At 37.0% G+C, this 144,179-nt stretch overlaps 3 protein-coding genes across 4 annotated transcripts; 2 read left to right on the top strand and 1 right to left on the bottom strand.

Moving 5' to 3' along the window:
- Positions 1–970: 970 nt before the first annotated feature.
- On the top strand, positions 971–4,111 carry LOC127809151 (probable protein phosphatase 2C 13). Its single transcript, XM_052347863.1, has 2 exons — positions 971–1,432; positions 2,920–4,111. Exons 1-2 carry the CDS (start codon positions 1,211–1,213, stop codon positions 3,916–3,918), a joined length of 1,221 nt encoding a protein of 406 aa, XP_052203823.1. The 5' UTR covers positions 971–1,210; the 3' UTR covers positions 3,919–4,111.
- Positions 4,112–12,686: 8,575 nt separating this feature from the next.
- LOC127810542 (30S ribosomal protein S1, chloroplastic) lies at positions 12,687–17,916 on the top strand. Its single transcript, XM_052350080.1, has 8 exons — positions 12,687–12,770; positions 12,820–13,056; positions 13,890–14,165; positions 14,478–14,558; positions 15,694–15,975; positions 16,068–16,178; positions 16,461–16,547; positions 17,681–17,916. Exons 1-8 carry the CDS (start codon positions 12,702–12,704, stop codon positions 17,786–17,788), a joined length of 1,251 nt encoding a protein of 416 aa, XP_052206040.1. The 5' UTR covers positions 12,687–12,701; the 3' UTR covers positions 17,789–17,916.
- Positions 17,917–18,627: 711 nt separating this feature from the next.
- On the bottom strand, positions 18,628–80,826 carry LOC127809650 (uncharacterized). 2 transcript variants are annotated; one of them, XM_052348614.1, is made up of 14 exons: positions 80,617–80,826; positions 80,261–80,373; positions 79,713–79,809; positions 79,472–79,596; positions 78,342–78,879; positions 77,984–78,169; positions 75,210–75,503; positions 50,792–50,944; positions 33,295–33,449; positions 33,027–33,132; positions 31,998–32,942; positions 20,494–20,575; positions 19,519–19,905; positions 18,628–19,029 (listed from the first exon to the last, which is right to left on the bottom strand). In XM_052348614.1, the coding sequence occupies exons 1-14, from the start codon at positions 80,719–80,721 to the stop codon at positions 18,842–18,844; spliced, it is 3,474 nt and encodes a 1,157-aa protein (XP_052204574.1). In that variant the 5' UTR covers positions 80,722–80,826; the 3' UTR covers positions 18,628–18,841. The 2 variants fall into 2 exon arrangements, with proteins under 2 accessions (XP_052204574.1, XP_052204575.1); XM_052348615.1 differs by lacking the exons at positions 79,713–79,809; positions 80,261–80,373; positions 80,617–80,826 and having other exon boundaries at positions 78,342–78,931; positions 79,472–79,587.
- Between the last annotated feature and the right edge of the window lie 63,353 nt (positions 80,827–144,179).

Genomic DNA, 144,179 nt, shown 5'->3' on the forward strand with positions numbered 1-144,179 from the left:
CAAAGAAATCCCTTTTTCACAAGCAACCCTTAATTGCATACTTTCACTTGCATTTCATTGCATCTTTACAACACCATGATATCTTTTGAATTAAGCATCGGAAAGCCCGCACGAGAGAAATCCACACGTCTTTCTAATTAGCTTCTACCTTGTAGACCATCTCTCTTGGGAATACATCAACCCTTTTGGACAACAAAAACTCTCTTGGATAATTATAGTCTTCTTCAAGCCACTTGTTAGCTCTCTTAGACAGCGGATTAAGCTTCCCTGAACAACTTCTATTATATTGCTTTCTCTTGGATAGTCTTGTTCTCCACTGGGCCCTACTAACTTCTTGAGCATTTCCATATCGATAAACAAATTTTAATTGTTGTGTCTCAAGCAACAACAATTCTATGTTTGGTACTAAGTATATATTTGATCACCTAGACTTGATTTCGGGTATAGTTACAAATTTAATAAGCGGTTTAGATATGAATTTATTAGTTTTGATCCAATTAGGTATTAGATAAGGAAGGAGAGGAGAAGAGACATAACCATGTTGCCTTCATGGATGGGAGTCACCTTGCTTGGTGCCATTGTGAATGAAAATATATCTCTATTGTCACTACCATAAAGTTCTTTCTCTCGACAAGATAGGGTTTATATTATGGGGTAAACTTAGAATTCTATCAAAGAGTATGAAGTTCTATAACAATCCCTCTCGCAATGGTTCAACCACTGTCGAATCTAACAATATGAGAAATGGGAAAATTTGGGAGATGAGAGAGGGATGGATAAAAAGAGAAAGAGGATAGCGTTTATAAATGAGAGTACAATAATTAATTTATATAACAAGCTATCTATAAAAAAGTTTTTGATTTTTTTTTTTCCAAACGTGGAAGATGCCGTATCTTTTTGTCTATCCTTAACTTTTGGGATTTATCTTTTAATAAACAAAAGGAAAAACCTAGCATATTCTATTAGTGATAGTATGGATTCCAAAAGTCCGGCGCTAATAAGCAACCCACCGATCTATATAATAGCTCATTGCTTGTTCTTCAGGTCAGCATTTTTTGATACCGCGGAAAACCCTAATCCTCAACTTTCCCCCAAATTTCATCGAATTCCTAGCGCTTTCTTTCTGCATCTGCAAAAATCGACTCTCAAGGAGAAACAGCTTCTGCCGATCGATCAATTGAATTTGTTTGTTCTCTGTTAGCGGTGGTTGATGATGATAGAACCGAGCGAGACACAGAAGATGGTGGGCAAAGCCGACCTAATGAGTCAACAGAGACTCTCCGTTCTCGATGTTCAGTACCTCTTGGATGTCTCTTCGAAGCCCGTCGAGAACCAGTTCTTGAATGATGTCGCTTCCACCGCGCCGTCTCCCATCTTCGGCGAACTTTGCTCCTCCGATTCGGTCTCCTGCGAAGCCTCCCGCTCGGAATCGGTGCGTTTCAATTTTTCCAAATTCACTCTTATTTCGATTCTTGATTTGCCCCTTTTTCTTCCCCCCCTCCCCCCTTTTTTTCCCGTGGAATTTTGCTGCTCAACATAGATGATATACAACATATTAGGTCGTACTTTGTTTGAACTTAGATCATGTGAATGATTATTGCTATTTTGGTGTTGCTTTTTCTGTTGATCATATGCTGATGTAAAATTCTAGAACATCTGATTGTGTATGTGTGTTTGTAATTACATAATTGCTTGGAATGAAATACACCTGTCTGACTGTAATTGGGGTTTACAATCTCTTTTTCTTTTTTCTTCTGGGTAGTTGGGGGATTTGAATTTTTCTTTTTAAATATTTTTTCTTTTTCTTTTTAGGTTCTAAAAATCCATTACTTTCTTCGAAGGGTTCACGTGGCTAATTTGTGGATTAAGCTACTGGGATAAACAGTCTTGGTGTTTTTCTTCATGACTTGATAGGTGGTCATAATAATTTCAGAAAGCTTAAGCTGAAAATCTAAGGGGCTGTTCAGTTGTGGAAAACTGGCTCACTTTTTCAGAAAATTACTTCACAAAAAAATGGAAAAGTAGAAAACTTGTTCAAATACAAAAAAATTTCAGATGTAAAATGAAAATCTGGGAACGCAGTTTTCCAAAATTGAACTAAACTCAGAGGGCTACTAAAATGAGTTTTTTTTTTAGTTTTCCTTGTTAATTTGGAGATTTAAAAATGCGGTTTTCTTTTCACAAATCATTTTCATCTCATTCTCTTACACAAGTTGCATTAAAAAAAAATTAAAACATTTCTATTTGTTTTTGAACATATGCTTAATTTTCTAGATTAGAAATTAGTTTTTTGTATTTTAACATTTGAACGCATTCTCCAAATTTTCTATGGAAAATGAAAACTAGAGATTTTATAGAAAATTGGAGATAGAAACTGGAGATCATTTTTCACAACTGAACTGCCCCTAAAATTTTTCTGTTTCTAAATATTGATTTTGGAAGTGACTAATACCTCAAAGCTGCCACAAAAAACTCAATGAAACAGTACGAAATATGTGGTTCTCACTGTAATAGTTTATTTATTTATTTATTTTTGTAAATGCATGATTTACATATTTATATGGAATATTTACTAGTATACTTTTAAAAAATATTATACAGATACTTTTAATACAAATAAAATACATAATGTATGTAGGTATATCTCTCATGTAACCATAGCACTGAGAACACTTTTAATAATACTAAATATAAATAACTTGCTAAGAGCTAAACATGAGAAGAATAACAAGATGGAATTTAACCCAATACCTGTTTGTGATAATGAGTTGTATCTTTTTGAGAAATTACCAATCTTGGCACATTTTTTATTGGATTAGTTTGAAGGACTTTATGTTGCTTCTTCTTCCTTTGATTTACTGGAATTGATACTACGTATATATATGGTGTACTCCAACCTTATTTCTTGTACTATCACAGGTTGTGAACTACTCAAGTAGTATTCAAACTACTGTTGTTCAGTCTTCTGTGAGAAGCTTTATTCCTGCCAATCGCTCAGGTAGCCACACAGACAAAGGATGTCGAGAATCCAATGAAGATGAATATATATGCATCGATGATTTATCTGCACATTTGGGCTATGTATTTGGATGCACCATGCCAAGTGCTTTTTATGCTGTTTTTGATGGACATGGTGGTTCAAATGCAGCTGCTGCTTTTCTAAAAGAGAAAGCTTTGCAACTATTTTTTGGGGATGCCATCCTGCCTCAAACATCTGGTATTATTAGTGATGCTTTCTTAGAAGAGTTGGAAAATTCTCATCGCAAAGCATTTCTACTGGCTGATGAAGCATTGGCTCGTGAATGTAGTGTTCCTACTACTTGTGGAACAACGGCACTCACTGCCCTAGTACTTGGCAGACATTTAATGATAGCTAATGCTGGTGACTGTCGAGCCGTTCTCTGCAGGAAAGGAGTTGCAGTGCAAATGTCCCATGATCACAGGACTTGTGATTCACTGGAATGCAAGAGGGTAGAAGAGTCAGGTGGTTTCATTCTGTGTGGGTACCTTGGCGATCTATCAGTTACTCGTTCACTTGGAGATTGGTATATGAAATGTCCTGTTGGGTCTGTGTCACCTCTGACTGCCGAGCCAGAAGTTGGGCAAATCATGTTAACTGAGGATGATGAATTCTTGATTGTTGCATGTGATGGTATCTGGGATGTTATGTCAAATGAGATTGCAGTCAGCTTGGTTCGCCGGGCACTAAGGCGTCATGATGATCCCCAGCAGTGTGCAAGAGAACTTGTGAATGAAGCACTAAGGCTGAATGCAACTGATAATCTCACTGCAATTGTTGTGTGTTTCACTTCTGTTTGTCCTGTCTCAAATCCTCGGGGGCCTGGGTTAGGGTGCTTCGGCCTGTCTGAGGAGGGCAGAAATAGGTTAAGGGGCTTGTTAGAAGGCAACCCAATTTGAGTTCAAATCATGTTGTAGCACAAAGCTACATGATGAAGTTTTTGTTTCGGTAAATTTTGTCTCTGTGGCTGCTTCAGATTAGTTAGAAAAAGCAGCCAGCAATAGAAGCACCTAGATAGGCATGTCATGTCCATTTCGCTGATAGTGCGTTAGGCTAAATAGTTTGTGTAACGAAGTTGAGGATTTTTGTTAATACCGAAACTAATTGGGTTCATTGATAAGTTGATTCCTCTATCTGCATCTTTTTCTCACGTGGGTTGCGCTATTGATTTTTGTTCATCTGCCACTGATGATGTCCTTACTCTAATAACCAGGCATCTGTAGTTTGCTGGAACTGCTCTTCCAAAAGCTGAATTCCTAGTCAATACTTGCGAGGTTAGTATCAACCTGATGGCAGCCGCCGAGATGAAGGTGGTTATGGGGTTCCATTTATACCACCAAGCAAAAGAAAACTAGCTCTGGGGATTGAAAGGTTTATGGAGGCTGTTGGACAGGCCATGCCTCATGACACGCCCTAGTCTCAAAAGTGTCCCATGGTACACTTTAAAGTACTTTTCTTCTTTTTTTTTTTTTTTCTTTTTTTTGTAAATAAAGAAATTCATTGAACAAACAAACGCAAAGCATCTACAAGAAACAGCTGGGACATACCCCGCACAGAACAAACCAATAGAATACAGAACATAAGCTAAACAAGAAACTACAGATAACAACAAAGCTACAACAAAGCAGGGCTCAACCGAACGAGATAGAAACTAACTGAGAGCAACAGAGAACGACAACAACCACCCCAAAAGGGAAAGGGGCCAAAGAGAACAGTTGAGCAGCCTTGAAGGGAGCAAGCAAAATCGGAAACCACCCATCGTCGTAGACAACCCCCTATTCCACAATGAAATTTAAAACAAGAATAAATTATCAAATTCCATAGTAAGTACTAGGCCAGAAGCTGCAATGGAAGATGGAAATTGGCTAGCTAGAAGCTGACAAAGAACCACAGAACTACCCTGAGGGGCCGGGCAGCGGAACCATCAATTCCAAAGATCTCCAACCACTGAACAACCCCATTCCACAATGAAACTTAAAAAAAGAGTAAGATGTCAAATTCCCAATACACAAGTACTTCAAGCTTATGGATTTTTTGTAGCTGAGTGAGGGAGCGGGGTTTTTGGTATCTGGGTTTTTTGTCATTCTAGTATGATAATTTTGTGGCATGGAAAGGGTAAACTTAATAGGTTTGTTATTTCGAGTTGTATGTTTTATTATTATATTCAAATCGAATCAAATCTATGTTGATATTTTATTATTATAGAAGTTAGACATGTGTTTTTTTATTTTGATTTTTTTTTATTTATGAAGGAAGAATCTATATAAAGTATTTTTAATATTTTTTAAAATTATTCTGAATTAAAAAAAATTCTTAGTTTTTTATTATTTTAATTAAACTCATGCACTATTAAAAACGTGTAATTTGAATCGCAATTCTAATATGATAATCAAGGTCCCTTCTTTTTTAACTAAAGAACTATTCTTTGCAGGTTTTAGCGGAGATTTCTCAATCTCAACTAGAACAGGCAGTTACATGGACATGAGATTTTTTGTTTTCTTCTTCTTTCGAGAATAAAATGTAGTGTATTAGTTTTTGTATTGTTGTGAGGTGTTTTAGGAAAATCAAGTCTAAAAAATCCGAAATTCATATAAGTAATCTAAGTAGAGATCTCTAGGGGGGAGAGACCCCTAGAGCCTTCGGAGAGTCTCCAAAAAGGTTGAGCCTCAACATTGCCGAAGCTTGAAGACTCACTTAGTCCCTCGGGCTCAAGCCACTCAATAGCTTCGAAGAGCTTTCGAATCCATTCGAAGGATACTCATTGGGGCACTTTCACCACAAACATGTCTCCAGACCTTTCCGGCCTCACCCGGTACATCTTTCTCGGAGAGTCAAGAGACTCTCATCTTCCCCAGAGGGTTTTTGGGTACATCTTCCCCAAAAATCCTTTTGACTTTTCAAGGGGAAAGCCCCCCAAAGACTTTCTAGGACCTTTTTGAGTTTAGTCCCCAGAAGACTCTCTGGGGGTTAGATCCCTGAAGACTTACTTGGAGACCCTCGAGCCTTAGCTCTCTCGTACAGCAGACCGATTCCTCCACCTATTGATCCTTTTATGGCATCTTGGACCTTCTCGTTCTCTTAGAAGCTTTGCATTGGCTATTCTCTAAGACAAATAAATTTAATTATTGTATTTAAAAAATAATATGTATAAAACTGTATAGATACATTCATTTATATTATATTAGGTTGTAGTGGTCATGGCCACGATTGGTGAATTGCGTGGCCAGTTGAGATCACTAGGGTGCCTCCCACGACCGTCTTTGTGTATCACATGCCTTGCGGTCGCTTTGGTTTGGCCATGAGCTTTTGCATATTTTCGTCATTGGGTTAACCCGATTAATTTAGGTTGACCCATTTATTATTAATTTTTTATTATGCCTTTTTTGTGTCATGGCATATCAATTGCTCCACATCAGAAACCTCACATTACAATTTTTTTGTCTGATGGACTAGTTAGATCTCACCCATAGTTTGGCAAATGCAATGAGTTAAACATCACTATCCCTCACATTTTAGTTACTTTGTTAGGTAAGACCCATTGAACCCCTCCCCATCTCATGGTTAATAGGAGAAGTCAAAAATATTTCATAAAATGCACCTTCACATTTTAGTTACTTGGATACATTCAATCAGATTGATGAACCCTTACGACAGTGGAAAGTCACGTAAAATTAAATTTACTGTTTAGAAATAATATTAGTTGCACGTGGGAAGATTTTTAGGGCTTCTTATTTTAAGGTCTCATCATCCATTATTTTTTTTATCATACAACCATTGCATGATAAAATGAACAATAAATAAACCAGAATAACCATGGGCTTGCACATAGAATAAACTCGACCCTTTGGAGTTTAAACCATGCCACATATCAACTCCTTGATAGACTACATGCTTCACTGTTTCTGTTGCGCTCAACTCCTTGATGTCGTCTTCATTTACAGTATTTGTAAAATAAAGACTAAAAGAAGTTACTCGAGACTTATGTTTCAGTACATACTCGAATGAATAAATTATTAGTAATTGAAATAAATCAATCAAAACCCTATAAGATTTATTCATTTATACCAAGCCCATGCTCATCCTAAACATACATCCTGTTTCCACTGATTCAAAATAATTTTGAAAATGTTTACCTTGCATATGCCAAATAATACAATCTAACATCCAAACACGCATATCTAAATCCTCATGTTTACGTCCAATATGAATTACCACACATGTTGTTTGACTACTAAAACTGGCAAAAGTTGACTCTTATAGCACTAGGAGTCGACTTTTTGCAAGCTCAAGAGTCGACTTTAGAAGAACCAAGAGTCGACTTTTGTGCAACCTAAGAGTCGACTCTTCGGAACCCATAAATGAAGAACCACCACTGTTTAGTTGTTAAATGCCAATTACATGGAATATTTGACACATACAACCATGTTTATGCATTAAATACCAAACTAAGGCTATGATACCACTTAAGGGAATCACGTATATGATGATATAGGCAAAAATAAATTTTTTAACATATATTAGATACACGCTATAGACTAACTTAGGTATTTAAGTAACACGCATATTCAACAATTGAATTTAAATAAATGCATACCTGCTGTCTAATGAAGGGATGGAGTATGAAACTATTTCTGCACCGAGACTAAATCCACCTCAAGCTATGGTGGTCTTAGTCAGTTCACACCTAATATGTAGTCTGGTACCGTTCCGACCACTTATTCCCATGCTAGACACAGAAGTTTCATGTATCATCAGTACCCATGTCTCAAAATTATACACATGACCTTCAGATGTATAATCTATAGCAATGAAAATTACAGAAGAAGCATAAGAAGAAGAAGAAAAAGGATGCATGCACAAGAAGCAAAAGACCATCTACTTCTTTTTATTAAATTTCTCCCTCTCCCCAATTCCAATTCAATTTCACGTCCGCCAACCACTCCTAACTGCCCTCCCTCAATTTTGCGCCACGTGGCACTCAATTATTATGGTTGTTGAGGGAGCTAAGAGTCGACTCTTCAGGCTAGAAGAATGGACTCTTACTGCCTCTAAGAGTCGATTCTTGAATATGAAGAGTTGACTCTTAGGGCCTCTAGTTAACATTTGACCAGCCAATTCCTAAAACGCTTTGGACACACGATGACAATACTAAACACAATACTATATGGTGTGTGACTTTTTAGGTTCACTACCTACTAGCAATCAGATAATATTGAAACCATTTTTAGTATCGATCAACTCCTTGACTCGTCATTGAAATGTCTCCAAATCCCGAAAACAATCTGAGAGTTCTTGAATAGCTCTTAGCAGGGATTCAGGACAATATAACTAGCAATGAAGTCTCACTTCAAGTGAACCTATTATAGCTAATGATTACCGTGTGTTATAATCCTTCAATCACCTAATGTCCCGATTGAGAGAGAGTCATGGAGTGATAAACTTACAAACTCAATAACTATGTGTCAAACCTCATTAATGTGATTAAATGACACCTTAGGAAACACCTTTCCTGACTTTCAATCTGCCATGTCTAGGAACTGTCCTGTCACACCAACAGTATATCACATAGGACGTTCACCCTATCAAATACCGACGAAGACGATGGATCCTATTCCCAACACCTATCTCCATATACTAGCAATATGAAACCACATAGATGAACGTTCTCACCTCTTAATTGGATGGTTTAGCTCATTAGCAAATTTCGCACATCAATACATAAAACAACCATGTCGATCAAGTTTAAGGATAAACACACCATCGCAACCTGATGACGCGACCATTATCTACCATGCCATGTGGTCTGTCATCGACGTCACATTCGGTTGATCGTTCCCCAACGACCACCCACAGGTCTACTAACGACATCTCATGTCACATGGCGCGTGACACACCACCCTCTTATCAGTATTCCCATACCAAACGAGGTAGTAACTCCTACGATAGTTCATACTCAATTAATCAGAGTTCTCATCCAAATAATTTAAGGATTAGGAATAATTTAAGAAATTCTATTACCAGATAATCCCGTTACACAGTTTCAACACCTTGAGAATAAGATTCTTACACAGAAGATCTAGGGACTTATTCATATAATTTATTGGGAAAAATATGAATGAAGAACCTTTCATTTTATTCATTTATACAAAAATACAATGAATGCATAGAACAAGCTCACTAGATGTCATCCAAATAGCATTAAAGCCCACAATACTGACATTTATAAGCAACATATAGTTTTTAAACTATAATCTTGGAAATCCATTGGTTCTTTTAGATTTATCTTCTCTATTACATGTCCCTTTGCCAAAATCTCTTTCCTTTATTTTTTTCTCATTCCCACCAACTACCCATATTACCTTAGCTTACTACATATACTTATTAGCTTGGATAAATAAATCGGCTAAGATGTAAGTTGTTCCTAAGTAAGGAATTCTTGCAATGGTACTGATTTTGTTCCTTAAAGCATTGCGACAACTTCCACGACCTTCTACAAGTCTTAGATTTCCAAAGTAGCATTCTTGAAACAATCTACATATGGTCTAAGTGTTTTTTTATTTCCTTGGTGAATAATACGCAAAATGTAGAATCTTTCTTTTGTTGACAATCAATGATAAATGCCTTAATAAATTCTCTCCTTAATTAATCAAAGGAGGAGATAAATCTTTTAGCCAAGTTATTAAACCAAGTTCGGGGATGGTTTGTCAGATTTGAAGAGAAAGCCCGACACATTATGTCATCTTCCCAACCATGCAACATCATGACTAACTCGTAATTTTGGATATGGTCATAAGGGTCTCCCTTTCACGAGTAAGAACTAATCTGTGGTATTTTCAATCTAGGAAGAAGAGATTTCTCCATGATCTTAATGGTAAAGTAGATCTTCCTTCTATATTGATTTTATTCGATAGTCACCAATTTCTTTTACTCTAGCACTTGTTCAATCATTTTTTTCATGTCCTTAGTCTCCCAAGCAATAAAAGTAGACTGATTATCCCTTTGTTGATCATTTCTTAACTGAGTCCTGGGTATGATTCTAGCTTCCCCTATTGTAGTGCTTTCAAAATTTTTGAATAGTTTTCCTTTTGGGTTTGAGTAACCCATACATTTTTTTGGATTAGGGCTATGCTTAGTCACCCTTGTTGGCTCGAAAGGGTCTTTGTAGTTCTCTTTCTTGGTGGGTCTCCAGGAGAGGTAAATACTCTTATGGGAGAGTTTTGAGTGCATTCAGAGGTGGAGGCTTACTTCGTATATAAATTTGCAACATGAGGGGAAGTGGTGTTTATAGGAGGACATTCTATAGGAAGGCTACCATCTCTTGGAGAGCCTTAGCACTCTCTTCATGTTGTTTTTTTAATGCTTCATACTCGTCAAGGGGAACGATTTAAGAAACTATCTTGCAGACTTTTGGTGCCTCTCCTGGGGTCGTTGATTAGAAGAGTTATCAACGTCATTACCCTTCTCACTATGCCCGCTTTTGATAGCTTGAGATCTTGTGTAAATCATGGTGAATTTTTTGACTTTTTGATTGGTTTCCCATAGACGGTGCTAATTGTTGTCACCCAAACACAACATTGGAATTTGTAGTTGAGAAATTCATCTTTATGCTATCAGAAAACTATAAGACAAAAATCAATTAGAAGGCGCAGGACATTTGAGATTGCAGAGTACTATTGTAGAGTTGTTGAATTAGTATTAGACACACACCTCTAGTTGAACCCTTGATTTTTATGTTTATTCCAAAACATATGCTTAAGAATAATAAAAATATAAACTGCTAATTTCAAAATTGAAAACTTAGAGTTAATCAAGTAAAACAATTAGTTAGTCGATTACAGTGATTTTGCTCGAGTAATATTTCATATTAATCAAGTAATTATCTCCGAGAAGTTCAGATTAAATTAACATTCAAAAGTTACTTGAGTAATAAGAATTAATTAGACGAGTAAAATATGATGGGAATTCAAAATTTAAAATTTTCATCAATTAATCTCTTGAGTTAATTGAGTAGTAGTTTTTAAATCGAGTAATGAAAATATTTAATAGAGTAATAAATGTTTTAATCTACCAGTTTTCACTATGTAATCAAGTTAAATCAAAGTTAAGTGTGTAAGCTTCAAAGCTTAGTCAACTAAATGCTTATAATTAGTCAAGTATTGATAAAGACACCTAAATGACTTAAATCGGGTAACCAAAGAATTAATCGACTAATGCTTTACTTTAGCAGTATCATTCGTATCAATCGAGTATTATTTCTTGAATATATATATATTTTTTTACTCAAAGCCATATTTGCTTTGTTTCCGAGAGAGAATTTCATAGTCTTATCCTTATTCTTTGAACTCATTTGAGAAGCCTATTTGATATAGAATGTAAAATCCTTAATAGCTTATTTGAGAGTATTTTCTATGAGAATCATTCTCTTTGTTAAAGGTTAAGCGTATAATCCATAAAAAGCACAAGTTATAAAAGTTTCAAGTTAAAGATTGTCAAAAAGCTAATATAAAAATTATAGTTTAGTTTGTGAGAAGTTACCAATAGTAAGTTGGTTAAAATCCTTAACAAGGTATTAAGGTAGTGGAGTAGGCAATTGGAATTGAACCATTCTAAGTACTGTGTTATATATTATTACGTTATTTACATTTTCAGTATTCTTTTTTTATTAATCAAGTATCTCATTGTTAACGATGACCTTAATTCATCCTCCTTTTTAAACTAATCAATATTTTCACCTCTTTTTGAAATGAGAGAACAAGAGGGTTCGTCAATTTGTGATAAACATCCTTGTTATTTTGACATCGCGTAAGAATTTGGACCCTTATGGATAACTCTTATCTCTTACAAGATTCTAGAGATTTTTAGAGTTATTTGTTCTCACTTCTTTATTGGGAATACTTCATAGAAGAGGTCCCTAGGAGATCTCCATATCTCCTAGTTCTTCATTCCTTTTCTCTCTACGAGATTGTTTCGAGAGAGTCTTCAAGAGACCCTTCATTTGGGGAAGGTCTTATGGGCCCTATTGCTACGATTTTCTTTGGCCTTTTAGGCCTTTATCTTTTTTATTTGAAATTAACATTGATGAAAGGGAGAGGGAAAAAAAAATGAAGAAAGAGCTTAAACTCAATGGGGTGCGTTCAACTCAAACTCAGTATTAGCAATGCTTATCTACAACAACCATGCAAGGAAAGAGAGAAAAGCTCATCATTACAGTTATGCGATGAAAAAGATTAAGAATAAGGATAATTTAAATATTTTAAAAAATTTAACTTCTTTTAAGTCACAAAATATATATTTCTTAATAATATATTAATATTAAATAATTTTAATTTATTAAATAAAATATTATTAAAAATTATTCTTAAAATTTCAAACGAATGCGTTTTTTAGTTTTTTGTTTTGAGAAATAATTTTTTAAAATAACAAACAAAATGTGTTTCTTCATTTTTTGAAAATAAATTATTAAAATAAAAAATAAATTGAAAACTTAAAACTAAAAATTAAAACTAAGACAACGCAATTAACTTAAAAGAGAGACAAATAATACAGCATTCGACCCGACTGATGATAGTTGGATCAAGTAGTTCGCCCGTCTCTCTTCTCTTCCTATTCTGCTCCTCCACCTTATCCCATCCAACAGAGTCTCTGTCTGTGTGTGTGTCTCTCTCTCCGACCCCAAAGGGCAATGGCGTCTCTGGCGCAGCAATTCGGTGCCCTGCGCTGCCCTCCACTCTCCACCACTCGTCTCTGCAAAGCTCTACAACAACAATCCCAATTCAACTACTACTACCCAAACCTTCAAGAACAAGAAGAACAAGAAGCCCAATTCTGCCAGAGTTCTAGTAGTGGCGGCTGCAGCGCCGGCAAACCCGGTGGCCATATCCAACGCGCAGACCAGAGAGAGACTAAAGCTGAAGGAGATGTTCGAGGAAGCCTACGAGCGCTGCCGCACCGCCCCCATGGAAGGCGTTGCCTTCACTCTCGACGACTTCCACTCCGCCATCGGCAAGTTCGACTTCAACTCTGAAGTCGGCACCAAGGTCCGCCCGCCCGCCCGCCCTAGGACCAACCTTTTCCTTGATTTTGTGCCTTAAATAGTTATCAGATTTTGAGTTTCGGAGATTTGTGTTGATGGCGTGGTTTTCCGTCTTTAAGTTGCAAAATTTGTGTGAAAGTGACATGTCTTGATGGTTACCTTTAGGGTTTAATCCATTCGGAGTTGACGAATTTACGTGAAAATGGCTTGAATCTGCTTAGTTACGAGCTTCAATGAGGAATTGTTTCTTGAATTATGCCAAATTTGTTACTTGGTGTGTATTAACTGTTTCCTTTCGTTCACTACGGTTAATTTCAGCTTCAAAGAGATGACTTGTTCAGGTTTCAGTTTGTTGAGTTCTAGAGTTCTTGATAATTGTTTATAGTCTGACCTGCCCCATTTACTTTTCAATGCTTAATAGAGTCGTACAAGGGGTGTTCCTATTGTAGTGTATGATGTTCCCTGCCTTGCGAGGGTCTTATTTGTGAGCCACTTCTTGATTTTTTCAGAGAGGTTGACTTGAACTCGTGACCTTCAGTCAAAATAGAGCAATCTTACCTTTTTTCCGAGGCTTGCCTTTAAATTGGAGTTGATTGAAAAAGGAAAAAAAAAAAAAAAATCTGTTTAGATGTTTTATGGAGTTTCTTATAATGGTAGCCCTTTTTGCATTGCATGCTTTGATTCCTCCTTAGTTTGCTAAAATGCTTTTGGAATTTGAATGTATTAGGCAGATATGTCTGATTTAGTGGATGTCCAATTTGTTTATTACTTTTCAATCATATGTCATTTTGATTTCTTGAGAAGTAGAAGTTTTATCATTCACGTGCTTCATTTTAGGTTAAAGGAACTGTATTCAATACGGATGCAAGTGGAGCACTAGTTGATATTACTGCCAAATCTTCAGCATTCTTACCTGTTAGAGAAGCATGCATTCACACAATAAAGCATGTGGAAGAGGCAGGCATAGTTCCTGGGTTGCAAGAAGAGTTTGTAATAATTGGTGAAAATGAAGCCGATGATAGCTTGATCTTGAGCTTAAGGGCAATCCAGTATGACCTTGCATGGGAGCGATGTAGACAGCTTCAAGCTGAAGATGTTGTTCTCAAGGGTAAGGTGAGTATTTGCATAGCACAACTTCATATAAAAGTTTTACTTACCTCTCTGTTTTTGTGGTTTATAGTGTTTTAAGTCAATGACAAATGTGCTATCCAGTACGCAAGTTATAATACAGATTATAAAAAATACCATCTTGATGCTCCTATAAAGTTATCAATTTTTTTCTCTTTGTATGTATTAGCTTCTTGTGGGAACTGTTGTTATCATAATCTACTGGTGCTAATTTCTCATAGACTCAAGTTTGATCATTGTAAGTTGAAATGTTTTGCCCATCATTAACTACGATATTTTCTTGGAATATGCCTGTAGATTGTTGGTGCAAATAAAGGAGGCGTTGTGGCAGTTGTGGAGGGCCTTCGTGGTTTTGTTCCCTTTTCCCAGATATCAAGTGTTAGTTCTTCAACCTAGCCTACATGATTCCAGTTTAATGCCTTCTATTTGAAGTCAATAAGTCATCAATACCTATAGATATTTATGGTACTTAAAAGTGAATCCTACTAGTACTTCAATCCATTATGGTTTCTGATATCATATGAATTAATGCACACTTCATAAATTGTTTTGTTATCAGTTGCATGGTCCCATTTTACTGGGCTCATCCATTTCATAAGGTTTGAATTCAGCAGATTTAAACCAAATTTTATTCTCAAATAGTTACTTGGTGGTGAAAACAATTAATTCTTGTTTTTAATCAAAAAGTAGGTTGTGCCTTTGGTCTCATTGTAGTTTCTTCACTCTATTTTTATATGCCATCAGATAAAGAAGCAGGTAACTTTTTTATTGTTTTGTGAAGTTAACATATAATAAAAGAATAAATTATCAGTGTGTTGTTGTGCTGGCCATGCATTAGAGATACACAGAGTTGCATCCTTCTTCTACCTCTCTGATAATACATGATTAAACATAATATGTCATATATATAAGTAGATAGGTGTCAGTGATTAAGGTTGGATGTGTACTATCTTATGCATGGAGTGTGTATCTTCATTAACATATATATTGTGGTCAAAGCCTTGCCCAGGAAAAAATAAATAAATAATTTTGTTCCAGCTTTTGATGGTATTATTTTACAATGCCTAATGCACATATTAGGTTGTTCTTTCTTATTTTTAAAATATAACCCTGCTATCAGGGGCGGAGCCAGCATAGGCCCAGTGCAGGCCATGGCCCTCACTGGGCCTTGGCCCTCCATTAATGATGAGAAAATTTTGCTCGGCTTTTTGGTTTATACTAATTTTTAATATGTTTATATTATTTATTATTCTTTTCTTTAAATAAATTTTGCCCTCACTGAAAACATTTTTTGGCTCCGCCCCTGCCTACTATGGTAGACAAAGGTTATACAAGAGGCAAGAAAAGTTCAAAAATGAAAATCACATGTCCTAACAAGTGATCATCCTCGTTACTATGATTTGTCTCTCATTCTAGCATGATTTATTTTCCCCATCCAACTACATTGTTGATTACTTGTGTTTCAATTACTATGATTCCTGAATGTATTTTGGATTTCTTCTCTTTGCTTTAGAAATCAACTGCAGAAGAACTTCTTGAAAAGGAGCTTCCGCTTAAGTTTGTGGAGGTAGATGAGGAACAGTCTAGGCTTGTCCTCAGTAACCGGAAAGCCATGGCTGACAGCCAGGCACAACTTGGAATTGGATCTGTTGTTGTTGGGACTGTTCAGAGCCTGAAACCTTATGGTGCCTTCATTGACATTGGTGGAATCAATGGCCTCCTTCATGTTAGTCAGATCAGTCATGACCGTGTTGCAGATATTGCAACGGTACTTCAACCTGGTGACACTCTCAAGGTATAACAAAGTAGTAAATCTTTCTTGGTTCTTGGCTGAAACTATTTAGCCTCCTTGAAATAAGAGTATGAATACAATTTTTTGCATTGCAGGTCATGATACTGAGCCATGACCGAGAGAGAGGTCGTGTGAGTCTTTCTACTAAAAAGTTAGAGCCTACTCCAGGAGATATGATTCGTAATCCAAAGCTTGTTTTTGAGAAGGTAATCCTTTTAGAAAGCCTTTTGGCGGTTGAATTTGCCTGACACTTTGTTGCCCTGGTATATACTTTTGCAGAATTTGAGCATACTCTGCTTTTGTATTTTTCCCATATGATGGAAAAAGATTTATTGCATTTATTAATGGGGGTTTTAATATCATCACTGGCCTGTACTAGTATGCTCCTGCTAGTTCCACACAATCCACTTTTAATTTTCCAACATGTCTAACTTACCTTTTCCAATTGAAAGTAATTACTATATATGTGCTTAACTCTGTCACAACAGGCGGAGGAGATGGCCCAGACATTCAGGCAGAGAATAGCTCAAGCAGAAGCCATGGCTCGTGCTGACATGCTAAGATTCCAGCCTGAGGTATCCAATCAATTCCAGCCTGATTGATTTTTTTTTTTTTTTCTGCTCGGTGAAATAACAAAGGATGCATATGAGAGAAAAAGGAGAGTACCAACAAAGGCAAACTGGAAAACAAACATAAGCTAAACAAAACGAAACAACACGCACTGAAAGAAAAGACACAGTAAGACAATGAGACTACGATGAAAGGTGGTCCATATCAAACAGCAGATCTGGAGGGGGGATCCTGCACTCTTTGTTGATAATGTGGACCACTGTAAGGGGACATCTGGATTCCAGGGCTCAGAGAGTGCCATAGTAACTGGTTTGTCGACCCCAGTTTGCCAGTTCATGAGCAAAGCAATTCCCGTTTCTGTGTTCATGAGTTAATAACCAGTGAGGATGAGCCTGCAGGAAGGGTTGGATTTCTCTGATGTGGTTCAATCAAAACTGGCCAATGGGTCTCACGTAGAGACTTCTCAATAGCTGTGACCAGATTGAGGGCATCTGCTTCAAACACAGCTTGCAGCAATAGTTCTCTTGGGCCAAAAGAATCGCTTGGCGCAGGACCTCCACTTCAGTCATGGGACCGGACGATTCATGGCCTGAACATGTACACAAAAGCGAAAGTTCACCGTGGTGGTTCCTGGCAACATTGCCACCCGCAAGGGAGCCTTTCTGAAAAGAAGAATGACAAAAGGAATAAAGAAATAAGAAAATGAGGGGAAAAAAACAGAAGAAAGGATATTCTAAGATGACAGTATTTTGATTTCACGGCCTGCAATGAAACTTACAATTAGTGAATGTTAAACTAGAGTTGATGCAAATTGTCTGTTTTTGTCCTTCAATTCTACCTGGCCACGCAAATATCCGCTTATTGATATCAGTGGCTCGAGTCTTACAGTCGTATTGCAATACTGGGGTAAGAATTTATAATTTATTGGTTCTCCATGTTGCCTATTTTAGTTTAACACAATGCAGAAATGATGATAGATTATGGATTTAATTGACACACAGAATAGATATTGCTTTAAATGTTTGTAGTGGCAAAAACATACATTGGTTGCACCTGTTTCAAGCGTCTTCTTGTTGTTTGTCTTCCAGGTATATATGTAGATTGCGTACCAAACTAATGAATCCCTCATCTTTTGCAGAGTGGATTGACCTTGAACTCAGACGGGATCTTAGGTCCTCTCACTACGGATTTGCCTGCCGAAGGCCTAGATTTGAGCGATATTCCTGCGGCTGAAGATTCACCATGATCGCAAGTTGCCAAAATAATTTCCCCCTAATGTAGTGTGATATATTTTCCCTTCAAAGGTTGATTGAAAGAGCTATATATACTTCATCCTCCGCTCAATAGATAACATCTTCAATTGTTGATTATGTATGTCCGTCAATGTTCCTTTTCTCTTTTTTAGTCATTTCTGTATATGATTCTATAGGGTTGCTACAGCATAACACTGGAGTTCTTTAAGACCCTCTTTTTCTTCATTTCATAGGATTAGGGCGCCGCCCTCTTTAGCTGCATTCAGTTTCTCCATCTGGAATGCAGATGCTGCAGCTGCTTGCTTGCTTGCTGATGACACGCTTCTTTGTTGCCTTGTTTGCATAAATGTAACCGTATTGTCATGATTTCAGTGGACTTGATAAATTCCATGGAAACTCCACCGCTTGATCTATGAAGCACTATAGTTAATAGGCCAGTGTTAGGTGGTGGTAACCCATATGATAAGTTTGAAATTTCAACTTCGAGTCTAAGTCTCAGTTATGACGAGTTCAAAGTTTCTAAGTTCGAGTTTTTTAAATTTCACTTGTTTTTCTATTAGATCTCATGTGATATAATATTATTTATTTAAAACCAAACCTGGTCAATGCAGATAGAACATCGATACTAATGCACTGACACCACCTGCACTATAGAAAACATGAGTTTTTAATTCAGTTAAAATTAATGTTTTAATTATTATTAATTATTCTAAATGGATTGAATAACTGTGTTGAACAATCCTTTGAATCCCATTGATTAAGTTTCAAAACAGAAAATAGTTTTCGCATTTAACAATTAAACTTATTTATGGGAAAATGGAAGTGTGACAAATTGAGAAGGCAAAATAAAACAGTACTTTCCATTTAACAAACAGCCACTAACATTTGGAATAATAATACTTCAGAAAGTGCGGGTGCAGGTCTTTCTTTCAATGCTTCTGATCGCTATTTTGACTAAATCTGTTGTTTCCTGTAACAAATTTATTATTCATTCACAAGGTAAGGTACAACCACCTTAATAAAGCTAGAAAAACGTTTTAAGTTGTTCATTCTTTGTTGGTCTTCTTCCCCTTCTTCTGCTTTTGCTTCAACTGAGTAAGCCCTGCAGCTGTGACTTTCACATTTCCAATAATTGCAGCCACCAACTCAGGATCTGTGCATGCTTTCATCAACTCCTTTTCTCGGCTTGTCGCTTCTGCCACGTGGCTGAACAAGTTCATGGCCATTTTTGCAGCTGCAGCATGCATCAGAGCATTAATCAGTTAGTTAAATTCCACCACATATTTGCAACAACCAAGAGTTGGTAAGTATGTTAATCAGCTAAGAAATAAATCGACTGTTCAAATATATGGTTTTGCAAGGTTTCCATTTTGCGATGGTCGGGAAGGATGGGCTCGTTTTTATGCCTAGTCTTACCCTTACTTTACAAAGAGGCTTCTTCCACTAACTCAAGCCCAGCCCTGTGACCCACCTACCTTTGGGAAACCTCAATGTTGATCCAGAGCTCACCCACAATGAATTTTTAAGGGGTGCCCCCGCTTAATTGGGATAGGGAGATCATATTTGTACATGACCTTCCCCTGGCTATTTCGCAAAGAGGTTATTTCGTAAGTCAAACATCTGAACTTCAGTCACAAATGAACCATACCATCGCGCTACCTTATGAAGGTCCATCCTCGCTGAATTTCTAAATGAGAAAATAAATTTGACATAAGATGCATACCTTTTCCTTTCTTAGCAGTTCCAGGAATAATTTTGACATGGTATTTGTAAGACTGCAGGGCATTGTAAGGGCCACAGACAGGCACAGCATACAAGAGAATATCGTTAGGCAGTGGAATACCAGTCAAGTAATCCACATCATTTAATTTTCCTTTCTCCTCTTCACCTATCTCATGAACGTCGTCTTCTTCCATGGCTATCTTGTCGTCTTCTTCCATTGCTATCTTGTCAATCTCACTAGCATTGTTACTCAAACTCAGGCGGGAATCATCTTCCTGTGTCTCATTTACATGACCATGCAATGCTTCGTCAGAATGTTCTTGACAATCCCGAGATAGGTGACCTGCCTTTTTACATTTATAACATATTTTCAGAGCATCTCCCGTACCTGTCATTGAACAAAAAACATGTCGAGATAATCTCAAAATGTGCAAGTTCATAGATAGGCACTTGACCTCATCCAAATAGAAAAACATTCACAACAAACAGAAGACGGACACTGACAACTGCATATTTAATGTAAATGCAAACCCCTACAAAAGTTACTCAACTTCACATAGCATTATAATCCGCATCAACACCAATAGGAATGGGAAAATTATCCAAATTAATGGTTTGTGAAGAAATGTTGTGAAGTATATTGTAGAAGGGTGATTTAAGCAGGCAGGTTGCCATTGTTGCCATAAGCCCTAATACCCATAGGTAGAGTCAACTGTACAAATTCTAATTCTATAATCTCAATCCACTGGTATGTTCTGTTATATCCCATGTTATAAAAGAAAAGTTGGATTTGTAAAGAATAAGACAGGAGTACAAGAAAACGTACAGAAATCTAAGAAGATATGCCATATGCTTATCCAATATAGAAACACTAATCACCATGTTAACAATTACCAATGGCAGCGGTGCAGATATGATCTATCAGCTGGTCTAGTTTGGTGCATGATTTTGTCTCAGTTCAACCATTAAAACATACCTATAGTTGGTTTCATGCTTTTTCCTATGTTTTCTTTTTCGTCCTGCGAGTTCTTATCATTCTTTTGTATTGTTCCTGCAGACTGTAAAAGATAACATTGTCAGTAATGCAGTGATAGTCAATAGAAAATCAAATAATAAGGACAAATTGTAATTCTGAACAGCATATAAAAGTAGTTCTCCAGAGCCAAGAACTCACGCTCAGTACTAAAAGTGCAAAAATAAACAATAACTCCCATATGAGAGAATGCCAGGCATTGAAACTTATCAGTGCATAAAATCAACCGGCAGGTGTAACAAATTGGCATGATAAAAACTGCCAGTTTGGGCGTCCATTCTGCTTAGATATGCAAGGGACATGACAACTAACCATCAAGCTATTACAAAAGATTCTGATGTGAAGTAAAATTTCATATCAATCTGTTAATTCCTAGAACAGTTTGAATGTTCTGTTCTGGACTCCTTTGTGCTATCTATTAATACCAAACCTAGTAAGTCTCTTTATATTCTATATCAATTACACGTTTACTCATCAACCACTTATTAATAGGATAAATTTCACACACTAACCTTGAGATTTGACAAAATTGCACCAATTACCCGTCTTTAAAAATGACAAAAACCTCCCTACTGTTAACTTACTGCATCAATTGACCATTTTACCCCTCATTTTAAGATCCCGTCTCTCTCTCTCTCTCTCTTTCTCTGCAACCCTAGCTGTCACCACCAGTCTTGGCTTTGGCATCCTTGGCGACCACTAGCTCACCATCCTCGAGCTCTTTCTCATTGCTGGCAAGCCCATCAGCGTCGCCTCCTTCAAACTGCTGATGGCATCTAGGATGTTGCTTGGTCGGAGCCCATGACTACCACTTCATCACCACCATTACTGCAAATCACAATCAAACCCCTCACTACACCTCTGCAAATCAAACCAACCATGGTTCAATCTACAACCTGATTGATGTTCCTCTCTCTCTCTCTCTCTCTCTCTCTCTCTCTCTCTCTTTATATATATATATATATTGTCAACGATTGGGAGGCTGATCTCGTCCCTATTCTCGGTAAGGAGGATTTACCCTCTCTAAATGAAGTGATTTCCATAGTTTGTGCAGAAGAGAGAAGGGGAGTAATGCTGGACAATTCTCCAATAGAGAGTTCTACCCTAGTGTCTCTAAAAGCTCCTAATAAAGGACCTAGAGAGGAGAAGGCGGTTGGGGACAGAAACTCCCTGTGCTGTATCTACTGTAAAAAACCTAGGCACACCATAGAGAAGTGCTGGAAACTACAGGGAAAGCCATCCAAAGAAGGACAGTTGAGGGGCCAAGGGCAACGTCAAGTCTATGTGGCTAGCAGCCACCAGTTGAACAAAAGGGTCTAGAGTAGGGAGATGGCTTGGAGCTTAACAAGGCTAAGTTGAGAGATTGTGGAGCTTTCTGGAATCCCTTGACAAGAAAGTTGAGAAAGGTACCTATTCTCTCGCACTTACAGGCATTTCCTCTCATTCTCTTACCCTATATGCTTCAGGAATAGTCCAACCCAACTCTTGGATCCTAGATTTTGGGGCAACAGATCGCAAGACCCCTCTCTCACATCTTTTTATCACCTATAGTCCTTGTTCAAACTCCAAAAAAATTGCTATGGAAGATGGTTCTTTAACCACTGTTGTTGGCCAAGTGGATGTTCTTCTTAATGAACATCTCACCCTAAAAAATGTCCTTCATGTTCTTAAATTATTCACTAAACTCATCTCTATCCAAAAGCTTATCCTAGATACTAATTGCAGTGTAAACTTCCATTCTACTCTTTCTGAGATTCAGGAACAGAACATGAAGAGGATGATTGGAGTTGCTAGAGCTAGGGCTTGTCTATACTATTTCGAGGAACCGAGTGAGAAGGAGAAAAGGAGGAGGTTCCCCTTGTGTCATGACTGGTTCAATCCAACAAAGATCAGCTATGGTTACATCACTATCGTCTCAGTCATCCTTCTTTTTTTACTCTTAGGGTCATGTTAAACACTTCCATTGTGATGTATGTGAATTTGCAAAGCACAAAAGAGTGACCAATCCTTTATCTAATAAAAGAACTACTCTTCCCCACTCTCTAATTCATAGTGATGTTTGGGGCCCATCAACTGTCCACAATATTTCTAGGGCATGTTGATTTATTGTGTTTGTAGATGACTGCACAAAGATTGTGTGGTTATACTTGTTGAAAAGTAAATCTGAGGTGAGTACAATTTTTCCTACAATCTATAACATGATCAAGAATTAATTTGGGGTGAAATTAAGAAACTTAGGTCTGATAATGCCGAAGATTTCTTCAATCAGTCCCTATCAATTTTCTTTCAACAAAAAGGGATCATCCATGAATCCTCTTGCCCTTATATTGCTCAACAGAATGAGGTGGCCAAGAGGAAGAATGGCCACCTACTTGCTATTATCAAAGCACTTATGTTCTACCATAATGTTCCTAAACATTATTGGAAAGAAACAGCTCTAAACAACTACTTTTCTTATCAACAGTTTTCCTTCTCAAACTCTCAAATCTCATAGCCCAATCCAACTCCTAACCAAACACTTTCTTGATGTTCATGTCACTAGTTGTTGGAAACCTAAAGTCTTTGAGTGTGTATCATTTGTTCATGTCCATACTCCTAATAGAGGCAAATTAGATCCTCGTGCTCTAAAATGCATCTTCATTGGATATTCCTCTACCCAAAAAGATTACCGGTGCTACCATCCCCCTTCTAAAAAATTCTGTGTTAGCTGATGTGATTTTTGTAGAAAACATTCCTTATTTTGGCCATTCTCATCATAGTCAAAATTCAATCTTAATAGATAGGGATCAGGTTCCTTCTCTACCTGATCCTAGCCTGTTATCTATCACGACCCAAGGGGAATTAGAGGGGTAATACTGTAATTAGTTACAATTGTTTGTTAGGAGATGCTATTAATTCTATTGAAGTGCACATGGGTGTTGTGTGCTGTTTTTAGAATATGCTTTCAGTGAGTAGTTAGTGATGCCTATAAAAGGCTACTTGAAGGAGGATGGGGGTTATGTTGTTGAAGGAATGAATTGAATTTCTACGTGCTCTCTCTCTCTTAATTCTCCTAACTCTCCCATGGTTCTTCTTCTCTTCTCTCTCAATTATCTTTGCTCCTATTTTGTCTCTCCCTCCATTCCTTCTCTTCCTTTCCCGCATTCTTACTAAATTCCTTTCTAAATCCCAGTCAAACCCTAGGATTGTAACATTTGGTATCAAAGCCAAACCATCCTCAGCTATGTTTCTGTTGCGGATCGGATTTGAAGGAGAATCAAACTGATGCTCGGTAGTGTGCTGCTCACTCTGATTGGAAGCTGATTCTAACCCAAATCGAGGAGGCGACAAGACCGAAGCAGTCAGAGGGGAAGACGATTCCGACTCGCGCTCCGTGGGGTGCTGCTTGCCTTGACCGGAAGACAATTCCAACCTAGACCGGTGAAGTCTCTGACCAGTACGCGGCTGTGTGCTGCAGTTTTGATTGGAAGGCGATTCTGACGGTGATTGCGGACTTAGGTGGTCATGTGCAATTGAGTGAGGTGAAATTAGGACTGCTGAATTTTGATTTTGAGGAAGGTGAATTGGATCTAGCAGGCGAAGCAAATTCTTAAAAGGTGGATTTGTAGAATCCGATTGTCGGCTACTGCATCATGACTTAGGTTGCAACTCGGAATTGTGGATTGTCAAACCACAACAGGTGACGACGTTGATCAGACAGTGATTCTTGTAATTCCGATGAATTCAATAGAGTCGGATGACTCGCGATAGTGATTCTGGTAATTTTAACAGCTAATTCAGGATTGCTGAAGTTAGATCTAAGCAATTCCTAGAAGCAAATTAGGTTTATTGAAAATTAGATCCAAGTTTGATTAGAATTTGAAGACAAATTAGACCAATTGATTCAAGAGGCCGGTTGATTCTCAGTTGTAATTGAGAGCAATAATTGATTTTCTATTTCCTAGAGGTTGTTAATCGATCCTTTGTTTTAAAGGTTGTTGCATTATGTGATTCGGATATAGGCGAGGCGATCACGGGAGATTGCTGATCACAATCGGTCCCTTTTGAGGCAAGGTTGGATGTTTTGGAACTAAGTTTGAAGTAGACTTGAGAGGAGGTGAGTCTGGCAGAGAGCGTGACATTGGCGAGAAGTGAATCTGAGCGATCGAAGCCCATCGCAGTCGCTATTAGATTTCAAAAATACCAGAGCGAGGCGGTTTCCGGCCTTGCGATCGAGAGCTTGACAAATTCTCAGGTGAACTGCAAAAGCATTCCATTTCTAGAAAGCTAATCGAAGTTGTTCAGATTAGCGATTTTCGGAAGTAATTGCATAGTAGAATTTTTGGTTTTAGTGTTACTCTGCGAAAGTAATTGCGAAGCGGAAGTGTTGGGTTCAGAAGTTGCATGGTAGGTTTCCGAAATTGCTCAGAACAAGTTATCTTCTAAAACTGTTCAAAGCTAGTAGGTTGTTTGGGGGTGACTCATAAATTGATTTGAAGGCTGTTCAATAGCAGCTAAACATTGACTCAGATCTAGCCTTCTGGGAATTGAAGGTTGCTAAATTTTAGTATCAAAATAAATTTCCAAAGAGATCCTTAGAAGCTGAGCAAGAGGTTGTTACAGTAATGAATTTTCAAGGAATTGAACGGAGGAGATGGCTGAAGGACTATGTGCCGCAAGAAGAAAAGGAATCAAGGACCTCAGTAGATAGCTAGACGACTTTTTGATCCTACTTTCATATAAATTTCAGGTTAGTATTAAGTTGAATGTCTCTCTAAGGAATATTATGCTTCCTTAATTCAGATTGGATATGAGAGTTGCAATGAAAAGCATGGGTTACAGCCTAAAGGTTATACTAAGAGCAGCCAGCAGATTTGAGGCATTCCTAAGATTGTTGCGTCCCTAAGACTAGGAATGGATGATGCAGAGGAGGAAAACTTGGGACGAGGAGTTGGGGGAACTCACTCCACACCCCCAGGCCCACGGATGGACATTCTCGCATTTGAAAGAGAGAGGCCTAGATAGTGGATCAGGAGGTGCAAGTGGGTGTTCTATCAATATTGGATGGCAAAAAGAGAGAAGGTTAATATGTCTACAGCCTATTTAGATGATGTAGATGATGCTTGGTTCCAGAATTAGTGCAAAGGGAGGGTAGAATGGAGTTGGCTAAGGTTTGTAAGCGACTCGTGTACCCAGTTTGGAGAAAGGACCAAAACCGTTACTATCAAAGGAGCTTCTAAGGCTGCTAATTAAGTAGTGCAAGAAGCTGATGAAGTAGCAGTGGAAGAGGAAGATGGTGTTCATGCAGCCAATGAGAAGTATGAGGCTGGTGAGGTCCTAAGAATGGGAATGGTAGTTGCAAAGAATGAGGAATTATTTGATGAATTGACAGAGGAAGCAAAGGCCATTGCTGTAGCCTGGGTGCCTAGTCCAATATTTTAAGAACATTCTAATATTCAGAAGGGAACCTTGAGAGGCTTGGCCTTGAGAATGAAGGGTCTAGACATACTACTCCCTTGGTCTTGGCTCTGGAGAGGGTTGAGGAGTCCATAACTTGGGTTAAATCAGGCATCAAGATCACGACGACAATCCCAACAGGAAAATACTTCAACTACTATTGTGAATATGTTTGATTCCAAGCCATGTGACAGTCTTGTTGTCTTTTCAGTTGGAGCAGACCAGCTTCTTGTGTTGGTCCTAACAAAGGAAGAGCAAGAGATTAGGAAAGTAAAAGAAAAGAGAAAAAGCCTAGAAGGAGAAAGAAAGAAAGAAGCATAAAACTAATAGAGAAAGCTGGGATTGGGTGAATAATAACTAAATGGTAATAAGTTTCTTCGGGACAAGAAACCTTTCAAGGAGGGAGAATTTTCATGACCTAAGGGGAATTCAAGGGGCAATACTATAATTAATTACAATTATTTGTTAGGAGATGTTATTAATTCTGTTGAAGTGCACATGAGTGTTGTTTCCAGAATATGCTTTCAGTTAGTTGCTAGTGATGCCTATAAAAGGCCACTTGTAAGAGGATGGGGGTTATGATGTTGAAGAAATTAATTGGAATTTCTGTTCTCTCTCTCTCTCTTAATTCTACTAACTCTCCCACGGTTCTTCTTCTCTTCTCCCTCAATTATCTTTGTTCTTGTTCTGTCACTCCCTCATTTTCTGCTCTATCTTTCCCGCATTCTTACCAAATTCATTTCTAAACCCTAGCCAAACCCTAGGGTTATAACATTATCATCCTTCCTCCCATCAGCTATTCTGAAGGATTCACCAAGTATGATACTGGAGAAGCCCTCACCAAGTACTCCTTGCCCGTTATAGGTATACTCAAGGAGGAAAGGGCTGGTTTCTTCCCCTATGTAGGTCCTAGCATCCAATTCTAGTCCTGAACCTGCTACTGCCAACACTAACAATTTCAACAGCTCTCCTGACAACTCACCAGGTAATTCTTGTGCTGAACCTTAAATACCTATTGATGAGCCTATTAAACCTACTGAACCCTTACCTAAAACAAAAACTTCTAGGTGTGATCTTGATTGGCCTATTGCACTTAGAAAGGGCACTAGAACCTACACCAAGCACCCTTTATATCTGTTTCTATACTATTCCAAGTTGTCATCTCCACATAAAACCTTTCTGATCAACCTTCATACCATTCCTATTCCCAAAACTTTTTCTGAAGCAATAGGGAATGAGAATTGGAAGAATGTCATGGAGGTCGAGATGGCAGCCCAAGAAAAGAATCAAACATAGGAGCTTGTTCAATTGTTCGGTGGGTTGCATATGGGTTTATACAGTAAAATATAAGTTTGATGGCTCATTGGATAGATACAAGGCAAGGTTGGTGGCTAAGGGATATACTCAAGTGTATGGGATAGATTACCTAGATACCTTTGCACCAATTGCAAAGTTAAATACAGTTAGGGAACTTTGGCTGCTAATTTAGGCTAGCCATTGCAGTAATATGATGTAAGAGATGCATTTTTGCATGGGGATCTAGAAGAAAAAGTTTTAATGGACTTACCACCAAGATATGGCCCAACCACTCGGGAGAAGGTAATGTGCAGACTAAATGTTAAGAGTGGAAACACAACAATTCCCCTTGATTTCCTCAGCCCAATGACTCACAAAAATCACTCACTACTTCCAAGAACACAAACGATAAAAGAAGGAAACAAAAACAAACAAAAAACAGTAGGAACAACAAGAGATTTATCCTGGTTCGGTCTCAAAGTAAAACCTACGTCCAGACTGAAGCGCCTCCTTCCAATCCACTATCTTGAAACAACCATTAGGATGATTACAAAGAGTACCCGAATCCACTCTAGCCCATATACCCTGAAAACTAAATGGATTCACGAGATTACAAGACTTATGCCCAGCCTTACTCTCTCAACCTCTCAATCAATCCCAACCCACAAGATAGAAATAGAGAAAACTCTCACAATGAAGCACACTACTGCCTATCCCCACGATCCCTATTTATAGACCATAGGGATGTGAGTTTACAACTGCCTAACCGACTGACCGGAATTAACAAGCAATAAAACTCGGTTAGTCGCCCTTCTAGAAACATACCTTCTAGAAGAATACTTATTCTAACCCTAAAACAGAAAAGAGAACATACAAATGCCAGCATACATGAACTATTTGTTTACAAATATAATTCTAATGTAGTACAAATGTCATAACACTAAAAAAGGCTCTATATGACCTAAAACAGTCCCCAAGGGCCTGGTTTGGCCGGTTTACAAAAGTGATGCTTACCCTAGGGTATAGACAAAGCCAAAGAGATCATACCCTAGTGAAAGTGTTAATAATGTATGTGGATGACATTGTAGTCACTGGAAATGATGAGGAAGGCAGAAATAAACTCAGAGTGTTTGATCAGTGAGTTTGAAATTAAGAATTGGGGAGATTGAAATATTTCTTGGGCATAGAAGTAGCACACTCAAAGGAGGGAATCTTTATTTCTCAGCAAAAATATATTGGGGACCTCCTAACTGAAACCAAAATGCTAGGTTGTAAGGCAACAGATACTCTGATTGAATCTAATCACAAGTTGGGAGAGGTTCCTGAAGACAGTGTGGTTGACAAGGAATCCAATCAAAGGCTAGTGGGGAGGCTAATTTATCTAGCCCATACTTGACCAAACATTGCATGTGCAATAGGAGTAGTCAGCTAATTCATGCACAATCCTAAAGAAACTCCCTAAGGGCAATATGTAGGATACTGCATTACTTAAAGGGGAACCCGGGAAAGAAATCATGTTTAAGAAAGTAGACTGCATGCCACTTGAGGCTTACACGGATGCAGATTATACAGGGTTCATAGTGGATAGGAGATCCACATCAGGCTATTGCACTTTCCTAAGAGGTAATCTAATGACGTGGAGAAGTAAAAAACAAAGTGTAGTGGCTCAGTCAAAAGTCGAATTCAAGTCTGGCTCTAGGCGTGTGTGAGTTACTATAGTTGAAAATATTACTTGATGATCTGAAAATCGAGTGGACAGCTCCTATGAGATTCTATTGTGACAATAAATCAGCAATAAGCATTACTCACAATCCAATCCAACATGACAAAACTAAGCATGTTGAAGTGGATAGGCATTTTATCAAGGGGAAGTTGGATGGTGGTCTGATTTGTACTCCATACATCTCATCTAATGATCAATTAGTAGATGTGCTAACTAAAGGGTTACCTGCAGCCGTGTGTCGAAGGATGATCAGCAATCTTGGAATGGATGACATCCATTCTTAATCTTGAGGGGGAGTGTCAACGATTGGGAGACTAATCTCATCCTTATTCTCGGACAAGATCAGATCATTTTGATTGTGATTGATTTCTTGATTATATTTTTCTTTCTAAGTTAGAGAATGTATCTTCTAGATGCTGTAAATTTCCATATCTTCTTGTATCCTAATTTGTACAGGTTTCCAAAACTGAATTTGGAAACTATCCTATTTTGTTTTTAGGAACTTCCTAAGTTGATAGGAAGGCATGTATACATTGAGATCATTCCCTAACAGATGAATAAGATTGAAACATTATTCCCACGACTTCTTTGGCATATATATATATATATATATATACTTCTCTCTCTTCATCCGGGTTTGAGATCAAAGTTTCAAACCTAGAAATCTGGGTTTGAAGCTTTGATTTGAACCCAGAAATCTAGGTTGGAGAGTTTCTTGAAATCATAAATCTTGGGTTGCAAAGTTCTCGAGCCCAGATTTCAAGGTTGAAGCTTTGATTCGAACCTGGGTTTGAAACCAGAAATGGTTGTCAACAATGGCACTTGAAATTTTTCTTAAGTTTTTTAGTTTTTTGTTATAATAGTGGAGATGAGCAATTTGGAAATTTAAAAAACATTTAACAGGGGTTTGTTAATAGCAGGGAGTAAGTAATCCACACTCATAAAACTCAAGAGAGGTCTATGCTATTTCTAAAGCACATGGGTGGTTAGTGCAATTTGGTCAAACTTTAGAGGTGGTGTGTGAAATTTACCCTTACAAATATGAGCAAAACTTAAGGTTTATTTTAAACTATTGCATGTTACCAAAGAATTATCTAGTTATACTTTTTGCTCCAAGATGTCGCATTCTAACAACAGTAGCAGCAAAACATAATTATATTACGTTCAGAGATGAGTAGAAAAGTGGCTAGAGCTATATTATTATAAGAGGAGAATTGTGCAAAATAACTTCAACAGAAGCCTCTTAAATATTGCTAAAGGAAAGAGTGAAAAAAATGTTCCAGTTCAAAGGACTAAAGCAGTCAACAGACAAGCTTTTCTTTAGTGGGGTTAGGTAGAGGCAAGTAAGTAATCCACAATCATAAAACTTGAGAGAGGTCTATGCTATTTCTAAAACACATGGATGGTTAGTGCAATTTAGTCAAACCAGAGGTGGTGTGTGAAATTTACCCTTACAAATATGAGCAAAACTTTAAGGTTTATTTTAAGGAAAATACTATTGGTACACCTTTGTGTACACCTTGGGCTACATAAAGGTGTACCGATGACAAAAAGGTCCCTCATGAGGCGCATAGAGGCGCGTGAGGCGCATGTGAGGCCCAGGTATTTTAGTCATAATATCCCCTTATGTAGTCCAAGATGTACAAAATAGTTGTACATCTAGCATGATTCTTATTTTCAAATTTGCAGGTTACCAAAGAATTTTCTAGTTATACTTCTTGCTCCAAGATATCCCATTCTATGAAGTTCAAAGCGGAGTAGAAAAGTGGATAGAGCTATCTTATCATAAGAGGAGAATTGTGCAAAATAACTTCAACAGAAGCCTCTTAAATATTGCTAAAGGAAAGAGTGACAAAAATGTTCCAGTTCAAAGGACTAAAGCAGTCAGCAGGCAAGCTTTTCTTTAGTGGGGTTAGGTGGAGGCGAGTAAGTAATCCACATTCATAAACTCGAGAGAGGTCTATGCTATTTCTAAAACACATGGATGGTTAGTGCAATTTAGCCAAACCTCAGAGGTGGTGTGTGAAATTTACCCTTACAAATATGAGCAAAACTTAAGGTTTATTTTAAACTATTGCAGGTTACCAAAGAATTATCTAGTTATACTTCTTACTCCAAGATATCCCATTCTAGCAACAGTAGCAGAACATAATTATATGAAGTTCAGAGCTGAGTAGAAAAGTGGATAGAGCTATCTTATCATAAGAGGAGAATTGTGCAAAATAATTGTTGTTTAGTTTGCATCAAGTTTGTTTTTTAAGAAATCAGTGAAGGCAAGTCATTATTTCAAGCAACTAGGTAGCAAGTTAGGGTTTTTTTCTAACGGTAACTAATTAGTTGGGGGTATAACCGGTAATGTCATGCCCGGTTATTTCCATTTTATTGTTGGCCCCTATTGTTCATAAATAGAGGGCAGGGGGTAGTCACTTAGAAAATGAACAAGTGCATGTGATGAGAGGAAAGACTAGTGTGGTAGTTATTTGTAATCTTGGTAATTCTGTATACTTGTGAGAAGACTGCGATTGTACTGATTATTCAAGAATGGTATAAAGATTGCTCTCGAGGGATTGAAGGCTGGATGTAGGATCATCTCAATAGATGATCTGAACCAAGATAAATTTGGTGTTCTCCTGTGGTTTGCATTCTATTTCTTGTTCATTTCAATTCTGTGATTGTTTATTCTGTTTTATATATATTGTTATCTGCGTGTGTGTATCCTATGGTGATTTGAGTGCATTCCAGTGCTCCCAAGACAACAATAACTTCAACAGAAGCCTCTTAAATATTGCTAAAGGAAAGAGTGACAAAAATGTTCCAGTTCAAAGGACTAAAGCAGTCAGCAGACAAGCTTTTCTTTACTGAGGCTATATAACTAATCAAGGAAGCAAACAAGTATTAAGAGTAATTGAGAGAGAGAGAGTAAAACAGTAGACACAGAAGTTTGGTTAGGCAATGGCAATTAAGGTGAAAGGATGCAAGTATTGACACTCACACCCAGTAAAGCCATGCGAATTCTCCTTTCTTCCTCATCTTGATTGGCATACTTCTCCTTCATCTTCTTGAGTTTACTCTTCTGTCCACGGCTGATTTTTCCATCACCACCTGCCTTCAAATGCTGTACATTTTTGTCAAGCTGGCTCGTCATACTACTGCTGTCATCTACCTCATCTTTTTCATGCTCAACAGTTGCTTCTGTGGTACTATTTTTCTGACCTTTCTTGATCTTTCTTCTTTCTGCTTTTGAGATGTAAGGTTTCTCCCTTGCTGTTGTCATTTTCTCTAGATGGTTATGCTCCTCTGCCAATTCTGCTTGAGAAGAATGAAGACTATAATCTTTACCAGGTGGACCAGTAGCCCCAAGCTCCAGAGCTCTATCAAGGAGATCCTCAAATTGTGGGGACATAGAAGCAACACTTTCTCCAGCAATTTTAGTTTCCTTCTTGCTACCCAAGCCATTCAAGCTGGCCTTCTCTTCAACAGGAACTTCATCTGGGATTATAGCTTTAATGTCAGAACTCAAGCCATTACCAAAACCATCCTCAGATGATAAGCCTCCTGATATCAATTTACTACAGTCAGCTGATGAATTACTGACGCTTTCCAACTGCAATGTATGTTTATCGAAGACTTCCTGCTCTGAACCAGAATCAGATATTTCTTTAAAAGGTCCACTTTCTTCGATTTCATTTTTCCCTTCCTCCTCACCTCTTACCCTCCTTTCATTCAAATGAGATCCCAAGGAACTCTCATCCAAACGAAACAGTATACCAAAGCCCATAATAAGAGGGTGTGGAGGAAGAAAGTTCTTTTTCCCCCGGATCATGAAACTTCCTACTGTAAGATACTCTCCAGTAGGGGCAGTTTTGCTCACCTGGTGAGGATATACCCACCAAGCGCTAGTGACAATCTTTGAATCCCATGCCTGGCTGTGGCAAACCTACATCCAAAATAGATCATAAAGTTGAACTATCCCTATTTTAAAGATGCAAAATTGAATTGGAATAGGAGATTATCAACTTACAGTGAAGCATCCTGCTTGATTCAAGGTGAGAGGAGGCACAGGTAATTCAGGCTTGTGATTCTTGATAACAGTGCTAGATGCTCCATGGAGATCCGCATGGACATACCTATTTTATTGAAGTACACCCCAGCCCCCCAGACCCATCACAAACACACACACACACACACACAAAAAAAAGGGGAAAAATGAGAGAAGAAAAAAGAAAAGAAATATCATCATGTACCATTTTTGTTTTTTTGAATAGAATGCATATATTTTAGGAACTTACAAATCTCCTTTTGACATATAACGTTTAACTATCATCTCATTCTGTTGAGCATCACGCCCACTGATAACCAAATAATTTTCACTGCTGATGAACCAATTAAATTTCTCAAACCAATGAACTTTGCGCATATGTGAAATTGCAGCAACAGTTTTCTCCTGTAAATTATAGACGCAAAGAACTCAGGCACTTAACCATGATGATACCAAAATCTCCTTGTTATCCATGATGAAAATAATAGTTCAAAACCCAATCAAACATGAAAAGCAATAATCTTTTAGAGTATCCAATTAAGATGGTGCAAACAAGTATGTGTAAAAGCAGTCTGAAGATGTAAGAAGACTGTGCAAAGCCAACCACAAAACACAATTCACCAAATGAGATCCATCATTAACATATCAACTCTGACCTGTGAAATGGAGACGTTTGAAATTAAAACAGGATTAGACTGAAAATGTGCCATAACCAACCTTTTTCCCTCTTTAAGCACAAGTCATAACATTACCTGTAAAAACACAAAATTCTAGCGCAAAGATAATAAAAGAAAAATAAATATATACATGTGTGAGTGTTTGTGTGTGTGTGGGGGGGGGGGGGGGGGGGGGGGAATATCTACAAGATAATTAGAAATATAGAAATTAAGATAATTGATAATGAAATAATAATAATAATAAGAAAAACAATTAAAATAATGCAAAACCCATTTGAAGATGGACTTTGTAATGTCAATTCTTGACAGAATAGATATGCATGATGAGTAAAGATAAGAGTTTAGAAATTAAGATTTACCATATCCGAGTAGGATATGGATTAGCAATGGTGTAATATATATATACATGGACAAATTTAAAAGAAAAAAAATAGAAAAAATACGAGATAATGAAATAGATATACACATATATTACGATAAAGTTGGGTATAGGCAAAATTTGGAAACAAATAAATATAGAAGATAAAGGATAAAGTCACATCCATTAAATTTAGAATACAAACTAATTCCTTGATGGAGGACTTATAAGGCCAAATGCATTTTGGAATATAGATAAAGTCAAATCCTTGTTGTAATAGATATGCACACTTTTCTAAATAAATATGGAACATATATCTGTGTGTTATACCCAAGTAGGAACAGGTATACATTCTTTACTAAATATATATAGAAATAAGGATGTATCTTATTCAAAATTCATATAGGAATAGGCTTTCCAAATCCAAGTAGGAATACGCATTACTAGATGTACATATACACAGAGGGGTAGATAGAGGGAGCACAAGATGAAAGAAGAAAGAGAGAAGAGAGAAGAGAGATGGATTAAAGGAAAGTGTCATTAGCAAGTCTTTGTCTAGCCTAGTTCTTCAAAAGCTTGCGTTCAAGTACTGTCCTTAAGGTTAAACATGGTCGAAGTGAGTAGACAACATATATTGTGACAGCTAGTTTTTATTTTCTTATCAAATATCATGCATAAACAATTTCTTTTTACTTCAATGGAAGTTTGCAATGCTTGTGGGAAAAGAACAACTATTTTAAGATCCTTTTACTCTATGTATAAGCTAAGAGAAGAATGATTTCTATTTCACCATAATTGGAAAAAAACATGACTGCCAGAATATCCCAAGAATCCCAAGAATACCACAAGGATCCTTCTATGTTAGAAAGTGTATTTTCAATTTCTAAGTTTACTTGATTAGATTGATTGCAGATTCTTATGAAGTTTCTATAGTTAGTGATATGATTGGATCTCCTCTTTGTATATATATATATATATATATATGCTGCATGTACAGTTAGCAAATTAATACAGAAAAATCTTTTTTTTTTTCACATGGTATCAGAGCCCGGTTCTTAGGGCGATAGTTCGCTTCCTTCACTGGCTTGTTCTTCATCTCTGGCCTTCATTGCCGGTTGTTCTACTCTCGGAGTAAGGAACCTCTTAGGGCTTGCGTACTCCCTTTAGCCGAGTTCGTCTAGACCGAAGCAGCAACGACAGAGTCATCACAGCTACCAGCAGTCCATTCCGGCACTGTCATGTTCTCAGACTGCCAGCCCCAACAGCCACTGCTACCAGCAGTCCGTTCTGGCATCAGCCCTGTGCCGCTGTAGCTGAAGTCATGCAAACCCAGTCCTAACTGAGGAGCCCACCAGTCACACACCATCAGGAGAGCTGAAAAATCTCCATTCCTCTTACAGATTAAATGGGAGAAACTACCTGAAGTGGTCTTAACTGGTTTGCACATTCCTCAAAGGGAAATGAAAGCTCAACCATCTCCTTGGTATGGGACCAAAATCCAATGATCCGAAGTTCGCAGCATAGGACGAACAAGACTCTATGGTTATGGCATGGCTGTGGAATGTGATGGAAACATAAATCAGAGATACGTGTATGTTTTTATCCACGGCAAAGGAGATTTGGGAGACCATCCAGCAAACATACTCCGAGAAGAACGATTCACCCAGATCTACGAAATCAAGGTCAAACTGATGGCTGCCAAGCAAGGTAGTCTTTCTGTCACCGAATATACGAATATGTTGAAAAATCTATGGCAGGAGATGGATCACTATCGATCCCTCCAAATGAAAGATCAAGATGATGCAGCTACTCTGCAGAAGTTTATAGAAAAGTATTGCACCTATGATTTCTTAGCCAGACTTCGGCCAGAATACGATCAGGTCCGGGTTCAGATTTTTGGTAAGGAAGAACTGCCATCGCTGAATGAGACCATTGCCATTATCCGGGCAGACGAGAGTCGGAGGGATGTGATGCTCAAGGACTAAGTTCTTGAAGGATCAGCATTGGCCGCTCGGGTGTACAAGGATAATGTTGCAGCCAAGCAAACTGCTTCGCAGCCAGTGAGTAAAAAACCTGATTCCAAGCAGAATAGCAGGTATAATCTGGTGTGCAACTACTGCAAGAAGAAGGGACATGTTAAGGATAAGTGCTATAAGCCTTCATGGCCAACCCCAAGAAGCTGATCGCGGATATGGCAGACAACAGAGGGGGCAAGTGAATTTGTCTCAATCAAAAGAGGAGTTGGAATCCCAGGAAACCTCCAGCACAATGGGACTTGATAAACAGGATATTGAAAAGCTGAAAGCCTTTCTTGAAACTCTAGGTACATCATCCACCAATCCCGGTGTCTGCTCATTTGCACAATCAGGTATGTCTCTCGCCTCTCATGGTCATAGTGCTTCAAATTATAGGCAACCTGCTTCTTGGATAATTGACTCAGAAGCGACTGATCATACAACCTTTTCCTCAAGATCTTTCTCCAATTATACCCCCTGTTCCAGCTCCTGGAAAATTATCACAGCTGATGAATCCTCCATCACCGTGGCAGGGATAGGTGACATTTATCTTAGTTCCTCAGTCACCTTAAAAAATGTCTTGCATGTTCCAAAACTCACCATCAATCTCATCTCTGTTCACTGCCGGCTTTATGACTCAAATTGCAGCCTTACCTTTCTTCCCCACTGCTGTGTTTTTCAGGATCGAAATTTGAGGAGGACAATTGGGCATGCTAAGGAAAGCAATGGGCTCTATTACCTAGAAGCGGCGGCTAGAATCGGTGGGTCTCATCAGGTTCCCTGCTCCACTTTGTTGCTGTCCAACAGTTCCACTCTAGATTAACTCTGGCTGCAACATTGTCGTCTAGGTCATCCTTCATTCAAAGTCCTTTAGGTCATGTTTCCGTCTTTGTTTAAAAATGTTGATGTCAGTTGTCATGACCCAAGATTCCATAGAAGGTCATTATAGTAATAGACTTAAGCAAGTTGTTAGGAGATATTTTGTAATGCTGTTACAGCACATGGATGCTGTTATTTTGTTAGATGAAGCCTATATAGAGGCCCCATTGTAAGAGGAGAAGATATGATTAAAATGATAAATGAAAACTGATTCTCTCTCCACAATTCTCCCAAATTTCCCTTTCATTTCTCTCTACTTCTCTCCCTCAATTCTCGCTACATTCTCTCCCCATTTCTGTCTATTTCTTCCTCTCAAATATTCTGCTCTTCATCAGCTCCTTCCAATTGTCATTTCAATCCTAGGCTAAACCCTAGGATCATGACAAATGGTATCAGAGCGGTCGTTCTTCAGCTGTGGTTCGTGCAATTTTGATAGTCGATACTCGACGAAATTGATTGAGCATAGCCTTACCATCCTCGGCCAGTCGTTAGGATTGCAGTAAGGAGTTCGTCGAAGGTGTTGACATGGACAGCCAGAGGTTGCGACTGCCCAAGGCGAGCAGAGTCCGTCACAGGTGAAGCAGACGGCCCAGAGAGTGCGACCAAACCGGAAGTCCAGTCCAACTAGATCGATAATCTTCCTATAGGCGCGGCTGGGTGTTGTGATTTTGATCGAGAATTCCAATCGGAGTTTTGTGGGGTACTGCCGCTTTGATTGGTCAGTGATTTCGACCCAGACGGTAAGAAGCAGATCTGGGCGACTTCTTGAACCCATTGTAGTTGCTACCAGATTTCGGAAATACTAGGTGAGAGCAGTTCCTTGGCCGTCGACTCCTTCTGCTTGAGTTAATCGAGTGGCCTTCCTCGGTTGCTTCACCCTTCTTCCTCCATTATCGAAACGAGAGCAAAGCAGCCAAACCGACTCTCAAATGAGCTCCCGACAGTTTATTCATCTGACCATGTACTAGAGCTACTTTAGCAAGGAGTGTTGTTGTGACGCTCTAGACTTGAAGGCGAAGCCAACCTAAATCTCTGCGGATTCCGTTTGAGGCGAATTAAGTCTGGGCGACTTCTGGAAGCAGTGGGTGAGGTGGCGTTCATTAACCGTAAACCACAAAAGCGGAAGAGTGGATCGATTTTCTTGGAAGTGAGCAGGAGGTCCATCTGCGGCTGCGATTTCAGTAAGCCGAAGTTGAAGTGGTAACCCGGTGCTGGCTGATCGATTTGGATTGAGGAGAGGAAGGTGTAAATCTCCAAGCAAGTGAGCCCCCTCAGTTCGAACATGGAAGGCGCAGCAGGTGAGTGACCCTCGGCCAATAATTTCGGTAATTATTATACGGAAATTAGGAGCAGCGGGTTGAATTCGGCTGAGATTTTTAGTGATTCAGAGCAACAGAGTTGATTAATTTAGTTAGGCGAAGGCATAGCAGCTATTTTGGAGTCAATTGATTTTCTAGAGGCTGTTTATCCGTCGTGTTAGTCAGCCTTAATTGGAAACTTAGCTGCAGATCAGAGTGGCACAGCGGATTCGGCGGAATTCATGTGGGAAATGGACTCTTCCATCTTATCCAGCTCATTGGTTGTTGGTGCTTGAGGTTGTGAGCAAAGGGAAACAAAGCCAAGGGGAGCAGTGCATACATGGAGCCTCAATTGCAGCAGATGAATGCTTTATTTTCAGTTGAAATGGAGCTTCAATGGCAGCCAAAGAAGGCTGCATTTTCAGTTGGCAGCAACAAGGAACATAAGAAGGGGATCAGCCAATTGAACAATGGAACCAGTAGTGGGTTTGATGAAGAGTGCAAGGAATTCGGCCGAATGTTCCACGAGAAGTTGCAAGAGTTTGCAATGATACTATCTAAGAAGCATGATTACAACTTTTTGGTAGAATACTTTGATGATTATCACGGAAGTTTTATCAAGGAGGAATTCCTTGGAGTGGAGTGGGAGAATGATACTGTTTTCGGTCGAATCGACAAGGATGGTGGCTGTCAGGATAGTGCTGGCAGCAACAACAGAAAGTCCGAGGGCTTGGCTCAAGGTGTTTGGATAAAAGAAGAATTAAAGGAGTACTTTGATTCCTTTGGAAATAAGGTTGTTAATGAGGATGATCCAGATGATAATAGTGGAAGTCCAAAACAAGAGATGCTTGAGGCATTCAATCAGTTGTCTGGAATGATAGGAGACACCAAGGAATCGCTAGAATCGGAGAGTGATTCAGCTGCAGTGATTGAGGGGTTAGAAGAAGAAATAATACCTCAGGAAGTACCTACTGAAAGGCTGGAAGAGGAAAGTGGAGAAGATAAGTATGGTGTGTACGGCAATGATCAGGAAACAGCTCTAGGAAAGGAGTCTCCTGCTATTGCAATTGTTCAAATTCCGATTGGTGAGCTGCAATATCAGGGCTGGTTTTGGTTGGCAAGGAAGATTGAGTCCCTTACTATCACTGGAAATGCATGATTAAGCATGTATCTCCGGTGGAAACATCTTCTAACGTTGTGAAGATGTGTGGATTGAGTAAGGAATTTCAGGGACAGCTGATAATTGGTGGGAAGCTGAGAGAGATAACTGAAGAAGTCAAAAATTTGGCAATAAGGGATGGAACTACAGCTGCTCTAGTGGTTCTTGCTCCAGCGGTGAAATTCATGTTTCTGTCTACTGTATTGACAGAGGAATCGATTGCTGGAATTGAGGTTGTGGCAACACTTAGTTCTGAAGCTCACAAGCAAGCCTCGTCTAAGCATCTAAGGCAAGTCAGCAATTTCCCATTGCTACAGTTCCAGGATATTGCTGTTGATATTTCTGCAACAGAATAAGGCCGTGGAATGAATGGGAATAGAGTAGAGGTTGCTATGGAGGTAGATATGTCATCCTTCCTCGTGTTGGATGGGGGAATTGAGTGTAATTGGACAGCCATTGCAGAACTTGGATGCATCGGACTTGAACTTGATAAAGTTTCTTCTGCTGGAGTCTTGCGCCAACTTAGTCTTGGAATTAATCTTGAGAACCTACAAACGAAGAAGAAGCAGCCTAAAAGAAGAAAGAAGGCAAGAGGCATGACGGGAATTGTGAAAGCTGGGATTGGTTAATAGCAGTGACCAATTGTTGAAGTTCTTGGGGACAAGAACTCTCTCAAGGGGAGGGAAATTGTCATGACCCAAAATTCCATAGAAGGTCATTATAGTAATAGACTTAGCAAGTTGTTAGGAGATATTTTGTAATGTTGTTACAGCACATGGATGCTGTTATTTTGTTAGATGAAGCCTATATAAAGGCCCCATTGTAAGAGGAGAAGATATGATTAAAATGATAAATGAAAACTGATTCTCTCTCCACAACTCTCCCAAATTTCCCTTTCATTTCTCTCTACTCTCCCTCAATTCTCGCTACATTCTCTCCCCATTTCTGTCCATTTCTTCCTCTCAAATATTCTGCTCTTCATCAGCTCCTTCCAATTGTCATTCCATCTTTCTCCAATTATACCCCCTATTCCAGCTCCTGGAAAATTATCACAGCTGATGAATCCTCCATCACTGTGGCAGGGATAGGTGACATTTATCTTAGTTCCTCACTCACCTTAAAAAATGTCTTGCATGTTCCAAAGCTCACCATCAATCTCATCTCTGTTCACTGCCGGCTTTATGACTCAAATTGCAGCCTTACCTTTCTTCCCCACTGCTGTGTTTTTCAGGATCGAAATTTGGGGAGGACAATTGGGCATGCTAAGGAAAGCAATGGGCTCTATTACCTAGAAGCGGCGGCTAGAATCGGTGGGTCTCATCAGGCTCCCTGCTCCACTTTGTTGCTGTCCAACAGTTCCACTCTAAATTAACTCTGGCTGCAACATTGTCGTTTAGGTCATCCTTCATTCAAAGTCCTTTAGGTCATGTTTCCGTCTTTGTTTAAAAATGTTGATGTCAGCACACTGCATTGTGACACTTGTAAGCTTGCCAAGCACAAACGTGTGCATTTTCCTCTTAGTAATAAAAGATGTTCAAAGCCTTTCTTTCTAATTCATTCAGATATTTGGAGACCCTCACACATACACAGTATTTCTGGGGCTACTTGGTTTGTCACCTTTATCGACAACTGCACCCGTGTGACTTGGGTTTATCTCCTTAAGAAAAAATCTGATGTGAGTACTATTTTTCTGATCTTTCACAACATGATTCAAAATCAATTTGGGGTCAAAATAAAAAAGATAACGACAAATAATGAGCGAGATTATTTTAATCAAACCTTATCTTCCTACTTTCATACTGAAGGCATCATCCATGAGTCTTTATGTGTTGATACTCCCCAACAAAATGGTGTGACAAAACAAAAAAATGGCTATTTGTTGTCCACTACACGTGCCCTGATGTTTCAAAACAAAGTCCCAAACTATCGGGGGGGGGGGGGAGTTGTTCTTATTGCTACTCATTTGGTCAATCGCACACCCTCTCATACTCTGGGCTTTCAGAGTCCTTGGCACGTGTTCTCACAATTCTATCCCCATTTCACCACTTTTGCATTCCTACCCACTTGGGTCTTTGGTTGCATCGTGTTTGTCCATCTTCACTCCCACAATTGAAGCAAACTTGACCCCCAGGCTCTCAAATGTGTTTTTATCGGGTATTCCTCTACTCAAAAGGGTAATAAATGCTACCACCCCCCTTCTCGAAAAACCTTTGTCTTGGTTGATGTTACCTTTGTTGAACACGAGCGGTTCTTAGACAATTGTGGTCTTTAGGGAGAGCCACCACCACCTTCGAAAGACCATGATTGGATTAATTTCTTATCACTACCTAGTTCGCTTCTCTAACAACTTGAGTCATCGATTTCTCCCATTGAACCACAAATTGAGTCCAAGTCTCCTTCTCCTCCACCCACACTCTTGGAACCTAAACAGAGGCCACCTATTAAGTCCGTCTATTCAAGAAGAAAGAATATTATGGCCTCACCAAAGCACACTCAATTGTCCGAACTGGATTCTGACCTTGGGGTACACATAGAGGTTAGTACTTCTCCCTTACCTATTATTGACTCTAACTATGATTTGACCCTCTCAAAGCCACTTGGCAGTGAAAATGATCTTGATCTCCCCATTGCTCTCACAAAAGGCAACAGAAAATGCATAAGCCACCCTTTATCCCATTTTGTGACTTTTGATAGAATGTCACCTTCACGCAAAAGCTTCCTTACCCATCTCAACTCAATCAAGATATCACAGATTGTGTGTTATGTATCGGCAATACTTAGAAGGGTGATTGCGTAAATGTAGAATGCAAGTGGAGAAGTGTTAGGAAGGGAATAAAATAGAAATTAGTTAGGCATGTGCTCTGTTGAGCGGGAACTGCTATAAGCGGGAGTGAGGGTATAAATTTACGCCCCACCCACATTTGAAAGGATCTAGAATATTGAATTGAAATTTCTTCCTACAACTCCCTCTCGATTCTCTCTCTCTCTCGGAATCACTTCCGCGTTCCCTATTCTTCCCTTTCTTTCTCTGTGTTTCTCTCATTCTCTAGAATTCTTCCCAGAATTCTAGGGATAAACCAATCAGATCTCTTAAGATCTGACACTGTGTTTGACACACTAGACAGTGAGGAGTGGAGACATGCCATGAAAGTGGAAATTGATGCAGTGAAAAAAGTGGGAGGTGATTGATCTACCAAGAGGAAAAAAAACCAATTGGCTGCAAATGGGTGTTTTCTATGAAATACAAGGCAGATAGGCCATTGGAGAGATACAAGGCTCGGCTTGTTGCAAAAGGGTACACTCAAACATATGGTGTTGACTATCAAGATACATTTGCGCTGGTAGCTAAGATGAATACCATGAGGATCTTACTATTATTGGCATCTAATTTTGGCTGAAATTTGTACTAGTTTGATGTGAAAAATGCTTTCTTACATGGGGATCTCAAGGACAAAATTTACATGGTTTGCCCCCCAAGGTTTGACACTGGCACAAAAGGGAAGTTTCGTAGACTCAGAAAGGCACTTTATAGATTGAAACAGTCTCCCAATACTTGATTCAGTAGATTTACAAAAGCAATGCTGGCAATGGGGTATCGACAAAGTCAAGGGGACCACACCTTGTTTGTGAAACACACAACATCAAGGGAAGTGACTATTCTTCTAGTCTATGTGGATGATATTGTTGTTATCGGTAATGATGAGAAGGAAGAAAAAGGCCCAAGAGAATGCCTATTTAAGGAAATTGAGATTAAGGATTTGGGGCAATTAAGGTACTTTTTGGTAATAGAGGTAGCATGGTCAACAAAAGGAATCTTTATGTCACAGCAAAAATATATCCTTGATCTACTCAATGAGACTCGATAGATAGGATGCAAGCCCATAGATACACCTATTGAGGTTGACCACAAGCTTAGTGAAGCTATAGATGATGAACTAGTAGATTGAGGAATGTACTAAAGGCTTGTTGGGAAACTAATTTATCTATCACACACTTGACTAGATATTGCCTATACGGTCAGTGTTGTGAGTCAGTTCATGACAATCCCAAGAAGACACACCTTCATGCAATAAATCACATTCTTTGATACTTGAAAACACTATGGGTAAGGGAATCCTTTTCAAGAAGGGTACAAGCCTCAGTCTTGAAGCGTACACGAACGTCGACTATGCAAGCTCTGTCATTGTTAGGAGATCTACTTTTGGTTACTGCACCTTTGTTGGGGGAAATTTCGTCACTTGGAGGAGCAAGAAACAACTAGTTGTGGCCAGGTCGAGCACGGAGGTTGAATTCAAGTCTATGGCTCTGGGCATCTGTGAGCTTCGTTGGCTCAAGATAATACTAGAATATCTCATAATTATGTAGGAAGGTCCTATGAGATTATATTGTTATAACAAGTCAGCCATTAACATTGCTCACAACCCTGTTATATATTTCACACCATATGTCCCATCTAAAGACCAGCTCGCTGATGTTCTAGCTAAAGGGCTACCTAGTTATATATTTTAGAAGATTGTTGCCAAGTTGGGAATGGTAAACTTATATTCCCTAGATTGAGGGGGAGTGTCAGAATATCCCAAGAATCTCACAAGGATCCTTCTATGTTAGGAAGTGTATTTTTAGTTTCTAAGTTTACTTGATTAGATTGGTTATAGATTCCTAGGAAGTAGATTGATTGCAGATTCTTAGGTAGTTTCTATAGTTAGTGATATGATTGGATCTCTTCTTTGTGTGTGTGTGTGTATGCTGCATGTATAGTTAGCAAATTAATATAGAAAAGGATCATGCTACATGTACACCATTTTTGTACATCTTGGGCTACACAAGGGGTATTATGACCAAAATACCCTGCGCCTCTTCATGAGCTTCACGCGCCTCTATGCGCCTCATGAGGGGTTTTTTGTCATAATACCCCATTTTGTAGCCCAAGGTGTACAAAATGGGTGTACCAATAGCATTTTCCTATAGAAAAATCTCATTTTTTTCACAATGACTCATCTCTTCTTATAGAGGGAGGATAGAACAAATTAGGAAATGATCAAACTAAGAAATAATTTACAAGATATACAGGATATTCCTATTCTAAAATAGAATCAAGCAATCAAAGAGATTTGGGCCATCAATCAAGAGATTGGAGCCAATCCCTACTAATCAAGGGATTGGTCTCCTTTCCATTTCAGCACTCCCCCTCAAGCTGGTTTGAACATATCTTCCATGGCAAGCTTGCTCACTAAATTTTCAAAGTGTTTCTTATGTAACCCCTTTGTGAGGACATCAGCAACTTGATCAATTGTTGGATTGTAAGGCATAAAGATTATCCCATTGTCAAGTTTCTCCTTGATAAAATGTTTATCCACCTCTACATGTTTCATTCTATCATGGAGGACCAAATTGTGAGCAATGGAGATTGCGGCTTTATTGTTACAGTAAACCTTTGCTAGTAAGGAAATATGAACCTTCAAGTCCTCTAGTAATCTTTTTATCCACATAACCTCACAAATCTCGTGAGCTACTGAATGGAATTCGGCTTTAGCACTACTTCTAGCTACTACGTTAAGTTTCTTGCTCCTCCTAGTGACAAGATTACCTCCCACGAAGGTGCAATAGCTTGAAGTAGATATTCTATTTGTAACGCTACCTACCCAATCTGCATCGATATAGGCCTCTATGTGTAGGTGTCCTCGTTTTTTGAAGAGCAATCATTTTCCAGGTGTTCCTTTAGGTACCTTAGGATTCTGTAGGCAACTTCAAAATGCTTCGAACCTAGCGAATGTATAAATTGACTTACCATACTCATTGCAAAATCTATATTAAGTCGAGTGCGAGATAAATAGATGAGTCTACACACAAGTCTGTGGTATTTCTCTTTAGTTACCACATCTTTGGCTTTGGCAAGTTGTAGCTTCAAGTTGGGTTCTATGGGAGCTTCAGCTATCTTACATCCAAGCATTCCTATTTCATTGAGCAAATCCAAGACATACTTACGTTGATTGACGAAAATTCCCTCTTTTGATCTTATGAATTCCATCCCAAGGAAGTACTTTAGAGCCCCCAAATCCTTGATCTCAAACTCATGTGCTAGCTTTCTTTTAACCTCTCCAATTTCTGCACTATCACCACCAGTCATTATTATATCATCTACGTGTACAATCAAAATAGCCTTTTTTCCATCACTAGAGTGCTTGAAGAACAATGTGTGGTCAGCTTGACTTTGAATGTAACCATAGCTCTTCACTGCCTTTCCAAACCTTTCAAACCACACTCTTAATGATCATTTTAGACCATATAAGGATTTTTTTAATCTACACACCTTGTTGGCACTGGAATTCTTCTCAAATCCAAATGGAAGATCCATGAACACTTCTTCCTCCAAATCTCTATTTAGAAAGGCATTCTTTACATCAAGTAGGCATGGAGGCCAATTGGAATTCACTACTAGAGAAAGAAGTACTCGAATTGAGTTTATCTTTGCAATTGGAGCGAAGGTCTCTTGATAGTCAATATCGTAAGTTTGGGTGAAGCCCATGGCAACAAGTCTTGCATTGTACCTCTCTATGCTCCCATCTACCTTACATTTTATAGTGAAGACCCATTTACAACCTACAGTTGTCTTGCCTTTCAGTAGCTCCACAATCTCCCAAGTCCCATTCTTTTCAAGAGCATTCATCTCCTCCTTTACTGCTCACTTTCAATCTGGATTACTTAGGGCATCCTAAATAGTTCTTGGTACATGCAAGTTAGGAATATTTGAAAGAAATGCTTTGTGGTTATTGAACAATTTCTGGTATGACAGGTATTTGGCAATAGGATGTTTAGTACAAGATCTTACTCCTTTTCTAGTGGCAATGGAGACATCAAGATTAGCCTTTTCAAATGAGGGAGAATTTGAAGGAGTAAGTTTAGAGTTGGCCCGAGTGGAAGGAGGACAATCATTTGAAGATGCCAATTGTTTAGTTACTGGAGGGACATTCGAATCAATAGAATTTTTTTGAAATTTTCTTCTAATATAAAACTAAAGCTCAAGTTTCAGATTGCTTTAATCCATTTGCAGTAATTCTCCCCCTGGTTCTGACTCCACCATGCTTGGTACCTATGAACTAGACACATCCCGTTCTTTATTATTTTGAACACTAGTTTCCTTGGATTATTTATCAAAGTGGAGTGGAGTGTCAATCATGTTTGGAAGAAGTTCAAGAATTTTCAAAAAATTATCTTCTTTTACATTATTCTCCCCCTGAAGATGATTTTTGGTAAAATAGGTTGATTCTCCATGAAAGACACATCCATACTTATGTGAGTTTTCTTTGTCAAAGGATTAAAGCACTTGTACCCTTTTTATTTAGAGCGTAACCAACAAAAACACATTTTTCGGCTGTTGGATCCAATTTGAATCGAAAAATTTGAGGAATGTAACAAAGCAAGTGCGCTCAAAAATTTTTAAAGGTAGCTTAGAGTACAACTGACACATAGGGGAAAATTTTTTTGGAGAATTCAAAGGTGTCTCAAAGTTTAAGACTTGAGTTGGCATTCTATTGATTAGATAGCAAGTAGTTAAAACAGCATCTCTCCAGAGGTATTTTGGGACATTCATAGAACACATAATAGCCCTAGTTGCCTCAAGTAAATTTCTATTTTATCGTTTAGCTATGCCATTATGCTGGGGAGTTTGATGACATATTGATTGATGTAAAATACTTTTTTCTTTCAAAAATTCCCCTAAACATTCATTGAAATACTCTGTTCCATTATCAAATCGAAGAATACAAATTTTTATTTTAAATTGGGCTTCGATCATGTAAAATAAATCTTTGAAAATTCTTGCCACTTTGGATTTCTTGTTAAGCAAGTAAACCCAACATAGTCTCGTATAATCATCAATAAAAGTCACAAACCATCTTTTGCCAAATAAAGTGATAACCTTTGAGGGTCCCCAAACATCACTATGAATCAAATAAAATGGTTTTGATAAGCTATAAGGTTTTGAAACAAATTTAACACGATGATCTTTAGACAAATGGTAGTTTTCACATTGAAACAAAGAACAATCCACTCATTTAAACAATTTAGGAAACAAGTGTCTTAAATAAGGAAAACTAGGATGGCCTAGCCTAAGATGCCATTACATTATTGGATCAAAAACAGAAATTAAACTATTACCACTCAATCCGTGAACTTTTTTATTACCGAAGAAATCCTCATTGAAGTAGTAAAGTCTATTTATCACTCAAACACTACCAATTGTCTTCCCCGAGTTCTGGTCTTGAAATAGGCAATAAGAATCAAAGAAAGTAATATGGCAGTTAGAATCTTTTGAGAGTTTACTAACAAACAAAATATTACAAGCAAGTTTAGAAACATGAAGTACTGATTGAAAATCAATACTTCTAGAAATTTTAATGAGACCTTTAACTATAATAAGAGAAAAATTGTTGTATGCTATTCTTATTTTTCACTACCAGAGCAAGGAATATATGAATCGAATAGATTGGTTAAACTGGTCAAATGATCAGATGCAGCTGAATCAATGATCCATGGAGCAGATTTTAAAGACCTTGATAGGGCTAAAGGATTTCTACCTAAATGGGCCAAAGAACAATTAGGTGTACCAGGTGATGAATTAGACTGTAGCAATGTCAGGAGTTAATCGAAATGCTCTTTGCTAAAGGAACCAAATTCGGTTTGTGATTGAGTTACTGTGGAGGAAACCTTTGACATGGTGGCGATCAAGATTGATGATTTGTTGAATGTGTGATTGTGCATTGCAAATATGGCGATCCTTCGTCTTCTAAGTTGAGCTAGCTAGGTTCGCTGGAACAATCGTCAAAAATAGCAGTCGCGGTGGACGCCGCTTGCAAATTCAGCGAGAGTAACCCTATGCGTCTTCTCCACCATAGGTAGTGCTTTATTCAGAAACAACGGTCGCAATGGTCGCGACTTGTAGATCTGAGAATCTCGCGATCGACAATGAGACGACGATGAGTTGCTGGGTGTTGTCGAATTTGAGAGAGGAGGTGACGATGAGTCACGTTGGACCACTACACCACCGGATCTTGACAAAAAATCACGTTAGAAAACTTGACCAGAGGCAAATCAGGGTTCGCCGAAGCCGAAAAAGGGGTGCAACTAGAGAGGGAAAGACAATGGTTGATGAATGACGACAACAACAAAAGCTGACGACACTATGGAAGGTCCAAGGTTGGAAGGTTGGCGGCTGGCAAGCCTAGGGTTTGACAATGTATGGTGCTACAGCAAGTCCAAGGTTGGAAGGTTGGCGATCGGTGTGCCTAGGGTTTGAAAGTGTATGGCGTTGCGGCAAGTCCGAGGTTGGAAGGTTGGCGACTAGCGTGCCTAAGGTTTGACAACATAAGGGTTGCCTAGGGTTTGATGGTGTAAGGGTGACTTCCCTACTCTGATACCATATAAGCTAAGAGAAGAATGATTTCTATTTCACCATAATTGGAAAAAACATGACTCCTCTCTTCTTATAGAGGGAGGATACAACAAATTAGGAAATGATCAAAACTAGGAAATAATTTATAGGATATTCCTATTTTAAAATAGAATCAATCAATCAAAGGGATTTGGACCATCAATCAAGAGATTGGAGCCAACCCCCACTAATCAAGGGATTGGTCTCTTTTCCATTTCAACACTATGCCAAATTGTTTATGTTAAAATTATAGAACCTAGATTGTTGGGGCAAGTCCTTTATTACTTTTTGTGTATGCTCAATGGTAACTAATAATTGTAATAGATTTGATTGCAAAGTGCATTGTATTGCTTAGTACGAATCAGTTTGTTAAATATTGATGATTGATTTGTTATGAATGGAATTTTTAGTAAAGTTGATTGATACATGAAATTATGCATATGTTAAATGTTTTGGGGGACCTTTAATAGAATATGGCAAGTTAACAACAGTAAATGATAGCCCTGGTGCACCTTAATAACCCAAGTTAGCAGGGGTAATGCTAACCTCATATGTCAACCAACAAACGTGGATTTACTTTGGCATGGATGTAGCTAATGACTATTATATGTATCTGTTTTTCTTAGTGTAATCCCATGAAATTGAAAGTATTGGTTTTTAGATCAGTTTGAAAAAGGAAATTTATATGAAAAAGAAAGAATTTTCTTGAAAAATAATTTATTTGTTTTATTATGAAAAATAAATTTTCTTGCATTTATTTTATGAGAGAATATTTCTTGTATAAAAACTTGTGCATATTGCTTGTCCTGGCTCCCAACAATATATATTGTTTTGTTCACTGAGTTTTGACTCATTATAGATTCTTTTAAATTTTTAGGTGGCGATTCAACTGTGGAACCGATGTTTCAGACAGTGTTAAGGAATGAGATAGTTTGGTTTATCTCAATTAGATTAGTTGTTTTGTTTTTGTATGTCCCAATTTGTCCTTGCGGGCATTAGTTCGATCTTGGTAGTTTTTATTTTTATTAATAGTTTGCTCCAAGATTGTTATAGTCAAGGATTGTAGAGACATTTTTAAGTTTATATTTGGAATGGATATTTATGATTCAGTGATTGACTGTTGTTCATTTTGTCATGATATGATATGTATAGAGGCTTACTAAATCCTAATGGGCCTTTGGCTCATTAAAGGTTACGTGCCTGTCATGGGCCCCCAATGAGTTGTGACATTACCTCAGTTTAATAGTCCATTCTAGGAATGTTACCAAAAATTCAAGATCACAAAACCTATGAAACTACCACAACATTCATAATGCCCCTTGACTAGGAAGACTAAGACATAAGGCAATAAATATAGAGAATAAGCAACCATGTTTACTATTCTACTTGGTAAATGCTACTTGTTACTTCATTTACCCCCTATTTTGTTACATGGCCTGTATGTTAAAGGAGGTGTAGATAGTTTGAGATTGATATAATTTCTTTTGTAAAAGAAAATTCAATAGATAAATTATGATGACCTGCATTCCTAGAAGAAATTTAGGTTTAATTGATTTGATGAAATTACTCTCCACAAACACAGAGACCAAGGAGCAGCACAATATCTGGAAGATTATTTGGATCAATTGATGAACAAAATATTGGATTATTGAGAAAATGTTACAAAATTAAGTCTTTAAACCCAAAATATCCAAGAATTTACCCACTAGACTTATCAAAAAGTTTCAGGATTGAATGATCACTGCCACAAGACATCCAGGCAAGCAAAGTCTATAAATGACTTTCATATTTGTACAAGTAAACAACATATTTGGTTAATATTCTGATGTCATAAGAAGCAAGGAATAATTTGCAATAGAGATATAAGTGATGCAAAAATCAGAACATTCAGCAGAAGAAAAAATCGGTAAAACACAACAGGGTGCAACTACCTGTGAAATCTGGAGACGGGTCTTTTTTTCTGCAGCTTTAAAGGCTTTTTCATGAGCAGTAACAGTTTTCTCTTGTTTGCTTTCCTGTCTTTTCTTCTGTTCATACCATCTCCGGGCGTTAGCATGGGCTGAGAGTGCCAGATCAACTTCTACCTGACGTGGAAAGTTGTAGAAATTACAAGTATGTCACAAGATTAATGATTCAGATTATAGTTTTTATTGAATTAGGTTAATACAGAGTAGGTGTTAGTAGATAACAGAAAAATTAAGGAAATACAAGCAACCATTGGAGTGTGAAAGATTTATTGATAAATTTTACCATCATCAGCGAACTCTATTAGTTAGATATTTACCCAATCATCAGCATTGCTTAAAAGTAAATGGGTGATTCTTTTCAATTTGCGGAAAGACTTAAAAAGCAACTTTCTAAAATAACACATAATACCTGAAAACATGTCAGCTTATTGCATTGACCAATAATTATATATATTTAATATAGTTGTGCAAATGATAATGATTAGGATTCATAGTAACATTACTGTAAGAGAGTACATCATGTAGGACAAATACAAGATTGATTGCATAAATAAAGGCATACCTAACTCATGTCATAATCCACTGGTACTTGATTACTCATTAGGAAGATGGATTCTATGTTTAATAAAACCAGAAGATCTGATAGTTCATCTTGTAATTAGTGCATTTAAATAGGATTAAAAATTAAGTAAAACTCAATTCTAAAACTTGGTTTCTTTTGAAGATTGTGAACACCCAAAATATAGAAAACACCTAATCCTTCATATTTTATATATTTGCTATATGGAGCCAAAAATAGAATCCTACTAACATACAAATAAGCTAAACACTATTCCTAGACAACTTTTACAATTTTAAATTTTGCTTTTTGAAGGGATAGTTACTTTTTATTTATTTGGAATTTCAGTATTTTGATGCTTCCATCAAATACAAATAGGGGGTCATTTATTTACATGTAATAACTTGCGTGGACGTAAAGGTACATGCAGGGAAAAAATTTACTTCAATGAAAATGTAAACAAATCTGTTTGGTCCAAGTGAAATGTCAATGATCTGCTGGGCTTGACTGCCTTTCTACCCGACCTAAGGGATTTAGGCTCCGTTTGTTTCAATATAAAATATTTTACATTGGAAAATAATTTTCACACAAAATTTTACACCAAAAAAATATATTTTCATCTTATTTTTCAGTGTTAGGCTTGCATTTAAAAAATTCCAGGAAAAAAATGAAATATGGCCTCAAATCTCCACTTCACGAAGTGGCATTGTGCATAAGTATGATATCCCTTAGAATAATGAGTTTGGTCTCAAAACCAAAAATTGATTTACCAAAAGTTTTAGTTAAGTCATTTTTTACATTTTGGTAAAATGTTTTTGCTTTAAAAATATTTTACTTACCATTTTTTGTCCAAGCACAGAAAATAAATAAAATATTTTACCAAAAAACATTTTACGGCAAAACAAATGGAGCATTAGTAGAAAATATCCAGAGTTGGGTACAAGGCCAACCGAATTGTCTTTATAGGAGGCAGAAAAAGCTTTGGTTTTAAGCTCTGTCCTACTTACAAATTTTCTAGAGGCAGAAAAGGAAAAAAAAAAAGTTAAATTGACATACTGTGAACAATTAAAATGTAATGCGCAATGTATAATATTCTGAAGTAAACAATGTTTTTATTTAGATATATACTTAAAATTCAGAGAACTTTGGGGGAAATGAGTATATCTTTTATCCATGACTACTAAGTTACTTTGTTAGGGTCACCTCTGGAAGTCAATGCATGCAAAAAGCTACACAAACCCCTAAAGCATAACTATAAATTGTCTGTGCTTACTAAGGTCTACAGTAGGGGCCACCTCTTGAAGTCAAAGCACTCAACCTGCCACAAAATAACCCCTTAAAGCATTTTTTCTTTAAAGGAGTTCATTTTGCTTATGAAACTGAAAGTAGAGCTAAATAAAAACCAAAGTAAAATGCATATGATTGTAGCCATTGACTGGATAGAATTTGTGCTCATCACCAAGGATTTGCACGAATTGATATCTTTGGGCCTTCTGATAGTCAGTTTCTTACTAAGGCTTCCCTAGTGACATCTGTTTGTGACCCTTGGATATAAGATGTCTTCAATATCAAGCAGAAGGTTCATCAAAGGTTCTTAAAAGATTAACCAACAAAACTTTCAGCCACTATGACCTAGATGAGATTTCTCATTTGTTTGTAATGAGGCACCTGAATATATGGCATTGATTAAGTTTCAATAAATGCATGCCCAATTTGCTTAAGAAATGTAATACTATTGAAATTACATCACCTTTTTAATTTTTAAACCATATAACTTGTGGTACAATGTCTTATTTTCTTATCTTGAAATTCTTACCAATCCATGTTGTCCACATCCCTCTACTTTCCACATCAGATATAGGAATGCGAGCACTATTTGGCACATTATATTGGGTTTGGGTCCTTGTAAAAACCCAATTTTAGGAAAAAGATAATAAAGAAAATATAAAGATATAAATATATATATGGATAGATATCTACAAGATAATTAAAAACATAGAAATTAGGATAATGGATAATAATAAAAATAATAACTAAACTTATTAAAATAATCCAAAACATATTTGAAATTGGAAGGGCTTCTTGCCAATTGTTTCATCCTATTTTGTGCCACTGTCAATTCTTTTCTTATCACCTAAAGGGCTTCTTGCTTCTGCCTTGAATGTTGATCTACTACTAGCTCCACATTGGAATAGTGCATCACTACGGGTATTAATGGGGGTTTGTAGCCAAAGAGTGCCTCAAATGGGGACCTTTTTAGGGAGCTATGGTAGTTAGAATTGTAGCACCACTGAGCAAGTGGTAGCCACTGATTCCAACTCTTGGGTTTGGAGAAGATACACACCTTAGATAGGCCTCTAGACATTGGCTCACTTGTTCGGTTTGCCCATCTATTTTAGGGTGATAGGCGATGGACATCTACAAGCCAACCCCCAGCTGCTTGAATAATTCCCTCCAAAAATTGCTAGTGAACACCTTATCCCTATCTAAAGTGATGGACACCGATAGACCATGCACTTTCACCACTGAGTCCAATAGCAACCCAGCCACATCAGGGGCTGTAAATGGGTGGGCTAGGCTTAGGAAATAGCTAAACTTAGTCGACCTATCCACCACTACCATGATAGTGTTCTTTCCTTCAGACCGTGGGAGCCCTTCCACAAAGTCCATAGAGATCCGTTACCATGCATGTTCGGGTATCTCGAGGGGTTCAAGTAAGCCTAGGTAAGGGACCTGCTCATGTTTGCATTTTTGGCAAATAGGGCACTCTAACACAAAGGCAGTCACTTCTTTTTTCATCCTTGGCCAATAAAATAGTTCCCTCACCTTGTTGTAAGTGACATTCAAATCCAAGTATCCCTTAATTGGTGAGGCATGCAAGGCTTGTAGTATTCTTGATCTGTCATCCCCAATTACCAACCTTCCTTTGTATCTCAATAACCCTACCTTCAATGTGTACCCTTTATGTTCCTGTGCTCCAGCTACCAACCCACAATGTTTGTTCATAGCTATTAGACACCTCCCTGATCCAATCCGAAACCACCACTGAAATTGCTTGGCACTCTCCCATTTCCTCCCTTCTCGACAGTGCATCAACCACTTTCCTTACCCTTTTGATATTAGATGGTGTAATCCAATCCAAGCAGCTTGGTTACTCCCTTCCTCTATAGCTCCGTGTGCAGCCTCTATTCCCCTAAGGACTTAAGGCTCTAGTGATCTGTCTTGATGACAAATGGATTTCTTTCCAAATAATACATCCATTTCTCAACTGTCATGAGTATTGTTATAAGCTCCTTGTCATAGATACTTAGCCCCAAGTGTTTGGGGGCTAAGGCTTGACTAAGGAAGGCTATAGGCCTGCCCTCTTGAACCAACAGAGCCCCCACTCCTATGTCACAAGTATCTGTTTCTAGGATGAAAGGTTTGGTGAAATCCGACAAGGCTAATATAGGAGCTTGGGTCATAGCTCTCTTTAGGGAATTGAAAGCTACTTCTGCCTTGTCACCCCATTCAAACCCATTCTTCTTGAGCAACTCTGTCAAGGGCGTGTTGATCATCCCATAGCCCCTAATGAATTTTCCGTAATAGCCAATTAGACCAAGAAATCCCCTTAACTCCTTAATGATCTTGGGAGTTGGCCACTCTACCATGGCAATGATTTTCTTAGGGTCAGTAGTCACTCCTTCTCCGATGATAATGTGCCCTAGGTACTCCACATTTCCCTCTCCAAAGGTACATTTAGACTTCTTTACAAACAATCGGTTAAATCTAAGGACTAGGAAAGTGGTTTTGAAATGGGTTAAGTGTTGCTCCATGGTAGGGCTATATACTAAGATATCATCGAAGAAAACAAGGATGAATTTTCTGAGGTAGGGACAAAAAATGTGGTTCATAAGTGCCTGGAAGGAGGCAGACACATTAGTTAGGCCAAAGGGCATAACTAGGAATTCATACAATCTTTGGTGGGTGCAAAAGGCTGTATTGGGTATATTCGGACAGCTCATCCGAATCTGATGGCAACCAGATCTGAGATCAAGCTTTGCGAAGGTAGTTGCCCCTGCTAATTCATCCAACAAGTCATCTATAATGGGGATGGAGAATTTGTTTTTAATGGTGTGCGAGTTTAGTTGCCTATAATCAACACAGAACCTCTAGCTTCCATCTTTCTTCTTAACAAGAGGAACGAGGGATGCAAAGGGGCTTTGGCTGGGTTGGATTATATTTTTGGAAAGCATCTCCTTAACTAGGTGTTCAATCTTTGCCTTTTGAAAAGGAGAGTATCGGTATGAGTAGACATTTATGGGTTTTGTGTTAGGTTTAAGGTGGATTGTGTGCTCTAGGAAGCGATTGGGAGGCAAGGAAGATGGTTCCAAGAATAAGTCCTCAAATTCAACCAATAAAGAATGTAAAGAGTCATTAAGGGTTACCTTGCTTGGGGAGTAGGTGAGGGCCTCCAACTTGAGCCATTGGCGCTCCTCTTCCCCAACCTTGTGATCCTCTGTGTACTCCTCTACTTCAATGGCATACACCAAATGTAGTTGAGCAATGGCTCCCTCTTCTTGCTCAAATAGCTTCTTAAGGTGGTTTCCTGATATAGCCTTGCATTCCCCTCCTTCCCCACACCCTGTCAGTGTCAACCTTCTTCCTCCCTACTCAAAAGTTACCTCTAAGGTGTTGAAATTGAATATCAGAGGACTCACTATCCTCATCCAATCAACTTCGAGCACAATTTGACATCCCCCTAGCTGTAAGATCCTTAGGTCTGCTGAGAACTCGTATCCTTGCATTCTCCATGTAAACCCTTGACATTTATACCAGATGATCATCTTGTGGCCGTTGGCAATAGTTACTGAAAGGGGAATAGTGGTTTGCAGCACACATAAGAGTTCCTTGGTTGAATTCTCATCCAAGAAACTATGTGTGCTTCCACTTTCAATTAACACAATCAACTTTTTCTTCCCTACAACCCCATTAATTTTGATCACCTTCTTCAAAGGGTGGCCCTCCAAGGCATGGAGGGAAATTTGTCCACCCTCCTCTCCTTCTTCAGCATTACCTCCCACTTCGATCTCCTTTGCTTCTACCTCTGTTTCTTCTTCATCCTCGTCTTCTTATCCTTCCATCTACATCAGTTGTTTCCGACATTGATGTCCGAGAGCATACTTCTCTCCACACTTGAAGCACAATCCCATCTACATTTTATGGTCTAGTGTAAGAGATCTCAATGGGGCAACCTGGATCAGTGCTCAAGGTGAGTAGCTTCCCCTGTTCATCTGGGAGTTGCTACCCTTGTATCCCCCTCCCATTGAGCTCTACCACCCCCCTCCCGATCCTTTTGAGGAGATCTTATGCTTCCTCACAAAGGCTTCAAGGGAAAGCTTGTGTAAGTGGGCCTTCTCTGTTGCCTGCCTCACTGTGGTTGGTTGTAACACTTTCACCATCAATCTGAGTTCGTCATTCAATCCGCTGAGGAAGCTAGAAACAAAGTAGTGCTCATCTAGTGTTGGATGGGCATGACTGAGTATGGACTTCAACTCCTCAAATCGAGCTAGATATTCCTCCACCATTCCTTCCTGCTTTAGCTTGTTGAATTGCTCCACTACATCCATTAAACTACTCTCACCAAAACGAGCACAAAACTCCCCTATGAATTCTGGCCACCTCCATTCATTCCTCCGTCCACTCCAACTCTGGAACCAAGAGTTCGCTAAATCATTCAAGTATGCAGCTACCATATTGACCTTATTCTCCTATGCCACCCGGTAGTGATAGAAGAAGCGTTCGCATCTTCTGATTCACCACTTGGGCTTCTTCCCTTCAAACACCAGTATCTCCAGCTTAGGCATAGGTGTATTAGTTCCTCTTAGTGTGGCTTCTTCTGCTGCCATCTTCGTTCATTCTTCCCTTTTCGGTCTTCCCCTAGCTCCGGGGATGATTGGAGCTACAACTGCTAGTGGTGGAAAATCCACCAGCAAGCTCGCATTGGGCTACCTAGAAAATATGTCCAGCGCAACACTCAACTGCTGGCTCAGGCCTGAGAATTCCTCGCATAGATGTGAGAAATCCTCCCTCAGGTTTCTTTCCACCTCCAACATGTCTGCACAGATACGACTTACATCTTCGTAAGTGTTTATGACCCCTACTTCGACCGTTTCCAACTTTTCGTCAACTTGTTCATGGCTCTGTCTCAACCCGGCTTCTATGATGTCCAATCGAGATTCCAGTTGCTTCATGCGGGTGCCTTCCGCCGACTCTGATACCAATTGTCAATACTGGAGGAACTAACAAAGGTAGTGGCAGAATTCTGGGAGGAATTCAACGTCTACCGAGGAGAAAGAGAATAGAGAAGGAGATAGAAGAGAGAGAGAGAGAGAGATAACAGAAATGCGAGAGAAGAGACTATCAGAATATTCTCATTGATTGTCTTGGAGTGTGGCTCCATTACATATATATACGCGATTATGGGGTCCTTCTAGAAGGTACCCTTGTCGCAACACAGCCTATAACAGCTAAGGTACACCCATTTTAAGCATACAAAATTATGGATGGACCTATCTACCCTTGGGAACATGACACTAATGTGACTGTGGACTTCATCGAGGGGTTACCAAAATTAGAGAGTAGAGACTGCATTTTGGTGGTTGACTGATTTACCAAGTTCAATCACTTCTTGGGGTTATTCTATCTGTTTACAGCTCAAGATGTCGCTAGAGTTTTCTTGGACAATATGGTGAAATTGCATGGGGTCCCTCAATCCATTGTATTAGACTAAGATAAGGTCTTTACTAGTTTGTTTTGGAAGGAGTTATTGAGGTCCTTAGGCACTAAGTTACACATGTCAACTGTCTATCATCCCCAAACGGATGAGCAGTCTAAGAGGGTCAATCATTGTCTTGAATCTTATCTAAGGTGCCTAAGTTTTCTGCAGCCAAAAAGGTGGCACAAGTGGTTTTCCGTAGCCCAATGGTGGTACAACTCCTGCCACCACAGTTCTATTAACATGACCCCATTTGAGGCCTTATATGGATACAAACCAACGCTATTACAGGCTGTGGGGGGACCAACTACAGTGGCAGCAGTCGGAGCTTATGTACAACAGAGACAAGAGATCTTAAGAATACTGAAGATAGAACTGGCTAAGGCATAAAACAGGATGAAACATATGGCAAATAGGAGGAGTGAAAGGGAATTTTCAGAAAGGGAGGAAGTGTATTTGAAGCTAAGCCATCAACACCTCAGAGTCCTCTCTCGACAACCCGTGTCTAACCTAATCCCCAAGTTTTATGGACCTTTCCCAGTGCTTGCAAAGGTAGGGCCAGTGGCCTACCACCTACAGCTATCAGAAGGGTCCTAAATACACCCAATATTCCATGTCTCCCTACTCAAGAAGGGAGTTAGATCACAAGTAGCCAGCCCATTCCTCCCTCTTACTATCAGTGAAGAAACAGAGCCAACGGTTCTTATGGCTATCTTGGACAAACAAATCATCTACAGACAAGGGGCACCCATCACCTAGGTGTTGGTTAAATGGTCCTCGTTACATTCGGACAACATCACCTCCGAATATCTACCCGACTTACTGAGGCAATTCCCAAACTCTATTAGCCTGTTGCACATTTCTTGAGGACAAGAAATGATTGATGGAGGGGGAAATTGTCACGTACGTAGACTATTGGGTCCTATTTTGTAGCCATGTTTTTAATTTTTAGAGGGAATTAGCTTACTAGATGAATGTTCCAGCAATGCAAGTTGTTATGCAAGTAGTTAGGCAAGTTGCTAATTCTAGAAGGGACTTGGCAACCGTTTTAGCGCCAATCACCAGCTAAAGCAATATAAAACACTGACCCAACTCATTTGAAGACACGACAATTGATAATTGAATCAGCCTCTTTTCCCTCTCAAATTCTCTCTCTCTCTCTCTCTCTCTCTCTAATTTCTCTTCCTCAATTCTCTAATTCTACTTTCCCCCTCTCGAAATTCCCGTGTGATTATCTCTTAATTGGAGAGAATTCTCCTTGTCAAATCTCAAATCTAGCACAATGTTTTGAAAGTTGTAACCTTGAAAAAGTGGCAGCCCTTTTGGTGCTAAAAGCTAACTACGATCAGTATATAATTACTAATTGCATTCAGTGTAAAGGGAAATCAAATAAATTAATCAAAAACTTCTGATTTCCCTCTCAATCTCTCTTCTCTCTTTCTCTCGAATATCCCTCCTATCTCTCTGTCTTCCCTCCCTCTCTAGAATTCTTCTCATTTTCCTCTAATTTCTTAACTAGATTCTCACCAATTCAATGAAAACTTCTTGTCAAATTTAAGGACCCAACACCATAAGGAGTCCTTGTTAACCATTTTTGGTGAACCAAATGCCTTCCTTTCCTCTCTAGGTTGCTTATCCAAGCCAGGACTCTTCACAATTATAAGTGTTGAACTGTTTGTTGTAACGACCGAGAAATTAAACACAATGCTCTGATACCAACTATGTAACAATCATAATTTTCACCTCCAAAAATTTCAACAATAGAAGCAAACTAACAAAAATTACACATTTCAGGGGCTCCTACATACATATCATAGCATCATCTAAACAAATCTAACGAAACACCTCATCTGAGCCCCTGTCCGCACTCACCCTCAAGGATCTTTTAGGTCGGGAGAGCCCCGTACACATGGCTATCGGCAAGGATTTGATACCACTAAACTTGACCTCGAACTTTCCCTTCCTTAACTTGGAATGATGTTAAAAACAATATGAGCCACGAGGCTTAGCAAACATATCTGAAAAAAATGAGGCATCATAGGAACACACATATTCATAATTATGCACATGGCTATTCGAGCCGAGTTCATATTGTATACCGTGCACCGATATACACGTTCACGTTCACACTACTTCTTTACATCATGCACATGCTCAATAAAATACAAATAGCCCTTAGGCTCGATATGCTCAACAATATCATTTGTAATATCATAATCCATAATACTCATTTATCATACGTCATCCTCTTTGACATTGCAGCACACGCTTAACCTGCCCGGACGTCACCGACACAGCAATAGCAGTGCCCTCTCTCAGAGGCTGAGGAAACAAGTACCCATCGTAAACTTCACTTGATAAACATATATAAAATATCATGCATGATCATATGCAACTCACTCCACCATGTATATGCAAAGGTCTTTACACAGTAGTTATGGAAATATTTATTCTAGTAGGTCCAGGCAAAAGCTCATATTTTCCATGTTATGCAAATTACGTCTTTGAAACCATATTGGTACGTTTCCAACCTATTTACGGCATAAGGTATTAGCCCAAGTATTTGTAGGCAGACATATTGATATCTCATACGATTCCAGTGTCAAGGTATGAACCCCTATACGACGTAAGTATTTGTGCCACTTTACTTACGGGATTACGGATAACGCACTTCGTTACTCACAATATTGGTTGTTCTCGCATTTTTGATAATATTAAATATTAGAGGGAGGCTAGTCAGTTGACCGCCACAATCACATCGAGTCTCCCCAATTTTCTAAGAACCTAGTTCACATCAGTTTGACATCATTCCCAAAGAAGTAGGGGCGATACAAAACCCCGTGATGGTTAGAAATAAATATCTCTAGGAGTCACGTATATAGTTTCAACAACTCGCATATTATAAAATGGTTACCACGTGTATTTGCATAATTAATGCATGGAACCAAATCATGGTAAGGGAGGTAATAAATTATGGAAAACAACAAAGACTTGCGCAGGAATTAAAGAACATAAAGAGAGGGTTAGAAGCTTGCCTTCAAATAACCGTTTCTTGTCCTCTTTGCCTTCTGTCATGAACCTAGGGCTTAACCTAGGATCAGTTTGGGAATCGGAAGAATCCGATTTAGCTACGGCCACGAATAGAAGGCAATCGGGGGGGAATTTGAAAGAATGAGGGAGAGATTAGAAGAAGTGTTAGAGGGATTAGAGAAGAACAGAAAACAAGGAGAAGAAGATCAAGGAAGGGGAGAGAATTTGGAGGAGAAAAATATATTCAATTCATTAATTCCTTGGATAAGGAAACAAACTATTACAGCAACCTTTTATAGGCATATTTGCCTTCTAACAACCTAGCATATGCTCCCATGTGCTTCTAACCACTTGCTAAAATATTTAAAATATCTTCTAACAACTATTATCAACCTATTACTATATTGACCTCTACAGATTCTTGGGTCATGACAATTCCCCCCTTCTTGAGAGAGTTCTTATCCCCAAGAACTTACAACAATTTAGCCATTGCTCCTCAACCAATACCAACTCTCTCCAGCTTGGTTGTTCTTTCTTTTATCATTCCCTTTCTAGGCCGCTTCTTCTTTGTTCTTGGATACTCCTCAGCTGAAACAATAATGATAATCAGTGCAATCAAAGCTGCATCTTCCTTCAAGGAGCGGCATACCATTTCTCGTGGGTTGGTGATAGCTACCAAATTAAGATAGCTTGTACCCATAGATTGAGGATCCATTATGATGCCAAATCCAGTCAATATATCCTCATCTAGTGCCTTCATTGAATTTAGCTACTTCTGGTCACAAGCAACAGCTGAAACTTGCAGTCCTTCAGCCTTCAATTGATGTTGCTCCTCAACCTCAAAATTTACAGCCACATTGTGGCACATTTTAGGATCAGTTCTACACATTTTCACAACATTGGAAGATATTTCAGCTACATGTACTTCTCCTTCAAAAGGATTCGTGGGCTCCTTTTGATCTGTTGTCCTATCAAGCTGATCAATATAATTTTCCTTGAGATTATGCTTTTCACCACCAAAATTACTCTCAATATTGCAGCCATCTTTCTAGTCACTGCTGCCTCTGTCAAAATGTTTATTTTTCTGCCCAAAGTCTAGAGTAGGCAGTGAATCGATCGTTCGTAATCTTGTCTCCTCCTTCAGCTTCTCCACTCCAAGGAATTTTTCCTTGTTAAAACTTCCGTCATAATAATCAAAGTATTCTACCGGAAAGTTGTAATGATACTTCTTAATAAGTATCATCGCAAATTCTTGCAGCTTCTCGCGTATCATAGGGCCAAATTCCTTGCTCTCTTCATCAAACCCTCTGCTGGTTCCTTTGTCCCTTCGGCTAGTCTCATTCTCAAACTTTTTTTCCCAAATTTGATGCTTCTGGTCAACTGAAAATGCAGCATTCTTTGGCTGCCATTGAAGCTCCATTCCAGCTGAAAATGAAGCATTATATTGCTGCAATTTAGGGCCCATCTGCTCCATGTATGCACTGCTACCAATGGCCTTATGATCAGGTCGTCCCCCTGAAAATGCAGCACCCTTCTGCTGCGACTGAGACTCCAATGTCCTCGTGCTTGCACTACTGCCCCTAGCAAATTTCTCACAAGCAGGACAACTCAAAGGCCAATAAACAAGAGCTTTGTACATCCTCAATCCCTCACTTCTCTTCAGTATGTACCTCTCAACAGTCACCCTGTAGCTGATCCAAGAAGTGGCAAATTGCAGTCTATGTTCTACTTCAGAGTCAGTCTTCTTTTAGGGCCGAAATAAATTGCACGTTACAGCAACTTGATCAGCCTTCAAGAGTTGCATAGGGCTACCGAATATTCTGTCTCGCTTGCTGCAATAATACCCAATATTTGCTGGAATCACCGTTGGAAACACCGGCCTGTTGCGCCTTCGCAATCGCCTAGCCTCGAATCCGGTTCTGCTCTGAATTGGCTCTGCAGAATGGTCAGAATCTCCTTCGGATCAAGGTGGAAGGCTTGTTGTAACACCCAGACCTATTCTGCCACTTTCGTCTCCTCAATCCAAATCAAACAGTTGAGAACCCCCACAGAAATTAATGGCGGCTCTTCTCAACCCAATCACTGTTCAAGGCTCCCAGCCCAAGAGAATTGCATGCGCCACAATCAACAATTGCAATGGATAGCGGCAGCGAACCCCCCTCAGTCGCTTCACCAACATGAGTCGGAAGGCAACCAAAACCGTAGCACACAGCTGCACCTGTAGGAAACTTATCGGTCTGGTCGGACTGGTCTTCCGATCTGGTCGCAACTCGCTGGGCCGTCCGCTCCACCTCCAACAGACTCACACTCGCCTTGGACAATCGCAACCCTCTGGGCCAATCGCCTCACCTCTAGTCACCCACTCCAATCACGACCTTCTGGGCCGAGGTTGAATTCGTGTATCGCTGAAGTCGTCTGGCCTTGTTTCATCGCCGCAATCGCTGGAATTCGCAACTTCTTGTGATCTAATCGGCTCAGTTCGGCCTCTTACAAGGAACTGCACTCTGTGACGCCTTCCAATTCGGATCGCCTGGCCTGCTCGTTTGCAATTCTAAGCCGAAGCTTGCTTTGCTCCGCTTCGCCTTTCAAATTCAGTCAATGCTTCTTCCCAAATCTACTACCAATGGCTATCAGAATCACCGGAACGGAATTTAGTTCGCTTCCCTTGAAACTCATACCTCTATAATGGCTCGACTCAATTGTTCGATCAATTCTACTGTCGCTTTACGGAAACGCCTACTGCATTCGTTCGGTTCCACAATCTTTCGCCAGAGTTGAGGTGTTGGACCAAACTGCCTACACTCACCTGCTGCTACTGGATTCCATAGTTGCCTTCTAATTTCAAGAATCAACAAGGAAAGTCGCCGAGAAACGGTGGCTCTAATACCAATTTGTCATGAACCTAGGGCTTAACCTAGGATCAGTTTGGGAATCAGAAGAATCCGATTCAACTACGGCCACGAATAGAAGGCAATTAGGGGGGGAATTTGAAAGAATGAGGGAGAGATTAGAAGAAGTGTTAGGGGGATTAGAGAAGAACAGAAAACAAGGAGAAGAAGATCAAGGAAGGGGAGAGAATTTGGAGGAGGAGAAAAATATATTCAATTTATTAATTTCTTGGATAAGGAAACAAACCATTACAGCAACCTTTTATAGGCATATTTGCCTTCTAACAACCTAGCATATGCTCCCATGTGCTTCTAACCACTTGCTAAAATATCTAAAATATTTTCTAACAACTATTATCAACCTATTACTATATTGCCCTCTATAGATTCTTGGGTCATGACACCTTCCCACTGCAAAGTAAAACGTTTAATAGAAATTAATGACATTAGCTTCAAAATAACTAAATCTAACCATGTAAAGGCTGTACTTTAAACCTACAATACTTCTAAGAATTTTATCTACTAATTTAGCTAACTAATTAATTAATTAATCACTAAATAAATTATTAATACTAATTTTTCAATAAAATTTACCTTAGTGCCAAAAAATTTACAAATGAATGGCACCAAGCTTTATATATTATTATTTAATTCTTCTTCCAACTTACCCATATATATATAATATATTATATTTATATACTATATTAATATGAAAATTATTCACTACAAATTTCATTTAGGTATTTCTTTAATTGCTACTGTACCTTAACATCAAATTAATAATTATTGAGATACTTAAAACCAGAAATTAATAACTCTGCATTTACTCGATATGGTCGATTTCATCCCCAAGCCCTTACAGGACATTTATTTCATCCCGAAACCACCTCAGGGTTGTTCATCATGAAAAATCGGAGCCCCCTCAAGATTCCGTGGACTTCCCGGAAGTCCCCTACAATCATTCAGTTTTTCAACCTAAATCATAGTTGTATCGAAAACTGTCTCGATTCTAATTTCTTTCAATACCATAAATCCTAACTCAGGACGCTCGTCAATACCATATCATTTTCCTTAGACATCTAGGCTCCAGGGCATCCCTACAGTCGATTCGGTACTGAAAACTACAAAGAAATTATATAACCCCCAAGTTAATAATTTCATAAATATTTCAACGCAAAATAACTTATTATTTTTTTCTAAATTTCCAAACATCCAATAATTGCCTCAAACACCAAAATTAATAATTACTATTTGTCTCCAAAATTCTGGGATGTTACAATTCTCCCTCCCTTAACTGAATTTCGTTCTCGAAATCCGTACTCGATCTATTTCCTCAAGATACATTCGCAGCTCCTATGATATTACCCAACATCTCCTTTAGGACACTCCATATCATCATTTTCCAGTATCTCACCCGGCGTCTCACGCCATAGGGTCACTTTTTAGGTTTTGCCTATACTGGTTCATATTACACTTACCGAGCTAACCACCAACTCAACCTTCTTACACTGTTCATAGCTTACAACCGAAACTTGTCACCTGACATTACCTTTTGATTATAGGGTCCTTAGCCTGACTAGCATCCAATCGCTAGACATACCTCAATCACTACCAGACACGCCTACGTGTACAGGAACTTATCCCAACCTCGCTCTGATACTAACGGTAACGACCGAGAAATTAAACACAATGCTCTGATACCAACTATGTAATGACCATAATTTTCACCTCCAAAAATTTCAACAACGGAAGCAGACTGACAAAAATTACACATTTCAGGGGCTCCAACATACATATCATAGCATCATCTAAACAAATCTAACGAAACACCTCATCTGAGCCCCTGTCCGCACTCACCCTCAAGGATCTTTTAGGTCGGGAGAGCCCCGTACACATGACTATCGGAAAGGATCTGATACCACTAAACTTGACCTCGAACTTTCCCTTCCTTAACCTGGAATGATGCAAGCAAACATGAGCCACAAGGCCCAGCAAGTATAATTGGAAGAAAGCGAGCATAAGAGTTATGGATATCAAGAAGCAAAACAGACATGAATGCCATTTAAGGTACTTTCACATGATAAAATGATGATACATGCATCCATACTCATATGCAATACTTTTTAGAACTATAAACATGGGACCGAAGTCCGAAACCTTGGGACCGAAATCCATGACTTAAACTTGGGACCGAAGTCCATAACATAAACTTAGGACCGAAGTCCAACTTTGAGCTCAACCCTTTCTCTGCGGATATATTCTGCGGACTCGTCCGCTGAGCGCATCATGAGGCCTTTACATATTTTTAAAAAAACATTTTCATGTACATGCTTCATGCGTTACCATAACATGCATATTCGTAATAACTTCTCATATATATAACCGACGTACAATTAATGAAGCAATGTGCATGGTAGAGCAACATTCATGCAAGACAACATCAAACCCTGGCATGTCCACAAAAAATCATCATTCTCAGAGAAAGATAGGGTGATACAAAACCCTATTTGAGACTCAAGAGGTATAAATGAGGACGATGTGATAATTTACTAATAAAAGGGGAAATAACTTGTAAAATAGGAAAATAACTTGCAATTTAGAAAATTAAGAGGTAGGATCTTGCATTAGCAAGAAATAGAGAATAAAACTTGTAATTTAAACATAACTTGAGCAAAGAGGAGCTAAACTTGTAAAATAAGATAAGAACTTGCAAACATAAACTTGAGAAAAGGGAGTAACTGAACTTGCATATTAATAAGAAAACTGAGATCTTGCGTTTTAATTGAAACAAAGAGTAAGAAGAATTTGCCTTTAAATAACCAATTCTCGTCCTTATCAAACTCTTGCTGAAAAATAATGAGATCATGACTTTAAAATAACCAGACTTAACCGCATAAAATTTATAATAAAACATATCATACTTCTAATAATTTATCTACTAAACTAACCTACTAGTTTAAGTAGATTTTCTACCTCAAGCTGCCGATAACTCAATAGCGTAACGCCAACACTCTCAAAATTCCTTATGAAATCATATATAACCCAAATTAATTAAATAGATCTATGGCAGCAATTCTACTAAAATCTTCTAATGAATTTCCACTAGATTATTTTACTAAGTTAGGTCGTTAGTTTAGCTAATACACTACCTTCACTAATTCCCAACATTATTTATCAAATCAATTCACTAATTGATTAACTTCACAACTTAATTAATGATAAACTAATATTAACCATACCTTATTGCAAAAACTCATCCTCAAGTTCACAACCACTGCTTCACTTCCTCCTACAATTGCACACCCCTACTCCCTATTTATACTCCAATTGTTACCCTCAATTCAATGCAACTCCACTGAATTATTCTTTGCACAATTCATCATTTAATTCTCTGCAAAGCCCCTCAATTTATTCTCTGCAAGGCCCCCTTATTAGAAAACATTATCATTTATTTTATTCCTTCAAGTTCCAAAAAATTTTTGCATTAAAATTAGAGAACTAATGGGTGTGGCGGACAAGGGCAGGGGGCAACCCATGGCTGCCACCTGGCGCGGCCAGGAGGGCCGCGCAGCCACACGGCCGCACGCATGGCGAATGTAAAGAGAATAGGGGATAGGATTATTATGGTAAATGTTAGTCTAGGAAGAATGACTATGAATATCTTTAGTATATACGCACCACAAGCGGGGTTAGGTGAGGAGATAAAAGTAAAATTCTGGGAGGACCTAGAGGGACTCATACAAATGATACCAAGAGGAAAGAAAGTGATTATAGGAGGTGACTTAAATGGTCATGTGGGTAGATACGAAAACGGCAATAGAGAGGTACATGGAGGGTATGGATTCGAGAAAATTAATAATAAGGGCAAGTCTATTCTAGATTTTGCTATGGCATATGGGCTCATCATAACTAATACTAGGTTCAAAAAACGGGACGAACACTTAATTACATATAAAAATGTCATATCAAGCACCCAAATAGATTACTTTCTCATGAGACAAGAGGATCAGTTATGTTGTAGGGATTGCAAGGTGATACCAGGAGAGTGTTTGACTACTCAACATAGACTTTTAGTACTTGACGTCCAAGTAAAAAATTGGAAGAGAAAAAATCACATAAAACAAAATCCAAGAATTAGGTGGTGGGATTTAAAAGGGAAGAAACAACTAATCTTCAAAGAAAAATTAAGAGGTAGAAGGGAATAGAATAGAGAAAGACAAACAAACCAAATGTTGAGAGAAATGGCTAATACCCTGAGAAGCACGGCAAAGGTAGTCCTTGGAGAGACAAATGGTAGAGCCCCTAACCTTAAGGAGTCTTGGTGGTGGAATGAAGAGGTACAATTGAAAATTAAAAATAAGAAAACTTGCTATAAGGTTGTATATAAGTGCAACAATGAAGAAAATCTAAAAAATTATAAAGAAGCAAAAAATACAGCAAAAAGAGCTGTTAGTGAAGCAAGGTCAAAAGCATATGAGAATCTATATAAACGACTTGATACAAAAGATGGAGAAATGGATTTATATAAATTAGCTAAAGCAAGAGAAAGAAAAACAAGAGATCTAAATCAAGTGAAATGCATAAAAGATGAAAATCAAAATGTATTAGTGAATGAAGGAGCGATTAAGGAGAGATGAAAGGAATATTTCACAAAATTATTCAATGATAGTGGCGACACAAGAGTTAGGTTGGGACATCTTAGTAACTCCAAAGGAAACGTGAGCTATACATTTTATTGACGCATAAGTTCAAATGAAATAAGGCAAGCATTAAAAAAGATGAAAAATCATAAGACAGTGGGACCGGATAATATACCAATAGAAACATGGAAATGCATGGGAGAATAGGGCATCTCCTGGCTAACGAAATTATTTAACGCGATCCTTAAATCAAAAAAGATGCTAGATGACTGGAGGAAGAGTACTTTGGTTCCTATATACAAGAACAAAGGAGATGTTCAAAATTGTGAAAATTACAGAGGAATTAAGTTAATGAGTCATATCATGAAACTCTATGAGAGAGTAATAGAGCAGAGACTCAGAAAAGAAACAGAGGTCTCAAAAAATCAGTTTGATTTCATGCCTAGTAGGTCAACAATAGATGTTATATACCTACTGAGGCGCCTAATGAAAATGTATCGTGATCATCAGAAGGATCTACACATGGTGTTTATAGATCTAGAAAAGGCCTATGATAGGGTCCCTAGAGAAGTATTATGGAGGGTTTTAGAGAAGAAATGAGTCTAAATAGCCTATATACAAGTCCTTAAAGACATGTATCACGATGTAGAGACAAGGGTCAAAACATGCGGAGGGGATACTGAACCATTTAAAATTACAATGGAACTGCATCAAGGTTCTGCACTAAGTCCATACTTATTTACTTTAGTAATTGATGAACTCACTAAAGACATTCAAACAGAGGTGCCATGGTGTATGCTATTTGCAGATGACATAGTGTTGGTGGATGAAACAAAAGGAGTGAACACTAAGCTTGAGTTGTGGAGAAACAATTTAGGATCTAAAGGATTTAAATTAAGTAGAAAGAAAACAGAATATATGGAATGTAAATTTAGTAAGAATGCAAGAGCGGAGGATGTTATAATAAAATTGAAAGACCAAATCTTACAAAGAAAAGACCATTTTCGATATTTGGGATCAGTGATTCAAAAAGATGGAGAAATTCACGAGAATGTCACACATAAAATTAAGGCAGGTTGATTAAAATAGAGAAATGCATCGGGGGTGTTATATGATGGTAAAATCCCATTAAAACTGAAAGGAAAATTCTATAGAACAGCTATAAGACCAGTCTTGTTGTATGACTCAGAATGTTGGGCAGTCAAATACCAGCATGAGCAAAAGACGAGTGTAGCGAAGATGAGAATATTAAGATAGATATGCGGCCATACAAGAAAAGACAAAATTAGAAATGAGGTTATTCGTAATAAGGTAGGAGTAGTGCCAATCGAGGAGAAAATGAGAGAGACTAGACTAAGATGGTTTGGTCATGTGAGAAGGAGACCAAGAGACGCTCCTGTGAAGAGAGTTGATGAAATGGAACAATTAGTCAAAAAAAGAGATAGAGGCAGACCCAAGAAGACTTTGGGAGAGACATTAAAGTTTGATATGAAGTGTATGGATCTAAATAAAGATATGACAAAAGACAGAAATATATGGAAGTCTAGAATTCATGTAGCCGACCCCACATAGTGGGATAAAGGCTGAACATGTTGTTGTTGTTGTAAGCCTCTGATAAATGTGGGTTGTGGCATATCATAAACGATCTTAACTCCTCAAACTTTTGTAAATAAGCCTCAACGCTCCTTGTTTATTTGAGCTTATTGAATTCTTCTATCATATCCGCCATACTCCTTTCTCCGAATCACCAACACAGTTTTTCAGAAAATTCTTCCCATATGTAATCTTCCCTCACCCTAAGGCACCCCTGAAACCAAGCATCCACTGCTTCATTAAAGTAAGCGGTGGCCAACAACACCCTCTGCCCTCTAGGTATGTTATGCCAATTGAATAACCTTTCACACTTCCTCAACCACCATCGAGGATTAGCTCCTTCGAACATCGGTATCTCCATCCAGGGCATGGGAAATCCTGGAGGATGGCCGTGAGGCTGCTCAATCCTTTCTCTAGCCACAACTCCCTCTAACCATTCTTCAAGCTCTACCTCAATCTCGAACATACCTTCCCTTCTATGCACTCTATTTCTCAGTAAAATGGGGTCGTCCCTCTCGCATGGGGGAAAGTCAGAAGCCATCCTTACCGTATTCTAGTGCATAAACATGAGCATAAACTGTTGCATCTACGCCCCCATGTCCTCTCGTAGCCTCGTCATAGACCCTTCCAATCTTTGCTCCATCCCTTCCAATGAACCTTCCAGCCTGCAATCCATCGCTAAGATCGCCTCATGGTTCCTTTCCCCTTGAATCTCCAGATGGTTGATCCTTCCCTGGAATTTCGACACAGTTGAGCTAACTTGCTGCAACTGTCTCAAAATTCTTCATGCGAGTTCCTTCTACCATTACACCAAGTTGACAGCCTCAGCCAAGAACCGATCCTCTGATACCAAGATTATCACGGTCTGGCCTGACAATATTCTATCTCCCAATTCCAATATGAATTAAGATAACCCAATACCTGAACAGGAAGCAGTAACAAAGAGAAAAGAAGAGTGGGAGCAATCCAAGGGAAGAACGGAAGAAAGAATAGAGAGAGAGTTAAAGAGAACTGAGAATTGGAGGGGAGAACAATAGGAATTCCGATTTTCATTCATGTCGTTTCTCTCATTTGTGTAGGCAGATATACCCCTAGCATCTGGGAGGAGAGATTCTCCTACCAGGCAGGCCCTACTCCCATAACAAACTTGAGATTCTCAAACCATCTCTGCACATGGAAGTAACCACCTCCTTCTAGAACTTACAGCATTAAAAATAAAAGGCTATTACTACCTAAGGAACTACAGCAACAGAACAGTAAATAGCAACAGCAAATAACAGCAGCAGAAAATTTAAAAAATAGGCTCGGAGGGCTCTTCTCATGATAGCTTTTCCTTTGAGATAGTCATTGTTGAAGATCCAGGAGTCGTATTAGTTGCTTAACGATGACCACATCCACTATTGCAACGACTACCATGACCTCTAGAATTGTGAGAAATCTCAAGTCTCTAACCATTCTCACCATCTAGTTTACAAACGACATTGTGTGCTTCTTTAGGGTTAGCAAAGTCAATAAAAGCATAAACTGATAGTTTCTTGCAACCTAAACACACGAAATTCATCTTCAAGCTCTCTTAGTGATGCATGGGTCTAAGTTTCCAATGTAAACACAAGACATCTTCTAGTGTTGTTGAAACCCTAGACCAATGACCTAAAACTCAGCCTAGGCAGCGTCGAGGCGCTAGGCGGACACTGGCCACCGCAATTATGGCCTAATCGGCCCCCTTAAGTGCCGGCCCGACTAATCGATACCCGGCGGCGCCTAGGCAGCCAAGGCAGCCGCCTAGCCGCGTGAACCGCCTGGCCGACTATGACCTAATCAGCCGCCTGGGCTGCATGAATCGCCTGGGCCCCCTAATCCATTTTATATAAATTGATTATTAGGGTTTTGTTTCCCCTTACCCGTTACCCTTATCTCTCTCGTCGATTTCCCCCTCTCTCTCGCGTGCACCGCCGCCGACTGTCAAGCTCCATCTCAGCCCAAGGTCATCGCTGCCTCAACTCTACCGGTACCTCCTCGCTGCCTCCAACTCCATCGCAACCTCCTCACCGCCTCTACACCGTCAAGCTCCATCCTCACTGCCACGTCCTCACTGCGTCAACGACGCCACCACGGCCGTATATATTTTTCTATTTCTATTTATATGTTAGATATATTTTTTTTTCTTTTCTATTTATATGTTAGATATATATCTAATATTTATATGTTAGATATATATATATATTTTCATGCCACTTTCAACTTTAATTTTATTGAAAATAACATCAAGTTACATCACGAAGTTAAAAAAAAAAAAAAACCAACAGTTTTCCTAAGCCGCCTAGGCGCTAGGCCCCAACCTGATGTCCGACTAGCGCCTAGCACATTTTAGAACACTGCTCTAGACCAAAAAAATATAATACCACATAAGTAGAACAGTCGCAATGCAATGCAACCAAAAGAGAACAATGTTAGATCTAGTGTAGTTCTTGTCAGATATGGTAAATCTAGGGTTGTTGGTATTAGTGACCGGAGGCAACAACAAATGATCTTGGGTCACGTCTCCTCGAACTTGAATTAGCAATGCAAAGGAAATGTATTACACAGGGACTTGGGTTGCCTAGTTCTGGGTCACCAATTCAATGAATCAAGTGAAAGAGATGTACAACGAACAATTAACGAGAGATACAAGGCCAACGACTAGCAACACAAGTTGAAGAGTCCCACAATGAATTGTTAGGGATAAAAACCAGGTCGATGACTAATATCACGATAAGGAGACAGGGCTTACGACTAATGAAATGACTTGAAGAGTCACACAATGGATGGCCAATGATAGAAACAAGGTCGGCAACAATGGCTGCAATGGATGGTGACGGAGACAAGGCTGACGACTGATGGTGGCAGCTGTTGCTTCTAAAACTAGGGAGAGTTTCTCCCCACTCCTTTTTATTGTTATTATTTATTTTATTTTACAATAGCTCTACTATTGTGTAAAATAAAATAATGTATATATGTGTATTTCACCAATGAGGTATACAAGAACTTGTATACATGCATCCTATTCTAATACAAGGAAATAATATATTCTAAAGATATACACAAAATATATACAAATCATCTAAGTATATATAGTTACTTAATATAAAAATTATAATCAAATCATAACCCTCTTAACAACCAACAATTCTAGAACAAATCACAAGTTATTCTAATATATCCAAGTCGTATTTGACGTAGCCAATTCTTTGTACAATGTCATTATTGAGTAGATAATATTTATTGTGACAAGGATTTTATTGCTTCATCAATTACTTGCATAAATGATTTCTTTTTTTGCATCAATAGAAATTTCCAATATGCTTGCAGAAAAAGGAAATTATTTTTTTATTAAAATCTTTTTAATTCCTATTACACATAGTTGTTTATGCTAAAAATTGTAAAGCCTACAATGTCTAGACAAGTCCTCCATTATTCCTTCTATCTACTTCATGGTTAATCATATTGTTATGGATTTGATTGCAAAGTGCATTGACTGTAAATGCTGATGATTTACATGTTATGATTGTAAATGTTAGTACAATTGACTGATACAAGAATTTTTGTATATCTTAAATGTTTTAGGAGAACCTTTGATAAAATACTGAGTTAACGACACTAAACATTAACCCAAGTGGACCTTGATGATCCAAGTTAACAGGGGTAATGCTAACCGTGTGTGTTGACCAACACATGTGGATCTACTTTGGCACGAATGTGGCTCTTGACTATCATATAGATTCATTTTGCTTTGGATACTTTCATGAAATTGGAAGTATTGAATTTTTTATCAGTTGAAAAAGAAAAATAATAATTTTATTGGAAAATAAAGAATTTTCTTGTTTATTATTCTGTTCACTGGGTTTCAGCTCATTATAAATTCTTTTAAATCTTTAGGTGGCAGATCAGTTATGGAACCAGTGTATTAGATAGTGTAAAGGAAGAAGACAATTCAATTTATTTAAGCAAGATTAGCTATTTCATTTTGGTATGTCCCACTTCGTTCTTGGGGGCATTAGTTTTGTATTAGTAATTTTTATTATTCTCACTAGCATGCTTCAAGATTGTTGTAGGCAGGATTGTTCAGACAATTGTTCAGTGTATTTTATGAATGGTTTTTGTTTCAATTCAGTTAACTGTCATTGTCATTGTCAGATATGATACAAACAAAGGCTTACCTAATCCTAATGGGCCCATGATTCATTAGGGGTTAGGTGTTGGTCATGGACCCCCAACAAGTCATGATAATCCTACAGCAAAAAGAATTTGCTTTTGTATGGGAGAGGGATGGGGTATGAGATGAAAAGGTACATTATAGAAAGGAACAAAAGAGTAATGGAAGTAACGTAAGGTTGTTACTCTCCCCTTATTTTGGAAGGAAGGAACATAAAGCAAAGTAATGTAGCTTCACTTTATTTGGATAGAAAATGGAAGATGGAACAGTAAAGTAATATCACTTTCAAGAATAATAAAATCATTAACAGTGTTTATTATTGATTTTCCTTCCCACTCCCTACACAACAAATTCGAGTACAAGGAAAAAAAGGGTTATGTAAGGGGAGGGGAGGGCCCCTTCCATCAACCTTTAATTCCACTAAGTGAGATCAGCTACATGTATCTTAGCTTGCCAATCATCTCTATCTATAATCATATTTTTTATAAGGTCATTATATCTCTTGTCATAAGTAAAAATTTCCCAAAGGCAAGTTTTCTTTGGTCTTTCTCTACCTCCCTTGCTACAAACTTCTTCCATTCTATCTACTCATAATGGCTTGTGTTGGTTTAGGGGGGGGAAGTGGGAAACAAAGGATGGGAATACTTTCTTCTGGCTTCTTGACTTTAATGCAGATCTTGATGTTAAGAAAAGTCAATATCCAAAAACTACTTCACATAATACCTTTTCCACAGGTTGTGTCTTCTCATCATCATCCATTTCATCAAGATTATTGCTCAAAAGCAGTGTCATGCAATTTCGTTCTAGATAGAGCTTGTCAATGAGGGCAGCCACAGGATTTCCAGATTTCTTTTCCTCTTTTACCATGCGAGCTAGATCTTCCCAACTCATACCATTAGCAAGCGCTACACGGACAGCCAAGATAGCAGCATCAACATCTTCTAAGTTATATTCTATCAGCTCTGCCATTTTAATACAATGATCAGCTTCTCTCTTTAGTGTATGAACACGGTTTTCCTACAGCAGATGATAAAAAGTCAGAATATTAACAACATTATTTAGTAATAGAATATTTTAGTAGAAAACTGATATCAACTCCAAGAATAAACACAGATGCCACAAAACCTTAACCAAGAAAAAGAATTTATGATGATTCTAATGCCTTGGGGCAAATCAATGTCAAGATTCTTTATTTAACAAAGTGCCAACAAATATAATTTGATTCCATTTGGGCTCAATTCTTATCAATTCCTGTGGCTATATTGTTATCAAATCCTATACAATAGTTCTTGCATACAAAATGACCAATAACATAATAAGCATAATATATAGGTAGCTAGATGGATGGATAGATAGACACATACAAAAATGTGTATATAGAGGGAAGGAGGGAGAGAGCCAATTAAAGCTTTTTTTCTTTTTTTTTTCTTTGTTTTGCTTAGTAAAAGAAATTGAAGCTGTTTTGATGTGTATATTGAATTTTCTTTCTGAATCATGCTAGATGTATATCATTTTTGTACATCTTGGGCTACACAAAAAGATATTATGACCAAAATACCCCTCGCCTCACGCGCCTCTATGCGTCTCATGAGAGACATTTTTGTCATTAGTACACCTTTGTGTAGCCCAAAGTGTACACAAAGGTGTACCAATAGCATTACTCTTTCTTGTTTCCCAAGACCTAAATCAAGCTATCACTAATTAAAAATTCACAATTCAGAAATCATATAATCAAAAGATTGAACTAAGATCAGCCCATCCCAATTGAAAAAATACCATTCTGGCAAACCATGTTTAAACAGGAACCACAAACAAAAACAAAGTAGGTGCACACAATCCAATGATTCTCCCGTGACCATATGTCACAACCCTGAGGATATGATTGTAATTGGGGGGAATCCACGATGTATAAGTTGTAGAGCTAACTATAGACGGAAATAACTAACTCTTGTATAAACAGTTAGCAATGCTGTTAGAGTAGTTAGTTGGTTGTATTTTCTATTATTTCCTTCAATTGTAAGCCTATAAAGAGGCTAGCATAGTCAAAGGAAGGGATGACTTGAATGACAATTGAATTCTATTTCCCTCTCTCAATTCTCCTAGCTCTCCCTCGGCTCTCTCTCTCTCTCTCTCTCTCTCTATCCCTACCTTTCTGCTCTTTCTTTCCCGCATTTTTACCAATTTACTTCCTAAACCCTAGCCAAACCCTAGGGTCGTATCACCATACTTCTAGTCAAGTCTCCGATAATGTTTCCTTTTTGTTCCAGTTCCCTTTATTCCTTTTGGCCTATTTTGTGCACTTCGGAAATATTTAGTTTCTTCATGCATCACAAGCCCATGAAACCCCAGCAGGCAATAAAATACTGCCTATTGCAACTGCTTCCAGTTTGAGGATTCCATTAATGTATTCCAATCACCAATGAACATCAATGCAAGGCACAAAATTGAAACAGCACATGAGACATTAGTGAGAAACTGACATAAAATAGTGAAAACTAAGAGGGGTCCTGAAACAATAGGTTGTTTCAGATGAACATCTAGCATTAAGTTTTTATTACCTGTTCTGGACAAGGATATTTCAGAATCAAGAAAATTTCAATATTTTGATAACTCAAAGAAAATGGAAAGGAGAGAAACAAAATACTATCATTGGGCTTTTCTAACTTTATCAATGCTAGAACCTAGTAGTTTGATGGGCCATTCTCCAACTATGTAAACCTTTTGATGGAGTTTTTAGTATTCATCATCCTTCTTTGAACCATAATCTTTTAATAGCTGTTACTGAGAACGGAAAAGATAAACCATGTATACAGAAGGACCACCAACATACTGGCAACCATTTTACCTTAGTTTGCAACTAATATTGTCATTATATGTTATCTTTTTGCAATTGCAGATTTAAGTTGGTAGGAAACCTTGTACATAATTAAAATTAAAGAGATTTATAGACCTTAAAGCATGTTTAATTATTTAATTATTGTGTTATGAACTGTTTCAAAACATTTCTATGTTTCCAGTTCGTTTGGTCAGTGTCCCTCATGTTTCTAGGTCGTTCTAGAAATACTTTGTTCCAGCAGTAAACTAAACAACAGAGTACAACAATTTAACCCTGTAGTCAGAGAAAAACTAAAAAGGCAATAAGTTTCAGGTCATGACAATCCATAACCGGTTTTAACTCTGTAGATCATGACATAAAAGCAAACAACCAAAAAGTCCAGAAAGCAAAGAAAAACCTTTAGAAAGAAGGATCAGGAATCCTTCAGAACCTAAAAATTTGAAGAAAACAACTACCACATGCCTTAATCCCACTAGGTGGGGTCGGCTATATGAATTCTAGGCCCTCGGCCTTTTCTATCCATGGTCATATCCTCTGTATGGTAACCATATCCTATGTCTGTAAATAGAAGGAATACTTCCAACACTAGAAGTGTTGAGGGAATTACTCAATCCACAAGCAAAGTTAATTTGAAGAAAGTATAATAAAAATTTATATAGACCTGATCCAGACGAATTTTGTTAAGTTTCTGCATTGCAGAGCCCTCTTTTGTTTTCTGCTGTTGTTCAGACCGCTGACTCTCAATTTTACTGTAGAACTCATCCAAAGCCGCATCAAATGTCTCAAATTTAATAGAATCCCTTGACTTGAATTGGTTCAATAATAAAGGGCAGAACTCGTCATAGATCTGCAACAAGCATTAGAAGATCAAAACTAGATACATTGAACATAAATAGTGTTACTGCCTGTAAATCAATGACTGGTGGAAGGTCATCAAGAACAAAGAAAGAGACTGATTTACATTCTGTTCAAAGCTAAATAATTAAAATTAATATAAACAGAGAGAACAATACAGTAACCTTATTATAATTTCCTGATTCAGATGCAGTGTGGTCCTTTCCCAAATTCCTTTGTTGCATAAAGATGTAGCCTTCTGGAATTCTATCACCAGATATGATGTCTTCTAACCAGTTCTCAAACTTTTCCACAGCTTGGGCCAAAACATCAATTTTACTATCATCCAATTTGAAATCCTTGCCAACTTTCATATTTGGAACCAGACCAGCATCTAGAATAATATGTTCAGAAAGTTGAGGTCCATAACCCAATGCCTCTCCAAGAAACACTTTCAATGTGGCTTGCTTGGAACGCTGACCATCAGTTGATGTTTTATTAGACTCTGCTAGCTTCCCACTTTTTTGACTACCCTGATTTCCTTTAGGTGAGCTTGGAACATTTTTCTCACCATTATTTCTTCCTGTATTGTCACTGTTATCTACTTCTTTCGCAGATGTAAATGCTGCCTGCAACTTTGAAATGGTAGTTCGGTCAAAAACTCGACAAATTTCAACGGGATAATGGTGTCGCGACATGATTGCAAATCCTTTATCATCATCCCTGCAATTACACTTGTTAACTAGCTAAAGTTTGACAACTTTAGGCATTTAAGCTGCAAAACAATAAGACAGTATAATCAACATATAGGCAATTGAATCTCACCAGATAAATTCATGACCAAGTACTCCATCATGGAGATGTTCTGAGTTGCCTTTTTACCTTCATAAATGCTTCAACTACTCAACACTTAGGCTAGACATATAGCCAATAACTTTTGCAATCTTGTATTGATGCTCTTATACTTTTAACAAATCCCTAGATGAGAGAGAGAGAGAGAATTTATTTTGTATCTGTTGCTAGGAATTATTAGCATCTTATATGTAGGTTTTTGGCAACCAACATCATATGTCAACTTCATTACACTTTTCCACATTCTGATTGGAGCCAGAGAACATGTACAACATCGATTACTATAATTTTTAGACTTTCATTATACATAATGTACAAAAATACAATGAATAGAGAAGTTACTGATAAATAAATAACTTTTTATCCATGGATGCATGGATAAGCAAACAAACCCATACATTAACAAGAAGTTGGCATGTACATTGCTGCCCAGGAGAATAACCATGGATCATGAAGAACCAACCTGTGTGATCGGAGCAGAGTCATGACCATGAACTCAGAATCTGTGAGGAGAATATTTCCTTGGGCATATAACTCCAGTATAACATAATGTGCATTAGCACCCAGTCCAAATTGAAAGAGTATTATCTGAAAATTGGTGGAATACACATAACACATGAACATATTGTGAATCAAAAACCAGCATGCAAGGAAGGAGACAAACTAACTACTGTGCACACAGTAAAGATCCCTCAAGGTCATACCCGATCATATCCAAGCTGCCGCACATCCTCAAGCCTCCTTGTACGGATGTGCTTCCTCAACTTGAGAGTAAATCCAGAAGGAGTATTGCTTTTGTCCCTATAAATCAGAGATGGACAAAATCATGTTTTCCTTTTTTTCCTTCATTTAATTATCCTACAATTATTATCAGAGGCATAAAATATTTAATTTTTATTCTTTCTGTTCATGTTTGCACTTTGCACTTGTGAGATGAGCAAATGGAATGAAAAAAGTTTGTAACAAACGAGGTAAACCAACAAAAAGGGGAAAAGAATTGATGGAGAACTCTCAGATATGAAAAGAGATCCGGGCATGTCATGTAGCCTACCCCACCTTGTGGGATTAAGGCTTGTAATGCTGTTGCTATTCTTTCAATTTATATCCACGTCTGCCATTAATATGAAAAACTAAATAGACCATACCCAAATGAATAATTTTCTTATTGACAATAAAACTCTCAAATTACTATTTTTTTCTTTTTCCGAGGAACCAAACAAAGTGAACCTAAGGCTTCAAAATAGAGTCTTACCGAACATAAGCAGTTGTATGCAATCTGACGCCACTTTCCATCAACAATAAGACCTTCTCGCTCTCCCCAGATTCAGTAATCCCACTACTATTCATAAGCTTGAAAACATAAGTCTGCAACCAATGCAACCAATTGCAAAATCAATCGCCCAAATCATCAAAACCAGTCAATTCAGCAAATTTCCTTTATATAACAATGATCACTCGGTAAGACAATTCAACAGACGGATGGGCTCCACTACGCAATCCATGTGCATGCGGATATACATCAACTAAACAACCATAATCACATGTACGTACGTATTCACATACACATACATATATATATATATCAATGTATAGATAGGTTTAGGGTACCTTGGGAGAGAGATCGTAAACGTTGGAACAACGCATCCCGATCAGACGCCGCAAGCATTTGACCTCGGCGGCCACATCGGCCGTGTTCATCCGAACTTTCACCATTTTTCTCCCAGTCTGCTCCCTCTCTCTCTCTACTTTCCAGCTGAGGTTTTCTGTACAGAGCTCTCCGAGAGTCTCAAACCTTGGGGAGACGCCAATTCCTTCGAGTCAAAACATCCATGGCGTCTTAATCGCTTATGGGCAAATAAATGCGCGGCCCCCTAAACTTCCACATAATATCACTTAAGACCCTCTTGTATTTGGAACCTTCAACTTTGCGCCCTGCATTTGTCCTCTGTACTTTCATCTAAATTCAGTTTCACAACCTAATTTAATCAAACTCACAAATTACGTTTTTATCGAAACCCTAATAGGAATTACACTTATTTTTTCAAGAAAAATAAATTAATTTGACTAAATTAACCCATAAAAGGGAATTATTTAAGTGAAAACGAATAGGTTCAAAGTGTATTTTATAATCATTTTTTTCAATGTTGACTAAAAAATTAGGTTCTATTTTCTTTATTATTTTCAAACTGTTTTTAATTTTCAGTTTTTCAAAATAGTAAAAACGTGTTTATTTTCATATTTTCAAAAATATATTTTCAAAAATAAGAAAAAAATTTATAAAAAAACTCAAAATAATAAAAAAATCATTTTAACTGCTTTCATCACAAACATACTCAAAATTTTCAAAACATAAAAAACGCTACAAACAAAAAGAATGTGTTTTCATCAATTTCAAAATAAACACTCAAAACGTAAAACTGAAAATGAATTTGAAATTCAAAACTGAAAACTAAAATACGAAAAGAACAACTCTTTATATATTACTTTAAAACTCCAAAGAAAAAAAATAAGAGAATAAAGTCAAAAGAAAAATTATTTGTAGGTAGAATAATGACCTCTTGAAGAATAAAAATGAATCATGATAGTAACCTTATTTATTATTGTTATCTCGTTAATATTTGACTAAGATCAATGGTCATTGTATAATTACAATATATTTAAGATTTCTCTAAATGGTTACTTACAACACTTTCCCTTAAGTAACTAGTTCATGATAAATAAATAAAGGTGGTCATCCAATCCAAACAAGCCCTAGATTGAATTGAATTAGGACTAAGATTTTTTTATTGAGATTCTAAATAATCTCAAACTAATAAGGTCTCGACCAGACTATACCAGTTCAATTTGATTCAATCCAGACTAGTTTTTTTTCTTATTTTTAGTTTTTACATATAAATTTTTTAAAAAATGCATATAAATTTATCTATATTATCCAAACAAAAAATTTCTTAAAAGAAAAATGTCTAAATAAGAATCAACGATGAATATAATGCAACGTTTTAAATAACATCTAACTCCATAAAATAAATTAAACAGTCATCAAATTCAACATTTAGTTTAATATTAAACTTCACAAAACTTAATAATATTCAACAAATATTATAATATTCAATTTAACTTATAGTCTTTTACAAAACAAATTTATAACCAAATTTAACATTCAAGGGTAACTTTAGCGAAACAAATTTATAAGCCATAATAAAATTATTGAGTTCAAAACTTCAAGTTCAATGTTAACTTCAATTCAACATTCATTCATCCATCCACTCATCAAACAAAACTATTAAGTTCTTATAAATTGAAATATAAAAAAAAAATCAAGTTTTTTTCGTATCAGTTCTCTTTCTCTCCTCCGTCTTTCCCTTGTAAGTTATGATCTATAAAATATCTCATTCAAGTTTATTAGTTAGAAAGAAATTTACTAAATGTTAAGTTGATAACAAAATACAAAAAATAATACTTAAAAAACTTACGAACTTACACGTTAAACACTTCCTCCTCAGACATCAATGACGCCATCATCCAATAATATTTTTATTAATTCTTATAGTAAATCCAGGTTGTTTACCCAAGTCAATCTGTTGATATAGAGTTTTGGACCTAGCTCCAAGTCCAAATCCAAATCCAAATATGTAATTGGATCTACACACTATTTGCAATTGCAAAAGAAACAACTGTTGATTGCAGTTGAACGTCATTTCCTCTCATGGTGGAAGTGGGTAGTTTAGAATAGACTTTCGTGCATGCCAATATATATATTGGTTGTATAAACTGTAGAAAATAATGCAAAAGTTGAAAAAGAGAACAGGTTTTCAAAAACTCTCAAAACTACTCAAAGAATTCTCTATGTGCATATGAGACTCTTAGGCTGTGAAAATAAACAATTTCCATTGTGATTTCGTTTCATACTAGTAACTCAACCAATTAATCCTACCTCCGCTATGTAAACTAGGTAAGTCTAGTTTATTATATGAATCACTCATTTTCATTATTTCTAACATTGGTATCAGAGCTTGTATGGTTGTTTTCTGGTTAATAAATCAATGTATGTGTTTGTGTTGAATGAAGCATATACATAATACATACATATTCATAGTGATTTTGTGTGTATATACACCAAATAAATGTATTAATATATACACAAAATTATGTATTTTTGTACAAAATCTGAGATAAGATATACTAGAGATTTGACGAAGAGAGAGTCCATCGGCTATCTTCTTCATGAGGATAATTGCCATCGCATCTATCTTCTCCATGCCTGGCCATTTCTTTGATGACTACAACAAGCACCAACAGTTTGTCTCTTTTCATCTTCTCTGTGCGACTTCGTGGTTGCAAATGGCAAAGATGGTGACGGAGATGATCAGGTGTGTTGCTGGTGGCTGGTGGTGGCGATAGTGTAGTGAGCAAGAAGTTAAACTTTCACAGAAAATAGGCTTGACACAAGTGAGAACCCTAAGAATCATCTAAACTGTTGTTCAAAGAGCCCAAGTTATAGAAATAAAAATGCAGCTAGATGATTATCGAATAATATAAGGGCAAAAAATATATGAGCACATCATCACTGTGTGTGACATGATACAAGAAATTATATTTGCCAGCTATATGGGGTTATAGATGATGAAGCACAGTATTAATCTTTGATTGCCACGTTGTTGTCACATGATAAGGAATTAATGGCTAGCATTTGGGAATTTGGTTATCCAAATTTCTGTTGGGTATTGTGTTTCTTCTTAAATGCATATAGACGAAGATAAATTGTAATGGCTCTATACTTAAGTAACCTACTAATAGATATTATTAGTTATGTTGCTCATAGGACTCCTAGATTTATTCCCCGTGATGCCATTCGTGCAATTCCTCATATGACTAGAGTTATGGAGTAATATGTTGCTCAATCCATGTATCTAGTCTATTTTGCTTTTATAGCAAATTTCTAAACTATATGTTTATTATTTCATTTTATGAAATGAATTATGGTTAATTATTTAATCTTTGTGATTAAATTTGCATGTTTTATTGTTAGTTATTTAATCTTTGTGATTAAATATGTTACAATAATTCCTTATTAAGTGGGATTAAATGTTCTCAAAATTTATTTTTAAGGTAAAATAAATAAATAAATTTAATAGTATTTGGATAATTGGAATATGGAAAATGATTGCGAATATAATGAACTTTTGACCCCGTACCAAGTAAAATATTTATTGTTAATTTTATTCAGTAAATGTGTGTAAGGCATGTCATTAATGAAATGAATCTTGTGTAGATTATCCTTGAGAATGGCTTATTCTAAGATAATTGCTGATTTGATAAGAGGCGGGAAATTGAATAGGGATAATTATGAAATCTGGAGTATGAAAATCCAATATATACTCAAGGAACAAGAGTCAATGGAAGCTCTAAATTAGGCTATGGTGGAACCTGCTGAAGGAACCACTACACAACGTAGTAGGGATAGAGAGGCTTATAATGCCTAGAAGAAAAAAAAACTCCATTGCTCGTATTGCGTTACACAACAACATGGAGAATGACATTATGCTGAATTCAAAAAGTATGAGCTAGAGTATGAAATGTGAAATGCTCTTAAGAGCAATTTGGGGCAACTTCAGTTGCAAAGGTAAGGTAGTTAACTATCAAGTTTGATACATATAAAAAGTGTCCAAGCCACAACATGAGGCAACATCTTTGAGAGATGACCAATATGGTCAATGAACTCGAGGATGCTGGTGTGAACCTCACTAATGAACAGTAAGTGCAAGTTGTTATTAGATCACTACCTCACAAGTAGGAGCACATGAAGATTTATCTTATACACAATGTGAACATAAAGATAATGGTCAACGTTTCATGTCATTTGGAGTTGGAGGAGGACCGTATTGAGGCCTTTAGACTTAATACTGACATTTATATGTTGGCATCTAGCTCTAAAGGCACTCTCAAGTTTCAGCAAAAATTTCCTCGCAAAGGAAAGAAAGGTAAATGTGCTTGTTTTGAGAAAATTAAGAGTCACCATGGAAAGTGTAAGGGACCAAATCGTAATCCCTTAAAAAAGAAGAACATGGAAAATGTGAAGTTTTACAACTATGGCAATAGGGGGCACTTTGGACGTGACTACAATAAACCAAGAAAGGTACAAGCCCTAAATTCATTTTCAAATGCTATTTATGTTTTGAGTTCTGTATGATAGAATAGAATAGCTGTGGCAAAAATACCCAAGAGGGGGTGAATTGGGTGATTTAAAAATTTTGGTGTAAAATTAAAAAATTTTCTTACTAAATAAGAATGAGAATTTTGATGCACGTTAAAGGTAAGAAAAACAATTGCAAAACACAATATAGAATATGAAAAAAGTAAGCGTTATAGAGAGACACAAGCGATATATAGTGGTTCGGCTTAAATAAGCCTAATCCATTGCCTTAGCTCCTCATTAAGGATTTTCAAACAAAATTACTATAACTCTCCTATCACACCGGATAAGCCATCTAGCACCAAACTAGGAATATACAGTCATCTTGCTTAAACAAGCAAGCCCTCTAGCAATACTAGGTAATACAAACCTTCTATTATGATAAGTAAGTCCTCTACCTATGCAAGCTAGGAACACAAGTAACGATATAAGAGATGTATTTCTAAGAGTATGCCATCTTAGTTACAATGCAATCAAGAACAAATACAAGGCTAGAAATATGCTTTTACACAAATAAAATACAAGCCTTAAAAGCAAGGAGATTTAGGGCACCAATGAAGCATAACAATTGATGAGCACTTGGGAGCTTGTAGATGGATCACTTCAGTGGTTTGAATTCTCTTCTTGACTTGTATTTATAGAGATTTGAGAGCCCATACACGAATCATCCTGTTGCAAATGGAGAAAGAACTTAATGAGTGGTGGACACATTAGTCTTTGTAAGTTGTCTGTGATGAATCGGTCGGCAACTTCATCTAATCGATCGACATGTTAGTTCAAATATTTGAATACCAGTCGAATGTGGGTCAACGCGGTTGACAGATTCATAATACCAGTCGACAAGTCGTGATGTAGAGGCGATTAACAACAAACAACAGAGACCATGATGTTCAACTGGTCGACAGCTTTCATTAGGCGATCAATAGTAATAGGCATAACTGGTCGATAGGTTCATAAAACCAATTGACAGGTTGTCTCCTATTTTGGAAAAATATGCTATGATTTTTCAACGACTTTTAGAATCAATTTTGATAGATGATTTGGCCAATGTGTTTATGACACACTATGTAGATTTTACAATCTCTTTTATTAAGAAAATATGTCATAGAAATGAGATAGTTTATTTTTGATAGATTTTTATTTTATTTGCATAAGATAGCTTGTCTTCATAAGATGGTTTGAAATTGATTTTCATAATATGTAAAGTTTGTAAAGTTTTGTGAATCATCAAAACCAAAACCATCAATACCATCAATCTCCCCCTTTTTGATGGAGACAAACTTTGATGGAAGAAATCAATTTCAAATGCCTAAATACTTTCTCTCCCTTTTTTTTGTCAAATATCAAAAAGAAAAAGAAAATGCTTACAATTGAAAGGCTCCCCCTTAGTATAGGCTCCCCTTTAAAACGAGATCAAAATACTCATTGTTAAAGAATTTTAACCATAAGAGTAATTAAGTAACAAGTGCAAGTACAAGAGTAACCATACAAACTGTTAATAGTTAAGTATAACATTTCCAAGTTTGAAACATCATAAAGACATAAATTCATATCCAAAACAATGCCAAGTGCATAAATTCAGAACCAAAAATATCAATGAAGCATAAAGGTACATTTCAACTCAAAATAAAATGTCAAAAAAAAAAAAAAAGAGCTGGAGGCAGTCGAGATAAGATCATCCTATTAACTAAGGATCTTCAGTAAGAGGTGGAGATAAGGATGATGCGGTTGGAGACAGTCGAGATAAAATGAGCTCCATAAATGTAACACCCAGTCTTACTAGTGTTATGAGAATGAAAAAGGAAGTGAGAAACTTTCAAAAATGCCCTTGAGAAGGTGTTGGATCCTTGAGAATGAGGGTGCCCTATGAGAGGGGCATTTTGGTAATTTGGATAGTGAAGTCCAATAAAGGGTAATTTGGTAAATTAAAAATAATTCCTAGGTGGAATTATGCATGGAAATGAATTAATTTTTCCATTTTGAATTTATGTGGGGATAAATGGGATTAATAATTCGCAAGGGGCATTTTAGTAATTTGGAGTGGAATTCCATAAGGGAATTAAATTATGGAAAATAGGAAAAATAGAGAATATTCAATTATGAGAGAAAATAATTGATTTTTCCTAAATTGGTGAATTAATATGGTAATGCCACATGGATAGTCGAAATGGAAGCTTGGAAGCTAAGTATGGTGTCTTAGAGTGACACATGTCATTATGTGGTCCAAGATAAATGGAGAGATTTAAATAAATGCAAAAGAAATGATATTAGTCTTTCCAGTATTTAATGAGAGGCATGATTATGTGGATTAAAGAAAATTCAAAAGAAAATGGTAATCACTCACCATTAATGCCTTGGAAAATATGGGAATTTAATTAAATGAGAAAGAAATGGAAATTCAAGATGATCCAAGGGTGGAGGATTATTCTTGAAAATGGAAAGTGATCTAGGGGAAGAGATAAAATCCTTCAAGTTGGCTTGGATTGCCAATTCATTTAATAAATCTTTTTAAAATTGATTTTTGGATGGTGGAGATCATGAGTTAAAAAGATGGAAGGCTAGGATTAAATCCTAGCAAAACACTTGGATTGTGCTTTTAATTAAAGGTTGAGATATTCTCTTGGAAAGTAAAGGAAATCTAATGGATGAGATTAAAGGAGGCTTAAGTGCATGGATTGTGCTTTCTTTGGATGGTTGAGATCTAACCTTGTAAAATGAAATATAATCCAATGCTGGATATTTCACAAGAGTAAATGGCATGGATTATGCTATTTGTTTGGTTGAGATTTATTCTCACCAAATAAATCCAATGGCTAAGATTTATTCTTGAAAGATGGGGTGCTAGTATAAATTGGCAAGTAAGAAAGACTTATCTTTGTTTGGCCATTAATGGAGAGAAATGAATGGAAGAGAAGAAGGAAAGGAAAGAAGAAAAGGAAGAAGGTAAGTATTCTTCCTTAGGCTAGTATGTAAGTTCCTTTCATTTCATTTAATGGTAGCTTAGTTTTTTTAAATCTTGTTCAAGGATCTCTTAAGGAGAAGAGATGGTATTAAAGCTAGGAGGTTCTTGAAGCTTTAAAGAATGGAAAAAGGTAAGGGATAGCTCCATGGGATAGTGGCTTTGCAAGGTTGTTAGTATGGTTCATGAGAAAATATGTGTGCATTGGCATGTTGTTTGTGTTCAAGGACCTATGGCCATGAGGTTGTGTGGGGTAGGGTAGGTTTAAGCCTCAAACCAAGGTGGTTGTGAGGATGTAAAAGCCCTAACTTTATTGCATTGCATGCATTGGCATCACAATTTATATTCATGTTCATACTTATTGTCATTGCACCCTTATTGAGCTTAATAGCTCATAAGTTTTTTACCCTTAACTTATAGGTTGTTCATGTGCCAAGAGAAAAAGGGAATGTTGCAAGCTTGAAGTTGGGAAGCTCATGGTGGGTTTGTTAATTTATGGCTTATAGAAGCCTAAGCATGTGTTTTATTTATTTTGTGGGTTCATGGCTTAGGGAAGCTTATTTGTTGTATGTGCTTTATGTGATGTGATTAATGGTTGGTAATGGCTTGTGAAAGCCTAAGATTGTGGATGTATTTTATTTTGGAATAAATCTTGGGTGTTGGAGAAAATGATTTTTGTTGGAAATGTGTAGATTTATGATACATTTTATGGGTATTTAATTTCTGAAATATTTGGGCTAAAAATGCCAAGAAAATTTTTTGGAGTCATGTAGGCGAGTAGTAGGTGGCAGGCGTGCAGCAGGCAAGACACGGGCACGCTGGCGTGCGGTTGTACGGGCATGTGTAGCAGGCGCGCGGTGGGCGTGCGCAGCCCGCGCAACCAACGCACCACGGGTGCAGGGCCCCGAGGGTGCAGCAGACCTCGCTAGCCAATTTTTTTGAAAATTTGAAAAATTGAGGGATTTTTTGGGCATTTCTTGGTTAATTTTGGGCCCCGGAGGAATTTTAAAAAATAAAGGGATTTGGGTATTTTTGGAGAAAATGCCAAAATTTTTGAAAATTTAAATTATATGAGTTTTTCCTCCAAAATTGGTAAAAATCAATGAGTTGATTAAAATGGTGAATTTCATGGAGTCCGGTGGAATTCTTGGAAAGAAGAAGAATTAAAATTAATAAAAATGGTGATTGAGAAAACTTAATGGAAATTAATTAACCAAGGGTGGTATGGTTAAAGCCCAAATTTGCTAGTGGATCTTGGGGTTAAGGGAGTGAAGGACGAATCCTAGTTCCCATCTAGGATGTTTTGTGTTGAAACATAGTCCACCATTTACGAATGGTCGAGCATGTGACCAGTTCGGTTGATTATTCACGAGTGGCACCCGTAAGTGGGAACGGGGCATCACAATAAACTGAGTCATTTCAGCCGCATGCTCATCTTGTTGGCTGCAAATCTCTTAGACCTCTCCTCGAAAGGAATCAACTTCAAATCGAAGGCTAGCAATCCCATGAATCACAAGATCATCTGGACGATAGGAGGGCTTTTCAAAAAGACGGGATGGAGAGACTGCCAAAGGAGACGGAGGAGTTGCAGAAAAGGTGGCATGAGGCTCATCTGTAGGAGGAAAAACATCTTCACGTTCAGGTGAGGAAGGTGCACCTCGTTTCTTGGTCTTAACCCAATTTTCGTGTTTACCCTCTTTGTATCCCATACGTCCTAAGGTCTTGCTATTTAGGACTTTATAGGGTTGAATCAATATTTGGTGAGTGTTAACAAGAGACGTACTATCCATCTTGAGTCGATAATTGTGCTAATAAGCATGCTATATGGGAGACTCCTTTGTTTGTTAGTGAATGCACCAATCATTTCACTCACAATTAGAGAACACAAGTTGATCTTTTGGCGAGTCATGATATGAAACATGAGCCGAACATCTTCTTTAATAACTTGAGCAAAATTACCATGTCTAGGAACAATGACTTGGGCACAAATGAGGTGCAAAAGATGACCCATTACATACAACTTAGATGATGAGTCAATGTAACATGGAAGAGACTCATATTCAAAAATGTTTTGGATACAAGGTCATGATCAAATTCAGTAGGTTTGTAAATGATGCCTTCATTAGGAATTTGAATAAAAGTGTTTATGTGCTTAGAGTCTATGTTGATGGAATTGCCATAGACTTTGGTTTTGAATCTAGATTGGGAAGCATAACCATGAATGGTGTTTGATGCATTGCAATAGAAGGCTCTAACTGCATAAACATCTCTATGTTTGAATGGTGTTTGATACATTACAAAAGTGAATCTACCAACTTATGAAAGTTGTCTGGTAGGAAAAATGGCAAGAAAACCATTTGGAAAAACGATTAGAGTTGAAACTCCATTGCAATTAATTCTCTTTAACATATGTGATACAATGAATGTTAGGGCCAGTCATGGAGGTGTTTATTTCATCACTTTTATTGATGACTATACTCATTTTGGCTTTATTTATTTGATTTCTCATAAGTCAAAAGTTTTAAAGTGCTTCAAAAGATTTTTGAACTTAGTTGAGAATCAATTATATAGAAAAGTTAAAACATTAAAAATCGATAAAGGTCACGAGTATTTGTCTAAACAATTTAAATTGTTATGTGATGAAAAAGAAATTGAAAGACAATTGACCATTCCACATACTCCACAACAAAATGGTGTTGTGAAAAGAAAAAATAGAACTCTTCTAGAAATGGTCAGGTCAATGATGGTAGGGGTAAAGTTGCGAATCACATATTAGGGTGATGCATTGTTGATAGTTGCCTATCTACTCAATTTAATACCCTCCAAATTTGTACCTTCTACCTCATATGAGTTATGGACTGGAAGAAAATTTGATCTAAGTCATTTGAGAACTTGAGGATGTGCAACCTATGTTCATGATCACAAACATGGAAAGTTGGGTCCTAGAGGCAAAAATAGTATATTTGTAAGATACTTAGCACACTCAAAGGAATATGTCTTTATTGGTGATCAAGCAAGTAGGAGTGTTACCGAGTTTGAATCTTGGAATGCATTTTTTCTTAAAAAATGAGTTTACTAGCAGGGGAGAGATAAATCATAATTTGTCTCTTTATGAAATTGAGGATCAAGATGATTTATTATTTTAAATTGTCTAGTACATTTACCTGAAAATGTATCTAAGGAATTTGATCTAATCTAAATGGGAGTGAGATAAGAGTTCTTGAATCTATTTCACGTGTACCTCAAATTAGAAAAAATAGTCATGGACACATACCTTGACGTCGTTGTAACACCCGGTGTTACAGGTGTTAAAAGAATGAGAAAGAAAGTGAGAAAATTCCAAAAACGCCCTTGAGAATGTGTTGGATCCTTGAGATTGAGGGTGCCCTATGAGAGGGGTATTTTGGTAATTTGGATAGTGAAGTCCAATAAAGGGTAATTTAGTAAATTGGAAATAATTCCTAGGTGGAATTGAGTATGGAAGTGAATTAGTTCCCATTTTGGATTATGTGGAGATAAATGGGATCGAAAATTTACAAAGGGTATTTTTGATAATTTTGGAGTAAATTCTATAATGGAATTAAATTATGGAAGTAGGGAAAAATACTCATAAATTATTTATGTGAGTAAAATAATGGATTTTCCCTAAAATAGTGGGTTAATGTGGAAATGCCACATGGATGGTTTAGATTAAGTCTTGAAAGCCAAGGTTATGACATGGAGTGACACTTGGCATTTTCTTGTCCAAGTAAAATGGAAGAGATGAGAGTGATTATTTTAAATCAAAAAGAAAAGATTAATAGTCACTCAAGCCATTAATGATGGTGATGATGATGTTGGAAAAAGAAATTCAAATTTGAATTTTGAAAATTTTCATGGTTGATGGGTGAAAATTATCTCATTAAAATAAATGGCAATTAATTGGAAAGTTGCCTTACAATTGATATATATTATTGATGGGTGAAATTGTCCCAATTATGTAAATAGAAATTTAAATTAATTTCAAAAGAAATTGGAATATGGTCATTCTTGCAATTAATGGGAGGCATAATTAAGTTGCATTTAAAGAAAATGCAAAAGAAATGGAAAATGGTCAAGCATTGATTATGGAAAATGGTCACATAAATTAAATGGGAAAGAAAATATATATGTCTCTCAAGTGGTCACTCATGTGATGGGGTGAAATTAGTCAAATTAAATAAATGAGGAAAATGACTAATTTTGGAATGGAAGACCAAGATGATCCAAGGGTGGAGACTTGGCCTTGGATTGGGAAATTGATCCAAGGGTCATAAATTAGTCTTGAAAGTTGGCATGGATTGCCAACATAAATGGAAGTAAATTTTAAATGATTAGAATGGATGGTTGAGATTAAAAATCTCCAAAGCACATAGATTGTGCTTGTAATGGAAGGCTAGGATTTATTCTCTTAAACCCACAAAGATCCAAAGGTTAGGATCCATTTTTGAAAGAGGGAGAAAATTTATATATTGGCAAGGTAGGAAGACAAGTCTTCCCTTTGGCCATTTGAAGAAGAAGAAGAAGAAGAAAGAGCCTAGAGGTAAACTCTTTGGTTTTTGTAAAGAAATCTAAGTCTTCTTACTTCTTAGTCTTCTTATCTTCAAGGATTAGATTTTTAAAGATCAAGGTTATTTCTTTTACTTCTTTAGGGGATGGAAGCAAGTGAAGTCTTGCCAAGTCAAGTTGTTGAAGCTCTCTTGAAGTTAAAGATTGTGGAAAATCTAAAAGAATAGAGGTAAGGGATAGCCCCATGGGATGGTGGCTTGCAAGTTGTAAGTATGATGCATGAATTCTATGTGTGCATTGGCATGTTGTGTGTTCTAGGACCTATGGCCATGAGGTTGAGTGGGGTAGGGTAGATTAAAGCCTCAAACCAAGGTGGTTGTGAGGATGTGGAAGCCCTAACCATGTTGCATACATGCATTGGCATCACATTTATTTTCATGTTCATACTATTGTCATTGCACCCTTATTGAGCTTAATAGCTCATGAGGTTTTTATCCTCACCATATAGGCATCTCATGTGCAAGAAGGAAGGGAGTTTTGCAAGGTTAAATGTTGGAAGCAAGGAAGAAAGCAAGAGTAGTAGTGTTTATGTATTTTGTGCTTAAGTGTTGTATTTATTTTGTTAATATATAATGAAGGCTAAATGTGGGTGAAAGGGGGGCAAACTTGAATGTTTTGGAAGCCCCTTGGTACAAGAAAGTATTCTGGAAATGTGGGGTTTCAATTAAAAAAAAAAAAAAAAGAAGGGGTTGTGGCAGTGTGCTGGCCAGGGGCGCAGCTGGGCGCGGCCGCGCGCAGTTGGTGTGCGCGGGCAGCCAGGCCGCGCGGCCTGCGCCCGCGCCTGGCGCGCGCGGCCAGCACGCGCGCGCGCGGCCCCGCGCTGGGGGGGGGCGCAGCCAGTTGCCGCACCCCCCCCTTTGCTACTGTTGGTTTTTTTTCCTTTTATTTATTTTTAATTTAATTTCTGTTTATTTAAATATATGATATTATTTTGGAAATTCTGAAATAATTTATATTTAAATAAATAAATAAATGAGTATTTAGCCTCTAAATTAATTATTAAATTAATATAAATTTGAGGCAATTGTGGGAAAATTTTCTATATTTTGGGAAATTAAATAATGGAGTATTTTCCTTAAATTTTGAAATTGGATAAGGATGCCTTGAGGTTTGTATTTCAAAAATTAATTTCCTAATGGTTGAAAAATTATGGAATTTTTGAAATAATTAAAGGGGAAAATCAATGGAGATTTATGAGAAAAATTTATTTAAATTTTTCCAAAGAAATATCAATCCAAATATTTTCCAAAGGAATTGAAAGTGAGATAAATGGGTTAATGGTTGGGGCAAAGAAAAGAAAAATTATTTTCTTATGATTAAGACGTTATGCCATAATTTATTTGAAGCTAGAGAGATATAGCTTATTTTCTTTCGATCCTGGGAGGTCACCCTAAGCTCTTCATTAAAGAGCTTGAGAAGGGGTGACGATTGTGAGGTTTCGGGTTTTAATAAGTCGTTTTGATAATTCCCGGACCCTCGAGCGGAGCGAAGAGAGGGCAAAGCCTAGTTCCCACCTAGGTCGTTTCCCGTTGAAATGTAGCCGTCTCTTCATCTTTGCCCTAGCATGTGAATAGTAAGTTGGCTATTAGTGAGTAACACCCATAGGTGGGAGCGGGGCGTTACAGTCGTTTTGATGTTGAAGGTGAAGCTTTTCTAATTGCTCCACAAGATGAGGAAATTTATATGGAACAACTTAAAGGTTTCACAGAAGAAGGTCAAGAGCATAAAGTGTGCAGACTCATGAGATCCATTTATAGATTGAAACAATCTTCTAGATAGTGGTACTTAGGGTTTCATCAGTTGATTATCTCATGTGATTTTCAAATGATTGATGAAGACCACTGTATATATGTTAAAAGATCTAACGATAAGTTTGTGATCATATCTTTTTATGTTGATGATATGCTTTTGGTTGGGAATGATAAGGAGTATCTCTTGGGTATCAAATAGTGGTTGTCCTCCAATTTTGAGATGAAGGACTTAGGTGAAGCAACATATATTCTTGGTGTTAAGATTAAGAGAGATCGCTCAAAGAAATTATTAGCTCTTTCTAAAGAGCTATATATTTGAAAAATTCTTGAACGATTTCATATGCAAGAGTGTAAGCCTGTAGATACTCTAATTGCTAAAGATGAAGGTTTAACTAGAAGGATGTGTCCTAAAACTCTACAGGAAAAGAAATAGATGGCTAGAGTTCCTTATTCTAACGCCGTGGCTAGATCGGATATCTGCTACGTAGTTGGCATGTTTAGTAGATATTAGACAAACCTAGGCCAACCCTATTAGAAAACTGTAAAAAGGATAATGAGGTACTTGAAAGGTACTATGGATTATTCCCTCTGTTATCAAGGAAAGGATCTGTGTCTTGAGGTATATACTGATGCTGATTAGGGAGGAGATTTAGATGAAGAAAAATCTACCTTTGGATATTCTTTTCTACTTGGCAATGGTGCTATCTCTCAGAGTAGTAAGAAACAAACTTGTGTAGCTTTGTCTACCATGGAAGCCCAGTTTGTAGCATTATCAATAGCAATACAAGAAGTTGTTTGGTTAAAGAGTTTTTTGAACCACTTGGGAGTTGTGAATGACTTGTCGAATTCTGTTATTGTGAATTGTGACAGTCAAGATGCAATAGCATTTACTAAGGATCTCAAATATCATTTGAAGACCAAACATATTGACATAAGATATAATTTTGTGAGAGATATCGTTGCACAGAAGGAGGTGCGCTTGGAGTATATCTCTACACACAAAATGATAGCAGATTCGTTCACAAAACCCATTCCAAGAGATTTATTTCAAAGTCATGTTAAATCCTTGGGAATGTGTAAATGTTAAATGTATTTTTGTGAACATTGATGTGTAATTTATTATTTTTCCAATTTACGTTAATAAATGATTCATGTTATTTTTTATTAATGTCAATTGTGTTTAGTACACAAATTTGATAATATCTATACACATATATGCAATGCTTCGTGCATATTGCTAAGTGTAATTAAAGGTATGTCGGACATATGGTTGGCTTTCTCACACAAGCAACTACATCTATGACTGAGTGATGCATAGATTAAAGATAACTTTTAAGCAAATCACTAAGGCAGGCTGATGAGAGCTCAAGCTTAAAACAAAATCGCCTTGATGAGTTATCAAAATGAGGCTATAAAGGGTAGTCGAAAGGTAAAGATCCATCTTCTCACCTTATCTGTCCAAGATTGCCAAGTGCCATGTTTAATAGATATTAGAAAAGTAGAGTTGTGGACTCAAGTTAGATACTTAGTGTATCTAAACTATCACCTATGCGGTATTTATATAATGAAAGATACACAGTCCATGGGAAAAGGAGAATAACATCATAGCAAATGTTTCATACCATGTGTGCAAAGTTTGACCAAAACAGAGTAACAAAAGATATGGATCTCTTCTTTTAGTTGTGTGAGATCCTCGAGGTCACAAGGATCTTTAAAAATACCCTTTGATCTTTAACTGTTTCTTAAAATTATGATTTGGTGCAACTATCTTGGAATGCTACCAAAGACCATGTATGATCTGGTTGGATGGAACATATCTAGAAAAGCGATTGAATTATGATGGAAAGATTTTAGGAAGAAGGATAGATCTATTTGAGTGTCACATTTGGATGTATTCACAAATCAACCAATTATAATCATTTGTTGATTTATAATTGTGAAAACAAATTTTATTGAACAAGTGATGAATAAGATTGAGATCTAAATGTGAATAAATGTGACTTGATAGTTTTGGGGTATAGCATACGAACTCTATTTGAATAATGGAATTGCTATATATACCTAATAATTGTATAGCAACGAGCTCTAAAAAAAAGAGTATGCTAGTCGCATGACCTATCTATCTGTATGGAACTTACAGAGAAATGAGGGTATATGGGTATGTGAACCCATTATGTGCAAGTGGGAGATGTAGTAAATCCAGGTTGTGTACTTGGGTCGATCTATCCATATCGGGTTCCGAATCCAGCTCCAAGTCCAAATCTAGACCTATAATCAAATTTGCAATGCTGTGTGTAGCTGCAAAAGGAACAAGTGTTGATTGCAGTTGAACGCCATTTCTTCTCATGATGGAAGTGGGTCGTTTAGAATGGACTCTTGTGCATGCCAACATATATATATATATATATTGGTTATATAAATTGTAGAAGATGATGCAAAAGTTGAAAAAAAGAACAGGTCTGTGGAAACTCTCAAAACTATTCAAATAACTCTCTATATGCGTGTGAGGCTTTTAGGCTGTGACAACAAACGATTTCCATTGTGATTTCGTTTCATACTAGTAACTCAACCAATTGATCCTACTTCCACTGTTGAAACCAGGTAAGTCTGGTTTATTATATGAATCAATCATTTTCAATATTTTTAACAATTCTAAATATTTTTAAGTAAGCATAATTAGTAAACGTTTAATTTTTTTTAGCAATAAATAATTAACTGGTTGAAAATAGTACATTGGTCAAGTTTCTCAAGAACCTCGAGTTATACTTGAGAAAGCATATAGGTCATGTTATACTATACATCTAGGGAGTAATAACATGTATAGGGATTTAAAAGAACAATATTGATGGTTTAGAATGAAGAAGCAAGTAGATGAGTTTGTGGCAAACTGTACAGTATGCCAACAAATAAAGATTGAGAATCAAAAACTCTTTAAACCATTGCAACCCTTGCCAATTCCTAAGTGGAAGTGGGATCGTATCACGATGGACTTCATCACGGGATTACCAAAAATGTCCAAAGGTAATGTCACGATGTGGGTTATAATGGACAAGCTCACCAAGTCTATGTGATTCCTATCAATTAAGATTGGGGAGACATTAAGAAAACTAGTTGAGTTTTACATTGCCTAGATTGTGAGATTGCATATGGTGTTGGAGAGCATTGTGTTAGATAGACATCTAAGGTTCACCTTAAGATTTGAGGGTAGTTACGAGCATGATTGAGAACACAATTGAGTTTTAGCACCATATATCACCTCCAAATAGATGGAAAGTCAAAAAAGTGTTGGTTTGATTTTGATGATAGATATCTTAAAACAAAACTTTATTAAGTGTTGCCTAAATGATTTTTGAAATAAGTCATTATCAAAGTTTTAAACTTCAACTATTTTGAACAATTCTTGAAAATGGTTTTGAACTTGTCTATTAAATCAAAGAAATCTTGTGGATTCTAATAAAATTTTAAAAGGTAAAGAGAATAGCCCCAAAATAGAAAAAATATTTAAACATTGAATCTAATGGAAAAATTGTTGACTTCTTTTCTAAGACTATTGACTAGTTAAAATAAACTGTTGACTTCTTTTTTAAGACTAATGATTAGTTAAGATAAATTGTTGAATATTTTCGAAATCAAGCAGATCAGTTTTAATGCATACCTTCTGGATAAATCTTTCAAGATTTAATGGTCGATTGTTGTTCAAACCTAAAAAAACTATCAACTACTTTTTCAAATTTCAAAATAAATTCTTGACTGCCTATTGAAACTGTTGATAGTTTCTATTCGAAAATTACTAACTGCTATATTTCTACAAACTAATTTGTTGCCATTTTGTTCTACAATCGCTAGATATCTATAGTGACATTCAAGGCTACAAACTTCAAGCCATTTTAAAGATCAAATTAGTTATAGAAAGAGTGGGCTTGCACTCTTTAAAGATCAAATCTTCAAATTACTTTTGAGCTTCATTGTTTCAATCTTTTCTTCTTTAAGTCTTGTTCTTTTTCTATAAAATCATTTTATCCTTATTGTAACAAGATCTCATGTTGAGATTCTTGTGTCTAAAGTTATATTTCTTATTCTTTTTTGTAAGAGTTTCCTAGCGGAAAGTGTTAGTAAGCTAGTGAGATAGCTAGTGGTTGTATTTGACTATGGTTTGCAATGTGTTTTTATTTAGTGGATTTAGAAATCTCTAGTTGGGAGCTAGAGTAGTAGATGTAGATTGGGAATAGTCAAACCACTATAAATTCTTTGTCTTTTATGCATTTACTCTTTCAAGCATTGCATTACACTCATTACAAAACTCTTTTGCATAAAATCATATATTAGTTATCATTTTGAAATTATTTTTTAAGATTATTCAAATTTTTATTCACTCAATCCCCCCCTCCTTGGGATGTTGTTTTTGCTGAAATACAAAAATTAAAACTTTTATCCAAGGGATCAGGACTTTGTGGAGGTATAGCACAAATGCAGCACAAGAAAATCAATGGTGTGCAAGAGGAAAGAATGATGGCCTCTGGAATGATGATGGTAGAAGGGGAGAAGCATTGGTAGTGTTTGTTGACTATAAGCCTACATATAAGGCGATTCAAGTTATAATAGGGGGAGAAACTGTAACGCCTCGCTTTTCCGAGCATTAAATAACTTAGGAATTTTGGGAATATATATTCTTTTTTTCATAAACTCAATATAAATATTTCCCGACAATCCCGTTCTACCTTCTCAGCATACCAAAATCAGAATCAATAAGTTGAGACGGGTAATCATCATAAATGCGGAAGCAATAATCGAAACCTGATATGGTACATTCATAACATAAGAATCTGTACCATTACATCATATCTTCAAAAGCCTTAATACATAAATACATGGAGACACATTTCCCTAGATAACAACTAAACACCGTAGGTGCAATCAAATGATACCTCAATATACATAGCCATTTCCCGACTCATCTGAAAACATATCCGAATAGACAAATTACAGGGACCACCTACTGAATCCATCGGACACGTCACCCCATGCCGTCACATCTCAATTACATCCTTGCGTTAGCTGCAAGTCTCAACTGGAACATTGAATATTCCAGGGGCATAACCCATTAGAAGATGAAACTTCTAGTAAGGGTCCAAAAACATATATATGAATGCATGATATAATAACATGAACAACATTTGCCCTAGTGTAACTTCCCTGGCCCAACGGCCCGGCTAAAAATCCTAGGTAGAATCCCAAACCTCTGCAGAATAAGCCTAACGTTATTCCATTAATAGCCCTTAGGGATTTATGGCTACACTCTGGGGGCGACATCTCATTCCCATGCACAAATATTAATATGATAATAATATCGTGTCATGCAAATATCATGACTTTCCATGCAATGTGACAAAATGATCACAACTTCAATAAATATCATGCATAATGAAGAAAACATGTCATATATGGGTTCTTGGGACAAAACCACTAACCTTTTTAGGAGATTCGGAATACCTCAAAAAATGCGCATCGCCTCGATATGCGTGCCTGACCTTGATTTCCGTGCTAACTCTTGAAAGTTGCACCAATCACTTTTCCTCGAGCACATAAATCATAAAAAACATATTTAATCACTAATTATCTCAATATTCATTTTTCTTTCTAAAAATCCGAATAAATACCTCTTTAACTATTTACTCAATTCTTTTTCCACAAAAATTCATAATATCCTATGAACTTCAAAGGAAAATTACTAAACCTACCTCAATGACTCATTTGCATGCAAAACAAGGCCGTTCGGTGCAAAAATTGAGACACCGGGAATGCCAAATCCAAATCTTTTTACACAAGCTTTTAGAGCTTGATTTCAGAGGAATTTAGCAATTTGTTTTAGAATTTTTGGAGCCCAGACGCACCTTCACATGCCCCTAGAAGTTAGCTCATGTGCGCCTACTCACGGGGTTGAGTTGGCGCGTGCACTGCACGCGCCGGTCGTCTTCTTTGACAAGATTCTGACCAACTCTGGTTTTTTGGCCATATCTCATTCGTTTGAGCTCCATTTTGCCTCCCGTTTGAACCTACGCTTTCCTCTTTTCGCCCTCTACTGGATAATAGCTTAAAATCGGTCTATTAGAGTCATTTTTTGACTACTCAACTCAATTTTCTGGTAAAGCTCGTTTTTCGGTCAAAGCTCCATATCTCCATCATCTCTCAACGAAAATTGCTCAAATTTCACAAAAATGATCCTCTGGACATGGGGAACGAAAGCCCCATATCCATTGCTCTCAATTTTTTCCCAAACTCTCGGATCTGAGTGTTTAATTTTTCTCTTCATTCCGCCATTCGAAAAATCTCTAGTTATAGGCAACCCCGAGCCTCCAAATGCCCATGGTTGGTCAATCCAACCTCCCTGAGGACACTACCTGCCCTATATCGATCCAAAATCCTCAAAGACAACCCTCAAAATTCAATTTTTGTGGCCTAATTTTTTGGCCACTTCCGGCTAAAAATTTGGCCATTTCCGCTAACAACAAGGCTGATTGTTGGCCTAGGCTCGACCCAAGAGCATCCTAGGCTACTTTCCTCAAGTATTTTGCCATCGAATTTAGTGATGGGAGGTGATGGAGGAAGCTTGGTCGGCCATGGCAGAATTGCTCTTTGTGCAATTTTAAAAAATTACACTTTGACCTCAACTTCTTCTCATTTTGAACATTTGCTCTTTTCCTTGAAGCCCCTAAGCTTCCCAATAGCGCTTTTGTGACATAGAAGTTCTATAATTTCCATTGCATCCCCAAAGATTCTGAAAAAAATGTCATTTCAACCTTCATCTGGTAAAATTAAGAAATTGCACTTAGGCCGAAATCCTCATTTTAGCCGTAAATCCTTTTGTTTCTTCCTGAAATCACTGAAGGGTTATTCTACATACTAAATATGAACCCCCTCAAGATTCTATTGACTTTTTGGAAATCCCCTACAATAATTCGATTTTGTAACTTAAATCGTAGCTGTATTTTAGCTGTACCGAAAATCATTCCTGATTTAGTTTCTTTCAATGCCATAAATCATGCCTCGAAATACTCATCACTACCATATCATTTTCCTTTGGCATCTCAGCTCGAGGCCACTCCCTGTAGTCGATTCAGTCAATTTTTTGGGCTATTTAGATACCAATCTTCCTAAAATTTTATTTTTCTAATAAAACGCTTATTCTCCAATAATCCTAATTTCTTGGGTATTACAGAAACATTAGTCAGAGACTCCTCATTTGCACGTAAGGTCTATGCCTATAAGGCATTCAATGTTGATTATGTGGCTAAAGTCTAACAAGATAAAGAACTTTTTACTTTTACTCTCGGAGATCAGGTGACATAATAATGCCACATGATGATCCCATGATAATTTATGTAGTTATTGCTAAGCACCCCATAGGAAGAATCCTTATTGATAGTGATAGCTCAATCATTTTGATTTATTTGAATTGCTTCGAGTAAATACGTATAACCTGTGATCGCTTGAAGCTTATTTCTTCTCATTTGTACAATTTTACTGGAGAAGTAGTGCCAATGGTCAAGTTTGTATAGTTCCCAATAACTCTGGGAACCAATCCTTAAAGTATGACCTGCTAGGTAAATTTTCTGCTAATTAAAACATTGTCTCTAACCTACAATGTCATTTTGGGGAGATCTCTTATTAACAATATGAGGGCTATTATTTCACCAGACTACTTGCTTATGAAATTCCCAACTCTTCATGGGATTGGATAAGTTTGCAAGGATCAAAAGAAGGCTTATGCTTCCTATGTTTCTTTTACAAAGAGCTCCAAAGACAAAGAGACAGCTGAAACATTAATCATCTTTGAGTAAACCATAGTTAAGCCATAGCCAGTAGAAACTCTAGAAGCAGTAAAGTTATGAAGACTATGAAGACAAACTAGTATATGTTAGCAATCAGCTATCGCCAAAGGCAAGAAATGTTGTATCATATTTTTTGGTATATGAGAAAATGTTCTTCATGTAAAACCTTTCTTAGAATGAAAAATCTTATTTGTAAAACTCATATTTCAAAACAAGCATGATTAGTGTTTTAGCGCAAAAGCTCAAATGTTTGAAAAATCCACAATCCATTTATCATGTTTTGAAACCATGTTTCCATGTTTCAAAACATAGTTCTGTTATATTTGAAATAAATTCCATATTTATGTATCATGTTTCGAAACTAACTTTCCATGTTTCGAAACATCATTTTTCCATGTTTCTATACATGTTTCGAAATGCCTTTTGTTAAGGTTTCAATGTTTGCTAAGTTTATATACTGTATTTCGAAACTTGTTTGAAAAATAAGCATATGTTTCGAAACCTATATAGTATATTTCGAAACTTCTGTCATCTCTGATAGCAGAGTATTTAAAAACTATGTTAAACATGTTTTGAAATTTGTTTCTGAAGTATGTTTCAAAACCTGCATATCATGTTTCGAAACATCTGACTGTGTCGGCAGAATATTTGAGAATCTGTCATGTTTTTTCCTTTATTTCAAAAGCTATTTAAAAGCTTACTTTTGGAATAATCTCCATACCCTGATGTTTTAATTTCAAATATTTTGTAAGTGGAGAATAAATCAAAATCATTTTGTTTTAAAGCAATGTCTCCCACTCATTCTGTCTCTTAGTGCATATCCAGCTGTAAAGGCTGAATGTTTCGAAACATGGTATGCATGTTTCGAAACCTCTATGTAAAAATGTGATGTTTCGAAACCTACTTTATCATCTTGTCTCTAGCAGTTATAATTAGCCAAAACTTTATCTCTTTGATATATATATATATATATCAGTTCTTTAATGACAAACACAAGTTTACACATCTACAAGAGATTTTTGCCACAAGCACAAGCAAACGAATCTTTTTTAACAAGCTCTCAAAGAAGATCCTTTCAATCATTTCTTGGTGTGCATTGTGGTGTGAAGAGGGGAAGCAAACTGAAACCATCATCCTTTCAAGCTCTCCTCACTCCATACCAATAAGTTTGTAATAACTATTTGGTAAGGTATTTAAATACATTCAAATTGTTAGGTTGTAAAAGATAAGTGTTATTTATCTTGTTGTAAGATTTGAGTTAAGCTCGTAAAAACTCATTGTATAAGGTTTTAGGGTGAACCGTGGTAAAACCCTTGGTGTCATTGATCGTTAGTGAAAGTGATTGTGTTTACCAATCCTTCAAGTGGGTAAACTTGAAGGTAGTGGAGTAGGCGGGTACCGAACCACTATAAATCTCGTGTGCACTTGATTTCTCATTCTTATTTGTTATTATCTTTGTTCATGCTTTCAAAAGAATTGTTTTTCAAAAGCTAAAGGAGTTTCAAAATTAGCAAAACAGAGAGGAAGGTTTCAAAACATATCATAGTAAGTTTCGAAACATACTCGACAGAAAGTTTGGTTTTGAAACATACTTACCTATATTTCGAAACATACTTAACAGAAAGGTATATTTCGAAACATACTTCCTTATGTTTTGAAATATAGTGTCCTACATGCTATAAGTAATTTAATCTATTAAAAATTTACCCAAATCTCAATTCACCCCCCTCTTGGGATAAACTTGCCATTATATAGAACTAACAAAAGAGAGTATTGTCCAATGTTTACGAGCTAATGTTGATATCTTTGGTTGAACACCTACTTACATGCTAGAGATAAGCCTAGAGGTCATCTCCCACCATTTGAATGTTCGCTTTGACACCTAACTTATCAAGCAGAAAAAGTAAAATATTGTTCCTAATAGACAAAAGGCTTTGGAAGATGAGATTAATAAATTACTACAAGGCAGATTCATTCGTGAAGTTTTTTATCCTAATTAGTTGGCTAATATTGTAATAGTGAGAAAGGCTAATGAAAAATGGAGAGTCTAGGTGAACTTTATAGATTTAAATAAAGCATACCCAAAAGATTCATATCCGTTACTGCAAATTGACTATCTAATTGATGAAACATGTGGCTATGAGTTGTTGAGTTTTCTTCATGCATTCTTTGGGTATCATCAAATTATGATGTATCCGCCAGACTAAGAGAAGACATCCTTCATTACTAAAAGGGGACCTATTGCTATAACGTCATGCTTTTTGATTTGAAGAATGTAAGGGCTACATATCAGCAGATGGTTAATAAAGTCTTCAAGGACCTGTTGAGCAGTATAATAGAAGCCTATCTTGATGACATGACTATTACGAGCTACCACACCAAGCTACACACTGATAAGCTACCTTGGGTGTTTGCTAAGCTAGGGAAATATAACATGAGGCTCAACCCCAACAAATGCTTATTTGGAGTTCAAAGGCTCACTAGCCGTTTGGTAGCATTGAGTTGATTCTTTTCTAAGTTAGCATAGTCTTTCTTTCTTTCAAATTTTAAAGGGTGGAAAAAATTTTTAGTGGATTGATGACCATCATAATGCTTTTAAAGATCTCAAAGAATATCTTAGAAATGTCCCACTGTTGACTAGACCTAATACTAGGAAGTCGTTGTACATTTATTTGGGGTTAGCAACACCATCATTAGTGTTGTATTATTAAAGAGAGCTAATTAGGTAGATCGACCTATCCATTATGTCAGCAAAGTTGAGACCATACTTTCAAGTGGCCTTGACGCTTATTATGACGGTGCGCAAGTTGAGACCGTATTTTCAAACTCACATTATTATTGTCTTGACTAATCAGCCTTTGCTCCAGATCCTTCAAAGGCCACAATATTCGAGAAGACTCACAAAATAGGCTATTAAGCTAGACAAGTATCACATCCACTTTGATCCTCGAAGTGCCATCAAAGGGTAAGCCTTCACAGATTTCATTGTTGAGTGTACTCATGATGATGATTCCATGGAAAATACAACTCTTGAGTGGACACTCTTTGTTGATGGTACTTCAAGTTCATAAAGAAGTGGAGTCAGGATAATACTTATATCTCTTAAAGGGTAAGTCCTCAAGTAGTCACTATGATTCACCTTTTCAAGTTCCAATAATACAATTGAGTATGAAGCACTAATCGCTACACTAAGTCTTGCTAAAAAGCTTGAAGTTCAGAAATTAACAACTCATAGTGACTCCTAATTGGTTGTTCGGTAGTTTCAAGGGTTATGAGATTAGGGAGCCCAACATGATAAAGTATCTATAGAAAATGTGTGAGCTGGCCCATTCATTTGTAGATTTCCAATATTAGTGCAAACTAAATTATCCTTAAACTAATACGCTAACACTTTATCCAAGTTAGCCTCAACTAAAGATGTTACGAGGGTGATTGATTCACTTGGAAGTTTTGCATAAACACACTATTGAAGAAATCGAGGTACATTACATTACAATGGCAGGTGATTGGAGAATGCTTATTAAGGACTACCTTTTAATTGGGACTTTCCCAAGTAATCCAATAGAAGCCAGACAAATGAAAGTTAGGGGAGCTTGATTCACACTCATTGGTGATATTTTATTCAAACGAGCTTTCTCCATACCCTTACTCAAATGCCTAGGCCCATAAGAGGTTGAACAAGTATTGGCAGAAATACATAAAGGAGTTTGTGGGAAACGCTTGGGGGTAAAAGCCTTGACAACCAAAGTACTGGAGGTTGGATTTTTTTAGCTAACAATACAAAAAGATACCTTGGATAAAGTGCATAAATATGATAAATGCCAACAACTTGCTCTAGTATTTTCGGGTCTTACTTCTACTATTCAACCCATCTTTAAACAAATTCCCTTTACACAATGGGGGTTGGACATTCTTGGCCCATTCCCAACGGCATTTGGACAGTGAAAATTTTTACTTGTGACTATTGACTATTTCACAAAATGGATTGAAGTAGAGCTCTTGGTAGCCATTACTGAAAGAAAAGTGGAATTTAGGGCGTAGAAAGGCATTATTTGCCGTTTCAACATTCCCTGTGTCCTTAATACTAATTACAAAATGTAGTTTGCTTTTGATGCCTTCCTTTCTTTCTATGACAAGTGGGGGATTCAGCTAAGAATGGCCATAGTGGCATATCCAAAGGTAAATGGCCTAGTCGAAGTAAACAACATGACCACTACACATGGATTAAAGACCTTGCTTGAAAAAACTAAAGGTGCTTGGGTGGATGAATTTCAAACTATATTATGGGCTTATTGCACAACGAGCTTGTTACCCAAAGGAAAAACACCTTTCAACTTGGTATATGGCACTAAGGCTCTCATTATGGTAGAGATTGATATTCCATCTCTCGTGTAACGGCATTCCACGAGCCATCTAACTCAAAGGCATTGAGAAAGAATCTTGATTTGGTTGATGATCTACAAGACAAGGTTATTATCCGTTTGGTAACCTATCAAATGAGAGTTTCAAGTTACTACAAATCTTGAGTAAAACGCAGACTTCTTTAGAATGGAGATTTGGTCCTAAAAAACCAGTCATCACAAATTCCCTCTAAGAAAAAAAGAAGTTCTGAGCTAATGACAAAGGTCTTTATAGGATCAAACAAATGATTTAAGCCAAACACTTGCATATGGCAGAATCTCCAAGGTGAAGATTTGGGAAAAACATGGAATATTACTCATCTAAAGAAATATTTTCCTTATGATGTGAGATTCTTGAGTGGGAAAAGATTGTTGCTACTCATACATGCTCATATCAAAGAAAAATGCCCCTCACGACTGACCTATTAAGGCGATAATTCCCTCAAAACTTTGAACTCTCGTAGGGTCAGGTGCTAGCAAGGCAAGAGGGAAATATTGTAATTAGAATATACTATAGGGGAAGAGTAGAAATTTCTCCGGTTGGGGTGCTTCCTGATATTTTACTCTTGGAAATACAATAGTTTTGATAATGACTATATGAAAATCAATCTTTAAATCTTTATAAATGAGTTTGAAGCAAAGTTATGAAAATCTATATAGGAGTAAGGTTGAGTGTGTTTAAATTCAAAATGAATATCTTTTTGATAAACTCAACTTGCTTTCAAAAGAAACAAAGTTAGGAAATGTTAAGTGTTCAGATTTTTCAAATGGATAGTCAACTATATTTATATGCTCTATCGACTATGCCTATGAATAGTCGACTATGTGCCTATGTTCTGTCAACTATGCCTATGGATAGTCGATTATGGGTTATGATCTGTCGACTATACCCAAGCTTTTGTCGACTATATTGTGGTCTGTTGACTATTGGGCAGGCTCTGTTGACTATGAAATTTCCTCTGTCGACTATGTATGTGTATGATGTTATAATTTTTCTTTGTATTTTTGGATATGTCGACTATGTGAAAGCATTTGTCAACTATTAGTAGTTTTGGTTGAACATCTGTCGACTATACTTCCTTGTCTGTCGACTATGCCTTAGTTTTATTTGAAAATTTAGTCGACTAACCTATTTTGTCTATTGACAGTTTGTTTCTCAGAAAGTTGTAACGACTAGTTTTTTAACTCCAACGGTCACAAAAATGGTTAGTTTTGGGCAAGGCTCTTTGGGAAGCCTATAAATACATATCAAAGAGATCAAGTAGAGACTAATGGACGAGAATTAATTGAATTGAACTTACATTTATACTCGTTTGTATTTACAGTGACTGTGCTTCATTTTTCTCTCTTCAAGGCTTCGATTTTAATTTGTATTAATTCATTCAAACCTTGTCTTGTATTTTGAGAGAACTTGTAACTAAGAGTGTCAACTCTTAGCATCTCGTTTACATTTGTATCACTCTTATTTTCCTAGCTAGTTGCTAGAGGACTTGCTCGTTGAAGTAAGGGGTTGTAATACCTAGTCTTGGACTAGAGGACCTACTTGGTTTAAGTATGGGTTTATAGTGCATTGTTTTGAAATTCCTTAGTGAGGAGCTAAGGTAGTGGATTAGGCTTAGGTTAAGCCGAACCACTATATATCTTAGTATTCTTGTGTGCTTGTGTTCTTTGATCTATTTATCTTTCCAAGCATTTCATTATTCCACACTTGATTCATATATTTAGCCTCTCATTGAAAAAGATTTCAAGGTTTTCAAGTTATTTTTAAAATCACCAATTCACCCACCCTCTTGGTGTGTGCCATATCACCTCCCGATCTAGCAATTGGTATCAGAGCCTAACTCCTTGTTTCAAGGTCTAACAACCTGAGGAGAGATCTATGACTCTTAAGGAAGGTTATCCTACAAATGTGGCACTATACTTTGATGGTTCTTATTATGATTTTTGGAGAAAAAGAATTTGTATTTACTCGCAATCTATTGATTTTTATTTGTGGTATATTGTTGAAAAAGGATTTGTTTCAAAACCAAAATCCGTTTGGAGTGAAGATAATAAAAACAGTTTTGTTTTAAATATAAAAGCTATGAAAATTTTGCATCAAGCTTTACATGAAAATGTTTATGCAAAAATTTCTAAGTGCACTAATGCTAAAGATATTTTGAATACTCTTGATTCAATTTATCTTACTAAGAAATGTATTGAGCATGTTAATAAAAATTTACAAGTTGAAAATCAATTGAATGATCAATAAAGAGAGGAAGAAGAAAGCTCAAATCTCATCTCGTGCTTCATAGCTCAAGAAGAAAATGAGGTAACCTCTACTTCTACTTATGATTTTGATAACAGTGTGTATATTGAAAATGTAATGCACATAATTGTAAACTAAATGCATGCATGCAACTTTGGCTCATAGGCCCACATAACTGTAATACATATCTGACTGATCTGAATTCTGTAAACATAAAAGTTGTAAGCACATACTGTGCGCAGTATGCCCCTAGCCCCTTGGTAGCCACCAAGCGGGTAACTTATAAACTGAGCTGAAACTGAAACTTGTGGGATCCCCGTGGACTAGCCACCTGGCGCGCATAATGTAATGCTCATATACATGTTGGCACACGATATGTAATGCTCCATATAATGTCATGCTCGATGCTCATACCAAAATATATACACATAATCTCACGAAATAATGCTGAACATGTCATAACATCACACAATAGTATAAAATGCACAAATTGTTATTACTTTTATTGGAACCCAAGTGTTACTTGTTTTTTCCTTTAAAATGCTAAATTTATTGATATTTATTTATTTAATTATTTATTTTGAGAGTGAAACATGAAAACTTCTCAGGGGGGTCACCAATCATAGAACTACTCCCACATGAGCACACTTAAGTTTGGAGTTTTGAAAATATTGGAACCAAATATGTCAAGGATGGAAATTTGGTGTGAGTGTTATACACCATATGACTATTTGGATACGGAATTGGCCTATCCGAATACAAGACACATGAATTTTTGGATGGGTTATGAGAGCCATCTGAATGAGCAAGGTCTCTTCCGAATACAAGACACCTGAATTTTTAATGGGTTGTGAGAGCCATCCGAATGAGAAAAATATCATCTAGATACCACAGACAAACATAATTGGACACATCCGAATACAATACAAAGTATTCAAATTTCACTCACAATTCACAACAGACACATCCGGATACGAAGACAAAGCTTCAGATACCACTAAGACCATCCGAATACAAATAAAGGCCATCCGAATATCACTCATAGAGACTTAATAAGCCATCTGGATATGCTCAAACCTATCCAGATGCTACTCACAACTTTTAACAATTCTATCTGGATACGAGGGCTCTCATCCGAATGTCTGCTATTATATATCAGAGAAAAAAAATGATTACAAAGACTCTATTTTGATTCAAATCGTAACCAAACTACACCATTTTGAAGTAAATCTTGGGAAAACAATCCCAATGATAGGAAACATTGACAAGGATGATTCAACGATGATATTGGGAGGAATCGCTATAAAGAAATCATGCATGAATTGATATAAACTCACTATAAACGCATAAATATATATACACGTATCTGTATAATCTGAAACTCAAACGAGGAGTTCTTGAATAAACTAAGATTGGACTAACATGAATCTGTAATGAAAGAAATTACAGAGAAGATACTTACCTGATAAAACTCTCTGATCGAACCCTTGAACGATCTTGAAGACTCTTGTAAGACTCTGCTATCTCTTGGCCTCTCTGTTCTTCACACGGCATGAAGAAAATATGGCTAATGAGGCGATATATATATATATGCCGATAGGAAACCCTAATGCCCATCTCCTTCTCCTCCTGTAACTAGGAGACTTTAAACCAAAACCATCTCTCAATCTTCTATTCGAAATTGGAGACTTTAAACCTTCTCGTATTGGGACTAGGATACTTCAAATCCAAAGCTCTCTCACGTTTGGATATCTCAATCTCTTAATATCAATATAATCTTAATTCAATTATTTAAATTCTAAACATGTCCTTGCAATTAATTTCCATATTAATTAAATGGAATTAAATGTTATTCTCTTAATTAAAAATCTAAATTACCACATTAAATAATTAATTGACAAATTCTCAAAACTTTAATAATTCTAAATAAATTATGGGACCTTTAACGAGTTGTTACAATCAGTGTGCCGGAGCCAGAAAAGATGACCGACGCGTGAGCTACATGTGCCAGTCATCCACTCGCAACACGCGCGCCAGGGCATAAGAAAGCATGAGACTAGGGGTAAGTTTGGATTTTTTTTATATTTTTTTTGAAATTATTTTGGAATTTATGGTGTTGAAAAGTTTGAGAAAATATTTGAGGAGATATTTATTTTAGAATTATTAGGGGAAAAATAGGAAGAAAATAGGAGGAAATTATTAAAAAATTGAAAACAAATGGATTTTGATATTCCTTTGAATAAATATGATGGATAAGGATCATTGAAGCTCGAGATTGAGGAATAGTACGCTTAGCATGAGAATCGAGGTTGGGCACGAATTTCAAGAAATCTCGAATTAAGTTCAAGGTGAGGCTCCTAGATTCCAAATCCTATATTTTTCTCTTACGAGAACTTCTATTGCATGAAACGTGTTTTGTGAAATTCCTATACAACAACTTTTGTTGTTTTCTTGCATGAAATCATGTTGTATATACGAACTGTGTTTTCCTAAAAATATATGTTGTTGGCTTTCAACTGTTGCATTTATAAAATCCGTGTGGCCATATTGTTTTACCTATCTGTTGTTGTCTGAAGGCAAAAGTCATGATATCCCCTGAGAGGTGCTATGCGTGTGCCATTGAGAAAGCTTTCGTGGGAAAAACTGTAAGTCTAAGGGGCAACGGATGTGGTGTTTCCATGAGTTCTATGAGGTTTGGCCAAGGTGACATGGTTAGGGATCTCCCGAGAGGCGCTATGCGTGCGTTATTAAGAAAGCTCTCGTCGGAGGAGGCTAATGTAACACCCTGCCTCGCTAGGCGTGTGACTATAAGAGAATTCCTGGGAATCTTTTTTTTTTCCAAGTTTATCACACGCGGTACATCAAGAAAAATCTTCACATGCACACACAGGTCGGCACCTGCGGTGGTTCCAAGAACAATCTTCACATGCACACAAGATCCAAAAAACCACAGTCTTACCCATTTAACTAACAAGATCAATAGTCTTAAACTAAACGAGTCATAATATTACGCAACGGATATAATAACATCAAAATACCGGGGCCTACCATGAGGTTCGTACATAGTGTTTTCATACCAAAATAAGTATTACATTGTTACAAAATGATAACAACACTATCATGCTAAACACCATTGGCCCTCAATTTGCCACGTCCTTGCCTTCGCAACAGTCCCTAGCTAGAACATTGAATATTCTAGAGGCATAACCCAAATTAGATGATAAAACATCTAAGTGATGGGATGATACAATTTACTGAATGCATGAATGATTACGAGCATGACATATACAGACAACGAGAACAAGCAACATGTCTAACTTGAGAAATCTCCCAAGCATACTCAATTTCCCATGGTAAACTCATTCCACACACTGTTGGATTAACCTTGTCGCAACATACTTAATTCTTGAGTGCCAATCCACGTCAATCGATCACCAGGATTAACCTTGCCCCATTCCCAAGCAGACCATATCCTGTCCCCCCCACGGACATAACAACGACACAAATTCAACACCACAATGATATGAAAATCACACACCATGCACTGGCTCTTTTATAAGTAAAAACAGTTGATGCAATATACCACATGTTCAATATGCATACGATGCCGCAAGTACTTAAGTAAAACGCCTACACGATACATCCCAAATTCTGGAAGGTATAACCGCTCACAAGAACTGGTCCAAACACATGCAATCTAAGCTTGGAATGGTAGAATCGCTCACCTGAACCCATTACACCCACCAAAACACTTTCAAGACAAAGTCGATTTGCGCATCGTAATACGTGCTAAGCCTTAAAATGCACGTCTGAATAATTTCCTTGCTTTGGCATCCTCCTCTAGCCTTAAATTAATCCTTAGAATTTTTTGTGATTTTTCAGAAGCTTTTTTCTAATTTTCTCATTTTTCCTCCATTGTTCTTTTTCTTTCTTTTTTTTCCTTTTATTTTTTTTTCTTTTTCTTCTTTCTTTTCTTCTTCCTTTTTTTTTTTCTTCCTCCTCATTCTTCCCTGTTTCTCCAGCATACAGCCTGCGCACATGGCCATGCAGCAGCCGCCACTTAGCCTTCCGCTGGCCTGTCCTCGACCCTCCACCGGCCTCCGCGACCTCACCGGACCACCGCCACCGTGCAAGGCCATCTTCGCAGCCGCTGCAAGCCCCTAGCTCGAGCATGCTAGAAGCTTGTGGCCATGGCTGCTGCAAGCTGTTGCGACTTGCTCTGGCTGCTTCCGACCATCCTTGCAACTGCCTTCGGCCACCAGCTTTGATTCCCAGCTTTCCCTTGATCTCCTCAAGCTCTCGACCACTCTTGCTGCAATTCTTGGCCATGTGCTTCCATTTTCATTCTTCATCTTTTCTTCTTTGTTTCTCTTCTCTATTTATAGAGAAATCACCGACTCAAACCATCACCCCTTGAAGCCCACTAACAGCAGAACTTAATCCTTGAGTTTGCTACCCACTTGCACCACTTGCAAGGGATGAATTTGGAACGTTATAGAAGTTGGCCACGTGCCTACTCGCACATACACGCATTGGTACATATATCCATACATAATTATATATTATACTATAAGTTAAGGGAAAATACACATTAACCCTCTAAATTTCCTCTTAATTTCACTTTGAAAAATCTCTAATTACAATTACATCCTCAACCCTAAAATTAATTTGCATTTCAATACTGAAAATACGAAATTAATAACTCAAGATTACTCGACAAGGACGATTTTGCCCCAACATCCTCATTGGGCCATTGTTTTATCCCAAAACCACCTTAGGGCTGATCCTTATGTAAAACTGAAACCCCCTAAGGGTTCAATTGATTTCTCGGAGGTTTCCTACGATAATTCGGTAATTTAGGTTGAATCGAAACTATACTGAAAATTGTCTCTGGTTTGATTTCTTTCAATGTCGTAAATCACGTATTGATATGCTTGATGACTTCATACCCTTTCTTTTTGACATCTAAGTCCCGAGGCATTCCCTGTCGCTGATTCAGTGACTTACTTTGCTATCACAACCATTTTTCGATATCCCAACCTCTTTCAAACAACGTGGCAACCGAACGAAACATGGGATATTATATTCATCCACAACATACTTTTTCTTCCTGAGATACTTATGTCCCGGGGCATTCCTTTCAATTGATTCGATTGTTTATAACTCTAAGAAATTATGCTTAAACCCCAAAACTTTTAATAATTTCATTTTTGCCCCCGGATAAATTACTTTTGAGCCCTTTGAAAATTTTCGGGTATTATAGCTGACATGTTGACGAGACACTTCGGAATAGTCCTCATTGTTTCCTTATACATTTGTACCTGCTCATGCATTGATATAAATAATTTTGGACTTCTCACTAGAACATTCATCTTCTAATTGGACTGTGTCCCTGGAATATTCAAACATTTCAAGTTCGACAAGCGGCTTTAAGGGAAATGAGGTAGCTGAAAAATAAGCTTGTTTTGTCATGTGTAGCATGTCTTTGATTATGTATGAACTTATGTGAACCTTAGTATGGTTTGATTATGTTTGAGACATTCGGTTATTGTTTCGAGAGACGATATTCATATAATTCGTTTTGTAAACGTCTTGAACAGTTTCTTATATGATAAATAAAGTATGATGGTTACGTACCATATCAAGTTTGATCTAACTTCTGCATTTGTAATTATAACACATGTCTTAGCTATTTGAGTTTGATATGCTGAGAAGACAAAATTTGGATTTTTTAGGAATTGTATATTGTGCATTAGTGGATGTGTTGTAAAGAAAAAAGAAATTCCTGAAATCCTAAGTTATTTAATGCTCGGGAAAAGCGGGGTGTTATAAAGTCCCAGCTACAACAAGTCACGACAAGGATGGAAGATATGTAAACGCGGTTGGGGACTTTGGAATGTTCAATCAAAACATGGGTGAAGACCAAGATCAATAGAGTAATGGAAAGATGGAAGAAGGAGAGCTGGGAACAGGGCACTCTGTTAAGACAACAAATGTGTGATCAGATGATAGAGCAAATGCATAAATTCACGAGGATGTTTTCAACTCAACAACCAGTAAGACTCTCAGCTAAATTTCCTCCTAGAGAAAGGTCAGAGTTAATCCTTCCCAGAGTGGGAATGGAGCATCGACTAGCAAGATCATCGAATATAGAATTAAAGCCGGAGATTGTGGGAGGCAATACATTAGAAAGGAAACCAAGAACTTAGGCTAATAAAAATTAGTTGAGTTTTCCTGCACCAAAGCTGGAGATACCACTATTTGATGGAGAGAATCTTGGGTGGTGGGTGAGATGTTGTGAAAGGATGTTTACCATGTACCAAGTGCCTTAGCTGTAGAAGATTACCTTGAAAGTAAAGCAAGATCGCTACGGGGTAAACAACGTAGTTCAAAATTTTTGAACTTACCCCGATCCCGGCGATTGGATCAACATCGAAATTAAATCATTCACAAACAAATAAATAAATCTAACCTTTAGATTATTGAGTCGTTTGCGGATTCGAGCCATCCAAGCGTCCGGCCTCTAACTCGTGATACGTGGCACACGTCCGTTGGCAAGGAGAGCGGAATGGGAGTGCTAGCTCCTTCTCCTTTGCGCGGCTTGTGTATGGATGGAAAAAGAACGTCCTCGTTTCGTATTGATCCCAAAAGAAACGAGAAGAGTGAACGACAATACGTTTTTCAACTCTTGAAAAATGACACCAAAAACTCTCTTCAATTTGGGCAACCCATAAATGAGTATTTATAAGGAGCTCTAGGGTTTCTTAAACCATAATGGACATGGGCCGGCCCATTTAATTTAGTCAAATTAGGAACTTAATTAAATGGGTTTATTCTAGTCCAACTAGGAATATAATTAAATGGCTCAATCCTTTTATAAGTTTAAATAAAATATTTTGGCCCAAATCTAATTTAAGCCTAAACATAATATTTAATATTTGGTCCAAATCTAATTTGGTCCAAATATAATATTTAATATTTAATATTTGACCCAAATCTAATTTAGTCCAAATATAATATTTATTTTAATATTTGGCCTAAATCCAATTTAGTCCAAATATTAACTTAAGCCCAAATATATTTTATTTCCTATTTGCCACTCCAACAAATAGAAAATTATTAAATTAGAAACTCCTTCCTAATTTAATCAATTGCCATTTTAGGAAACTCTTTCCATTATGACGACTCCTCGTCATATCGACGTCATTACGTCTATTTGTTCTTTTTCCGTGAGAACCTACGACCGCAAAACTTCTTGCCGAAGTGTCCCACTTAACCATACGTCCACTCTCATAGTTTAAGCCAGGGACCGTACCTATTGCGTATGACTCATTAGGCTTCCGAATATGTTAGCAATGTGTTGGTACAAACACATAAGACAAGATTAGCCTCTAGCAAGGCGTCATGCCTACCCAATTATTCAAAAGAATTCATAATCCGCAAATAACCTTTCACGAGTATGGTTACCGTGTAATACAATCCTCTCGTCAATGTATCTTATGTGATCTCAAGTATGGCGATGTGTTGCTTGATAACGATCACATGAGTTTTTCTTCGGTCTTCTGGATATCTTCACTTAATTAGAAAGTAAATCAATAACTCCTTATTGATCTCTTTCACCATGGCCATGGATTTAAAGTGAATAGCCACTGAAGGCGTCTTAGATACATCATCCTCTATTAAGGGATAGACGAGTCCCATCTTGGTTATGCACCCATCTCCATAAGCCTCACGATATACCCAACGATCGCCCACGTGCAGCCTTTATCTAGACCCATCGAAATGATGGTCAAAGCATATCGGTCTTCTTATGAGATGACTGTGACAACCTCAGGTCCAAGGATTAGTTACACCCATCTCGTATAAGAATTCCATCAACATATAACCAAAATGGATTCTCATGGTAAGTCATGGCCAGTGACACGTTCTCTAACATTGGTCACCTATGTACTTGTCTAAGCATCCCCATGCCTATGGGTGTGAGACCCCCATTACTATCACATAGCAAAAAAATATAGCACATACAAGTCTTACCGTAATTGTTAATGTCCATTCTTGACATTGCTACGACTTGGGACGTTTAATGATGTCTAGAAACTATGATGCATCATCTCACATCTTTATAGATTATTCACAGTATACATCATATGGACTTCTATCTAGTTTCATTCGGTTATTACAATAATAACAAGAAACTAATAGAATGACTTCTTGTAAATTTGAACAACTCCTTATTCAGATAATAAACATGATTACAATTGTCAGTGTACAACATACCCAATCTGATTGGGTTTAGAGCACCTACACTAACATACCTTAGTTTCTGCTTTTAATGACATGAGAGATGCCTAGTTCCAAGGGTGGATTAGGGTGAAAAGGGTAATCCCTAGTGTGTATTTATGGATGATCTATATGAAAGATTTGGAGATAAGAGTATGATGGATGTGATTGAAGATTTTAATAAACTCAAACAAAAAAGGACGGTGCAAAACCTACCAGCTCAAGTTTGAAGAGCTAAGGTCATTGATGATTGTACATAATCCACACTTAACTGGAGGTTATTTTGAATCAAGTTTCATTAATGGCCTAAGAGATGAGGTGAGGGCAATGGCGAAAATGATGTAGCCTCAAACTGTTAAACAAGCAACTGAAAGTGCTTGGTTATAAAAGTTAACCACGGAGGCATTAATGAAGAAGCAGAAGGTTCAAATGAAGGGAGTCAGCTCAAGTGTTTGGCAGGTGGGAAACAGAGTAATGGGAAAGGAGATGGGGCACGATAACAAAGGTGTGTTAGCATTACCAATTGCTACCTTTGTTCCCACAATAGGAGGGAAGTTGGTAGAACAGAGACGTCAAGTTAGGTTATGTTATCCGTATAGAGATAAGTATTTTTCCGGAGCCTAGGTGCAAAAGGCAACTACTATTATTGGAAGGAGAAGATGATGAAAAAGAGGAAGAATGAGAACCCTTAGGGGCTAAAAGAGAAGATAAATGAGAGATCTCCTTACATGCACTCAAGGGGTTAGCCAACAACAAAATCATCAAGGTAGAAAGAAGAGCACATAATTGCCCATTAATGGTACTCATTGATAGTGGGAATACCCATAACTTCTTAGATTTAGCTATGGCAAGGATGCTAAAGTGTGAGGTTAATAGTGCTCATCTTATTTCAATAATGGTACCTAATGACAGTAAGGTCCTAAGTTAGTCAGCTTGCATGGGGTTTTATTGGGAGATGAATAGGAAAGATTGTGTGGCTAATTTGAGGCTATTAAAGTTGCGGGGTTATGATGTTGTGCTTGGGGTGGACTCGATGAAAGGGGTAAGCCTTATTAGCTTCAATTTCAATAAGATGGAGGTGAATTTTGAGAAAAATGGAAGAAGCAGAACCCTAATGAGTAGCCATGAATCAGGGGTAGGCAAGATGATCTCGAGAAAGAAGTTGCAAAGGATATTCAAAAGAAAGTTCTCCCTAGTGGCATAACTATTCTCCATTCATTCCATAGAGCCAACAAAGGAGAATTCGGAACAAGAAGGGTAACTAACAGTGACTGTGAGTAGCCACCCACAAGACCAGTGGAAGGTACATGAAACTAACTCACTTAACATACTTTTAATTGAATTTAGGGACCTTTTTGTCGACCCAAATTCCTTGCCACCCGAGAGACCCTATGATCACACTATTAATCATAAACCCAATACAAAACCTGTCAATGTAAGATCCTACCGTTACCCACACAGACAGAAACTGAAATTGAAAAACTCATCAAATACATGTTGCAAAAATCTACCATCCAACCAAGCCATAGCCCATTTGCATCACCCATGCTAGTTGTCAAAAAGAAAGATGGTTCATGAAGATTTTGTGTTGTTTACTGTCAACTAAATGCCATAATTATCAATGACAAGTTCCCCATACCCCTTGTGGAAGATTTACTTGATGAGCTTAAACATGCTTCTATTTTTACTACATTAGACCTTAGATTAGGCTATCATCAAATTCGGATGAGGCTTGAAGACATTCCCAAAATAGCCTTCAAAACCCACCAAGGTCGCTATGAAGTCATAATAATTCCCTTTGGTCTCACCAACTATAATACCCCGTATTATATGGTATTGGAAAATATAAGGTTTTCAATTATTTTTAAAGGACCTTGGGTGGTCCGGAGAGTCCAAGAAGCAAGTTTCAAGAAATTAATTAATAAAATTACCGAATTGATGGCAGGAAATGCTCCGAGACTTGGATGTCTAGGAAAGAAGGCATGAGATTGGCGAGTGTCTCAAGGTGAGGCTAATGATACTAAAAGCAATTAGACCGAATATAGTTTCTGGAATAATTTCTATATAAGCCTGAATTATGAACTGAATCGAATGGTCGTAAGGGACCTCCGAGAAGTTGAGAGGACCCTGAGGGTGGTCTGATTTTGGGTGTGAGCAACCCTGAAGTGTTTTTGGATAGAGAAAAGATCTTGTGCTGGCACAGGGATGAAATCAATCTTTCTAAGTAAATGTCGGTATTTAATTTTGGAGAAATCATCAGTTTAGCGGATTAGTGGTAATTAATTTAAGGCTTGGAGGGTTTAAGTGCAATTATTTAATCCTTAAGGGGAATTAAGGAATTTTGTGAGAGGTTGAATTGCAATTAATCCATCCCTCAAGTGTAATAAATGAGAGTTGGGGGTTAAATGTGTAATATGTATATATATATATATATGTGGGTATGAGGCTTGGAGGCCAAGCATTGAGCAATGGATTTCAAATTGAAGTTTAAATCTGATTTTTGCCTTGGGATTGCTGGCCAAGTCTTAAACAACAAAATGAATTTTGAAATTGGTCTCTTGGGAAGAACAATGGAAGAGAGAAGAGAGAACCAAAGAGCTTGGCCGAGACTAATAGAAGGAGAAAGTGAGAGAGAGAGGGGGGGGGAGGGTGGCTGGCCGAAAGCACGAGCAGTGGCTAAAGACGCGGTGACTGGACTAATAGCGAAAAGGGCGAGCAGTCGTTGGTGGAAACAGCAGCGGCCTAAAGCAGCTGCGATAGAGGCTGGCAATGGAGCAGCAGTAGAGCTCAGTGGCGATTAACGATGGTCGTAGCGAACAGATGGCTGGCGATGGTGGCTAGTTGCAACGATAGCAGCACCAACTACTGTGCGCTAGCAGGCTGGAGGTGCAGGTGGCTGGCTACGGCAGCTAGCGAGCGATGCCGAAGGTTGCACGATGGTTTGAGACAGCCGGCTAGAAGTTGGACGTAGGTGGTGGTGGCGGAGGCTAGGGGTGGCTGGTGGTTGTGTGCGGGCAATGGCCGAATGTATGAGGGCAAGAAAGAGGAAGGAGGAAGAAGAAGGAGAAAAGAAAAGGAAGAAAAAAAAAAGAAGAAGAAAAGAAAATAAGATAAAATCTGGAAAAAAAAAAGGGAAAAAGGAAAAAAATAGGGAAAAATTAAAAAATTTCTAAAAATTAATTTGGGGCTCAAGTAGCGTGCCAGAGGCTCAAAAATGAAATTTAGTCCACACCTAGGGCGTTTCTTGTTGAAACATAGTCCATCTCTTCAGTTTTTAGCTTTTTTTGTGAGTAATTTGGTCAATTATTCATTGGTGGCGCTCGTAAGTGGGAGCGGGTCGTCACACCAACGCACCAACTACCTTTCAAGCATTGATGAATTAGATTTTTAAGCCTTACTTATACAAATTCATCCTAGTACTTTTTGGATTAAGCATCTATGAGAAGGAACTCTTGGCAGTCCTGGTGGTCGTAGACAAATGGAGACATTACTCAAAGGGGGGTAAGTTCGTGATTAAAACAGATTATGAGGGTCTGAAATTTTTTTTATAGCAAAAGTTACATACATGGTTGCAATGAAAGGGAATGACAAAGCTGATGGGCTTGGATTATGCAATCTAATATAGAAAGGGAAAGGAAAACTTGGCTGCTGATACACTATCCAAGTGAGGGTAATTCTGTTGTAATCACATCAGTGATCTCGGATTGGTATCAAGAAGTGACTTTTAGTTATGAGGCTGATAGGAACACTAAAGAACATTTTCAGTAGCTAGTGGTGGATCCTACAGCAAAACCATGGTTTACCCTTACCGATGGCCTAATTAGCTACCGAGGGAAATTGATGATAGGAGGTGATGATAAACTGAAGAGGAAGATATTGGAGGCATTACACGATTCTCCCATAGAGGGACATTCAAGCATAGTGAACACCAATCACAAGGTCAATCAACTTTTCCATTAGCCAAGGCTAAAGAGGTATGTGATGGAGTTTGTGTTAAGTTGTGATATTGTAGACATTACATGATTCTCCCATAGGGGAACATTTAGGCATAGTGAACACCAACCACAAGGTTAATCAAATTTTCCATTAGCTAGGGTTAAAGAGGTATGTGATGGAGTTTGTGTTAAGTTATGATATTGGAGGCATTACACGATTCTCCATAGGGGGACATTCAAGCATAGTGAATGCTAATCACAAGGTCAATAAGCTTTTCCATTAGCTAGGGCTAAAGAGGTATGTGATGGAGTTTCTGTTGAGTTGTGAACCTTATAGGAGGTGCAAGTCAGAAACAGTGGCTACCCCAGGGCTATTACAACCTTTGGATGTTCCAAGGCAGCCTTGGGAGAGTATCTTAGTGGATTTCATTGAGGGACTTCCCAAGTTGGAAGGGAGAGATTACATTATGGTGGTGGTGGATATGTTTACAAAATATACCCATTTCATAGGCCTGACCCACCCCTATACTGCTAAAGAGATAGCTAAGGTATTCTTGGATTAGGTGGTAAAATTCCATGGTACTCTTAAAGCAATAGTGTCTGATTGGGCCAAAGTTTTTACCAGCCTATTGTGGAAAGAACTTATGAGATTATTGTGGGTCAAACTCAACATGTCCACTACTTACCACCCAGAATTGGATGGCCAAACAGAGAGGGTAAACCAGTGCTTGAAAACTTACTTATGTTGCACTTGTTTTCTACAACTAAAGACTTGGCATAAATGGCTTATCATGGCTCAATGGTGGTACAACCCCAACCATCACAACTCCATAAAGATGTCTGTCTTTGAAGCTCTTTATGGTTGCAAGCTACCTTTGTTACCAGCTCTGGAAAACTCCTCTATAATGGAAGCCTTAGATACCTATCTACAACAAAGGCAACAGGCTTGAGGGTACTAAAAGTTGAGTTAGCTACCTCCAAGAATTGTATGAAACTTTTTGCAAATAAAAGGAGGAGTGAAAGATAATTTTAGGTAGGGAAAATGGTGTATTTGAAGCTCAAACCAGGTAATCTAAAAGCCCTACTCCTAAAACCTAACTCTAAGCTAAACCCAAAGTTTTATGGTCCATTTCCAATTATAGCCAAAGTGGGTAATGTGGCTTACCAGCTATAGCTACTGAAGGACTCCAACATCTAGTGTTCCATGTATCACTCATCAAGGAGTCAGTAGGAGCACAACTAGTGAGCTTAACCTTGCCCTTCATTTCCAACACAATTGACAGTATTAAGAAGCCTACAACTATAGTGGACAAAAGGGTCATCTACAGGTGAGGGGCTTCTATTACTCAAGTTCTCATACAGTGGTCTAACCTCTATCCAGACAATAACACTTGGGAGTATCTTCCGGATATTCTCAAGTAATTCCCACAAATGGCTAACCTCCTCAACATTTCTTGAGGATAAGAAAATTTTGAAGAGGGGGGTAATTATCATGTACTAGCAAGGTAAGAGGGAAATATTGTAATTTGAAGATACTATAGGGGAAAAGTAGTATATTAGAAAGTATGCAGTGAAGGGTTGTATTTAGTTTGTTGCTGCATTGAGTAGTTTGTACATTCCCAGCACATGTAAGAGGTTACCCACACAAGAGTGGTTAGAATCAGCTATGAATAAGAGGTTATTACAACCCACAGAGGATATGAGAAATCTCTAAAAATTCGGATTATTCTCTCCTTCTTTTTCTCTTTCTATCCCTATTCTATCTTATTTTCTCCCTAAACATTTTTTATCTTTCTATTTCTCTTTTGATCCTTCTATTGATCAAGAATTCCCAATCAGATCCTCTAGCAGCTAACACGTAGTTGCCCACTTATTTTGGAAAGGGAAATCTCATTCAACACATGTAGCGGTTCAAGTCCCTCGCATTCTTGCATGAATGAGACAATGCTACACTCTGCTGCGTATTTCTTTTGATCTTGACATACCATGTTCATAATTGGTTCTGCAATCTTCTCGAAGGGTCCATCTTTTTATATGGTCAACTATGGCAAGAGTTTCTTGTAGCAGTCACTACAAGCGCCTCAAGAAAGAAAAGCCTTATCCATCTACTCAGCATTCACCAAAAGCCGAAGGAAACACTAAGTCGATATATAAACTGCTTCAGAAACATTATTTTGGGAGTCCAAGATACACCAACTGACCTAACTACCATGGCACTCCCATAAGGGACAACTTGTGCCCTGTTAAAGGAATCCTTGGCCCTTGACCAGCCCATATCATTGGCTAATCTTTTGTTGTGTGCCAATAAATTTGTAGTGAAAGTGGAAATACTCGACAGCCTTAGCACCTCAAGTGAGGGAATAGGCAATTGATATACCCCAAGCTCATCTAGAGTTCAAATTCCAAAGGCTAGAAAGGTTGCCAAGGCTAAGTGTGAGACCTACATGCCATTCTTGAAGTCTCTCACTACTATTCTCACTACTATTCTCACTACTATAGGACCCACGGGGTTAATTCACTTTCCTCCTCCTTCCACGAAACCTTGAGGAAAGAACTTAAATTCTTCTTGCAAATTTCATCAATGCTCAGACCATTCAACCGAGGAATGTCACACCCTACAAGATCAACTTAAACACTTGGTCTGTTAAGGTAAGCTTGATTAGTTCATCCTCGCTCATTCAGAAGGGCCCATAGCCGGTGGTGGTAAGAATGATGATTGCTAGTAAGTAAGGGCATGACAGACAAAAGGCACTTGAAGATGTATCTCATATCTTTGATGTAATCCTCATGTATTTCACTTTTGTTGGCTTTGTGCCACCTTTCTTAAATGTATAAACCTATACACCCCATTGTAAACCGCAGACGTAGGTGAGTGTACCAAACCACATAATTGAAATGTGCTTGTACAAATGAAAGACAGTAAATAAGGGTGTATGCATGTGTTTATGTATGCTTGCGAATATAGGCAACGTACATTAAACTCCATCAACAAAATACCTATATACAAATCACCCTACCACGGAAGTAGGTGACATATGTCGAATTACGTCAACAAAAGTGTGTACATATATTACCCCTCGCTTCACCCCTATAGATGTAAGCTTAATGGGTTGAACCACGTAAATAAAAATACATGTACAAAGATCATAGTGGACGGTGGCATTTATGTGCTAGATGCATGCTACTAACCTATACTTACTATCCACTCTATATATATGCTATGCTTGTTTGCCCTGTCTTACAATGAAATGGCATTACATGGAAAATAGACTAAGGACTAGACTCGAGTTGCACTGGGGAACCACTTGGCATTGTCCTCCTTTGTTGGTCTAGTTTCACTCCCGCTCATCCTATATCAACCTTGTGTGTGCCTCTTTGCCATGAAATACCCCTCTCTTGATATAATTGTTGGTCCCCTGACACACAATGGCCACTCAAGAGGAGGGTGAATTGAGTGATTAAAAACTTATTCAACTAAATTCTTCTGTTTTAAAAACTCTTGAGCTTTTCTTATACAAAGAAAATACTTGTTATAAATATATATATATATATATTGTTTAAGAGTGATAGCAATATAAATACACAAACAACAATAATCAACACAAAAATATATAGTGGTTCGGTGTTTCCAACACCTACTCCACTCTCTCAAGGTCAACCCGACACTTGAGATTCCACCATGACCACACCTAGGTTTTCCAACAAGTTCACCTAGGAAACTTTTACACAACACTGAGGTTTTCCCCTTAGCTCACCCCCGAAAACTATTACAACAAAACACCTAGATTACTTGGGCTCTAGGAGGCCACTCATAATCCACAATTAATAACAATAAATCCTATGTCCAAACAACCTTGGACTAATACGGATATAAGTACAATGATATTACAAGGTAAATATGAATAATACAAAAGTTACCAATAAGCCAAAAAACTTCTTCTTCTTTGCCTTGGGCTCTAATGGATTTTACTTTAAACTTGAGCTTTGGATTGCTTGAAATGGATACTTGAGAGCTTGGGTGTGCTTTAAAGATGTAGGACTTGATAGAGCATTAGCCTTCTCCAAAAATCCCTTCTTGATATTTATAATGGAGCTCCCAAATGACCTGCAACGGCTAGAAAAAATTTGATTATTGGAGTCTGGCAGTCGACTGTTCTAACCGACAGTCGACTCTCAAATACGAAAGTCGACTCTCACTTGCTCTCGGTTACCTCGACTCCACATAACACACAGTCGACTGTCCATCACCAAGAGTTTACTCTCAGTTCAGTTTTTCAGAAAAATTAGATTTGTTTTGATGATAGAATTCATAACATGTATACATAATAACATATTTATATTTCTTTAATTTATATTTTATATTTCATTTACTTTAATACATAAATATAAATAAGAAAGTATCCCCCATTTGAATTCAATAATAATATCTAAAAAATCAAAATCCAAATCAATAAGTAGAATTTTTATTTTAGAACAAATTTGGGATTTGATGATTTTACCACCCAAAAAATACATACCTTCTATTTCTTGAAAAATTTATTAAAAATTATTTTAACAACAATGAATATAAGTTATCAAAATAACGGGAAATAGTTTTTCAAAATAAAAATATTTTCTTATGAGTCCCCTTATAATGCATTAATATTCCATTTAGAACAAATAGCAATTCTTGGTTCATTTTGATACACAAAATACTATATTATTTAAAATATGTTTTCCACCATAAAACATATAAAAAATCCATTAGGAGATTTAAATATACCAAAAATAGTTTTACTAAAATGATGTTTTGTTAAACATCAAAATACACAATAGGTTCATTGGAGCAATTTGGCTCAACAATAATATTTCGGCACATGTACGTACAAAGATAGCTAAATTTGGCAAACTCATTACTTATGGAGCCATCCCGTAAATGGTCGAAAACGGCCTAGGATGGCTAAAAGGCACATATGACCTTTTCATTCATAATCTAAATGGGGTAGCCTGGTGTATGGTGACTCACCCTGATTCTATGTGATGATCCCACTTGAGATCAAGACCTAGTAAAGGAAGTAGGTACAAGCTCTCACCCTAGTTTTTAATAATTATTGCACAACCACAAGATTTCCATCATTCTTCGAGTAGAGACACAAGAGCAAATTATCCAAAAGTCCTCACCAACTTCTGGTTAGAGGGAAAATGAGTTCAAGACATGCAAGATGGTTATGCATCATGCACAATAATCTACCCTCAAGCATAAGGTACAACACCTAACGTTATCCTTGTCTTTACCCTATATGATGTACAGGTTTGTGGAAGATGTACTCAAAATCATCAAGCATCGACATGGTGACAACACGTGTTTGCACTATGTTAGGGAACCAATATGCATACACAATGTTTTCCTACTGACTCGCCCTCACCATAGCTTTTCCACAAGAACCAAAATACACACTTGGAGCAAGTTTTTCCTTCTTTGGGGTAACTCTCCTACAATTCTATGTACTCTTCCCTTTACCCTTTAGCCAAAGGCAGGAGTGAGAAGCCATTATTGTAACATACCCTCCAGAGAGCTACCTTTAAAAAGCCTTTGGGAAGCTTCCCTTAGAGAAGACTATAACTCCCTGAGAAAGTCCATCTCCCAAAAGGGTCTTTAGGGCTCAGGCACCAAATGACTAGGCCAACCCATCTGATAACCCCTTCAGGGACCAACCTTCCCAAAGGGTTGGCCCACAAGCCTCCAAACCACGTTCGGGAGACAAGTCTCCCACTCTTTAACGCATGTTCCTCTACAGAACATGGCTTGGCCTTATTCAAGCCTTTTTCCTCTAAAGCCTAACTCAGGAAATGGGGGTTTCTCACCTAGGTCATCTCGAAGCCTAACTCAGGGACAAATGGACACTTACACCCAAAAGATCGTGACACGTGCCCTTATGCATGTCTACATGTCCCAGTCCCTCAAGGGGTATAAATACCCATTGACCCCTCATCTTTAAAGGTCCTAAGTCCTAACCTTTCTTCGACTCTTCAAATATACCTTTCGGCTGTGCTGAAGACTCTTTAGCATAACTCATCCAAAGACTCCCAACTCTGCAGGCATATCATCTGCATACCATATCTACACATCACAAGCATATAATCAACACCATGACTATATTTGGCTTAAGCATTAGAAGGCCCACACAGGAGAAATCCTCGTGTACCTCTTGATTGCCTTCTATCTTGTAGATCTGAAGATCATTTCTATTGTGTCATAAGCAAAGGTGTTGGGTTTGGTTTGGTATATGGCACCATAACCCAAGATAGGGGGGTGAATTGGGTGATTTAGAAAATAAGAGCTTTTTAGGAGGTTTTGAATGATAAAGTGAAAATAGTGAAATGTAAACAAAAATACAATCAAAGTAAATGAAAGAGGGACACAAGAGATTTATAATGGTTTGGATAAAGCCAATTTAATCCACTCCATCAACTTCCCATTAAGGATTTTAAACAATCTACTAAACCTTTTACTTGATCCCAAGTAGGCCCTTTAGCAAGAAACTCTTGTGAGAAGATGGATATCTTTTTGTAAGGTCAACTCAACTCATTCTCATCCATTAGTCTTCTCAAGAGCATCCATGAGCTGTATTTATAGGCATCACAAGAGCTTCGAAAGAAACTAGTCATTTATAGACGTTGGATCTGCAAAATGAGCTATTAAAGACAAAAATAGTTGATAGCTTTTAAGAACCGGCCGACTGCATATATGAAACAATTGACATTTTGAAAAAACAGTCAATAGTTTATGATGTAGTGATTGTCGACAACAAACAACCAAGAACTATGATTTTAACTAGTCAACAGCCTTTGACGGCTAGTCGACAGCAAGAGCAAGGGCGATTGATAGTTCTTTAAAATCAATTGATAACCTCCCTTTTTATTTTAAAACATTTTGCTCCCATTTTCTCAAGCACTCAAAAACCGATTCAAAAACCATTTTTGGAGATTTAATTGAGACAAAATACTTTGTTTTTCTCAATCTCTATCAAAATAAGTTTGAGATGCATTGATTGCGTTTTACCAAAGAGTTTTAAATTGATTTTCATTTTGGACCATCGAAGACAAAAACATGTTTTTAACTCGGTTTAGGATATATATATATATATATATATATAAAACCATTGTTTTTCATCATCAAAACCATAACAAAGGAAAAATATCAATCTCTCACTTTTTGATTATGACAAAACTTACAATGAAATACCCAAAAAACGACCCATTAAAAGCCCAAAATATCTTTTTGGGTTAAAAGGTGTAAATTTTTCATACGTGGGGGGTCCCACACAAATGTGCAAACTAGATAATTTTGACATCTAAAAATTTCTCTAGGAAGATTAAAAATTATTCATGAAGAATTCTAATTCTAAAATGATTTCAAAATATTAGGATAAATATCATTCATAAGAATCTTAATCCTAAATAGCTTCAAAAATCCTAATCCTAATGGGTTCCAAAATATCAGAATCCTAATCCCAGACGGATTAGAAAAAATTAGAGTAAACGTTATCTGTAATGTAAAATAAAATAATCCTAAACTGACAAGACACTATAAACTAACAAAACTCCCAGACATCTTTTATTCTTGAGCGGCTCCACGTACACACACTACTAACCACTACTGCTAGGCCCCACATTTGGTACTCTCCTGCTAGGACCTGGAATGGTAAAGAGTATAAGGTGAGCTACAAAACTCAATAAGTAATAAGATGGAAAGAATAATTGAAGCTGAATCGAAGAATATCAATACTGATAAATTACTTACTAAACTTGTACGGAGTATAATCACTATCTGTTTGCATTCACAAAAATGTAATGCACATAAACTGTAAATTAAATGCAGGTATGCAACTTTTGCACATAGGCCCACGTTACTGTAAAAACATACATGTCTAATCTGAATCCTGCATACATTAAAACTATAAGCACATACTGTGGGCAATAAGCCCCTAGCCCTCTGGTCGTCACCAGGCGAACAACTCATATCTGAGGTATAACTGAAACTGTGGGATCTTTGCGGATTAGCCGCCTGACGCGTATACTATAATACAATGCTCACATACATGCTAACACATTATATGAAGTGCTCCATATAAAGTCATACTCCATGTTCATTACCAGAATGTATGCACACAATGCCACATAATAATGCTGATCATGTTATAATAAATACTAAACATGTCGTCTGATCTTTAATATATTAGAATACAAAGATTCTATAAATTTTGTATTATGGTATAGGCATGTTAGATTTATCATACTTGACATGAGAATTCAGTATTTAAAAGTATTGAATAATTTAATTTAAAGAAAAACTTGATTAAAACATCATTGGAAGTTCACTTGGATTTCTGGAATAGCCATCCGCATATGAAAAAGGCTCATCCAGATACACTGGTGCTCAAATCAGAAGCTATTCGGATATGCTGGGATGTATTCAGATATGAACTAGGACATCCGGATATGAAATTCCAAAACTTGAGAGGGATATCAGGATATAAAACAAGGCATTCGGATATACTAGGCCTATCCGGATATAAGAGAAGGGCATCCGGATGTGAGCTATCCAGATGTACAAAGAACTATCTAGATATCACACGCACAGAACTTGGAACTCATCCGAATATGGGAAGACCCATTTTGATATCTGCAATTAAATTTGACGAACATAAACGCTAACAGAGACTGAAATCTGTAACAAAACTTAATGATTTTACACCATTCCGAATAAAATCTTGGAAAAATAAATCTCAATCGATATGAAACAACTTTAAGGATGATTCAAAGATAATATTTGATTGAACTGCTATAAAGATCATGCATATATGAGAGCTTGCCTCTAAAAGAAATAAAAGGAGGAAAGAACTTGCAACTCAAAAGAAAGAAGAAATAATAGGACTTGCACTCCAAATAGGAGAATGAGTAATAGAACTCACAATCCAAAATAGAGAATGAGTAATAGAACTCACAATCCAAAATGGAGAAGGAGTAATAGAACTTGTAATCCAAAATGGAGAATGAGTAATAGTACTTGCAATCCAAAATGGAGAAGGAATAATAGAACTGGCAATCCAAAATGGAGAAGAAGTAATAGAACTTGCAATCCAAAATAAATGAGTAATAGAACTCACAATCTAAAATGGAGAAGGAGTAATAGAACTTGCTCATAACGTCACTGTTATATGCACACACACACACACACACACATATATATATACGTCTCTGCTTACTAATATAAATATGAAAACTATAATGAAGAACTGAAATAATTTGAAGACAAAACTAATATGAACCTATAATGGAAGAGATTACAAGGAAGATACTTGCCTCAATAAATCTTGATCGACTCACATGATCTCAACCAGAAATCACCTATACAAAGCAACTTCTGCTACTCACAGACTTCTTGGCTCTCTGCTCCTCACGCGACGTAAAGAACACTATGGCTTATGTGCCTTTATATAGATAAAGAAATAGCTTTTGAAGCCCATCTCCTTCTCCTTTTATAATTTGAAGTCCTTATTCTTAATTAAATTAGAGACTTCAAATCTAAACCTTTTCACGTATGGATTCTCTCAATTACATAATATCTCTAATTAAATAATTCCTAATAATAAAAAATTATTATTTAAAACTCTAAAGTTACCTTCATGCTCTTGTACTTAATTTTCACATAATTAAATGCCATTTAAATGCTATACTCTCAATTAAAAATTTTAAATTGCCACATTAAATATTTAATTGGCAAATTCTCTTAAGCCAAAAATTAACTAAATAATTCTCAATAATTCTAGGCCCTTCTGATAGGTCATTAAATGTAACAACCCTAATTCTAACAAGATTAGGAAAAGTCAAGATAAGCATTAGAATCATAATCTTAGATTAATCAAGATTATTCCATATCCCTCTATAAATAAACATGCACTCATTCTTGAAAAAGGTACATTGGTTTCAATACAGTTTTTATTATCTTCAGCATCTGACTTAAGTATCGGAGTGTTTACAGGGGACCTCCCCGTGCTCTCTAATTGTTTTCTTTCTTGCAGATTCAGGTGGCTTGACGATAACGTTTTTCAGTCAAGTAAAATCATTGTTATAATAAGGCAACAAAACCTTCGAAAGGCTAAATCCAACCAGCTAAAAGCCCATCTAGCTCCCTAGAGTCTCTCACCCAAAGGTCTTTTCCTCCTTTTATAGCCAGTCTTTCGTAGACCCTTTCGAGTCCTCCCTCAGGTGACTCTATTATGAACTTCCTTTCTCTTTCTTGCTCTCTCTTGCTTGCTTGTTGTTGGTGCCTACCAGACAAGCTCAACTTTCTTCGTCATCACCCTATAGACTATTTGCTGAGTTTTCTAGAAACAAATAAGTTTTAATTGTTATAATCTAACAACAATAGTCGAGATGGACTTTATGTTCAAATACAATGCTATGGTGGATTTTAGAACCAAGATAGTTACACAACATCAATTAAGTTTTAAGGTTAAGGTAGTACGAGGGAAGGGAAAATGATCATAGTGTTGATAGCAACTTGATCGCTAAAAAAGACAACATACAACTACCTAGTTCACATTCAAGTAGTAGGAAACATAACTCTAAAACCTTATGAAGTCTGAATAGTTCACGTATATGTTGATGTTGATGTATTTCAAAAAGATCTACTAAGACTCCTAACAGCAAGATAAATTGAATTCACCATCAAATTGGTGCTAAGAACGAACCCTATATCCATACCTCCTTATGTATGAAGAGATCTAAATTTGGAAAATTCATTACTTATGTAGCCATCCCGTAGATGGTTAGAAACTACTCAGGAGGGATAAAAGGCACATACAACCTTTTTCATTCACAATCCAAATGGGGTAGCCTGGTGGAAGGTGACTCACCCTGATTCTACGTGATGATCACACTTAAGATCAAGACCTAATAAAGGACCTAGGTAAAGGCTCTTACCCTAGTTTTTGATAATTCTAGCACAACCACAAGATTTCCATCATTCTGCGAGTTGAGACACAAGAGAAATTACGAGAAAGTCTTCACCACTTTTGGTTAGAAGGAAAATGAGTTCAAGCCATGCAAGATGGTTATGCGCCATGCGCATTAATCTACCCTCAAGCATAAGGTACAACGCCTAACATTATCCTTGTCTTTACCCAACATGATGTACAGGTTTGTGGAAGGTGTACTCAAAATCATTAAGTGTTGACATGGCGACAACACGTGTTTACACTCAGTTGGGGAGCTAGTATGCATGCACAATGTTTTCTTACCTAACTTGCCCTCGCTATGGCTCTTCCATAAGAACCAAAATGCACACTTAGAGCAAGTTTTGCCTTTTCTAAGGTAACTCCCATGCAATTCTATATATTCTTCCCTTTACCCTTTATCCAAAGGCAAGAGTGGAAAGCAATTATTGTAACATACCTTATGGAGGGCTACCTTCGAAAAGCATCCGGGAAGCTTTTCCTAGAGAAGACTACAACTCCCTGGGAAAGTCTTTCTCCCAGAAAGGTTTTCAGGGCTCAAGCACCCAAAGACCAAGCCTATCCATCTAATGACCCCTTCGAGGACCAGCCTCCCCAAAGGGTTAACCCACAAGCCTTCGAAGATTTTAACGCATGTTCCTCAACAGAACATGGCTTGACCTCATTCGATCATTTTTCCTCCAAAGCACCTCTGGGGAAGGAGGTTCTCACCGAGGTCCTCTCGAAGCCTAACTCAGGGACAGTTGGGACACTCACACCCAAAGAGTCACACCATGTGCCCTTGTGCATGTGTGCCACATGTCTCAGTCCCTCAGGGGTATAAATACCCCTTGACCCCTCATCTTTCAAGGTCCTAAGTCCAAACTTGGATCCTTCTCATGGAACTAGAAACCTCTCTCCAACTCTTCAAATATACCCTTCGACTACGCTGAAGACTCTTTAGCACAACTCATTAGAAGACTCCTAACTCTTTAGGCATATCATATGCATACCATATCTACACATCATAAGCATATCTTCATCACTATACTATATCTGGCTAAAGCATCAGAGGGCCTACGTTGGAGAAATCCTTGTGTGCCTCCTGATTGCCTTTTGTCCTGCATATCTGAAGACCCATTCAAAAGACCAAACCCAGCCAACTAAAAGCCTATCAAAATACCTCTTTTACCTTTTCAAGTCTTCTTCCACCATAGATACCATCCAGCTCCCCAGAGTCTTTCTCACCCAAAGGTTTTTTCCTCTTTTTAGAGCCAGTTTTTTGCAGACCCTTTTGGGTGCTTCTTCAGGTGACTTTACTAAGAGTTTCCTTACTTTCTCATTCTTACTTGTTGTTGGTGCCTACCAGATAGACTCAGTTTTTTTCACTGTCACCCTGCTAATTGTTTGTTGAGTTTTCTCGAAACAAATAAGTTTTAATTGGTATAATCTGGCAACAACAATTAGGATGGACTTTCTGTTCAAATATGATGCTATGGTGGATTGTAGAACCAAGATAGTTACACAACATCAATTAAGTTTCAAGGTTAAGGTAGTACGAGGGAAGGGAAAATGATCACAATGTTGATATCAACTCAATCACTAAAAAAGGCAACATAGGACTACCTAGTCCACATTCAAGTAGTAGGATATGTAACTCCAAAACCTTAAGAAGTGTGAATAGTTCGTGCATATGCCAATGTTGATGTATTTCCAAAAGATATACTGAGACTCCTAATAGCAATAGAGATTGAATTCGCCATCAAATTAGTGTTAGGAACGAACCCCATATCCATACTTCTTTACAAGATTGCCTTTGTGGAACTACGGGTATTGAATGAGCAACTACAAAACTTGAGATACACTAGTTTCATTCAACCTAGCACATCACCATGGGGCATAGAGTATTGTTTATGATGAAAAATGATGGAAGTCTAAGGATGTGCACTAATTATCGATAGCTAAGTCATGATAAAGAACAAGTACCCACTTTTGAGGATCGAGGATTATTTGATCAAATCCAAGGAGCCAAAGTGTTCTTTAAGATTGCTATGAGATCTAGGTACTATTAGTCATAGATTAAGCCAAATGTTGGTCAAAGTGACTAATGCACCTGCTGCATTTTATGGAACTCGTGAATAGGATATTTTAACCCTAGCTAGGCAAGTTTGTCATTGTATTCAACAATTATATACTTGTTTATTTGACTAGTGAGGAACATGAGAAACATTTGAGGGAAATGTTGCAAAATCTCAAAAAACATGAGTTGTATGCAAAATTATCAAAGTGCGAATTTTAGACCATGCAAATGGCATTCTTGGAGCATGTAGTATTCGCAGAAGGAGTGGCAATGAACCCGGGCAAATTAAGGCAGTAAAGAACTAGAAATAATCAAATACACTAACCAAGGTCTATATTTTCTCGATTTGGCAAGATACTATTGAATGTTCATGGAGGGATTTTCCAAGATTACAACATCACTAATTTAGCTATCACAAAAAGGGTTCAACTTCGAGTAGAGCAAAAAATACAAGAAGCGCTTCCAAGACCCTGTGGTTCGGTTGTGTGATTGAATTTCTTTAATGGGTTTATTTTTCTAGGGGATACTTTAAATAGGTTTGGTCTTTACATGTTTGTTATTTTTCTCTAATTTGGTTGTCTTATTTATATATAAGGTACATTAAAAAATTTATGAAGAATTACTAAGAATCAAATATATTTTTTGCTTATTTTTTTGAGAATAATGCATGATAGCAATTTTTTGCAAGTATACGGATTGCACAAGTAATAAAGTAGTGAGTAAAAATATCATTCCCACAAGGATCAGTTGATAATTACCAAAATTATATTAATTCAAATGTTATTTAAATAATTGATTAAATGATGAATTAATTAATCTAAGAAAACAAAATGAAATAATAACACAGAAAATAAATATGAAGAGCTTCAAGTTTTGGAGAGCACTAGGGTATTTCAATTTCACATAAATAATCTAATTTAATTTAAATGGTTGACAATCCAAATTTAATTATTCATGTAATGATAATTAATCACACAAGTCAAATTTTTACTTCTGTTCTAATTATATTCTTGTGGTGTTTATTATCTAAATCAAGTTATAGATTTTTCCTTCCAATCTAAATCTATATAAGATATTAATGAAAAATTAGTCAAGTATTTGATAGCATTAAGCATAATAATAAACACTTGCATGACTAAAGAAAATTAATCCATGAAAAATCAAATTATCATTTTTAAGTTACATCAAAACACCCTAGTTATAGAATTTAGTTTATATTACAAATGATAAAATCCATAACAAAACAAATGAACATAAATACAGAATTTAAAGGAAATGGAAGAAAAAAATAAAAACTTTTTTGATGTGTAGAATTTCCTTCTCCAAAAATGTTGTCACCAATCTTTGAAGAAAATACAAGAAATCCTCCACCAGGAATGCTCCAATTCTCCAATCCTTCAAACTCTTTCACCTCCAACTCTCCCAATTTTCCAGCCTTCTTTCTCTTTTTATACTCATTACTTTCTTCTTCTTTTTTTTTTTTTTTTAATTTCCTCCTTAAAAACATGACTCAAACCATACCTTATCTCCATAATTTCCTCCTCCATGTTTTCCTCTCCATGTTTCATGCCACCCATGCCCACTCAAACTTTTAAGTCCCACACTCAAAGAAAAATACAAAATAATCCCTCAAAATATCAAGAATTACAATTTAAGGATTTTTGTAATATATGGGCTTAATTTTATTAGACTTTTAGGCTAGGCTTCTTTGGTCAATTTGGGTCTAATTCTTTATGAGATAGGCAACTCTAATAACCCTTAAAAATCCCCTTTAAGTCATCTACAAATCAGCCCAACTTGGAGAAAATGGAATGAAAAATGCGTAGGTAATGCTGGTTTTTTTTACAGTTTTGACCTTCTGTCACTCCAACAGTTATAACTTTTTGTAAAAAAATCAAATTTATGCATCGTTTAAAGTGTAGAAAAGTACACATATAAATATTTCATATATATTTTTTCCAAAATTTTTTAAAATTCCAATTAGTTTAGTTTTTATTTTTAATCGGATCGTTGAGCAGTGGAAATTCACGACTTCTGCTCTTCTTTTTCACTTTTCTTTCAAATCTTGTCAACATAATAAATTACCTAAAATTAATATAAAAATATATAAAAACATGAGAATTAAGTATAAAATTAAATAAGAATGATATAGAAAATATTAGCACATCAATGCACTAAAAATCAATCAGGGAATTACAATTTTTTCCAAGTCTACTATTCTCTGAACTGTGGCTGGTATTAGCACATTTGCTTCTTTAGATTGATAGCTCTTAGATAGTTCTCTAGTCCTCCCAAGCTTGATGTTTGACTAAGGTAAGGGATTTGGAGTAGTTGGCTTGTCTTCGATCTTTTCCTTCTTGGTATTTGGTTTAATGGGGGGTTTTGGAGTATTCTTTTAGTTTTTCCTATCGTGAAACTTAGTAAAGGTAAGCTATCTAGGAACTCATAGTTAACCCTTAGATTCCAATCTTTGTTGCCTCGACTGAGGTGAAGGATTAGGATTAATCAATGAGCCTTTTAGTGCTCAGGTTGGGGTTAGCTTAGGTAAGTTGGTTATCATCCCTAAAATGCCCAAATGTTCCCTAAAGGGATAGATAAGGGTGGTTCCCTTGCTTATTTAGGGTGGTCGCCAAATTTCTATATTAATTTGAGGTGGTCCCCAACTTCACTCATCTAGGGTGCCCCACTAATTTCCATGTTGATTTGAGGTGGTTGCCACATTGCTTGACCTTGGATTAGGAGTGTTCGACTTAGGTGGTCCCCTTGCCACTTGTCTCCGAAAGAGAACTGTTTGGTAAAGGAATGACTTAGGTCTTGTTTTCTTTATTGTTTTCAATTTTTAGTTTTTCAAAATAGTGAAAATGTGTTTACTTTCATATTTTCAAAAACGCATTTTTGAAAACAAGAAAAAAATTTGTAAAGAAAAATCAAAATCATCACAAACACGCTGAAAATTTTCAAAACACGAAAAATGCTACAAATAAAAAAAAAATGCATTTTCAGTAATCTCAAAACAAATACTCAAAATTGAAAAATTGAAACATGAAGATTGTGTGCAGCAATCTCAAAACAAATCCAACACCTTAGCTTGGTTTAACACCTTCAATGCAACCTTGTGGCTTGGCACTTTTGGTGGCTCAATAAGGTCTTAGTGTGGGGTGCTCTACCAAGGTGATGGTCCTCAGTCTTTACACTAACAAGTATCAAGTGCTTTAGAGAATACTTCATTAAGGTAGAAGTAAGAGCACATGAGAAGTATGATATTTTCACTCTTGTAATGAAATGGTTTTGATAAATGACTATATGAAAATTAATTTATACTATGAGGATTATATGAATGAGAAAATGAATTTTTATGTATATATGTTTGGAAGCGAGATATGAAAATCTATATGAATGATAAATGGCTATAAGTTTAAGTTTTGAGAGTGATTTGTTTTCAAAATAAACTTTTGATAATCTCAACTTGCCTTCAAAAAGATCAAAATGAGGATATGTTAAAGTTTTCTATATTTTCAAAAGGATAGTCGACTATGTATTTCATTCTGTTGACTATGCCTTAGAATAGTCAACTATGCTGTTAAGGATAGTCGACTATGTATAAGGATAGTCGACTATGCTGGTTGGATCTGTCGACTATGTGAGGCATCTGTCGACTATTTCTTAATCTGTCGACTATCAAGTAAGAATAGTCGACTATGGCTTTTCATCTGTCGACTATTTTTGTTCTTAGAATTCAAAAATTTCTTCACATTTTTACAATAGTCGACTATGTAAAAGGATTTGTCGACTATGGGATTTTTGTGTTATAAGATAGTCGACTATGACTTTCTGTCTATCGACTATGTTTAGTTTTATTTGATAAAATAGTCGACTAACCTATTTTCTCTGTCGACTATGTGTTTCACAGAAACTTATAACAGCTAGTTTTTGGCGCATTAAATGCTCGCCCAACCACCCACAACGGTCCAAAATTCAACTTACTCACCATCAACTATAAATAGGTGGTTGAAGACGCATTGAAGGCTGCTGAAAAATATTGAATATCTTGAACGATCGTGCCTTCACTGTTACATCGAGCTTTAACTTTTCTCTCTGTATTTTCATTTAAGAGGCTTTGATATTTTACTGTTATATTACTTTTAAGCCTCGATCTTACATTTAAAGAGAGAGCTTGTAACTAAGAGTTATACTCTTAGAATCTCTATTTCATTCTCTGTATTTTTCCTAGCGGTAGCTAGAGGGCCCATTAAGTTGGGAGGTTGTAAATTCCCTAGTCAAGGACTAGAGGACCTGCTCGTATTGAGTAGGGGGTTTGAGAGTAAAGATTGGTTTTAAAATCCTTAGTTGATAGCTAAGGTAGTGGACTAAGCTTGGAAAGCTGAACCACTATAAATACGTGTCTTCACTTCTTTCCATATTTTTTCTTGCTTCCTTTGCATTTCTGTTTCTACTGACTTAGAATGTTCATTGATAAAATTCCATATTTACTTTTCACCATTTGAAAGTATCTTTGCTTCTCAAAAGAATTTTTTTAATTATACCAATTCACCCCCCCTCTTGGTGTGTGTCATATAAGTTCAATTCTATCAATTGGTTTCAGAGCCAAGTTCCCTTGTTTTTTATCGGTTTAACAACCTAGGGAAAAAGATCTTATCATATGGCTCATTTTGCATCATCATCCCAATCCGAGGGTCTAAGCACCACTCGTCCCCCATTCTTTGATGGAACTAACTATAATTACTGGAAGACAAGAATGCAGATTTATTTGATGCAGGACTCAAGCTTAATGCAAGCGGTTTATAAGAACATCAAGTTAGCTGACATGGAGAATATTGAGACCTGGACACCAGAAGAAAGAAGAGATATGGAGATAAATGCTAAAGCCATGAATACTTTTATCTGTGCACTGAGCTCAAAGGAATTCAACAGAGTATCAACGTGCAAAACAGCTAAGGAAATTTGGGACAAATTAAAGGTAACACATCAAGGAACAAATCAGGTAAAAGAAACGAAAATCAATCTTCTTGTTCATGATTATGAATTATTTTCTATGAAAGATGACGAATCCATAAAAAATATGTACACTAGATTCAATGACATTGTTACTACTTTAGAGGCCTTAGGTAAGACATTTACAAATGGAGAAAGAGTTAGAAAAATTTTAAGAAGTTTACCTAGATCATGGGAATCTAAAGTCACTGCCATAACAGAAGCAAAAGACTTAGATACACTTCCATTTGATAACTTGCTAGGTTCTTTAATGACACATGAAATAATGATGAAAAGAAATGAAGTTGATGATTCCAAGAAAAGCAAAAATGTAGCATTTAAAATTGAGGATGAAGATAAAAACTCTCAAAGTGAAGATGATGATTTTGCACTATTAGCTAGGAAATTTAGGAAATTTATGAAGAAAGGTAGGTTTAATCAAAGGAGAACATTTCGGAAAGAAAAAGATCAAAAAGAGTCTAATCCAACTAATGAGCTTCGATGCTTTGAATGTAAGAAGCTAGGTCACATTAGAAGTGACTGCCCTCATCTGAAAAAGATGGATCGCAAGGAAAGAAAAATGAAGAAGAAGGCTCTAGCTGCATGGGGTGAAGAAGAGCTCTCATCAAGTGATGAATCACAAGATGAAGAAATTGCTTACATTTGTTTTATGGCCAATACTGAAGACGAGGTAAACTCTCAGCACCTTAATTCAATTTCTGAATTTACTTTTGAAGAACTTCATGATGCATTCAATGATTTGCTAGGTGAATGTGAGCATATGAATGAGAAAAACAGTGTTTTAAAAAGAGAATTAAATTCCTTAGAATATAAGGTAAATGATCTGAAAATCAAAATAGGAATGTTGGAAAATGAAAGAGACAGTCTATGTACTGAAAAGGAAAATCTCTTGAAAGAAAACAAAGACATGAAGGAATCTTTAGAAAAATTAGTTGAAGGTAAGAATAAACTAGAGATGATACTTGGAGCTCAAAGAAATTTTGGAAATAAACAAGGAATTGGATTTGATCCATTTCAAGCAAGCTCCAGTAAAACAGTGTTTGTTAAAGCATTAAACCAAAAATTTATTCAAAGAAAATCATTTTTCAAACCAACGTTTTCAAAAAGAGGTATTAACTGTCACTATTGTGGAAAAGATGGTCACTCAGTCAACAAATGCTTTATACGAAATTTTTCTCAAAAATTCAAACAAGTTTGGGTTCCTAAGGATGTAGTATCTTCTAACATGTATGGACCCAAGATGATGTGGGTACCAAAGGGAACAACGTGAATAATTTCTTGTGTAGGCTGCATTGGTTTCAAATGATTCAAGGAGCAAGTGGTTCCTTGACAGTGGGTGCTCAAGGCACATGATAGGAGACCAAGATCTTCTCAGCAACATTGTTTTCAAGGAAGGAGGTAAGGTCTTCTATGGTGACAACTCTCAAGGTAAAATCATAGGTATGGGCTCTATTTCTTTTGAAAACATTACATTAGAAAATGTATTTCCTGTTGATGGACTTAAACATAATCTGATCAGTATTAGTCAATTGTGTGATTTAAGATATGAAGTTTGTTTTGATGCTAATTCTTGTAAAGTTGTATGCTCTAAGACAAAAGAAATAAAATTAACAGGAAATAGAATAGGAAGCATCTATCTCACATTTCTAGAATCACCAAGAATGGAAAACTGTTTAGTTGCAAATTCATCTCAAAACTCCTGGTTGTGGCATAGTAGGTTAGGGCATGCTAGTATGAACCTAATAAACAAGTTAGTAAAACATGATCTTGTTATTGGATTGCCTAAGCTTAAATTTGAAAAAGATCACATTTGTGGCACTTGCATGAAAGGCAAGCAAATCAGTATTTCATTCAAACCAATAAATGAAGTATCAACATCTAGACCTCTAACACTACTTCACTTAGACTTGTTTGGTCCAATGAGAACTCTAAGCTTAGGAGGTAAGCAATATGTTTTAGTAATAGTAGATGATTATTCTAGATTCACATGGGTAATCTTTCTTGCATCTAAAAATGAAACCTTTAAGTCATTTGAAATATTTAGTAAAAGAATTCAAAGAGAAAAAGGCTTTTGTCTTTCAAAAATAAGAAGTGATCATGGAGGAGAATTTGAAAATGAATCTTTCAAACTGTTTTGTGAAGAAAATGGAATAGATCATAACTTCTCTTGTGCTAGGACTCCCCAACAAAATGGTGTAGTAGAAAGAAAGAATAGATCCTTATAAGAAATGGCTAGAACAATGCTTTGTGATAAAAATCTTCCTAAATACTTTTGGGCAGAAGCTGTGCATACTGCCTGCCATATCCTTAATAGAGTTTCAATGAGATCATTATTGAAAAAGACTCCATATGAATTATTTAAAGGAAGAAAGCCTAACATAAGTCATTTCCATGTCTTTGGTAGTACTTGCTATATTCTTAATAATGGAAAAGAATCACTAGGTAAGTTTGATGCTAAAAGTGATGAAGGCGTATTTTTGGGATATTCATCTCAAAGTAAAGGTTATAGGGTATTCAACAAAAGAATCTTAGTAGTAGAAGAAACAATTCAAGTAATAGTTGATGACATAAGCATTGGGGTTCCACAACCTAGAGAAGATGGTGAAAATGATGTATCTCAAAATTTTGAAAAGCTTTCAATAAGTCAAAATGAATCTAATTCTCAAGAAAATGATCCATTTAAAGAAGAACAAGAGCAGCAAGTTGAAAAAGAACCAACATTTCCAAGAGAAAGGAAATATGTCAAAAAGAATGAAATCATAGGAGATCCATCCAAAGGCATTAGAACTAGATCTTCCATTAGAAATGAATGCCAATTTGCTGCCTTCCTATCTCAAGTTGAACCTAAAAATATCAAAGAAGCTCTTGAAGATTAAAATTGGATTATAGCCATGCAAGAAGAATTAAATCAATTTGAAAGAAATGGAGTTTGGAAATTAGTGCCAAGACCAAAAGATTATCCTATTATAGGCACAAAATGGGTATTTAGAAATAAGATGGATGAAAATGGAGTTGTAACAAGAAACAAAGCAAGGCTAGTGGCTCAAGGTTATAGCCAAGAAGAAGGTATTGACTTTGATGAAACCTATGCCCCTGTTGCTAGATTAGAAGCCATAAGAATGTTGTTAGCATTTGCTTGTTACAAAAATTTCAAGCTATATCAAATGGATGTTAAGAGTGTTTTCTTAAATGGATATATTAATGAAGAAGTCTATGTAGAACAACCCCCTGGTTTTGAAAATCCCAAGTATGAAGATCATGTGTTCAAATTATCTAAAGTTTTATATGGTCTAAAACAAGCCCCTAGAGCATGGTATGAGAGACTTAGTAAATTTCTCTTAGAAAAAGGATTTAAAAGAGGCCAAATAGATACAACCTTATTTATAAGAAGTCATGATAAGGACATCTTATTAGTTCAAATATATGTAGATGACATCATCTTTGGATCTACAAATAAATCTCTATGTGATCAATTTGCAAATCTTAAGCAAGGAGAATTTGAGATGAGTATGATGGGTGAACTTAAGTACTTTCTAGGATTACAAATAAAACAAGAAGAAGAAGGTATATATATTTCTCAACAAAAGTACATAAGAGATCTTCTCAAGAGGTTTGATGTTCAAGATTGTAAAACTATGGCTACACCTATGAGTAGTTCTCAAAGCCTAGATAAAGATGAGTTAGGCAAGGCTGTGGACAACAAGCTTTATAGAAGCATGATTGGCTCTTTATTATATCTAACAGCCAGTAGACCTGATATTATGTTTAGTGTGTGCTTATGTGCTAGGTTCCAATCCAATCCCAAAGAATCTCATTTAAAGCAGTTAAAAGAATCTTGAGATACCTAAAAGGAACTGCAAATCTAGAACTATTTTATGCAAAATCAAATATTTTTGATCTAATAGCATACACTGATGCAGATTATGATGGATGTAAATAGATAGAAAAAGTACAAGTGGTTCATGTCAATTCTTAGGAAATTGTTTGGTATCTTGGTCAAGTAGAAAGCAAAATACAGTAGCTCTATCATCTACTGAAGCTGAGTATGTAGCAGCTGGAAATTGTTGTGCTCAATTATTGTGGATGAAATACCAAGTAGAAGACTATGGCATAAGACTTCATAACATCCCAATAAAATGTGATAATACTAGTGCTATAGCTTTAACAAAAAATTCAGTGTTTCATGCAAGAACTAAACATATAGAAGTAAAACATCACTTCATTAGAGACCATGTTCAAAAAGGAGACATAAGTCTTGAATTCATAGATACAAATCATCAAGTAGCAGACATCTTTACAAAACCTCTTGATAGAGAAAAGTTTGAATATTTTAGGAGTGAACTGGGACTAATTATAACATAAGTGTGTGGTAACTGATTTCTTTTCTTATTCCTGTTTATATATATATTTGATACGGCCAAGATTCAAATCTATCGAATCAATATAAAATCTATTGACAGAATGCTTTCGGGCCAAAATTTATATGTGATGTTTGGGGCACATCTCTGCAAATAAATCTGTTTAAATCTTAAATATAGTCGACAGCATTTGTGCTGTTGTCGACTAAGATGTTGTGAGATTGCTAAGATAGTCGACAGAAGGCTCAGCCTAGTCGACTATGCGCTAAGTGTAAAGCAAAAATCAGTCGACAGCTTTATTGTATCTGTCGACTATTCCTTCGGTTCTTTTAATAATAATCGACTATACCACTCTCATCTGTCGACTATCATATCCCGCCTATTTAAAAGATAGGCGACTATTGGGTTTCTTATAAACCCTAACTTCTCTTTGTATGACCGGTTTGCTCTCTTTGAGTCTCGACCCCTTATCTCTTTCAAATCTCTTGCATTTGGTTGTTCGCGATTCCATCCAAGCACACGTTCTCTAAGTGCCGATCACTCGAAATCCCCTTTGATA

Source organism: Diospyros lotus, chromosome 9 (genome assembly GCF_014633365.1).
Source record: "Diospyros lotus cultivar Yz01 chromosome 9, ASM1463336v1, whole genome shotgun sequence".
NCBI classification, from domain to species: domain Eukaryota; kingdom Viridiplantae; phylum Streptophyta; class Magnoliopsida; order Ericales; family Ebenaceae; genus Diospyros; species Diospyros lotus.

Bases quoted from the DNA above. Each gene is read 5' to 3' on its own strand.
- LOC127810542 (XM_052350080.1), top strand. From the start codon at position 12,702: ATGGCGTCTCTGGCGCAGCAATTCGGTGCCCTGCGCTGCCCTCCACTC. The intron at 13,057-13,889 runs GTCCGCCCGCCC...GCTTCATTTTAG, and splicing joins ACTCTGAAGTCGGCACCAAG to GTTAAAGGAACTGTATTCAA. The intron at 16,548-17,680 runs GTATCCAATCAA...CATCTTTTGCAG, and splicing joins TGCTAAGATTCCAGCCTGAG to AGTGGATTGACCTTGAACTC.
- LOC127809151 (XM_052347863.1), top strand. From the start codon at position 1,211: ATGATGATAGAACCGAGCGAGACACAGAAGATGGTGGGCAAAGCCGAC. The intron at 1,433-2,919 runs GTGCGTTTCAAT...GTACTATCACAG, and splicing joins AAGCCTCCCGCTCGGAATCG to GTTGTGAACTACTCAAGTAG.
- LOC127809650 (XM_052348614.1), bottom strand. From the start codon at position 80,721: ATGGTGAAAGTTCGGATGAACACGGCCGATGTGGCCGCCGAGGTCAAA. The intron at 75,504-77,983 runs GTCTATATAAAT...CATCTGCTGTAG, and splicing joins ACAAAATTCGTCTGGATCAG to GAAAACCGTGTTCATACACT. The intron at 19,030-19,518 runs GTATGCATCTTA...TGCATGCTGCAG, and splicing joins AACTGCTAAGAAAGGAAAAG to CTGCAAAAATGGCCATGAAC.